This window comes from Falco cherrug, chromosome Z, assembly GCF_023634085.1.
Source record: "Falco cherrug isolate bFalChe1 chromosome Z, bFalChe1.pri, whole genome shotgun sequence".
NCBI lineage: Eukaryota > Metazoa > Chordata > Aves > Falconiformes > Falconidae > Falco > Falco cherrug.
In genome coordinates this window covers 45,209,392-45,314,354 of record NC_073720.1, presented here as the reverse complement: position 1 = coordinate 45,314,354, position 104,963 = coordinate 45,209,392, and the positions used below count along the sequence as shown (strand labels likewise).

Below are 104,963 nucleotides of genomic sequence, written 5' to 3'. Positions count from 1 at the left end.
AAAATTGCCAACAAAGTTCTTGTGAAACTAAACGAATGAAACAAAATTATCCATGGCACGAGCTCTGTGAATAACGTGCATTTATAGTTTCATTCAGTCTGGTCCATACTGAATCAAGTGAGGAAACAGATCTGTGTATGAATATAACTAATCACTGAGCATATAAGTGCTAAAAATAATAACCAATACATAAACTGTGGTGTCCAGCTCCTCTAAGTTACTTAATATTACCTTATTTAGTTAATTAAACTTTTCACTCTGCACTTCTATGCTATTGTCAGGCATTTCAGCATAATTTTGAGGAAAAGTATATATGGGGGCAAAAAGTGCTTTTAAGCAGATTGTGAAAGCTTTAATCTCATTTATAAATAGGTCTCCCAATTAATTAGATAGTACCTCAGTTTAAACAAATTTCAATGGATGTTGTCTAATGCAATAGACTGTAATGCTCCAAACTGTTACAGTCCATTGAATCAGTAGCCCATGAACTAATGAGGACTTACACATTAGCTGGTTATGGTTCTTTAGGAACCCCACAGTTTCAGAAGGGTGTTAAGGTCCTGGAATGTGTCCAGAGGAGGGCAACGGAGCCGGTGGAAGGGCTGGAAGACATGTCCTGTGAGGAGCGGCGGGGGACTCCGGGTTTGTCTGGCTTGGAGAGAAGGAGGCTGAGGGGTGACCTCATTGCTCCCCACAGCTTCCTGAGGAGGGGACGGGGAGAGGGAGGTGCTGAGCTCTTCTCCCCGGGATCCAGTGACAGGATGTGTGGGAACGGTTCAAAGCCGTGCCAGGGGAGGTTCCAACTGGACATTAGGAAACATTTCTTTATTGAGAGGGTGGTCAAACACTGGAACTGGCTTCCTAGGGAGGCGGTCGATGCCCCATGCCTGTCAGTGCCTTAAAAAGAGGCATTTGCACCATGTCCTTACAACATGCTTTAACTTTTGGTCATCCCTGAAGAGGTTAGGCATTTGGACTAGATGATCATTGTAAGTCCCTTCCAATTGGAGCTGTTCTACTCTGTTAAGAGCATTTAAACATTTTGTTATTGAAATAAGCGTACATGGAGCATGGAAATTCCTGCCAAATGTGATGAGAATAAGCTATGAATCAGCAAGGGTGTTTAAGAGCCGTAAGCAAATATTTCTTTTAAATTGCCTTTGGTGGGATTAATCACAGATAAATCTGCATTTGTATTAAATTTTGCATGATTTGTTCCATAGAATGTACAGTGAAAAGTGTGGTCCTAGCTATGCTATTCACACCCTGCCTTTAATCTACAGTATGTTAACTTAGGCACAGTAAGTCACCCCTGCAGAGGTGTCCCCCTGCTGCCATTGACTACAAAAGGTAAATGGATTTCTGGCCACAGAGTCTCCAGCTCATACTTGATCTAGATACCCATAGCTAAGAGTGAGAATCAAGTAAAGAAATCTGGGGTATTTTTTCCCCCTCAGACTGTAAATCATAATTTAGTCGGTGGTACCCTCAGACTTCTGGAGTGGATTCAGATACTTCAGGATGTGAAAGCTTCAGACTTTGCAGGCAACTGAAAGCTGCACAAGAAAAACCAACAAGCAGAGGGTTTTGTTGTGGAAGTGACCTGTCTCGCACCCATACAAGACATGCAGAAGAGCTATGCTGCAATATGCTTGTGAACCTTAATCCTGGACTCACAGGTCGCTGCCATTACATTGTCTTTCTCTCATTATTGTAATATAATTGTGTTCTGTTTTGGCCATTCTGTATTAAATTATTACATTTTTATTTTCCTTTTGTGTAAATATTCTAAACCCTTTTAAGTCAAGAAAATTGCTGTAACCTAAGTGTAAACAACCTAGATTGCACCCTTTACCTCTGTGGAACCGAACCTCTGCAGGAAAATAGCTCTTTTTTCTTTTTTCTTTCTTTTTTTTAATTTTATTTAAATATATAACTTTACTTGCAGCTACAACACTTCTTTCTCTCTTTGCCCCTCCTCTTTCATGCTTTCCATCTTGCACATACTCATGGGGAGATTAGTGTGGCATCTAGCATGGCTCGTGGTTAGCTGGTGAATGCAGCTATGCCCAGTGATATCCGCAGTATGCAGTTTGAGTGGAGTTGTTACAAAAAGCCAACGAAAACAGGTGATGTGGAAGCACAAGATCTCTTGTGCACCAGTAAGACAGTACAAATTTGAGGCTGGGCTGACGGGAGAAATTCCCAAACTGAAACCTCTCTAGGAATCCTCTCAGAGATAGCTTGTTCCCTGGGAAATTACTACCTCTTTCTTTTGTTTCTTTGTTTTCTTTGTTTTCTTTCTCTGCTTTGTGCATGTGTTTCACAAATATTTTTATGATTCAGATTTTACATGAGTGTAATGGAGAGTTTTACATTTTTGAAAGACAAGTCTTTTATATCAAACACATTTAGCAGAAAAAATGCTATTACAGAAAACTCAAGATTCTCCTGACAAAAAGTGATATGGGCTCTGATCCTTTGAACATTTAAGTCCTTTGTTTCACAGTCACAGTGAGTAGCTGGGACTATTCAAGCTGGAAAAATTAAGTAAGGACTAAAGTAGTTGCTTTAGAAATTTAGAAACAGGATGTGTGCTACAACTGATAAAAATACATGTAAGAAATTTTGAGGTTTGCTACTAATGATAATGAGGCTTGGTTCAGTGTGGCAACACAAGACTTGGGTATTCTGCATGCAGTAGTACACACACACACGCTGTGGTGCTTGTTTGCTTGCCTTTATAGATGGAGAGTGAAGGGATGCTGAGACACAGTGAAGCAAAAAAGCCAGTGAGCCGTACAGTAGAAAGTGAAAGGAAGCAGCAGAAAAAGAAATGGGAGAACTACACCTGAGTCCATGTGGGAGGACTCACAAAAGTTTATTTAAAGGGTGCATTTGAAGTTAGTGTAAACTGACGAGGGGTGTCATTCTGCTGGATAAGGGAGGCTTGGCTGTGCCTGGATGCTGAGCATAAGAGCCCAGTGTTCCTACTCATAGGGGAGGTGATAACTTGCTTTGGGGGATATTTTTTATAATGTTGATGCTGGCTTTTTGAATGTTTTTCTATGCAACGTGTGTGTGTCTGTATGTGTGTGAGTGTATATGATGGGAAACATGCAAGTGTGTAGTGAGAACTGTGGTTTTCAGTGTGTGGAATTTGCTACTGGCAAGTTATTCTAGCACCAGGTCCAAGATAAATACCAGGTAGGCTTATATTTTTGCATGTGCTTTTTTGTCCTGAAATGTTTTAAAAGACTTCCAAAATGCAGGAAGTTGCACCTGGGGTTTCACAATTTTCTTGGGGCTGATGTTCCCAGTATACATTGCTTCATTTTGTGTTTCTGCTTTAATTTTTGTTGTTTGGCAGACTCCTGAAGGGAAACTTAGAAGAAGAGGCTCCAGACAAGTGGTTTTTTTGGTCTAGAGGCTGGCTTCACTGACTTCCTATAAAATTTTCTTCTGCACTGTCCTACATACTATGGGAGTCTTTAGACCTTCTTTCCACACTTGTGTTGTTTTGATTCATTTCTTCAGAGCACAAGTAGGATTAAGCAGAATGGAATGGTACTGACTTACTGGAAATGGTCTTGTTAGCTTCCTTAATGTACATCTAATAGAAGAAAAAGGGTTTGAATTGAAGACACTCCACTGGGTCATTTAAAATTATTTTCTCTGGCCTCAAAGTGTCTTTCCCTTAAGGTCTTCTTTGCACAGATACTTGGACTAACGCTTGATTTTTTTCCCATTGAAATTGTGTGTCAGACCCAGAGGTGGGCTGCGGCCCAGCAGACACTTTTTTCCTGTTCCAGAGAACATACATCCCCCTAATAACCACAATATTATTCCTCACATGCCACCTAACAGGCTAACTATGTGAAAAAGCAAAGACTCTGGAAGCTCTCATGAAGAAGCGTTACAGTAGGGGTGTATAGGAAGCCATCATGTACGGGACAGCTGGGAGTCTGGCTGTCATTGCTGGCTTTTCCTGGCTTTTCTGTGGGGATTTGCAAAACATGTGTCTTGGTGTATGTTTTTCAATCCCTGCACTCTGGTCAAAAAGAAATGAAAGAGCGAATGGACTTGGCTAGCCATGAAAGCCAGTAAGAGGGTGGCAGATGGGGAGAAAAGTGCCAGAAAGGGCATTGTCTGGGTCTGAATTGTGGACAGCAGCAGCAGTATTCCCTGAACAGCCCTGGGAGCTGGGAAAGAAAGCCCATCTTTGTGTTCAGGCAGTGACAAGGAAGATTTGGGAGGTGTTGGGAAGCTGGGGATTTGGCTGTGAAAGGGTAAAAGGGGCCTGAGTCAGGAGAGGATGGGTTAGAAGGAGTAGGGGACTTGTGAGATGGGAACATGGGCTGGTGGCTTGGAAAGAGCGAGAAGTGTGGATCAGTGGGAAATGGGGGGTTTTCAATGAAAATGTAAAGAAAAATGAATGAAACCCACAGAGCTCAGGAAGAAATCCAGCTTCTGCACTTTTAAATATTCAAAACCTTAAAACAGTCATGAACTTTGTGTCAGACCAATGAAATACTGCACAAAACAGACAGGAAAAAAAATGCAATTGTGATTAAAATATAATACAACATCATCAAAATTGTTTTCATCAAAAGAAATCAGCCCCTGTAAAATACTCAATAAATGCACGGAATAGTTATGGCTTCCTCAGTCCAAATATCATATTTAAGAGTCCTACCTTACAATAATAGTAATTATAAATAATATACAAGATTAGGACATTGTGTAAAGGCACCACCATCACAGGGGTAAGTAATGAACTTGCAGCTTATAGAACTGAAAGGCGTCTTGTGATGGCAAACTGGAGGCTATAACCTCTTACAAATGTTCTTCAGTTGATGCTTTGCCCACTTTGCTGTCATTTGTTACATAGTTCTCAATGACACAAAAAACCTCAAAACAGGGGGGCCAGTGTTGTTCTAGATCCTTTTCTTTCAAAATTCTGCTACACTAAAATCACCAACAGGGAAGAATGGATTTTATATTTTTTTTCCTGTTTTGGCTAAAACCACGTTCTTATTTCAAGATTAAATTCATAATTTTTAGCTTTTTTATAAAGAAGGACTTAAAAGGCAAATGTGATTTTTTGATAAGCTGTCACTGTGAGTATAACCTTGCTAAGAATACGCAGACAATTAAAGATATTCTTTAACTTCAGAAATTCTGCCTGCAAATTCATAGGATGTACACCTACCATCAAAGAAAACTTCTCACCAAGTTAGTGAGCATCTTGAACATTTGTTGCTCTGAAGCTTTGAGAACAAAATACCACTTAAAAACAAGCAGCAAAAAGCCACAACAGAAAGTGGCACTGTGGAATTGTGACAAATGGATAGGGAATTTTGCCTTCCTACAAATCCCTTAAGGCTCTGGTTTATCCTGTGGCCCTCTTTGGGATTACACCATTTTGCTGAGGCACCAAAATAGGTCACCAAATTTTCAGGAGCACAGAGAACTCAGCTATGTTTTCTCTGTTGGATGCTGGCCCCTTTGTTCCACCCTACAGAAGTAGGAAAGAACTATCAAAGCTTTTTTTTCCTTTTTTTCTTGCTATATTTTGTTCCAAAGGAAGTGGGTTCTGGAAACATTCACCATTGTAAATCATGGCTTAAATTCAATACTTATTCGTCTGTTTTAACTGCTGCTCTGTGTTTTCAGACTCTCACCCAGTGCTGCATTGTTGGGAGAACAGAGGAAGCTGTATTGTCACTTGAAAAGACACAAAAATCATAATGGATAGTAGTAATTTACATGAAATGCGGATATTGAAAGGCTCTTTACTCTGTTAAAATTAAAAGTGCCTACACATCTTATTTATTGTGTGCCATGAATCCTTTCCCATTCTTTTATTATTATATCTTACAATAACTGACAAAATCTAAGCCTTTCATCCACCACAGACGCTCCATATCCCAGTGGGTCTTTGATCCAATATGATCTTCTTAAATGGCACTATAGGGTCAGAGCATTTTCTCCAGAGAGCTTTGAGTTGAAGCACATTTCATAAGGAAGGCCTTTTATTAAGATTTGTTCTGCCACTCTAATGGAAAACATAGATTTGTGATCTGTCCCTTACAGGATATGAAACAAAATATTATAGTATCATTATTGGATTAGTTACCTCAGTGCTTTCAGGGATTAACTCATTGTCATTACATTTTTATAAATAGCTTACTGCTGGTTTAATACAAAAGGATTTTGAGTGTTCCTATAAGTAGAAAATTGGTAAAATAGACCAGCACTATAATCTTTTAGACTAATAAAAAAAAGTGTGACTCCTAGCTTCATACGGTTAAACTTGATCTAAACTCTCTTCTGTATTGGTATCAGGATTTTAATTCTCTTGTGATTTTCCGTGGAAGGAAAGTTCCATGTTTAGTAGCTCAGACGGAAGCACTGAGGAAAGTTTTTCTTTAGCTAGCTGAGATGAGATGAGCTGAAGTGAAAGTGGAAATCCGATAGCAGGATTTATGCTCATGCAAAGTCCTTAGATCATGTAGTCTGGTCAGGTATTTATTTCCTGAGCTTCATATGTGTTGCAAAACATGTTGCTAAAAAAGGGTGTTCACTGGATCAGTAGAAACAGAGCCACAATACTGGTCCTCCTTCCCACACCCCCTGATAAAAATGTTATGTCTAGGTACATGCCCATTTAAGCAGTTTGTTGTCGTAGCTAAGGGACAATGACGTACAGCGCTCCAGAGCATAGGCAATCCGAAATTCTATGGTGTTTGCAAGATACTGGAAGAAGACATTGCCTCTATGAAATGTACAACTTTGTATGTTGCTATATATAACAATTTATACACATTCAAGGAGTCTATGCAAAAGCACCTCTGTTAGGTTCTCTTCAGTATCTTTATGGTACATGAGATCAAATGAAGATGGATCTGAGGAAGACCCTGGGAATAAATAAAAGTATACCTGGAATCCTGTTACAGAGGGTGAGCTGCTCTCCCCCTGAAATGCTGATTCCATGACATGTATACTCTCTTCAGTAACTCATCTTTCTGGAAGGCATGCATCCAAATTGTTATTCTGGGCATCATCATAGTGGCTCTGGCATTGCAGTAAGACCTAGGAATTTAGGGCATACATTAGTTTAATCCTTCATGGAATCTAACCACATTATCACATGAACATCTACCATTTTGATTGGCTTGACTTCAGAACTGTGAACTGAATTTGATGGATGTTGCTTACTAGGATCTGTGACTTCTGAAAGTTGCTGCAGTGACAGTATCTCTTTTAGGAAAACACAGAAATTTGTTTGCTTCTGTTTCCAGCACTCCGTTTTGGATGCCCATATTGCTTATATATGTTCACTTCTGTTTTTCACTTGGATTTTTACTTGCGTTTGCCCTCGTTTTCCCCTTCTGTCCACAGAAAAAAAGAAACACTTGAGTGTAGTGCTCTAAATGGGTATCAGGGATGTAGAAATAATAAATTCTAAGTTGTAGTGCCACAAGAAGGTTTCCTTTTATTTTGATGCAACTGTTTGGTTCAGGAGAAATGCATTTTCTGCCCAGCTGAGTGACAGCTAGCTAATCTCGCAAGGAAAGAAGTCTGCCAAAAACCTGACAAATATGAAGAAATGTTAATTCTTGGAATACTCCAGTGAAAACAAAAATAATTTCAAAGCTTTTCTCTTTTTTTCAAGTATTTGTCCACAGGAAGATAAGCTGCAGTTTAAAACCTAGAGGCATTTGAATCTTTTGCCAGTATACCTCCTGAACATCTGATATGGATTTCAGGATTGAAGCTATCCATTTGGTGAGAAATTTTTGTTCAGAGCAATGTGCAACATGTTGGACAATCAGATACTGCTAAACTCGGGTATACATCTGGGGTGCTAAATTGTGTTTTGGAATAGTGGTTTTATTATTAATTGTCTAGTTGAGAGACTTAAACCATTTGGTGCTTGGATAAATTGGAATCCTTTAAGTAAATAGTTTAGTCTTGGCATCCTTTCACTGTAACTGCTGCAACTTATCCAGTTAATGTCGGAGGGGTGGATGTTTCATCTCGAAAGCACATTTAGAAAGACAAAATTTTGTTTTATACACACGGTCTCTTACATTAAAAGCACTGATTTTCAAACAGTGTATAGAAGTCCATAATTCATGCCCAGCCTTGCAACTATTTCAGTTTGCAACTATTTCAGCCTAAACTGGGGAACCACCTTTTTTTTGGTTGGAAAAATCTGCATTTCTTAGACTGCCTTGAATTCAGGTTGGGAGTCTGACTTCATGGATTTCATTCAGCTATTGCTATCAGAATTTGGTGGCTGAGAGGGAAAATTTACATTTTAACAGACAGTACAGTTGAGGGATATAAGCATACTCCTATATGCTTAATATATTACAATAAAAATACTTAAGCTTCAATATTGCAAATGTTTACTAAGTGCCTAACTCCTCAGTCTGTAAAATTAAGCAGATGTGTAACTGTTTGCAGCATTTGTGTCTTAGGACTTGCTCTGTATCCTACGAACCTCAGTGGAGGTCAGATTTGGGATATTTAGAAGCCTTAAGGTAACACATACGCACATTGTTGTGGTGTTGAAACATTTTTGAGAGGAAAATAGAAGAAACCCATACGCCAGTGGAAATAATCTTAATCTAGGATGAAACATCTGTTGGGGTCTGTATATGCATATGCAATGCAAGCAAATAGAAGAGTATTTCAGCAGAAATGATACAACATTTTGTAGTACAACAGGACATTTTCAGGATTGCTGGAATCAGCGTTCACTCTACAGCTCTGAGTACCTTAAGAAAATAATTCCTTTCACTGCTGAAACAGTTTGCCCAGCAGGATGACTGGCTTTAGAAACTTCCCCATCTACTCATAATGATTCCAACAGTAGTTGAGAGGGACGTGTTGATACTTACCTTCATCTTATTAGAAGTGGTGAAGTCAAATCTCAAAGCCCTGTCACCTCCACCTAAAGGTAATCACCCACAGAGTTAAATTCTGGTAAAATAAAAATCTGTCATTTGACAAGAGCAGAACTGGTTTTATGCATCAATCAAGCTCCGAAGTTTTAAGTGAGTTATCTTTTAGTCTGAAAATCAGTAGTGAGATAAAAGACTCAGCTGTCAGAGAACTGGCAGTGTGAGAGGCTTCAGCTTTATCTATACCTGGGCTTATTTATGTTATCACAGTACAAACACATAAAACAGTAAAGAATAGTATTTTCTGCTAAACTTCCTGAATTTTCTTTTTTTGTCCCAGCAGCAATAGCAATATTTCAATGACAATGTTTTTACTGTGGTTTGGTTTTGGGTTTTGAAATATTTTTTTAAAAAATATAAAGCTATGTGTGGATGACTGTTCTGACAGATGTGACCTATTGGACATTTAAGTTTCAAGCATTATTCAGTAGTTTGTAGACCTTAAATCAATTCCTGTTTTATTCCAAACTGTGCCCATCTCCACTTACAAACAGAAATACTCCCACTGAACACTCCTTTTCTGTTCCAGAAAATTGATTCCAAATGTACTTTCTTGAATTCTTCTTTTGCTACTACAGTCTCCTCAGAAGATGTTTTAAATGGAATTGTTTATTATTTATAGGCTCTTGTTAAACCCTATAAAATCCTGCCTGTGTTAAATTTTCATTTTGGCCTGTTGGCCAGCTGGTATTCTGAATGATCATGTCTTTGGGCAAACATTCCAGATAATAAGGAGAAGATGGAGTACTAAACTTCTTGGTGAACTTGATGAACTTCTTGGTGAAACTTCTTGGGTTTGTTTCTTTGGTAGGCAAAAAGCATCCTATGCCTGCCAGCAGATCTGAAATGATAATCAGATGAACTGATCTGAAAGTTGTCAGTGTTCTTCTTCCGTTTTTCGTAACAAGCATAACTCAAACTGTATGACTAGAATGCCGAGAAGTGACTCAAGTAATTGGCTGGTTAATGTTAAGAAGGTGTAAATTCTGTAGAACAGCCCTGTGCATACCAACTGAAAATGCAACCCATGAAATAAATCCATCTGCCTACATTTGTTTTAACAGTAATACTGACCTTAGAGCAAGGTATTTCCGAAGGATTTTTAATGACCAGCTGGAGTTAATAGCCTCTGGCTGTACCTCAGGCTTTAAACTCTGCTCAGCCAGCCACTAATTCCTAGGAAATGCTCTGTTCCTTGATTGTTACTGCTTAATGGCATGACAACCTAGATTGTAAATAGCTGTTAGCAGAGAAAATGTAATTATTGTTAAGTGCACACAGTACCTTCCTTCAGAAAAGACTCCAAGATATTTACAGGCTGAGGGTTCTGAGAAAAAAGTAAGCAAAGCTGATTTTTGTTGCTGCAGACAGGGCTACAAAGATATTCTCAGTATGGGTCTGAGAATTTAGACACCCTTAGCATTGTCTCATTGCCCACCGATGGTGTTTCTGGCTATAGGCTAGAGAAGCATGAGCATTTCCCTCTTCTAGCCCTGGCTGTTAGCCAAGAGCTTCTAAATTTTGTGGACATTTACTAGTCTTCTAGGCAAACATGTCAAAGTTCTGCAAATGTCTGCCACCAGAGCTTCAACATGCAAAAAATAATAATTAAAAAAAAAGCCCATATAAGTAGTCTGTGTTAAGCCTTATTATATAGGGACAACATCTACAGCAGCATAGCCTTACCTGCAATGGTTGCATGCTGCAGGGGACTTAAGAGGAGAACATTTGATTACTGAAAGACAAAACAAGTCTTAATGTCTGCCACGTCTTCAAGAACACCCACAGGACAAAAAAACAGAACCAGTGACTGATAAACCAGAGGAATCACATGGCTGAAAGCCACATTTTCTGGCCTGCTCTGTGCCACCAGTGTGCTCAAAGCCGGTGTGTTCAGGCCACCATTCAACCACAGGCATTAGTGAGGTGCTGAGGAAGTTAGCCCTGATGTTGAGAAACTGTGTAAGCTTGTGTTTAACAGCATGCACATCAGTTGCACTGTCACTTCCCACAATACTCTGCCCAACCTTAAGCAGAGGAGACAAAAGGTTTTGCCAGGCTATCAGCAAAGGCTGTACAGAAGGCTTTGCTAGGCATGCAGCTTCACTCTAGAGAAACACAGTTTCTGGAGCCTGAAATGAATTCATAACAAGCCACTGTTAAACCTGCCTGTTTTAAAATCGCGAATGAGAGGAGACTGATCCTACAGATTTGTAATAGTGCTAAATATAATATGATAAATTACTTTTGACATGTTGGTGAAGGGATTTTATTGTGTGGGTATGAATGAAATCTGGTGATGAGCATAAAGCTCAGAGATTTTACAACCTCAGTTCCATAGCCAAGAGAAAAAAGAGTGTTTTTCTAATACTGACTATTTCACAGCAGTGACCTTTTTAATTATATTATTATTTGAAACTGGCCTACTATGACTTTTCTAGATCTAACATGGTTACAAGTTCTCTGAATCTAATAGATTTTACTATATTTGAAATAGAGTGCTGCTGAAGCTAGCAAAATGACATTTTAAAACCTTTTTTTCAGTGGTTGCAGACTTTCTAAAAGGAACAGGTCTCTTGTGTTTTCTCCCTGCTGTTTCGTAATTAGGCTTTCTTTATTCCATGACAAATGGACATCACACCATTATCCAATTACAGATCAGTCTTCACAAGGCTTTCCCGTTAATGCACTGGCACAACTTGGAGCAGCATTTAATCATGTTCCATTTTTCATTCCTCTCAGAGCTACAGATCAGCCATCACTGAACAGAGTGCCTGGCAAAGTGTGAATCATCAAGATACCACCAGCAGCACAAGGGCGGCTCTGACAACAGAGGTACAAGGTCTGGCTAGTGGAGTTTTTGCTCCATCCTTGTTACAGCCTGAGAATTCCAGATGGTGGTCAAGCTCCCAGTCTTGTCCTTTTAGCCATCTGTTCCCATCAACAGCTTGGCTCTCACCCGGTGGGGACAAGCAATGCTGCAGTCTCTACATAGGTTTTGAATATTGAGGAAGTTGATAGATAATGTCTCCCTAAGTAATTTAGTTACTTTAGTTTGCAGCGTTTCATATGCTGTAACATAAAGCTACATATTATCACATTTAGAACATTTCACTGCTGTATCCCATATGTTTCCAGTAAACACACTCACTGGGCAATCACTCAGAAGCTTTTTTGCATTCTAGATACTTTCTCAGCAAGTCTTTAATTTTCCTACTTGGTTACTAAATACTGATGCTTTAATTTTCTTTTACTTTTAATTATGGCCCCATAGTATTTAGTTAGCGCATGGAAAAGGCAAAGGTTATTGACTTCCTAGAAATCACTATTTAATGAAGACTGAGAAACCAGGCTTCTTGACTCCTGCTGTTTGAATGTCTTTTTTCCTCCACAATAATCATTAGTCTTAGTTTTTGCATCATGTTCCTTAATGCTCATCCCTAGAACATTTTACAAGGCCAGTGTCATTTTGCTTGTTTACCAGATGAGGAAAAATTGCCACTTGAAGGAAGGAAATAAAATGCTTTCTGTCACCCAGAAGATTCATGGTTCATCCAGTGCACTCTCCACAAAATTCATTGCCCACTAGGTGCATTCTGAGTATAATTTTACTGCCTATGATATGCTTGTACATAAGGCACTGTGACTTCAAGGAGAGTAACATTTCTAGATGGGACAGAAGTGGATGCTGGTTTTGTTTAGGTTTTTGGTGAGTTCAGGCTGCATTCTACATTCAGGCATACGGAACTCATAGACGAACAGGGTACAAGCTCTGTTCTCTTACAGCCAAATACCACCTGTTTCTTGAGTTTTTCCAAATGTCGTTGGCCATTTTGTCAATTTGTGCAATCTGATCATCTGAAGTAAAAGCCTAGTTACTGAAAAATTCTTAGGACACTTGATATTTAGGGAGTGGAGAATAGCTAGTTTTTCTAAATGTTTAAATTTTAAGATTGGAAATATTAATTAATATTCTGTTCTCATTTGTATGAACTGTCGTTTAGGAGCAAAGAAATTACCATAGTGGATCAGGCTACTGCTGTAGCAAGCCGGTTTATCTGTCTGCAGCAGTATTCCATAGATATGTAACTCTGAGCTGTTATTTATGGATGCAGACTTGCTTACACTAGCTTTATTGCCCACTGCAGATTCTGCAGCTTTATGCCAGCTCAGGTATCAGTAATTGAAAGGCTCCCTTGTACAGTCCTTGCCCTCACAGCTAGGCAGACCGACAGAAGAGAACTGAGGAGCATCTATAGCACGGACATATCAGATCTTAATATAGGGAGCTCCCTGCACAATTTCTTTATTTGATGCTGTGTCCAGACCAGTGAATTTCAGGTAAGAGCTTAATAGGCAAGAAGGTTGCTTGCACTTTTTTTCAGGTCGCTATGAGCTCCACATGGTAACACTTAGTATGGAGGGGTTTCAGCTTTTTATTCTTGTTTGATATCATAGTATTACATGAAAAAAATATTTTATAACATCACATATGAAAGAAACCCTAATGACATTGTAGCCTAAAGGTATTTTATGTCCTATGAAATGAGAGTACATAAATCTAAGGAAAAGCATAGTTAAATTCTAGGTTTGAACTAAAGATCTTGAGCAAGCTTCCAGGGACGCTGCTGAAAAAAACAAGGGATGTGACATTGTGGGTACAAAAGAAACAGCGGGCAGGCAACTATTTCCAAAATTAATAAAGTCATGCATGGATACCTTAAACTTGCGATTATAGCACAAACTGCCTTACGACATTTTTGGCTCTTACTTTGTGTTTCTTAATATATGTAGACTTATTTTATGTGTGATCTTAATTAATAACTGGCATTGTGATGCTCAGATTTGGGTTAATTCAACACAATTTGCGTTGAATTTATTTATTTGCAATTGCCAGGTACATATTCTCTGTCTTATCTCCATCATAATACAATATTTGTCTTTGCTGCTACTTTATTATGTATCATATATTTGCATATACATCTTTCATTTATAGAGATATCTGAAACAATGCCTTTAAACCAGGCTTCACATGGTCTGTATAAAGCTTTTGAACTGCATGCATTATATGCATGTATATTATTATCAGTTGTGAATCAGATTCACCATATTAAATTATAGACCATTTAAAGGTGAACCTATGTAAATATTCAATTAATGCAGCAAGGAAATTAAGGAAACAAAAGAACACTTTTAATGAGAGAATAATGGAAAACAAATTGACATTTTCTATGGGAAGTCACGAGTAAGGGGCTAAATCTGTAGATAGACAAGGTTAAAGAAAGGTTAATACCAATAAAGGAAGAAGGATTGCTAAAACAACTGAGAGGAGATTTATGAAGGACTGCATTCCACAGATTTGTAACTATGAGTATTGCAGGCAAAGGAGTGTGGATGACAAACTGTTTAAAGAAGCAGTGAAGGCACTGGAATATTGGAGTTATATTTCCTTTGGGAGGTCAAAGAAGCACCATATTGTAGTGTCCAATAAACTAAATGAAGGAATGAGAAATATGAGGTTTTCAGTTAATGTATAGAGAATGTGGGGGAAAAGTTGGCAACCCATGAACTGCAGTTCTTGTTTTCTGCCACAGAGCTGAATTGTTTCAGCCTTGTTTCGGCTGAGACTGGAATGACTGTGATTCTACAAGCTTGCTACGTAGTTACTATTTTGGTAGCTACTTTAATACTCAGTAAATGGAGGTCTTTTCCATTTTGAAGAGAATCCCTAGCTCAGAGACTTTTTTGTTAGGCAGGGCTTTGCCACACTGAAAAAAGTATGTAATTTTCAAAGGCATGAAGGCCACACCAGCAGGCTGGCCTGTTTTACTGTGAACAAAGGAGCATATATAACATTCAGCAAATGCTGAAAAATGCTGACCATGGAGACAATTTCTCGAACTTATTAGCTAAAATGGCGGTGTGAGATTGGGTTAAGACCAAAGAGAAGTATCTTCTGTCTTTCCATCCAGTTGTCTTTTCCTGTGTTCTATGGCCTTTTAGTTGTTTGTTTTGGGTTTTTTTTGTGTGTGTTTTTTGGTTTTTTTTTTAATAGGCACCATAGAAGTCAGCACTAGGAATGCTATGGTTAATAGGTGGAAATCCATGTGTTGCATAAACATTGGTCATTTCTTCATTTTTAATCTGATGTGTAGTATTTATGATTACACTTTGGATTTATTTGGTTTTGATGGAGAGGTATGTTTGGGAAGGTATATAGATGAAAAGGCAGTCTCAAGTTTCAAACAAAACGATGTCACTTTCTCAACTGTGCTTCCATTTTTAATAAAAGCATTTTATGCAGATGATAAAAGGAAATTATAAGAGAAATGTATCAACTTACATGCTTACATTTTCTCCTATTTTCCCACTTGTTGTCTTCTCCACGGACAGTGACTCTGTTGGGATGTTAAAAGGCAATGTTCTGTTTTTACCTTAGTTTATGATTTGTATCATTCCATGAAAAGCTGAGGCATACCTTTTTTGTGTGTGAATTTTGTTTTTTGGTTTATTTTAAAATTTCTGTATTTCAGGGTATAAGAACTTAGAAACTGTTTTACTTGAAACATTTTTAAGTGGTGTGGGCTTGTTTGGAATTCCAGATTCCAGTAGTGATCAGTTTTCTCATACTTTTAAACTGTGAAGACAAAGGAATTTATGGAGATTTAGTTTCCTAATTTGAAAATCTCACTTGTAATAATCAAGTTTGCAGATGAAAAAAAGCTAAAGACTTTCAGTGTGTGATGTCTTTGAGTTCACTGATATACTTTACATTATGATGGTAACCTGATTTTCAAAGGTTTAATGCTTCATAACAACACAAGTTTGCATAATGATGTAAGTCATGAAAGAATATAAAGTTTTGTAGCTGCATTCTGATTCTCAACAGGCAGTTTTCCACACCTCCAAACTTCTGTAAATTGGTTTAAGTGTGATCTTTATCAAGTTTTGTTGATTTGTTATGGTGGCTCCTGCTTGCTGCCAGTAAACCTAGCATTTCTCTTTTTATTATCTTAAATTTTGCTAAAACTTTTCAGGCTCTAGGGTGCATAAGTACCTCTTCTAGTTAAGGAGAGTATTTCATATAAAGCAAGAAGGAATACAGTCACACACATGAAACTGAAATTCTCACTAAAGTATTTCATATTGTCAACAGCTGTCAGTAAGAGAACAGGTCAAGGCGAAGTCATTAACTTTCCATTCTATAGCAAGTACTTTATTCTCCTTCTGTATATACCATAGAAACTCTTCACAGTATCAAGAGGGAATGCCATAGAAGTGAGTAAGCTCTCTGCTCCTACGCACGCACTGTGCTTAGTTCCTGCAGGCCAAGCTTCAGAAATGCTCTCCATTATTCATCAAGTGTTCAAACATCACACAACAGCAGCAGGACGTCACAGAAGGTTTTTGTATCTTTGCTGCCTCAGTGTCTTTTTGTCATGTTCTTGTCACGTCATCCATGTGTTTTTTTATAGCAACTGCTGAGAGTGCAGATAGGTACAGGGAAAGGGATTATTTTCAGGATTATCTTCCACAAGGAAGTTTATAAATTGTAGATAGAAACATAATCAGTCACTAAGCTAAATACTTCAGCTTCTCTAAAAATGCAATTTCCAAATTTTATCCCTGTGAACATATGTTCTATACAAGACAAATAGCAAAGGTACAGCTTTAATAGCTAGTAGGAGAACTCCCAAGGTTTGGTTCGAGGAGCATTAAATACCATTGGCCTATTCAAGGCCAATTTTTTAGAACACTGCAGAGGCTCCCCAGCTAAAGACTTGATAGTATTTGTGTTAAGAAGAAACAAAACGTATTCATCTATCACTTGGGACACAGAACACAGCAAGTATTCCTGCCCCTCTTAGGAGCAAGTAAACCTCCCCACGATGTCAAATCAAAAGGAACAACAAGCAATTCAGCAAGCAAAAGAAGAGGAAAAAGTATTCTGGTGTCAACATAAAGACTGTGTGACATGCATTGCTCACAAAGACCATCAACCAGATTTGCAGAGCCTGCTGCCTCCAAAAAGCAACACCTCTTTACTGAAGACGGTTCTTTGCTTCTTTCATAGAACAGCTTAGAAAGCATAAGCAATGCTGAACCATGAAATTATACGGGAGATATGGGAGAGGATGAACACCTGAAGCTGAAGGATGTAGGTATGCCTAGCTATTACACTCACAGTCGCTCAAAATACAGTGTTTTAGTGGGGAAATTTTCAAAGATATAATCACAGCAACTAGAAATTCCATATCTGCCTATGTGGCTAGTGAACAGCAGTAAACTGAAATGTATTGGTGACTGGTTGCACACTGTGGTCTTCCCTGGAAGGATGTGAAACCTCTTGAATATTACTGATGCTTTGTTTGTCACTCTAATACTTGGGCAGTTCTAATTCCACCCATAAAGGTCAACAATATATATGCAGCAGCTACATTAGTTCCTTGTTGTAGCAACCATTTTGAAGTAGCCACACACCTATATGAAGGCATGTATTGTGTTCACTTCAGCTAAGGGGTCTGAGAGCATTTTTCTTGGTACTGTGCATTTGTTTGTTTAAGCAGAAACTCTTGTGTTGCTTAAAGCAGTATGTGCTCTTTAGCTAATCACTATACTGTGCATAAAATATACTACATATGTGGTGGTCATGTGCATTGATAAATTATATTTACCATCCACCTTTGTGTGCCTCACCTGCAGTTCGTCCCATCAATCTATCTTCCCTGGTATTTATTCTAACATTCCAAACTTCTAAGCAGCTTCAAACAGCTGGGACTTTCTTTTTTTTTTTCCCCTCCCAAAAACTGTCAAAGATGTTTTTCATTCTTTTCCCCCAACAGGAGATTTCTTCCTACCAAATTAACACTGGACCAAAACAAAAATGGCGATATTTTTCCCTGAAGTGTAGTATCTGCTGTATATCATCAAAGTGCAAAGCTTAACAAGGAGATTTTGCAACATACCTTGAAGGGGAGATTGCTAGGGTTGTGAGGGAGCAGCCAGCAATTCTCCAGTATTTGGAAGATCCTTTCGTAAATATTCAGGTTTTGAAGACATGGTATTCATATCTATAGCAGTACTATTTCTGGTGACTTTTAACACTCTGAATATATTTTTGAAGTTTTAAATATTTACTATTAGTAATTCTCTGTTTGAGACTAGGCAGCTGGATTGGCTCTATATGTAATTATCTGCTATTAAAGATCAAGGCTATGAAAAATAGTCCCAATAACATTTTTTTAACACTCAAATGTCTCGCATTTATTAAATGCAGGAGAGAGGCAAACTGCATACAGAATGTCTGAAGTAACATAACATTTGTATTGGCATTCACTGGATTTATACTACCTAATTCTTTATTCATATCATTACCACTTATTTTGTGTCTATTTAAAATGAGGGTCATTTTAAGGTAATATTATCAAGTGTTCCTTCCACCCACTGGATTTTATGCATATTAGTCATGTGCTTTCATCTTTGCTATTTATTCTTATTTTTATACATCTGTCTACTATACCCTTTCTGATTACTTTCTTAAATTTCTCTTTATTTTTTATTTTTTTAATTCCTGGGTTTATTTTTCACAGATTCTGGTGTATTACAATCTTTGGCCATATATCCAGGTGTGCATGAGAACCGGGATATGGCTTCTTGCATAGCAAGAAGAAAATTGGCTCTGCTGATGGTATAAACATCAAGCTGATTAACAAAGGCAGCTTTTTGCTATTTTGTGACTATGATATAGAAATAGACACTGAACAACAATGGAATATGCTCAATCAGAAACATGAAAAATGGGGTTATCAAACTTCTTCCTCTCAAGCTTCTTCCACTGTACCAGAACAGTTACATGTTTCAGCGATGAAATAATCAATAATGCTGACATCTAAGGAAGTGTTAACACAATTGATGGTAGAAAACAAATATAAATGCTGCCATGTTTTCATTTGACAAGAAAGAGACGGAGTAGAATGATTAAAGACTTGCATGAGTTATGAACTGGACTCACAGTGTGAATATGGGCATTACACCCAAAGCTCCAAGAGCTGTGCTCTGCAGATGTGCTGGATGTGTGGGAAACATCCCCACCAGTTTGTCTTGATGAGCAATTGCTCTCTCCCAAGAAAGTACTTTGAAACTTCCACACACAAGCCCTTAATTCATCAGGTGTTGCTGATTTGACAGGATTAAATGAAAAAAAGTAACATAAGTATTCATGCATGGGGATTTCACCACATGGGTAGGCTGAATTTGTTTTTCTTTGTCAGTACTGAAGGGGATTTTGTCTCCTTCTACAGAAAATTGGAAGCAGCAGTGATCAGAAAACATGACTCATTGCACAAAATCTGAATAGAAGAGTATGAAAGCTGAATGAAAGGAGTTTGGACATCAGCGAGACTGGGTAAAGAGAAGCACAGTTAACATCAGCTTTAGCAGCAGTGGTACTCCTATGTCCATGCAGAGTACAAATCTTGAATACAAATCTAATACAAACTAGCCTGTTAATTCAGACGAACGATATCAGTGGGATTTAATATAAAATCCATGTGAAAAGACACATTGCAACCTAGGTTCAAGATGGAGACAAGATTACTGACTATGTTCTTTCAAATATTTTGTTTTGTTTTCCTTTAGGTAGGACTACAATGATGCCTCACTATCCACAGTTTCTTTGAGGAGGAAATAAGGACAGAGAGATGTAAGCGTATGTATTTGGCAGGAGGAATACTGTAGGAAAGAAAGAAATTTTAAATGCCAATGGATCCCTTCTAACCCAAACCATTCTACGATTCTCAAAAAGACAAGTAGAAAAATTATAGCAATTCCCCACCAGCTCTTCATTGGAAGTAGTGAATGTGAAGGTAAAGCGAGTCAAGAGTGGAAAAACTACCAGCATGAATAGAAGGAGTTGAGTAGATGAGCAAAATAAGAATGACAGGGAGGTGAAAGAAGTATGACTGTGTAAGTGGGCTAGGGAGTGATGAGCAAAACTGCACTAAGTAGTCAGATGGTGTAGTGTTGGTATTTTCAGTGGGATTTCCTTGAGGACTAGCATAACTCAGCAGTGGTGAAATGACAGAATACGGGTCTTGGTACTTTTACTACTGATACTTTTTAATAAACAGATGGCTAGCAAGGTGTGCCATGTGTATATGTCTCAATTTAGTATCAGCACAAAGTGCAGTTTGAGAAACCAGGTATTTTTTCAAACTGTAAGTTTATTCAGTGATGTTTGTTATCTACTGCAGGTCTCTACTCATCCTGTTTGGTTTTTTTCCCCTGGGTTAAAAGGCCTGTCGATGTTGACAGAACTGAAAACAAGCAAAAGTGTAATGGGTTTTGTGCTCACCAGTCTCACCAGACGGGGAAAAAAACAAAGGATTTTTTTCATTCCTGGTCAGAGACCAAGGATGGTGGATCATGGGCTGGTACCTTCACCTGGCCACTGTCACCACCCGGCCTCTGGCAGACTCACCACGACGTTCACCAAGAACATAAACGTCCCCGTCATTTTGACTTCTCCCTGCTGTACGCACAGGGTCGACATGGGCTTTGCCTGTCTCCCTCAGTTTCACCGGGTGAAGCTGGGACAGGTCGGTAACACAGGCACCCCGGCTGACCGCGAGGGCCGGTGACATCCCCGTTCCCGCCTCAGGCCACGCCGGGCCCCGTGCGAAGGCGCGTGGGGCGGGGCACGCGGGGCCGGCAGCAGCGGGGAAGGCGGGCCGCCCACCGCCAGCCGGCCCCGCCCACCGCCAGCCGGCCCCGCCCACCGCCAGCCGGCCCCGCCCACCGCCAGCCGGCCCCGCCCCGCCCCCGCGCAGGCGCACCGCCCGCGAGCGTGGGGCAGAGCGCGCGAAAATTCCCAACGGGCGGCGCGGGCCGGGCCGCGGGGTAAGCCGCCGGGGAGGGGGCGGGGCCGGGGCCGAGGGGCGGGGGCCGCGCGCGTCAAGCCGGTACGGCGGCGGGGGAGGGGGGGTCGGTTTTCCCCCACTACTGCCCTCGGGGTGGGGGGCTCGGCGTGGCGGCGGCTACCGGCTCCGCCGCGGTGGCGGGGACTTTCGCGCTGACTGAAGAGGGAGCGGCATTCCTCGCCCGTCCCGCCCCCTGCGGCCTGGCCTCGGCGGGCGCGGGTGCCCCGGCGAGGGGGAGGGGGCGCGGGCGGGAGGGTCCGCGCATGCGTGTGCGCGTCCGCCCGCGGCGGGGGCGGCCCTGGGGGAGGGGAGCGCGGCAGCTGGGCGCGCGGGCGGGCGGTGGGGAGCTGGCACCGGCACCCAAAGTGTCGCGGCAGGGCGGCCTGGCCGGAGCTTCCCGCGCCGCCGGGGGAAGGTGGCTGCGGCGTCGAGGCCGGTGTCCCGAGCGCCGGGCTCTCGCCGGCGGCTTCCCGAGCTGCTGCCGCCTGGCAGGTGAGCCCGCGGTGCGGGCGCCATGCCTTGCTGCCGCTGGGCCGCTTGCTCGCCTTCACGCAGGGGCAAGGTAGTTGTTCAGCGCTTCCCCTAACGAGGGTTGAGCTTTTCGGTGAGAATGCCCGTTAGGCTGTGAGGTGTCAGACGTGGAAGTGGCTTGTCATAAAGGAGATAATGTGAGGCTGCGTGCGTGTCCCGTTAGCAGCCAGTGCTTGGTCAATATCGGCTGGTACTGAAAACGTTTGAAAACAGAGAGGCTTCCACATCTGGGCTGTCTGCATCTTGCAAATCACCTTCGTTCTAGGAACTTAAGAAACTGAACGGTAAAATGTCATTTCATGATAGATGTACAACATCAGTGCAACTACATACAATACACAGATACTTTCCTAAAGTTGTCTCTGTTTACAGAGAGAGGAAGAAGATGACAGCTTTGTTTCTGATTTAGCAGATGTGCCAACTTTTGCGCTGTGCAATCTGACACTTGCAGACATCTGCTCTAGAGGAGCAACTCCAGTCCCGCATGCTTTTACTGGATACTGTCAAAGTGTAGCTGGCCTTTTATTTAAACTAAGGATTAGGGAAGACCCATGCCTCATAACTGTTTGGAAGGGCTGCCATTTTTATTTTAGGTTTTGGTTCACAAATGTAGGTGGCTAAGCCACTACCTTCCACTCCTCAGAAAATTTCCAAATTGCCATTTTTGATGTGGAAGAATAACTGAAATGGGGCAATATTTGGTTACTGCTCTATGTCACAGTGAAGTGTTTTTCTGGTAAAATTTGTGGGACATAACATTCTAGAGACAGGCCTTTGAAAACCAGGAGGATATTAAGAATTTGGGATTTTTTTCCAATATGTAATTATAAAGATCTGAAGCTCCCCCCCCGCAGTGCAAACTCTGATTCTATTTTGTAAATTGAAAGCTTTTTTGTCTGCATCATTAAACCAAGCAGCATTCAAATTGTTTTCAGAATTACATGGGTTGTTTTCTGTGTAATATATTTTTATGTTCATCTTCCCTTTGCTCAAGGTTCAAAAATTGTGTCGTAACAATCATACGATATTTGAAGCAGAATTTCAGGTATTTATCGAAATATATTGTGAGCTACCGACAAGTCTACGAAAATCTTGTATGTTGAATTTTGGCATTGCGGGAAAGCTCTCCTGTGTATCGCTTCTCCTCCCGAGGCATCTCACTGTGGCGGTTTGTTCGCTACTGCCATCTCTTGGAACGACGCAGGCTGCCGAACCGCGGTGTTGGTTGTCCTCTCGTGGTTGGTTTGTAAAGAGGCTGTGAACCCTGCTGTACTTGCCCTTCCGTGGGGACTTGCCTGTACAGAACATGGCAGCAGGAGATTGTGCGTCAGAAACTGATCCCAATGGTTATCTTTTCACTTGCAGGCATGGATCAAGCTTTGATAATAATTTATATGCCTTTTATCTTAGTTTTTTTCGGGAGGTAAGATCTGTGTGATTCCACATCTTCATGTCTTTGGCTACTAAGAATTGAACATGTAAGTCAATTCTAAACAAGTTTGAAAGCAGGATAAAGGTTTGAAAACAATTCTATGCCTATATATTTTCTAAAAATTGAGGGGTGGGTCAAAGAGAGACTGCTCCACATTTTGTTTGGCAATAGTCCTCCATCAAGTCAGCACATGCATGTGTACCAGGTGGATGGTATGTGCATGAAATTGACCACAGGATACCATGCGTGAAAGTGTCAAAAGCAACACCAGTGGGAACTGAGATTTTAAGGGTAATGTTATGGAGAGTTTAAGCAGCAAAGGATACCCATTTGAAGGCACTAGACATAGTTGTTCCATTAATGGAGCAACCTTGTGCGCTCAGGGTACTTTTAAACTGTAATTTTCTTTCTTTTTCCCTCAGACATAAGTTTCAGTATATTGACCTACAGTGAAGGTGCTGTTTTTGACAAAGATGTCTTTCAAAATGTGGGTGAAGGGTCTTGTGAAGGATTGGTGAAAGAGTTTTCGCCTGAAACGATAATTTAGAAAATGGTAGAGTCCTTTGACATACATGGAATCATTTTTCACAGTTACAGGAAGTTGTATATATTGCATGAACTTAGTCCCAAATAAAAATCTTGTCTTTGATTTATCAGATTTTTTTTTTAATGAATACAACATATTTTGTGCCAACCTGATTTGAAAAATGCACAAAAGTATGCCAGGTTGTAAAGATCTTACTACATGTAAAGTCAAATCGTGTATTAAATCATTTAATTTTCACCAACAAGGGTATTCCGAGACCGGATTTTCTGGTTAATATTACCATAAATGACTGTCATTAATTAATGCTGCAAAAATTAAGACAATAGTAATGCTAATTAAAATTCTGTATTTTCTTTCATGTAGCTTTGGAATTAAAAAATCTTTTGTGTCTTGAAACTTGTTGCACGGTTGGTGCATCCCACCAACTTTTAAGACCACTTCAGGACCACATAGTAAATTTACTTCGTAAATTATAGGAAAGTAAATTAAGTATTTTCTCTTTGGTGAGGGCCAATAACTTTGTGGGTATTGCAAAAGTATTTAAAAATTTGTAAGACTTAGTTGTGCATTTTACTATAGAAATATATTGATTTTAGATGGCTATGACAAATAGCATGTGATGATTTGGAGCTGAATACTGTATCCCTAATACAAAAATATTTGTTATTAGTATTATATTAATCATAAACTAATTAAACATAAATCAATAATAAATAAATCATAAAGATATATCTATATTAACTTAACAATTGTAATCTTATGTTGGAATTTTTAGTTACAACTTCTTCAACATCTTTTCAAGAGTGCTTTTACTTCATGTAATCGTGAAGGATGGACTCCTGTCAGACATGCTATTTGCAAGAGGTTTTTGTTACTATTTTTTAAACTGTCAGCCTTGCATATGGTTGCAGGGTTCTGACATAGAACTTCTGCATGCATTTTTTACTTTGAATACAAATTCTGTATGTAAGCAATGTTATGACTTATATTTTCTTAAACTTACTAGTCATGAATTGGACACAATCTAACGACAGATGACTTGCTCAAATACAATTTGCACAGCATCGGTTATGGTAGTCTGGCAAAATAAAGTCCAGGAGCACAAGGAACTTTGTAAATCTTTGAGAGGAATAAATTATTTTTACTTGCAAATGGAGCACATCTGATCTTATCAGACATGTGTTTTTACTTTGATTAAAAAAATATAAATAAATACACTGTACTATTAAATTTTAAAAGCAGAGCAGTACTAATCAGGCTTCTGTAGAGGTGAAGCAGAACAGGTCTTGGACACTTAAATGACTTCTTTAGTGTCATGTGTGAGATGTGTCAGAAATGAGAGTCAGACTCTTAAGCTTCTGACTCCTGGAGCTAAACTGTAAGGCTGTCCTTCCTCCCTACTAGTAGATTCACTAGACATGTTTATTTTGTAAGTCTTGATTAACTATGTGACAGTATTGAAATATTCCAAACAGTGACTAGAATAGAGATACCATAATATACAACTAAATTGACATATGTGAGTGTCCAGGGAGAAGAGGCGAAGAGACATACCACTAGCTAATATTTTTTTTCCTATGTTTTACAATGAAAGTTCTTGTCTATCATCAACAGACTGAAGATCGTAAGTAACTCCTTTCCCATAGAATACCAGAACTACACAGATTTTAATTTCATGCCAAGGGTGATGTTGCTAAATTTTGGGGTTTTCATGAACAGATACCATAAAAATCTTACTGGTAAATCACAGAGTCCACTATTATACATTAGAAAGTACATGTGCATAGAATATACAGGAAAAAAATGACTATGAATCCTACAAATCAGTGCCTCAATACTCAGATTGGAGACTGGGCACTGACGTTCAGAGTGCCCACATAGCTAATTGTTGCTGCAGTATGAGTTTAGCTTAGTGAATCACTGAAAGTCGTTGCTGTAGGTGTTTCTGAGGAAAATTATTTTTTCTTGTTGGCAAAGAATGAATAGCCTGATTTAACGCCTGTGAATAGCATGAAACTTGTCAATGGAATCCAGGGAGAAGTGTCTGTGGGAGTGTGTTAAAATAACGTACAACAAAAAGCTGTAAATGTTGATGTGGATGTCATGAAGTTATTTTTATTCTGAAGAATACATTTTTATTTTTCTGTCAGGTGTGCTTAATGCCATAAATACATCTTTATTCAGAAGATCTTATTCTGTGGCTATCTCTGGGTTTGAGTAGTCAGAGAGAGAGGGAGAGAAAAGTATGAGACTCTTGGGTAAGTTTTTTTTTAACGCCAAGGAGAAATGCATTCTTCCATTTGCAAACTTGCTTGCAATGTATGTGGACTATGTGAATGCTTCCCACAGAATTTCAGTAGCCTCAATTGATGTTAGAAGAAATATGTATCATTTCTACTACAGTTACTATGCTGTCACTAGAGCTCATGCAAAAGCAAGAATGTATACTAAAAATTGGAAAGAAAACACTTTCCCATGATTGTTGTGTGGTCATTTTCTGTTTAGTGGAATATTACCATTCACCATTACGTAAACTATTGTGTCATGCTTGAGGAGCTTAGGTTGAATAATAGATTATCATTGAAGAAGTCCTTGAGAAGCAGTGTTGTCTAATGGGCTAAAACATATGAGATTTGTGTCTTTTATCTTTTTCTGTCATTTGCTTCCTCAGTAACTTTGGATAGTGACTCTGGTTTTGCCTTTATTTCCTTACACTTAGGTAGAAATACTTTAACTCTAGAACTGAAGAATTTCAGTGAAAGGTATATGCTTCATACTATATTAAATATTACATGTTCTTAAAAAAGAACAGCTCTAGAGATTTTTGGAGAAAAGGAATGCACATAGTATAAGCAAGACAACTCTGTACACTGTATGAATAGATGTGGATATCAGTACCATAGGCAGTATTTTAACACATGTTCAAATACTTGCGATTTATCTGTGTAAGTCAGGGGTAAAGCTTGAGTTTAGCAAAGTTGCATGGCTATTAAAGAAGCACAGTTGTTGGAAATATGAAGTCCTTTAGTGTTAACTTACAATGTCATTGCAGAAAGACAGGCTAGTCATTCTTCTCTATGTCTAAATAGATTGTGTCCTTGTCTGTCCTGTCTGCCCTTGTCCACCTGTGTGTCCAGCCCCCCCTTTTTCTTAAATGGTGAAACAAAGCTGAATATTTTCAGACCATGCTACTCATTTGCAGAATCTTCTCCACAGCTTAGTTGGAGGAAGAGGATGTTCTGGTAGGAACTTTTTTAGGCCTTCCCCCCTGACTCCTTGTATTTTTTGTGTGTACATGTAGAAGTGAATGCTGTTCCTTGATATATTAATACAAAGGAATACACTTTTCTTTTCCATTACAGGTCATACATGACGCCTCTGAAGAGAGGACCAGTGTTCTAACTTGCTGTGTACAATTTAAGCTATGTTCTACTTATGCTTGGAAACTAGGGAATTAGTGCATATTTGTTAATTGCAGACGTTAAAAGTGAAATGTCGAAAAAGGAAAAAAAAAGTGCCAAGGGTTGATGTTTATACCCTTCCCACAGGTAGCTCAAAGTACTGTAATGCTGCAAAGAGAGGAATGCTGTTTTTTTCATGGTGAAACTTTGAATTAATCTCCAGTTTTAAGTTTAAATTCAGGGGAATTCCATTCAAACAGTATACAATTACAAGTTAATTGGAGAGGAGGTTCAGTGATGAGGGAAGCTTAGATGATTGGTTTTGTTTATGTTTAGGTCAGAATGGAATAGAATAGATTGTTTTGGTTGGAAGAGACCAACCATGATCATCTGGTCCAGCTGCCTGGCCACTTCAGGGCTGACCAAAAGTTGAACCATGGTAATAAGGACATTGTTGAAATGCCTCTTTTAAGGCACTGACAGGCATGGGGCATCGACCGCCTCCCAGTGTTTGACCACCCTCTCAATAAAGAAATGTTCCCTAATGTCCAGTTGGAACCTTCCCTGGCACGGCTTTGAACCGTTCCCACACGTCCTGTCACTGGATCCCGGGGAGAAGAGCTCAGCACCTCCCTCTCCCCGTCCCCTCCTCAGGAAGCTGTGGGGAGCAATGAGGTCACCCCTCAGCCTCCTTCTCTCCAAGCCAGACAAACCCAGAGTCCCCCGCCGCTCCTCACAGGACATGTCTTCCAGCCCTTCCACCGGCTCCGTTGCCCTCCTCTGGACACATTCCAGGACCTTAACACCCTTCTGAAACTGTGGGGCCCAGAACTGCACACTGTGCTCGAGGTGAGGCCGCACCAAGGCCAAGTACAGCGGGACAATCCCCGCTTCTGACCGGCTGGTCATGCTGTGTTTGATGCCCCCCAGGACGCGGTTTGCCCTCCTGCCGGCCAGGGCACGCTGCTGACCCACACTGAGCCTGTGTCAGCCAGCACCCCTAGTTTTTTTCTGAAGAAGTGTTCTGTAGAGAAGGGGTTGAAGAAAGCCTTCTAGGCATGTGAAGTTATAGTAGAAATGTCTAATAGTGGATTTAAGCGGGAGGAGATAGTGATAACCAGATGTAAATTTTAACTGGAAAAGTAAAATTTGCGTTTGGTACAAAATTGACACTGTCTTGGTAATTTTAATTCTTTCACATCTTTGCTTTGGCTTATATGAAGCTATATAAGAGGGTACTGAAAGCTTTATAGTCAAAGTTCATGTCACATAGCCCATGAGATGCTGATAGGATATAGGAGGAGGGGTACAAACAATAAATTACATCTAACAAGAATTTGCCATTATTGCTAAGAGGTCTAACTTTTCTGGTGTAGTGACTTGCTGAGCTCTTATGTGGATAAACTTTTCAGCATCTTGAATGCACTGTGTGAAATTTTATGCATTGAAAGCAACAAAATTTGCTGCTGATGTAAACAGAATCAGAATTTTGTTCCTTTTCCTGTAGCCAGCAAAAGATCTAATTTGTGTTGTGTTTAGACACTGATAACAGAGGCCCATGCACAATTGATGTGTGATGTTACTAGCCACAGTGAAGCTTAAACTGGTGTTAGCAATGATAGGATGTTTTGCAAAGTCCAGTAAAATATATTACTTTTATATTACTATGCATTCTACAGGAGCAGTTGTGCCTCTTGTAGTTCAGAGGCTGAATCAGACTTAATGCCTCTTTCCAGAGTTGCATTTATTCTTTGTTTGCATTGTTGTCTTAGCTGCATTTTTCTTCGTGTGGCCTTTATTGCAGCTGTTCTCAGGGAAGCCAGCTGAGAATGAACCGAGCTGAGTGAAAAGGCTCTGTCCAGCAAACTAAATCCAGGACTATTTTAACACCTTCATTAGAGCTATCCCAAAAAATCTTTATCCTTAAAGCACTAGGAAAGATTGCCACGTTACAGTGACCTGAGAGCTACCAAAATGATCTTGGGAGGTTTGCTATTTAGATTGTGCAAGAGAAAATATGTAAGTTTTTGACTTAATGAGGAAATATATTGAAAGGAGATGTGCTTCACCCCCCAATTTCTAGAAGATTATGTAGGTGTGTACTTTTTTGTACTTCTGTTCACAATGCCCAGTATGTGATTTCTGGCTTCAGCTGTATTTTGTTGTATGTTGCTGTTCCCTTTCTGTGGTAGGTCACTGTGTACTGGTGAGAGTTAGGCAATTCAGATATGAAAGAACAAGCAAGGAGTTTAAGGGTGAGCTGGAAGCCCCCTGTTTCAAATCTGGCTTTTGTTTTGGAAGGGTATGTTGATCTGCCAGAGATCAGTGTGTACTGGTCAAATCTGAGATTTGCTTTATTGCCTTGAAACAAGTTTCCATGTTGTACATTCCGTGCCTGGTGGTATGGACAGCTTTACATGGGCCTTGCTGTATTTTGATCTGGCTAGTCCTAACATTGAAATTGTTTTAAATTAGGTCATCGTATGTTTTGGTACTTTGCTGAATTGCATAGAACCTTCTGCCAGAGATATAAAAGTACTTTACTTCATTGTCTGTTTTCTCTTCTTAAATTGAACCTTTTTTTAAAAAAAAAAGTACTTGTAGTGGACTCTTACAAACTTGGTGCATTTTTTGCAGGAGTGACTTCCAGTGGCAAATGATCAGTCTTTGTATTCAATTTGTGCTTGAAAACATAGTAATCCATTCCATGGGCAGGTAATTACATCTTTTGTGTATAGAAGTGATAATTACCTTGTTGTCCTGTTAAGTTTAATTATGGAAAGGTAACAATATAACATCTGTAACAAATAACATCTGTAAAATTCAGTGATACCACTCCTAAATGTCTTTCACATCTTTTACTGTTCCCTTGGGCAAAAGATAAGAGTTATTATGCATGTGTTGAGCTATTATTTCTGCCTTTCCCATTAAAGAAGGTTTGATTCTTAACCTTTTGAAATGGGGTAAGTCAGAAGGAAGATCTGCTGCTGCCAGACAAGCCTACCATTAGAACCAGAAAGTTTTGAAATTAATTTTTGTGTGCAGTATTTTCCATTATCAGGGAAGGCTAATAAATAATATTTTTTTGGTCATGAAGCTTATAGCCTGATGAATGGGAAGGAGAAGGCTTTATTATGATTATACAGTCCTTTTGGGGGAGGAGAGGGAAATGTAATGTTTCAGTGTTCTAGAAAGCGAAATCTTGTATGAATCCCAGCAATGCATGCCTCCTCAGGGCACTGACTCTTCTCCAGTCCTGCAGGGCAACAAAATACAACTGGAAACACAATTTTGCTGTTTGCAGTCTTACTCAGATTAAATTTGTGCAAGAGATTTAATACATATTATGTATATGCTGTCCACCACTAAAGTAGCCCTTTTAGTGGCCACAGTCCCTTAGAGATGAAAATTGGGATCTTTTTCCAGTGAGACCTGATAATGTAATTCAGAAGACAGATCTGACAACTGTTAAAATATTAATTATTGAAGTAAATACAGGAAACAAATACAGAGGAACAACATAGAGGAGTTAATTACTTTCAGAGAATTGTTGTCTAAATGTTGAATGATAATGGTTGACACAAATTTACTTTACCAGGTTTTGCACAATACTTAGCCAGTGTTGGTTCCTTTTTTTTTGTACAAAATTCTGTTCTTTCGTTTTATTTTCAGAGGAAGATACATTTGCATGCAGTCTGTTTTAACTTGGGCAGTCTGCATGTAGACAGGCAGTTTTCTGTTAATAGTTATTTGTTCTTGCTGTAAAATACACATGAATGTAGGCACAAAAAGGAATAGGCAAACTTGTTCAAAGTGAAAAGTTATCAAAAGAAAAATCAGCACTAACCAACACTGCATGTAAGCACACTGTCCAAAATCAAGATAGAAGTTGTTCTGTAGGTCAGTCTGGACTGCTGGACTGCTAGTGAGTGTAGATTAGATTAAATACCAACCTATAAAACCAGCCTGGGAACCTAATTTCTCAACAAGCGACACTGAAAAATAAGATTACAAGAATAAATAATGGAAAATTTTTAATTTTCACATAGTCTTTACTACTCTTGGGCCTTTCTGAGATTTCTAAAAAGATAGTCACTTTTTTCCTAATAAACATTTTGTGAATTTGTTTTTGTGAGGCTTTAGTTTCTTTAAAGTAGGGAATAAGTCATGTTTGGACTTACTGCCTAATTAAGTAGTATTACTTTTTTGTTTTATTCTTGGCAAGTAAAAGGAGAATTGTCAAGGTGAAGGTGAAAAATATATTTGTGGAAACAAGGTGAAAGAACCTAATAGGCATTTTATGTAGAGAAATAATAAATGAGATAATATCTGTTTTCTGGATAACTGCTACTTTTTTTCATTTGGCATAAAGTTAAAATATCACCCATTAGATAGTAAATTTGTGACATGATTGTCATCATCTTTGAAATACGGAAACAGTAAGCTAATGGTTTTCTGCTCTATTAGTGTATTAGTGATAGTGTATCATAATAGAGTTAGCAGTTATTACCAAAGGAGTCAAAATCATGGTGTCTTTTGATTTTATTTAATTTGATTTTTCAATTGTTGACCACATACCAACAGAGGATTCAAGCCAGGCAAATCAAGCAGGCTTATTTCCTATACCAGGTACCTGTAACTAACACTATTTCAGTATGCAGAATGGCACAGCCATGACAGGATGAGGATGGTCTTTTTCCAGAAGTCTGAAATCCCAGCTCCACAATAAGGTGTTTTATCTCCCCCCTTATTGGAAGAATAACATCTTCACAGAAAGGGAACATGGTTCAACTTTTGGTCAGCCCTGAAGTGGCCAGGCAGCTGGACCAGATGATCATGGTTGGTCTCTTCCAACCAAAACAATCTATTCTATTCCATTCTGACCTAAACATAAACAAAACCAATCATCTAAGCTTCCCTCATCACTGAACCTCCTCTCCAATTAACTTGTAATTGTATACTGTTTGAATGGAATTCCCCTGAATTTAAACTTAAAACTGGAGATTAATTCAAAGTTTCACCATGAAAAAAACAGCATTCCTCTCTTTGCAGCATTACAGTACTACCTGTGGGCAGGGTATAAAAATCAATCCTTGGCACTTTTTTTTTTTCCTTTTTCGACATTTCACTTTAATGTCTGCAATAAATTAAATACAAAATTGATAATTCAAATTTAATTTGAATTCAATATATTGAATCCTTTCCTAATATCTAGTCTCCTAATTCTGGCTATTATCCCCTAATTTCTATTAGAGTAATAGACATGCACGAAAGGACTGTTCTACTGCTTTTGTAAGTGTCAACAACCCTAAACATAATTTGGAATGTATGTTTATGTGTTCTGTATTCTGTTAGCTCAGTGGTGACCTTGTTCTGCTTGGGGTCTTTGGACCCTGATGTCATAGAAGTATTTTAATTGTTTTCTTGTTTTGTTTTTTCCTCACAAGCTGAGGTTGCTGATGGGCAAGATTGGAGGGAGGAGATGAAGTAATGAAAAGTGAAGTGTGTGTTTGGAGTGTGGAGCTACTTATCACTGGTTGAAGGAAAAGTATGCAAATGAGAACTTGAATGCAAGTTTTTGTCACATTTATTTGGAATGCTATGACTTAAGGCAGTATTGTACCTTAATGGTATCTCAAAGAGCCTTCTACTAGAAATGCTTTTCTTATTTAAAAATAACAGCTGAATTTACAAGGGTAGAGACAAAATAAGTGATAAAAGTTTAGCAGTAATTTTTGGCAACCTATTAAAGCCAGGTTTGGGGAAACTGATAGCTGTGAAAGTTACTGATTTTTTTGTGATTGACAGAGATTCTTTCTGAGGAGCTGTAATGTTTTAGCAACTGCATTACTCCCTTTTTATTACAACTGAGTCCTGAGTTTCAGTGAAGAAGTTACTTTGCTTTCACTTGATTTTTATCTTTTTATGGCGTTACTTAAAAAGATTTTATTTCTACAGTTCTAGGGAAAAAATATCTTCATTATTTTGCTACCTTACATGCCAAACGCGTAACTATTTAATTTTCAAACTATAGATAAGGAGGTAATTGAAAACGGTGTTGGTATCTCTTCTGCCCTTGCAAGTAGTTGACTGTCACAGAGGAATAGTATTCAGGTATGTCTTAAAGTGGAAGACTGTGGCAGCGTGGTACCTGTATGTGTGTGTTCAGGAGGATGTAACTGTGTAACTGTTGTTAAGTGGAGTGCCCTGGTATACTGTAGGGCTTTGCCTCGAGATCTGGTAATGAAAGTTACTGACTGAACTGTTACAGTTCAGAAACTAATCCAGATAGCTCACTTGACAGAATAATCCATTCCTTGTTAGAAATGCTGCCTTCAGCTTCTGAAAGACAGAACAAGTACCCTTATGCCTGAGCTCCACAGGGTTCCCTGTGCTTGAAAGTGCAAGACTAGGAAGGTTTGACTGGGGATTCTGGGAGAGAGAACTAAAGACTTTCTTACCCTTCTTTCTAGAAGCAAAGGGTATTTTCAGGTGATTTACAGCAAAGCCAGCTTCTGAATGCCTCATATCGGGGTCATAGATAAGAAACAGTTTCTCGTTTTTGGCAGCTGAAATAAAAGGAGTCCCAACTAACCGAGGAGAGTGAGAATGAACCTGAAAGAGACTTTAGGAATATACTTGAAAGTATGACAGGTCAAATTATTGATTGAGTCTTTATCATTTGTAATTTCTGTAGGTCTTTTAGTGTGTTCTTACTGGGCTCTGAATGTTTAAATTACACCTAATTAGCTAATAGTTTTATATATCTCTTGTTAATGAACTGTATATCCTGTGACAGTTTTTGAGATTAACTCTGTGTGTCAGATTTGGTATGTTACGTTTCCTTTTTAATTGTGTTACTTATACATTAATTGATTTTACTGTATGCTTTCCAGTAGTGTTGAAGGCAAGAGTAAGCTTAATAAGCAATTAATAAAATTGCTCTTTTCAGGACTAGATGCTATAGGTAAAATAAACGATCAATAAAATAACTATTTCATTGGAGACTTCTAAAAAGCAAACACTTTAAGTACAGCTTAACAATCATGCTATTGCAAATAGAACAGGTGCTTGGGGTAATTCTTTTTGCCTGTTTTCTCTTAGTGTGGCATGAACAGCGTTGTGATGCAGCAAAATATTAGTGTGTATTAAATTAAGCATGCCCTTGATCAAGGATTAATTGAAGCCCATACTGAATGCTAAACAAGGGGCAATGACGCAGCAATTCTTGGAAATCTCAGTTTCTGTAGATATTGCAATACATTTTATAAGAACGTGAATTGATTGTATCCCAAAACAGATAACAGCAATATTTTTAGCACTTAAGAATTTTTGTGATCATAATTTTTGAAAATCTATCCTAATGGTTTCTTTAAGAAATTCTGCTACTATGGAATTGGCAAGACTAGTTCTTGTATAAAGCTTTACAGAAGCGCTCAACCTTGCTTCCTTCCTCCCAAAAGTGTGCAAACGTTGTTATTCACAATAACAATAACAATATTTGTAATTGTCACTCTTAATGGTTTATTTCCTTTTTTTTTTTTTTAGTGTATGTACTATAGTTGATTACAGATACACACTTTGGATTACCTGCTCTGTTAGTCATTTAGATCACTTGCTTCTTATTTCTGGTATTACACTATTTTAGGCAGTTTCACAAAGTTAATTTCACAGAAAAGTATATTTATTTGTCCCTTAATCCGCTTTAGAAATGGGGCAGAAAACTGACTCCTCTATTTTTGTGCATAAACGTGTCCATGAATGAGCATTAGACTGCAGCTAAAATTTTGGAACTCTGTTTTAGAAACAGAACTCTTATTTCTGTTTCATCAGAAAATGATGTGAAAGGAGCAAGTTCAGGATTGATCCTTCTGAAGATAGGCTTTGAACTCTAGAATGTGTAGTCAGGTTTTTTTGGTGCAAGTCCTTTGCTTATGTTTCCATACAACAAGACAAATGTGGAAAATATGCTGCATTTCAGGTGAAGATTTTGAATAGCACTGAGCACAGAACTGCTTTGTTTTCTTGGTGAAGGAGAGACGTTTATTTATGTGACTAGTGGAAGTCCATTGATGGGACAGTACTTTGCTCATATCCAAGATAGTCAGGACTAGGTATCTTAATGGAATTAACTATCAGAAACTGTAAAAATGTACACTTGCAGTTAGCAACATATAGATACTTTTAATATTTCCTTTCTTTTATGCTTTGTGTTCATGTTCTCCTTTTTGACCTTTTTTGTTGTTGTTGTTGTAGTTAAAATTCAGAATGTACATCTTCGTCTTTGACAGTTTTCTCTATAGGGCAGTGGATCTGGACCAGCTAAGGAACTGCTGAGGTGTCTTTCTGGACCAGCAATCCAGTTTATTTAGCTGTCATTAAGAAGGGAGATAAAACACCTTATTGTGGAGCTGGGATTTCAGACTTCTGGAAGAAGACCATCCTCACCCTGCCATGGCTGTGCCATTCTGCATACTGAAATAGTGTTAGTTACAGGTACCTGGTATAGGAAATAAGCCTGCTTGATTTGCCTGGCTTGAATCCTCTGTTAGTATGTGGTCAACTTATGTGATTGGCACCAAAATGCTGGAGTCTTTGTGGTTCTTCTTTTTTTCTTTCTTTCTTTCTTTTCTTTCTTTACCTTTTTAACCTTTTTTTTATCTAAAGTTTTAGGAGCCATTTTGTTATGGGATTATTTTTCAGGAGGATTAATCTTACCTAGGAACATCAAACAGGCTCATTAATTTACGCAAATGTGTAAATTCAATTTCTGGCTTTGATTTGTTCTTAAAGTGTCTATTATGGCCTTGTGATGATATGAGGGTTTGAGAGCTAATTGCTGCTGGGTATTTGACCTATGCTTCAGCAAGCTATGGCGATGAAGTCTCATAAGCTGTTTTTGATGCTTGTAGAAGATCAGTAAGATCTTGGCACTGCACAGGTTGTTAAGAGTTCTGCTAACAGCAGCAGTTGCAGGTAGAAGCAGGACTCTAATAAAGTACACAAAAGCAGTGGCTTTGCTTACATTACTTTGAACATGTTTAGGGTAAATATACATTGAACTCTGGCGGGCCAACAGCTTTACTTTTTTTTTTTTTTTATGGACAGGATCCAAACTCAAATAATAGTTATGATTCACTATGGGATATTTATTTATCTATTACTCATAGAAATTAAACAAGTTCAGGTTTTTATCTGGCTCGGATTAGCATGCTGTACAAGTGATGTGATTGTAAGGGTTAGCTGTATGAAGCAAGCTTGATTTGCAGGGCTGCTGCTGAGGTTCAGGTTTATTTTTTTCTGTCTGTACCTTAAAAAGATAAATATTCACTGATTTCTGTGGTATCTATGAGTGTTTGAATTTGTCTCCAAGTGGGCAACAGTTCATTTCTGAAAACTACCACCACATTTGTGTTAATTGACAGTTGTCTTTACAGTCTTGACAGAAAGAACAATGATTGAATGGCTGCAAGAGCTTGTTTGCTCTTTCAGCCTATGAGGTGTTTCTTTCAGAGAGCTTTAAAGATTCTTGTAATGCCTGCTGTGCTATTCTCTGTCCTTCTGCCAATGAAAAATATAATAGCAAAGCAGAAAAAAATGTGTTTTTTTTGGGGGGGAGGTGTCTTTTACTGGGGCAATTTGGTTAAATTTTAACATTCTAGCTAGCTTGGCAATAATACTAATCTCTCAAAAATGCAGTTTTTACTTCAAAGTTTGCCACTGGGTATAGATTATATATGGTACAGATTTTATTCAGAACTGAGTTATATGTAAAGCTGCATGTCCATATTTTTCCCTTCTCCTTTGTATATTAATACAAAGAAAACCAGAGCTGAAATACTAAATTTATTAGTTTCCTTTAAGGAGAATACTCTTTTTGCATGTAAAAATAATGATCAATTACAAATGTAGAAATTACAATGAGCAAAGCCCCCCAACTCCTTTTGTTTTGATTGAGCCTTAGTTTAAGGCTTTCATTTGTCTTGAAATGAGCATTTGCAGCTTCTCATCACACAAAGCATTCTAAATGAATGCACACTGATGTTATTCTAATATTCTTTGAGTGAAATAGTGGTGATGACAAATTCTGATAATAAAAGCCTGAGACACAGCTGGGTGGTACATTCTAAGTTAATTTACTGATTACAGTGCCCCCTTTGCTACTTTGTCACAATGGGGTTGTTTTACCCTCTTAGTACTACAAAGAAAATTGGCACCTTTATGAGTTGTAAACACAGATACCCCCCCCTTCACATGTGAACACACAGAAAGTTAGCAGAAATCCTTCTTCACATTTTCCTTGTTGATTTGAAGCCAGTATTTATTATATTATTATTTATTATTATGTTTATATTATATTATATTGTATTGTATTGTATTATATTGTATTATATTATATTATATCATATCATATCATATTATATTTTTATTATTATATATTCTGCCTGATGTGGAGTTGCAATTTTTTTTTCAGGATTGTGAAATGGCCCAGGACACTACAGTGCCCAAACTGAACTTTGAATATTGGTTGGATAAAGCTATAAAATGGGGTCAAGCCACCACACTGGAATCCCAGAAGGATGTGTGCTTTCACTTGCCCCAGCTCCAGGAGTTTCTGCATCAGGTTTATGAAACTTTAAAACACATGGTAAGTGACTTTAAAAGGAAGGGTGATATGTGCTAAAGAGACCCTCAGAAACAATCTGCACCGTGTTTTGACCAAATCAGAAGCCAACAGTAGTAAAGAGTTTTGTGTTATTGACCTAATGTATTGCTGGATCAGAGAGGCAAATTGGGGAAACAGTTACAGGTAATGCAAACAGGAGCGTGCTTCCTGTTCCCCTGATTTATTGTGAAAGGAGCTTTTTCTTCTTGATTGGCTGTTGTCACGTGAGATTTCCCAGCCAATGTTCCAGCCTCTTTAAAAAACTCTTTAAAATAAACAAGAATTTGATTCTGGTTGTCAGGTCATAAATTGGATTATTTAAAGGCCTTAACATGCAAAACTGTAACTGATCCTTTAAATCTTAGGGAGTCTGTTGACACGTTAACCCCAGTGTTGTGGCACATGTAGTGAATTCTAGCAGCGCGGTCAGATTGTTGGCATATGCTGCTGGCTGTTCTGTTTAGTAATTTAATTTTGTCTGCACTCACTAGAGTGCTTTTTTAAAAGTAAATTTAGTTGTTTGTATGTTTAATTGTTTATATGTTTTTCTGAGCATGGCTTTTTTAGTATATGGCATGACTTCTTATGGAAGTACTTTTAAAATACTACTCTTACCTGAAGACTACAGTATAGTTATTTTTTTCTGAACTGAATTTAAATAAAAGATTTTTGTGAAGTGGTGTTTCTTCCCATATTTATATACGTCTTTTTCTTGAGAGGGAGGGAAAAAGTAACTATTTTTAATGTTGCTATCTCAAGTAATCTGAGGCTTGGCCTGCAATGGACCTTGTGAATATGGCCCCAGAAAGTCTAGGGCTAGCCCCAAATGTGAGACAAATGTAAGGAATTTATTGCAGCAGCAGGAGATGGTTATCGTTCCTGCTACTTGCATGTTATCTCAGCACAGCACCATTTAAAAAATTTCATTTATTAGATAATAAAGCTACAAAAATGGAAGAATAAGACTGGTTATGCATGATTGTATATAAACTACATTGTCTACTACTTTTATAGTGAAGCTGCTTTCTATTTGGTTAAAAGTTAGATTGAAGTTTGTTGCTGGGTAGTCATTACATCAGTTAATTTAAAGAAAGCAAGCAAAAGTAACGAAAGTGTACTTAGTTTTAAGCCATAGTAGGCATTCTTTTCTTCAGAAAGTCTGTGAGACAGTATATTAAAGCAAAGATGATGTGCAAAAATATACTTTACTTGTGCTTTTCTTGTCATGAAACCTTGGTCACTAATACTGTTTTCTGATTACTGGATGTGAGGCAAATGAACAAATTTTCTACTGTAATTAAATATTAGGTGAGGAAATTAATTTCTTAAGGTTTAACTTATTTGAATTATGACTTTATAGCCAATTTCAGGAAGTGCTGCTTTTGTTACATAGCTACAGATATTTGCTTCCACAGCATTTCACAGCAAAACTATTGGGATTGTAATTTGCAGCAATCTGGATCATTAACAAACCAACCTACTTTTGATATGCAGTATATTTATTATATTTTTGTTTGGGTTTATGTTTTAACAGGATTCAGTTTTAGCAATCCAGCAGTTCCCTTTAATTGGCCAGCTTCTAGGAAGGCTTTGTTGGAATCCTTTTGTTGTCGGATATGGTAAGAACATGTAATGATATTTCCACAGCAATTCCATAAACTTTGCTCTATAGGAATTAGGAAAATACGACTTGTTATATACTTTGATTTTTTTCCTTAAAAACACAGCATTCTTTTTTACTTAAGCAAAATTTTGAGATTAAAAGGTTAGCCAAGTTATTTAAAATATGTGGCACTGAGAAATCTTAAATTTACTGTTGGAGCTAATTAATTTCATGGATTAGTTACAGAGTCTTGATTTGGGAGCAGTAGGTTTTAAAGCCATTGAGGGTTTGTGTGCATCATGATTTCCATTTTTCTTATTTTCTTATTGTAGGTTCTCAAAATGTACAAAATTCAGATTACTTTCAACAGAAGTTTCTTCCAGTTTTAAAATATTCTATTACATATGCTAATATAGGGGAATTAATTATTCTGATACTTGGTTTGGTTTTTTGTTAGTGTAAAGCTCTACTAAATTGTGATTGTATTTTTTTTTACTGAGTTTATTCTGAATGTGTATTTTCTCTGTCTTGCAAACTAGTGGAAATGCGCATAGGCTCAAAAGCAAAACAGTGGTGACATAGGAAAAATGCATGAAAAACCAAAAGCCACTTACTGGTAGTATGTATGTGTGTAGGTGAAACTAAAGAAGGGAAAAGAAGTTGGGGACAAGAAGTGTGCTGGGAGGGAGGAGACACTGCTTGTGCAACACTACCAGCACTTCCAGTACATTTTTCAGGAACAGAGATATGGGTGTGTTGAGATATGACATAAAATTTACTTATAAGCAGAAAACTAATTCTGAGCTTCTCTGTAAGCCCCTTAAAGTAATCTTTTGCCAGTCTTCTGCTACTACTACAACTACAAAAAAAAAAAAAATAAGAAAATTGTATTTTATCTCTTCTGCTTCCTTTTGGGTGGGTATAGGAAAGGACAATTTTTGTGTTCACCTGAAATGGCTTATTAAGTCAAGCTCATCATTAGGCTAAGGTGATGATATGTCTTCTGTTTTGGCTTTATCTTCTAGTGAGCTCCAAGCACAGGCAGAAAGAACTTGTCTGCAAAACACATGGTAGATGTGTGTTATGTTAACACTTCCCCTCTGAAAGGAAAATTTGGGAAGGAACCATAGATTTGATAGATTACTTTTGCAGAGCAACAAATGTGTACTTTTGTGGCACTTTTTGGGAAAAAACTTCTCATACAGACTTATTTTTACAATGAAGAAGTTCCCATTTTACTCAGTCCCAATTTTTGAGAATGTTTGTAACTATTGATGTTTACAATTACACACATGTTTTTCTTCTAAGTTTTTGTTTGGAATATACAAGTCTTTAGACCATCAGTTTTTCTGAGCCGACAATATATTGTGGTATAGAAAGTAGCTTCATCTATATTTTTCATCAAACTTGAAAGCCATCTGTTTCTGCTTCTTCACTTGCTCAAAATGGAATCCTTCACTTTAATGCTTAAATGTGAGTCAAGGAGATTTTCTGACATCAGTAGACCTGAGGATGTCTGCTTATACATTCCTACCACTTTGGTTTTTTAAAGCCACCTGAGCACCCATTGGACTGCTGGCATTTTAGATTCAGTGGATTTTCATTTTGTTTGGCACTAGTTCTGAAGACTGTGTTATTCTTTAAGACAGTCCTGGCTATAGGAGATGCTGAGTCTCAGGTGGGTTTCATGTAATTTCTCATTTGGATAAATAGGGCATTCAGGTATGTGTCAGAGTTGAGGCCACCCTCACAGTAGAAGGAACTAATTCTGTTCAGTTCAGTCTTTCATACTAATAAATGGAGGAGGAAAAACATTATACTTCTGCGTCATGTCCAAACCACAATACCTATCACCTTAGATGAATGTCTGTTGGTGCTGGAAGCTGACATATCTGACCACTCAGTGCAGGAAGTGTGGTCTCCAAGGGAAAATAATCTCCTCATAAACACTCATGAGCAGGAGATGACCAAGTTAGCCCTATTTAGAATGCTAATATGAAGTAAGCACAACCAAAGAAAATCTCACGGCTGTACTTGTGGTCCTGAACCACAAGGGATACATGAAGAATTCAGTCTTGGTAAGGAATTCCGATGTTTTTTTCTGTGGGCTGAGGGATTATCTTCTCAGTAGGACCCTCCTGGTTTGAGTTTTTAGGCCAAATGTCCTGAATCCCAAACTAATACTATAAATGATGGGGATTTTCTTTGTGGCTCTGTATGTCAGTATATGTGTGTGAGTGTGCATGCTTATGTATGCATTCATTTCCACGGGAAGTTCAGTTTTAGCTAATCAACATTTTCTGATACATTTCAATAAGATTTTACAAGAAGCTCTAAAAAGAGTATTTCTGGCTGTAAGATTAGAGTTTTCTTATTAGTTTCTTGCATCTGGCCCTGTTCATGACAGGGTATTTATAAACTGACTGTATCATAGGATGGTTGAGACCACACCATGTTATGGGAAAAAACATTGCCTTTTTTTTTCTTTTTCATTTGCTTTCTTTATCTAATTTTTAATGTGAGACTGGCAGGGAAGAAATGCAATCTGATTCCTCACAAAGGTTTGGGCTTTTGTTTGTTTGGTGGTTTTTCTTTTTGTTTTATTTTTTACAAAACAAATTCCAAGCTGTCTTAAATTTCTTACAGAAGATTTTAATTCCTTTAGTTGGAGTTACAACATTAACCTGCTTAGGAAGTCCAGTAGATGGTTGGTGACCTTTTTTGGGATATACTTTCCAGCTTTTGAGTTGCTAGTTTTGTTCCTCTGGTTGTATTAATTGGGTATGTATTTGCACAGTGATCATTCTTTCATGCCATAATAAGATCACATACCTTCATCCATATCCTGATAATGGTTTTCAGTGCATACCATGATGGTATGTTTTCCATGCTTATCACAGTTACTGGAAAAATGAGAGGAAAAAACCCACCAGTGTTTTCTGCAACTCTTTGTGGTCTTTTGATGTGATTATTTTTTGCAGCTGCCATAATTATTTTAACATCTCTCTCCCTCCCCCGCCTCTATTCCTAATCTTCCCATCTTTCATCCCCAGTTCCAAAACAGCTGTGAAAAGAAAACAGCGGACCTGAGAGTAGCCCTCTGAGTGTCATTGGGTACTTCAGCAAGAGGACTGTATGTCCGTTTTCCTACTTTTCACAGATCTGTGAGAGGATACTTCAGCTTTGGTTGTAGCCAAAAAGTTATTTTGACTGGGAAGATTGTGATGCTATACAAATCCCTTATTTTTCTGTGAACTGTTAGCATAGCTATGACACCAATGTAAGTTGGTTTCACTTAGGCTGAGGTTTGAATATATCTAGCTAAATCTGTGTAGACTCATTTTGCTGGTGAAGTGCACCAGTATATCATTTATCTGAGCTTTGTTTTCATCATTTTTGCTTTCATCATACTGATTTATATCTCTGACGGGCAACAATATATGCAATTTATAGTATGCAGCAAGTTGTCACGTGTAGCAAAAAAGCCTTCTCATCTAGAAGTCTAATTAAGCAGATATATGCATTTTTTTTCACCTCTTTCCTTTGTTTTTTTAGGTCAAAAGAAAACCTTAACTTAAATAAAATGACTTAATGGCATACTGTATATATATATGCTATAAATAGGATGAGTCAAAAGAAGGAACATTTAAACTACCTATGTGTTGTTCAGGGTAGGTTATACTCGATTCCACTCCCCCGCCCCACCTTATCTTTCTGTATAGTTTGACTTTAAGAAATATATAATTCATATAATTGAAAACTATCTCAAAGGCCAAACTTCAGAAACAGACAATATTTTAGTACTAGCAATTAACAATGTTTAAATTTGGTTTCCGAGAAGCAAATGGCTATCTTTTTGTCATTTAAACAAGTAAAACAGTATTTGTTTATTTTGCCTCCCATATAATTTCATATCAGAATTTAGGTGAAATGTTTTTTGAAGGAGACAGTTGCCTTTTAGTGTTGACATCTGAATGCTAGTTGGGTATAGTTGCAGTCAAAGTAGAAGGATACTTTGCATTTCTGCTAAGCAGTATGCGACATGTCTCCTTTAATGCCAATCTTAAACAGCTGAGGAGATTATTTGCCTTGTAAAAATCATATTAAAAAAATTTCCCCAAACACACAATGGCAGAATACCCCAAATTGTAGTCAGTGGAATGTGTATGTTTGAGAAACCATTTCTGTGCAGAGATGTTAGTCAGTGGGAGGCCAGTAATGGCCTACAGGCTTGTTGCATATTTATTGAGGAATACTGGTTTGAATCAATATTAACTTCTTTGATCACCTGGTGAAAATACAGGCATCACTTAATGGAGCTTTTATATTTTTCTTCAGGCTTTGCCAGCAAAGCAGTTCTGAGTAATACTGTCTATTACATCTTGGATAACAAAAGACACAGAAAACAAAAGAAATCTCTTGCTGAGCTTGATAATCAAATTGTCTCCTAATACAATTTCTAAAATATGTCTCCTAATAAAATTTCTAAAATACAGTCATGCAGTTTTGTTCTCTCATTGTAGAAGCTCTTTGCATCTGCCAAGGAACATTTTTTTTTTAAAAAAGCTCCAATTGAAAACAAAGTTGTGGGAAATAATAATGAATTAAGTGACTCTTAACTACTTAGTCCAAATAGCTTCTGTGATTACTGTCTGTGCATTTGAACACTGACAGTATTGCTCAGTGTAGTAGGTTTTTAGAGAAGGCAAGTAATTTCTAACAGTGAGTTAGAATTAAGTAAAACCTGATCTGATCCTGAACAGAAAATCACAATAGGACTCTTTTTCCATCAGCATTTAGCTATTCTGCTGTCTGCAGAAATGTCATTTTCCTGAAGCATGGAGAATCTTAATATATTCTTGCAGAAAATGTCACGTTTTACGTTCTTGTTACGAATGAGTGCATACTTCACAAGCTTAACTTTTTCACAAGTGACCATACTTCAATGCTGATTATTGTTTAGTATTGTTTATCATTAATGATATTATTCAGATACTGGGTCAAAAGTTCCTTGATGATAGCTTCAAGTATTATTTGTGTAAATGAATCTCTAGGTCATGCATGTTTCTTAAGACCATCTAAATGTTGCATAGACTTTGAACTCTTTGATACCTTTTAAACTGCTGTTGATGGAAATGATTACACAAGAACTACATATGAATAACATTAAATGTGTGGTGTGAATCTGATAGAATAGAAGCATTATGAGTTGAGACTGGTATTCAGGGCTTTAGTTTTGTGGACAGATAGGGATTTCTGTGTGTAATTCTGTGTTTTGAGTTTGGGGTTTTTTTTCTTTAAATGTATCCTTACTTACTTTTTTTCCTGCAGATGAAAGCCAGAAGATTCTGATGTGGTGCTTATGTTGTCTATACAGCAGTGAACCACAGAACCCTGTGGAACTGAAGGCCAACAGCTGGATACGGGTAAGTGAATGAATCCTTCCCAGCACTGCTTTGAATTAAATTGATTATTTGAAAGCGCTACATATATAGCATAGAGACACTGTCATGTAAGAAACTGCTCCAAACAACTTGCATACATATTGTGTTGATGTATATATCACTCTAATTGTGACACAGTGCTAGTCTGTCATTTTAAATATTAAAAAGATGTGTCATTTTACAGGGAGTAGTTTTAGTGGCCTTTAACCTTTAGATTCACTGTGAATAGTGAGCGATGACCACAAATCAGAAGGGAAACAAGTGTTATTAAAAAACCAAACCACCCTTCAATTAGGATTAAATAAATAACCTGGAGAAACACCACAGTTCATTTTGAGAACAGCTTATATTTGCTCTTAATTTTTTTTTATTATTTTGTTTAATCTCCTGCCTATGAAGAATTTAATTGTATCCAAACTTTCTTCAAAGGCAGTTAGAGAGGGGAGGGGCAGTGCTTGTGTGTGGATTTATATTTAGTGACTTAAGGAATAATGAATCCTTAACTTTAATCCTGAATGTAGGGGTTTGCATGGTACATCTGTTCATATTTTATGTAATTCCACACTGAACTAGCAAAGCACATCATCATGTAAATAACTTTCAGCACATTGGTGCTTAATCCTTGACATTACTGAATAGCAATTTGATGGTGCAGTGTTGCTGATTTTATGTCCTTGCATTTTCTGTGGGTCCATATAAAAATATCCTTAAAAAATTTAATGAAATTGTTAATGTTTTTTTTTATATATATATATATATATATATCATAGTCCTCACAACTAGTGAGAATGTAGCAGCCTGATCATTATTTATGTACATTCTGCTAAAGCTGACATGATTTCTAGGCTTCTCTAAAATTCTGCTAAAGCTGACATGATTTCTAGGCTTCTCTAAGCAGTTAATTTCTTACTTACTAGTCGACTGTACATCTCAGTTTATCTAGGTATGCATGTAACACTAGGACGTACAAATTATTATAAATTAGGTAATGGTAGTGCAGATGTTTATGCTGGTAAATAACTGTATTTAACTGTGTAGTATTGTTGATCTAGGTGCAGTAATCTCAGCAGTAAGTTCTCACAAACTTTCAGATGCCCTTGGGTGCCTGTACGTACCTATTTGGTGGGTTGTACCACACGCCGTGACAATCTCAACAACTTAATACTAACTAAAATTACCCATATTTTCTTCTTGTCTTTAACCTTTTCAAGAGGCTTTTCCTGAGGTTAGCATACTTGGAATTCACACTGTGGCAATGCTTGCATACCAAAGCAAAGTGACGCAAAAAAAAAAAATCCTGCTTTTCTAATAGTCTGCCTGGTTGGATATATTCTTCGTGATAACATAGGAGATGCACAATACCATGCACTTAGTTATCAAACAGAACAAAATTTGTCATTTTATATGTTATTAGCAGCAGCATACACATTAATGATAAGTAATGAGGGAGAGTTGTACCCAGACAATCTAAGATAGCTTCTGTTTCTAGGAGGGAGAAATCTAATCTAGATGTGTTGCCTTATCTGATTGATGTAACTGAACTGATGGTGTTGCTGATACAGGAAAAAGTATCAAGTAAACAAGAACAAAAAGCTGGGGGTAGGTGAAGGTGGGACTACTGCTTTTGGCACCATGGCAGCACTGCCACCTGAAACTGTCTTAGATTGGGACTAACATGTAAGGCATTTGATTCAAGCCTCTCTGTAGTCTGCAAGGAATTTTTCTACCCACTCTGTGTGTTTGAACCAACCTTAATGGTCATTGTGACTTGATGGGTCAGGAGTTAATCTAAAAGTGATAAGGAAAAGGGCATGGAGGAGTTCAAAGCACAAACATGTTATACTAGCTATTTTAATTATTCAGCACTTCCCTAGTTTGCCTAAAGTGGGTGTAGCATAATATGACCTGGAATGTAATACGTTCATATTTTGATTGGAAAGAAAGAAAGAGCTCTTGGAAAACTTCTAATTAAAAAAAAAAAAAGATAGGTAAGGGAAGCTGTAAGATGCACAGCAGAAGAATACAAAAGTGGAGATTGAAAGAAAGGGTATTACTCAATTGTTTTCTGTAGTTGTTAGAATTTCTTCTTGTTTCTTACTGTCCAGTGTGCATCATAACAAAGCTTTTTGAAGAAAGTGCTTTGATCTCCTTTTCCTAATCATCATTGTAATTCTAGTCACCAGAGATTGTGATACCGTGCTTGTTTGTACAGAAGAACATAAGGTAAATTTTGCTACTCTTGAAGGGTTTCTTTCGCCATGTGTGATAATGATTTATATTTTTTTTTAAATAAATATACAGTAAGTCTGTTAAACTACGTAGTGCATACTTAACATTGTTTTCTCCTGAACTGCTTTCTTTTCCATATTATATCTGTTTCAAAAGATTGTCACAGAAAGAGATCAAGATACATTTTCTATGAGAGCCATAGTTTGAGATGTGCATCGGCTGTTTTCATATTGACTGGATGACCAACCTCTGTAGTGATTGATCTGACCTTAGCCTTGTTTGTAATATGGTGGAAGCTCTCTACACCAGGGATATTCATTCTCTGGTGGAGAAGTTGCCAGGTACACTATGGTACAATATGGAAATATGTCTAAAAGTCTAAAATACAAGGTTGAAACAAATTCTTGGGGGTGGGGGGGAAGGTAGTTCTGTGGCTACATAAGGTAAGGGGAGTTGAAATCCAGGAATTAATTCTAAATAAAGCTCTGAAATTTCAATGCTACTTAAAAGGTCTTTAGCATTACAGAAAACTTGCCTGTACTTGGAATGAAATGATAGATTATCTAGGGCATTTAACCTCTCCCTAGAGGGTACAGATGGAAAACCATCCATGACCACACACAACGGGGTTTTGTGTCAGGTCCATGCACACTGACACAGAAGCCATTGATGAAAGGGGGTTTACATATAGAAACTGCGGTTCAGCTTCTGTGGAAGTGACCTTCACAGTAGCCTTGTCCTTTGCCTGTGCAGCTGAGAGTTAATTTTATCTCCTCAACTTAATACTTCAGCATACACTGAGGAAGAATACTCAGTTTTTAAAGAGCTGAAGTAGTTCAGTGTGTAAGCCAGCATGCATCAAAGAACTTGGGACTTCTGGGTGTACATTTAGTTGACAATAGAACAAAGAAAATGTAAAAAAGAAAACCAACCAACCAACCAAAACCCCTACCCAAACAATGAAAAAATGAGGAGTGTGTAATGGACATAGACAACTTTACCTGCATTCTGTTAACTGTTTAGCAAGAACACCAACAGCAAAAAAACTTTCAAAGATTTCTTCCTAGTTTTCTGGGGTTTACATGGGACTTACATGAAAAACTTTTCTGCCAAAATGCAAAGTTATATCTAATTGGAAAATGGTATTACTCAGTCAAGTTAGTGGTGAATATTCTTCTTTCCTTTGTTTTTATAGCTGTTTACATGGGCTACTAAATTACACCCTGTTTTTTGTCATGGCAAGTCCAAGTTCCTAAAGAGTGCTTTGTGGCTTTTCAGTGCATCTTTGACTAAGGTCATTGGTAGGAAGACTGATCTCAGGTCTTTTGTTTTCAGCTACTAAGCTGCATTTTCAAAGTAGCAAAAAAATGTATTTGATGCTTGCTTACTTTTAAACTTTCCTGCCATTGTCATAGAAAAGCTGTGTTGTTTTTAATGACAAGAAGGATAGCTACCCAGTTGAAGCGCATTATTAGTAGGTTTCAGAAACCGAGATTGTGCAGGTCTGTAAGTCCTCTGAAAGAATACAATGTGCAAATAAATGACTTGGATTTTAATTAAAACATGCAATGTGTAGACTAGTGTTTTTAGGATCAGATGTTGCTTGAAGTAAAGTGGTAGTATTTTTTTATTATTATTCTGAATTTTAGGATGAGAATCTAAGTTCCATAGGACTTCTATACAGCCAGGTGCAGTGTAGGAAGCCAAGACACGTGCTGCCACAGATTTCTCACTGGTGAAATCAATCATGACCTGGTGGAACCAGTCTCTAAGAAAGAAAAAGATCTGGTTTCTCCAGCTGGCCTTCTCTGAGCAGAGAGTTTTGGAGCTGTGCAGTACTTGTGGTTCTGACATGGGCGCCTGTCTGGTGGGGCTGGAAGAGCTCCCTTTCACTGTGGATTACATCACATTGCAGCAACTAGAGAGCTTTTCGGAAGTAGATTTCCATTTTATTAACTTGGTCACACCTCCTCCTCTGCTTTCAGTTTATAAACTGTGTTTATGGATTGTTTATGGCTTTGGAATTTGTTTCAAGTACTGCTTTTGTTGGATTGTTTTGGAAGGCCAATACAGACTTGTGAGAGTGTTACAGCCCATGGCCCTTCAAATTGAGTTAAACAGGAGCAGTTACTATCCCTCTTTTTTTTTCTTTTTTTTTTTTTTTTGTTAAAATAAGTGACATTTTTTTCAGTGCTTTACTTTCCCTCAAAGGAATACAAGGGAACAAGACAGTATATACATAGTAGCTTAAACATAGGGGTGGAAGGCCAGTCATCCTTGCCCCGCGTTTTAAGAGATGGTTTTTGGGCTTGGCCAAATTTTTCTTTCTGGAAATATGTAGTACTTTTGGGTATGTGTATCCTGTGCAAGGCCACATTATATTAATGGCTGCAAAAGTAATAGGTGTTCTTTGCAAGAGTAATTTTTAATGGCACTGGAATAATTTTTGTTATATTTTTAAAAAATACCTAATGAAATGTGTGTGGTTTATCTTTCTTAAGATTTCATACATGTTTTCTCTTACCAGTGTTATTCTGGGTAATTTTTTAATTTAGGATGATATGATGCCAAATCAATGTAAAAATTTTGATTCCAAAAGTTTTAATTTTATTGCATCAGTGAGTTTCTAATTCTTCAACAGAACTGTGTAAAAATAATGCTCCTATGAAAATACTAAAACTGATTTTTGAAAAAGCCTCTAAAACTCTGACTCATCTATTAATCATTTCTGAATGTTGCTGAGGTATTTCTGCTGTAAGATCAAGGTTTTGAATTATGGTCTGTAGTCCTTGCCTCCCTCTCTTTGAGTTTTAACTTCTCAGTTTTCTGATCAGATAAGCAATGTTGGTGGAAAGCTGATGGACACCACTTATTTCCAAATGTATGCAATGGAAAGCAGAGACCATATTATTCTTTCCTTTGGACAGTGTCAGCACTCAATAAAGTTCACCACTTGAGACTACCTGCTTGAAAATGCAAATGCAGTCTTTTCAAGTAAAGGGTATCCATTTTGACCAATATAGTGTTTGCAGTAAAACTGTAACATTTTTTTGCTGGAGTGTTTCTGCTTTTTAGGCAAATAGGAGGTATACCAGATCTTCAATGTCATCTTGTTATTTTTTGAATAGCAAACATGGAAATGTGTTTGAAAACCATTAGTTTATTAGTATTTATTTGTATTGTTATTATTGATTTTATTATTTATTATATTATGGTATATGTTTAGTATAACCCCTGCTTGTACAGCAAGCAGTGCTTGAAAGTTTTTGGTTAAGAGGGTTTTGTGGGTTTTAGTTTGTTTTGTTTTGTTTTGTTTTGTTTTTTCTTTGGTTTGGTTTTGGCTTTTTAGATTTGAGTTATAAATCTGAAAATAAAATGTCAAGGCTTTCTGTATGGGATCTTTCTCTGCAGCACTGTTACACTTGCTTGCTGTGGAGGACACATGAAAGTTTCTGAATGGAAGTCTTGTTTTCCAGGAGAATGGAAGGCATATACCTGTCCACCACATGGCAACATTTTGATGCACGTTGAAGCCACATTTGTTTAGACTAAATTTGATTGAGTTCTGTCCATTGTATTGAATTGTATTGAAGTGTTTTGCAGTGGATTGCCGCTCCTCAAATAGGCCAGATCAAGAAATTTACTGCCAATTAAGCGCAGGAAGTTTGAGATTTTTAGTGATAGTCTCTGGATGACCTGGGTTTTTTTATGATCATCTTGACTTTTAACTAAACTACAATTTTAACTGAGCTGGTTCAGTTAATGAAGCACTGACCTTTCACTCCTACTTCTGAATCTGTGCCAGAATTTTCAGCAAAATGGGTTTTTAAGACCTTTGCTTTCCATGTAGCAATGTATCTAAGACTGGGTCTCTCAGTGATGGTTCAGAATGTTTTGATTTACTTCTTGGAAGAGATGCACATGCATTGAAATGCTTAGTTACCTCTCACTATAAATTTGCACTTGTATGTGGTTTCCCTTTCCTCTTTAGATGCAAAGTGCATCTTCACTCATATCTTGGATCATCCAGCTGTCTGATCAGGTGTTACCATATTTGTCATTCTTAATAGTCAAATTCATTGACATATATTTTGGCTAGGCAACAGTATTCAGGAGTAGAAGAAGAACAACACTCTTATAAAAACGGCAGTTCAGGAAAATGAAGTTTATTTAAATTTTAGGATTTATGTGGACTTCTGTTTTGTCTGTCATGGAAGAGCTGCTCATTGATTTACTGCGACTTTGCAACATTACTTCTCAGGAAGTCTTACAGAAATTGAAATAGATGTATTACAAGAAAGAAGTTAGAAAGTAGGCATTGATGCAAAATATATGGGAAAGGTGTGGAGAATAGCTGAGAAAAAAATGGAAGGAAATTATATTGAGAAAAGGTCAGAGAGTGTACAACGTGTGTGTGTGTGTTTTCATGTATTTTGGCTTCTATTTGGAATGAGTTACTGAGGCATTTTCAATATTTCTGTCACAACAAGAATAGTGAGGCATCACAGTAAATCATGAAGCAACTGAGAGAGACTAGATTATCTTCGAGAAATACAGGGATTCTCAAGTATCCAAAATAGCTTTTTTTGTGAAATAGAACATGAAAAAGGGAGGTAGATGCTATAATTCTAATTATAGAATCATAGAATGGTTTGGGTTGGAGGGGACCTTTAAAGATTGTCTAGTCCAACTCCCCTGCAACGAGCAGGGACATCTTCCACTAGACCAGGTTGCTAAGAGCCCTGTCCAACTTGACCTTGAATGTTTCCAGGGATGGGGCATCTACCACCTCTCTGGGCAACCTGTTCCAGTGTTTCACCGTCCTCATTGTAAAAAATTTCTTCCTTGTATTTAGTCTGAGTCTACCCTCTTTCAGTTTAAAACAGTTGTCCCTTGTCCTGTCACTACAAGCCTTTATAAACAGTCTGTCCCCATCTTTCTTAGAAGTCCCTTTTAAGTATGGAAAGACTGCAATAAGGTCTTGAGACCTTAGAATAAGAAAATTGTATTTTCTTTCTGTGCCTGTTTTATGGGAAGAAATTTGTTTTGCAGGGGATATGGCGTACATGTATTTGTTGCTATTCACAGTACATAGTAATGACAGCTTTGTTGCTTATTATGATAGCTGTTAGTACTAACTTACCAACAGTGGTGTATATTCTTACATACCAGTAGATGGCATTCTTCATACTACATACAGGTACATGTGTGTTTGTTTTGTATTAATATGTACACAACTTTCTATTTCACAGCATTCTAATACATATTCTTCTAAGGGAAGGTGAACATTTTCTTTTAATAGTGGTCTCTAGATTAGAAGCCAGCTTCACTACTGCCCAGATAGCATGGCATTATTTTGAGTCTTTAGCTGCCTAATGATGCTTGAACTGGTGAGAATTCTGCATTAAGTTTCCTGAAACTTTTGGCAACAATTCAGGATGCTAACTAACAGGAAAATTAGTTTGATTATCTTCTTTCCTGTATCTGCAGTGCATGCAGTTGAACTGATTTTTGTCTTTTCTTGCCCATAATTATTCCAGAGATGTGGAATAATTCTCCCTGTGTTTTCACTTGTTATTATGATAATGACTAATTCTTCATATTGATGGGGTTTTTTAGTACTTAGGGGCTTTGTATCTGAAGGTATGTTGTTATTAAACACTGTACATGAAGCGTTTAGAAAACATTCTTGGTTCTGAAGTGGTTACAATGAACGACTCATCATGCAAATAGGCTTAGAAAAAAGTATAAAAAAGAAACAACTCCTTTCCTCCAGCCACCTGCATCCCTCGCTGTTATATAATGACAAATAGTATTCTGAACAGCACAGGGGTTTTGTATTTCCCCTCCTCTGTTTTTCCCTAGATGACCTTTATTACACGGTTTCATGGTGACACACTTAGGTATGGTCATGCACTGTACTTTTAAGGTCCAGTTGTCTATCTATTCCGGAATGTTTTTACTATGTGTGTCATCATATTACTTGGTTTGCTGCTCCCATATTTTAATTTATTCTGTCACCTTTTTCAGTGCTGCTGGTTTCAAAAGTTTTATTTGGTGTAGGCATGAGACTTCCTGCACATTGTCAGGTACAGCAAAGCGTCTGTTCTTTTGGTTTTAGTAATTTGTTAAGAGTAATTGCAGTGCAAGTGTAGAAAGCTGCGAGAACATACATCACCAATAATTACCAGTAGATGGCACTCCCTATATTAAGTCATTGCCAGCGTGTACCTCATGCAAACGCGTGCACACAGAAACATGTACTCCCATACACCGTTTTTAAAGAGTAGGGTAATTTAGATGTTGTTAAGCATTAAGTAATGGTAATAATGCTGTGGCTTTTCCCTGGCTCCATCTGGATGTGCTTTATTACAAGAAGGCCGTATTATGTCGTAGTTGGTCTTTAATTTGTCAAATTTGTTGCAAGGATGACAAATAAAGGTGAGTGCTTCCTCTAAGGAAGGACAAAGCTGAATTTGACTTCTGCAACCAAAATAAAATATAAAGTTAATAAATGTTATTATATTATATAAAATAGTGGTGTAAAATAATGCTGTAACAGAGTAAGCATGAACACGCCATTCACTGCAGCTGTTATTGAGAAATAAAAACTGGGAATTAGCTGTTGTGCATTACACTTTCACTTAAGCTATTCGATGTTAACAAAAGTTTCCCATTCTTAGTTAAAACTAAGTGCAATTATTAAATAAATATGTCCCATAAGAAATGGAAACAAACAAAAGGTCTACCACATATCTAGCTGCTAGCGGTTGCCTGGAGGCTTTTGTGAACACACAAGAGATTCTGGATAATTACAGGCTAGTGATCCCTTTTGTGATACTGTTTTGTTTATGTTTGGAGGTATTTAGATTATTCTTATAATTCATGATTAGTCAGAGCATTGAAGCACTTGGAACTTAATGCAATTTTAGAAATGTTATTGTTATGCAATGCAATTTTTAATGTTCTTATAATTCATGAAGATTTTAATCCAGTTTTAAATCCCACATAGGCTCATACCCTGTGGACAGGATGGAAAATTCAGGTTTTGGTGGCATTTATAAGTTGAAAAGCCATCACGATTACATGCTATGTTTGGCCTGTGAATCAAGGAATAATGAGGAAGTGTGTTAACTTTTTCCCAATAGGAAAAGCTGATTTAAAAATGTTTCCCTGATACAAGAGGAAAATATGAAAGATACTGCTTCTCAATTCTGTGTTTAAAATTCTGTTTACATAGTTTTATTTTTTATCTGTGAAGCTAAATATACAGGGTTTTTTGTTTTAAGCTTGACCTGTCTGTTTAATAACAAAATTGACTAAAGAGCAGCAAACATACCTGAGTGAATGTAATTGTCACAACAGTAAAACTGACGGTTTTCCCATTTTTTATTTAAATAATAAAGGATCAGAAGATTGCACCACCCTAGCTTCTGAGTAGTTCTTAGTCCCCCATGTCGTACAAGGAAGTTTAAATATGTAATAAAGGCAGTGACTGTAAAATTGTGTTTTGCTCACCTAGTCCCACCTCTCTTGATACACAGTGCATATGCATGCTCTTAAACTAGATCTCAGAAGCATAATGAAACAGGCATCTGAAGGGCACTTTATTCTAGAATGGTTTTTCATTTATGTATACTAACAAAAATCAAAAACCTATTCTGATTGCAGATAGAACAGGTTAAATGGCAACACCCTGCCCCCTGTATAGCTGAAAGGACATTCAGAAGATTCAGATATGCCATTTTGTCAAAGGCAGTGGTAATAAACCCCAGAAAAGTCAGAGGGCAGCTTTCCTCTTTGTAATTATTTGAGATAAATTAATTGGTGTTTTAAAACAGTTTTCATTTAATTCAACCAGTGGAAGCTGGGTGAATTGTTATTTCAGGCATGTATGTGAAAGCTATACACGCACATGTTGTGTAAAATGCAACATAAAAATGACATTTTAGAGAATGCATAAAGAAAGTGATAATAGTAAGTTCTTTAAAACAGTTTGTAAATAAGACTGAAAAAAAACAGTTTTACAAACTTAAGAGCTACTCACAGGTGAGAGATCACAGTGTAATGAGGATTTGGAACAAGTGGTGAGTCACATGCTAGCAGGTATAGACCTAACTTCTGATGCCTTGTATTTGTTAAGCAGCAATTCAAAATCAGAGTTTTATCAAAAGCAAACAAAAGAGCTTGGGGACATGGAGCGCTCATTTTATCAGAGCCAGCTGGCAAATCAAATCTGGCAGGCGGGGGGTAGCTGGGACCTGAAGTGGGGAAGATGGGTTGAAAGGTTATGCAGATCTAAAAATTCTTGGTGGAGCTTCATAAGTTTTGCCAGGAACTGGGGCAGTGGACAAAAAAACCCAAAAAACCCAACAAACCAAACAACAACAACCCCCCCTGACCCAAACCCAAACAAAAAAACTCCCAATTCAGAGGAGTAATACTCTTCAGTGAAGTATAAAGCTGAAGACGCCTAATATTCAGTGAGTGTCTCCTGAATGCTGACTGTTCTGGAGAACACCTGAGTGGTACATTTGTTGGCTGTGTACAAAACCAACCCAAACTAAAAAGGCAATATCTGATAATGACACAACAAGGAGAGGCATTCTGATTGGTGCCAGATATTCAGATTGGTGTAACATCAAGGTTGCTCTTAAAATATAGCGGAGCAAACATTTTGAAGTTCAGCCCTCTCCATAAGGAAAACTGCTTTTGTTTCTTTGGCTGTCATTTGGGTGGCGTACAGCAGTCAGCTTGTGTCACCAGAATGCAGCAATATGTTTGTAAAAGGCAAGAAATTCTATGAGTCTGGAAGAAAAAATAATAATTCCCAAACCCAACAATAAAATAATACAGTCAGAAAAGCTCCAAGCTGTTTTTTAAAGAAGCAGAACTGAGTTAAATGAAACAAGCAAAAATGCCTTTGCACAGATGTAACATACCTGTGGAGAAGTGTATAGAGAGACAGACTGTACCAAGAGGAAGAGTATCATGTATGTGGATGGGCTGTATAAAAATCTTCAGAGTGCAGTTTTATGTACTTAATCAAGCTGCCTGAACCATCCTTACAAGTGTATTGATGTGCGAAACTGTTTAGTAAGCATTCTTTGCAGTTTGTGAAAGTTTGAGAAACAGAAGGGACTAATTTAAGAAAAAAATCCTTATTTATATGCAAAACCCCAGAGATTATATCACTGCAGTCATATCAGTTAAAATAGGAAAATGCTGCTGTTTGTATCATGGGCCTAACAAAAGAAGAGTAAGAACTGTAACTCCTTCACTGGCCTGAGTTCATGCAGTAAAATGTTTGGGGTTCAGCTGAAGCTGACCTTCAGCTGAAATGATAATAAACCAATTGTAGCTATTCAGGAAAAAGGTCTGAGGATAAATTTAGTGATCAAACACTTTTCACCTCTAAAACCAGCATTTGCAAAAGTAAATTCAGACGAATAGAATTGGTGTTTACTGGAAAATCGAGTAAGCATTTGGAAGAGTGTCAGTGAAGCAAAACTTAGGTGCAGATCAACTATTCTAATCTGTGGGAGACCTGAGAGCATTCAAGACACAGGCTAATTGAAAAGACTTGTTAGTGGCACCTTGTGAATTGAGCATTGTGACTATTACATGACAGAGGAAGCTGAGTGTAGACAAATGGACACTGATGCAGTTGGTGTGTGGGAGCACCAAGGGTAGGCTGCTCCACAGGGGAAGGTGAGCCAGGATCCGCAGGTATCAAGGAGGCAGGTGTGGCTGTGGCTTTGCACACAAGTGGCACAAGTTGCACAAGAAGACCAGAGCAACTCCAGTGACAATCACCAGGGTTGTCCATGAGTCCATGATAGCCAGACCAGGTTCTCAGTGATGATGAGGCAGGTCCAAGGTCAAGATGGGAAGTCATGGCCATGGGTCAGGCTTCAGAGCAGCAAGGTGCATGGGAGTCAGGGCTTCAGTATGTGGAACAGTTGCTCTGGAAGACAAACATCATAAATAATCAATGCACCCCTCTTTCTCTTAGCTTTTATATCTGAGCAGGCATCATATGGTATGGAATATCCCACTGTTCACTTTGGGCCAGCTGTCCTGGCTATGTCCCTCCCATCCCAAGATCTTGCCCACCCCCAGCCTGCTTGGAAGGAAGGTTGGAGAGGCAGCCTTGATGCTGTGCGAGTGCTGCTCAGCAGTAGCAAAAACACTGGTGTGTTGTCACCACCTTTCTAGCTACCGATGCAAGCACAGAGCTATGAGGGCTGCTCTGGGGGTCAGCAGTTAGGCTAGTTTTCCTGTATGTTTATTTGCTGCTTGTATACAAGAAGTAACTGGACAATCTGTGTTCTGTGAGAACAGCTCTGTAGGTGGTGATAGAAAGGACTTTTACTGGGGAAGTGGGACATGATTATGTGTGAATTACTTGTGCTCAGGGTTCTCAGTGTGTTTCCCCCAGATGGCCAAAGGAAAGTTTGTTGGTACAGTGTCTGAAACACAAAGGTGAGTGCATTTGTTAGACACGGAGAATAAACTGATGCTGGAAGTTTGCTGGAGCTGGAAGTATTCTGGTAGATGAAAGGAACATCTTGTGGTGTGGAGAGTGCATGACTGTGAAGTGCTTTATCTGCCCTCCAGACACTTTCCAAATCCCTCAGAGGTGAAACCCCAGAGAATGTTCTTCATCCAAGCATTCTTGGTCTAACTGGGGAGAGGTCTGCACACAGGGACTCTAGATTACTTGATCTGATCTGATTAGTGGGTAATTTGTAGCCATTACAGGCTTCTGCAATAAATAAAAGAGAGGTAAAATATTACAATATATTTTGTAATGGAGCAGTTTTTTTCTGCCACATAGACAGAATTTCAAAGTCTAATGTCCAATTCCCTATTGAACATTCTCTTGCTTTGCGTACCAGTGCTTCACAATACCTCATGCCTGTGATCAGATGTTTGTCTTTTCTTAGCACCAGTGGTTTTTGTGAATCTTCCTCCTATCGGTGGGTATCTCAGGAGGTTTATTCTCTTCCGTCAAGGCAACTTGCTATGTGAAAGTGGGATGAGTACTTGAAGTTCTGTTCGTACCTTCACCAATCAACAGGTCATCTTGGAGGCTCCCTGGAACAGTACCATCCTGCACTGCATTCTGCATTTTTTTAGAAGAAAAGGAATAACAGATATGGACCATGTAACCATCATAAAAGAACATTTTTTGGCTTGTTTTTAGTATTGTTGCTTATAAGCTTGGTTTAATATAATTGGGTAATTGTTATTTAAGGAGACAGTGTTCCGTCTCTTCAATCTCTCTAAAATTACCAACTTTAATACTGATGCATTAATTTCTGCCTGAAGATGTAGGTAGTACATTGGAATTATGGTCTGTTCTTAGGTGAAGAGTGTTGATTGGATTTTGTGGCAAATATGCTTGACACCTTTTAATTAAACTTACTGCCTACTCTTTTTATTTATATGCAAACTGAGACAGATGTTGTTAGGAAAGAACATGATACGTTAAGAATAATCCAAATAGAATGTAAAAAGCTTTTTTTTTTTTAAATATTCTCTTGTCTCTATAGAAGGTCACATTTTTCTAGAAGATGGGAATTTAAGGTAACACAAAGAAAATATTTAGCACACAAATTTTAGTCAGCCTCATGATCTGTTCTTTAGTCTGCTTTATTAAGTTAGGAGGAGCCTAAATCATTTGTCATTTGTCATTCAACAGGGGCAAATGTGCCCCAAGACCATTTGATGCAGAAAAGTATTAGAATAATGTTGGATTTACAACGAATGAGATCTCTATGAGATAAGAATAGTATATTAATGACATATATGTGTAATTTGTCTGTTAAAAGGCTTATGAATTGCTAGAGGTTATCCTGAGAAACACGTTTCTTCCTTCTTATCTAGACAGTTTTCAAAGGGAGAGATTAAGAGCTGAACTGAGATATTTGAGTTAAAATGATGAACATACTTCACCTGCTACTTATTATCAAGCAAGTTAGAGGAGAAAGAATCAGTGTCCTAGAGCATAGGGTTTAGCATGGTTTTATTACAAATACAGCACTGTATTTGTAACTTTCTTGTCTGCTCATTCTAAGGGGACAACACTAGTCATAGTAATATTCAGGCTGAGATTAATAACTAGTTTGTTTAGACTATTTCTTACCTTTGTGGTGATATCACTATAATATTTTACCACAGGTAAAACACAAAATAATCAGAAGGGAATGCCAGTTTAAGAGGGAAGGGGAGGAGTGGAGCAGGGGTTCTGGTTTTCCCTAGCAGTTGTGGGAAAAGAGAGGTCTGTGTTCCAGGGGGCTTGTGTCCAAAAGAGAAATGGAAAATGTTAAGTCTCCTGGAGGCCAAAGTAGTTCAAAGTTACTTAGTCACTTTCTGAGACTCACTGTTGTGGTTTTAGGGGTCTTACGGCTTTTTTGGTATGTTTGGAAAAGAGGAGTTGTCATTCCTCCTCTACCTGTGCAGATGATCATCCCAAACTTTGATCACCATAAAGGCCATAGCATATTTCTTCAGATGGAAGACATCTGATGGCGATTGAAGTATTTATCTTGTTTGTGCTTTCGCTATTAATTTTTCTGTGATTTCCCCTAGTCCTTCAGGAGTCTTTGTGGCACTTTTCCTCAGTCTCTATATATGGAATTTACCCTTGCCTCGAATCAAGGGTTTATGTCAAAGAGGGTCTAAAGACAGTTCCTCAGGAAGTGGTGTGGAGTGGGTGGGGATGAATGGGCTTTTACCCGGTCCTGGACTTTTTCATTCAGCGTTGCTTTTTGTACATCCTTCTTCCCTCCTTTGCTAGCCAGTCGCACACTGGTTACTGTAACAGTTCATATTTATAGCCAGCAGACAATCTGTGCTTTTTACAAGAGCATCTCTGCAGCTGACTGCTGGCAAAATTGTTGAAATGGTACAGACTGTCTCATAAATTTGGTAGGGAAGAGTGCAATAACAGCTACGTGTTGCACTTCCAACAACAGCATTGTACTGTTTATTTTTTGTGTGATAGAGCCCCAGACAATATCAAGAGAATGCATGGAATATAAGTTTTGAACTTTTTTACTACTTACTGCAGAGATCAGAATTCGAAATAAAATTTTTTGCAGAGAGAACTGCTACTTACTTTGATGCTTAGGGCTTATTTTATTGTTTTCATATTTACTGTTGCTATGAATATTAAACATTCTTAAAGAGAAAGGGAGAAGTTATAATGTGTTTAAATCATAGGGTCATCAGAAATGTTCAATGTGTGTAATCACTTGAAGTAGCGACAGAATCATAACATTTTAGTGCTCTTTAGATACATGTCTAATCCACAATTCACATCATTTTTGTGCTTTAAAGATCTAAAGCAACAATTTAGCTCATTATAAAGATGTGGGGAGAAAGGGTGTTGTTTCAGGCTGTATCTTTTGGTAAGTAGGTTAAAGTGAATGTTTCAGTGGTAGATCTGCTTTCTGTGGCTCTGGCTGTACTATAAGACAAAATGTTTTCATAAACTTAAAAGAGAAGTATTTAAAGTATCCAGTTGTCGAGCCATTTGTGCACATTAAAAATAACTTGCTATTCATGTTCAATGCTTTTCTTGTTGGACAATGTAAGGGGACTTCCCGCAACAGATGCAATAGATTATAAGAAGACTGCAAGTATAATAATTACAGCATGAAGCAGACTTTGCTGGCAGATACAAGAACATAGCACTTTCTTTAATCATAGTGCTTCCCATAGTGTGGGTGGCCACAGGCTGCAGACATTTCAGTCAATCCCTTCTATGTGCAGCAGTGGTTGTAAAACAGAGTTGAAGTAAACAGCATTCCACAGACTTTTAGGGGGTTTTAATTTTGAGAAAGTATAGCTTCCCTTCACCCCTCCTTTTGGCTGCTTGCTTCTGTCAGTCATAAACATACAGGTCATGCTTCCTACCAAATCAGTTCTGCTTGAAGTAAATAGTATATAATGCGATATATAGAGACTTTTCAAAAAGTTGGGGGTTGGGTGTTTGGGGGGTTTTGTTAAAATATTTGTTACTTTACAGCCTGAATGTTTTGTTCTTTTTTGGCAGTAAGAAGTAACCTCTGCACTTACATTAAGTGCTGTATAATGTTTATTCTTTTTTGTTGTTTTATGCTCCCCCCCCTTTTTTTTTTGGCTTCCATGCTCAGTGTTATTTTACTGTTTCTGTAAAATGTTTTACTCCAACCGAAATGAAGAACAACTTTTTTTTTTCTTTTTCCTTTTATTAACCTGGCAGCCAGTTTACTGTTTTGAAAGCTGATTTCACCTCCTTAATGTTAGACATACACTTATCTGGGATCTTGAGTTTCATGAGGTGGATCTAAATGGTTGAACTTGGTGTCATGCAAATACTTACACAGCATCTACAGGCCTTTTTGGAGTATGTAAATCAGCTGCAGTTGAGGACAGATACTGTAATTCTATTATATAAGTATATGGGCATGACAAGATACATTTTGATGAATGAGTTTTTACATTGTGTTTAAGTGTATGTAGAATTAAGTATGTAAATGAGCTTGAATGAAACAACTTTCACTGGATAACGCATAGTTGAGTCAATTTGCCTTTGAAGCAATACAGAAAGCAAAAGACTGTTAAATGAGATATATGCATACTTTTAAGATCTGAGAGCGTGAACTAAAGCCCAATGACTTCATGAACTCCTAACCCGATGAGGGACCTTGAGGTCTGCTTGCTTTGCAATGTGTCCCGAGGGAGTAAAGAGTGATAAAGGCACTTTTCTCAGTCCTTTGTGTGATTTGTTTTGTCCTGGGCACCAATCTGGAAGGGAAAATGGGTTCCTCAGAGTGACTGCCCTCTTTATTCCAGCCCCTGGCATGCATGTCCTGTGCATACACAAAATACATGGGCCAGAGACTGAGTGATTTCTGTTGAAGTATGTGTGACTGTGCAGGGGACACACTTAGGGAAACCCACTTCTTCCAGCCATACTTGCTTAAGATTTGACATACCTGCCTCTTAAACTTGCTAATACACAGTTCTGCCTCTAGCAGGTTAAAAAGCAAGGTTCATAGGTATAGTTAGAGTGGGTCACTTCTAGAGGAGGGGGAAGATTGCATTGAAAATTGGAATATTTTCAATTTTCTTTGACTTTGAAAATTGGACTGATGAATCAAAGAGGAGTAAGTAGTTGATACAGTGGTATTATATACTGAAGAATTCTAGCAGAGTATGTTCTAAAACAATATAATTTGTAAAGGACAGGAGGCTGATTGAAGTTATTAAGATATACTCATACAAGAAGAGATTGGGGGCTGGCTCTTTTTAACGTAGTGAAAGAACAGCTAAGAATGAAGTTGGATTTTAATACACAGCACATAATCAATTTCTGATGCTTATTATCCCGAAGTTTTACTGAGTTCACTGACAGTACTTGTTTTGTTCTTCTTCCAGTTTCTGGAGAGTCAACTAGAGGGAGTTCTTGGTCATTTCTAACCTGCTGAAGATTAGACATCTACATTGTTAGTTAGCTTTCTCACTAACCCCTTTGTGAATTGACTTTCTAAGCTGGTTTGGAGATTCTGTAGTCACCCATATATAACTGCATTGGTAGGATGTTAGAGAATTTGCAGTGTTTGCAAATTTGCAAGTATTATCCTATTCTTCTGGTTAAAACCAGTATGATGATACGAATGGGGTGGGGGAAAACAGAGCTGTCATCTTGTTTTTCAAATTAGCAGTTCTTTAACAATGTCAAGCTAACGCGAATATAAATAATTTCTTGGCTTCTGGGCCAAAATAAATAAAAGCTAAGCATCTTAAAGAGCAAAATGAGAAACTAAAGATTCTGCTTTCCTGTAAGGCTGCTTGAGCTTTAGCAGCAAGTGTCATGATTTGCTAGCCAGCTGACATTTTTCAGAGCACTTTAGTGGTGCCAGGTGGCTCTAGTAAAGAATAATGATTTGTTACTGACAAAGAAAAAGCGGTCTCTATTTGAATAAATTCTACTGGCACTGGATACTTTTGTTCAACCTAATGTAATTAGTGACCAGCAATTGTTGCATCACCATTAAAGGCATATTTTATGCTTTTTTGCTAAAAAGTTCAGTGAACATTTTTCTCCCCTTAAACTTTTAACAGCTTGATACTTATGAAGTCCAAACCCAAGTGATTAAAAATAATTTCTGCTGAATATCATCCTAGGTTAGGTGATCTTTGGGTATTTGCAATGTGTCCCTATTGGAAGTATAAAAATCTGACATTGGGCACATACGTTTATTGAAAAAAAGCCTGAGTTTGGGATTATCTTTGTTCTAGAAATTACTGAGCTTACAGATTTAAACTAAAAGGGAAACAATTTTATGATACATCCACTCTTTCTAAACTTATTCATCTCTTTTTTCCACGTAATTTTTTTTTTTTTTGTGGATTTAAGGAATTCTGTGTGGAAGTTTGCATTTTAGCTTTTGAAAATTGTGGAGGGAAGAGGGAAATTAATTCTAAATCTCTGGCTAGTTGAACCAGAGGGCTTTAAAATAAAAGATTTACGGTTGACTCTGGTAAAGCTATTGAATTTCCTTTTATAAGTTAGTGTAAATGTGTGTTTTATTTCAGCAGCAAAAGTCTCCCCTTTTTTAATATGAAGAGTAATAGCACTTTCTAGGTGGGTGTTTCTGAAAGAGAAAGAAAAGAGAAGGAGATTTGAAACTGCTTTTCCTGTCTGAGGCCAAGAGTAGACTCAAAGCTTGGCAGCCCCACAATTCTTTAGCTTCTTTCTTATGATTTCCAAGGGTTTTGTTAGTGATTTGCAGATGGAGCTTAGGCTTTGGAACTCATCCATTAAAAAGTTGTGTGGTCTTAGCCACAGTAGTAGTGGAACCTGTTTTTCCTATAGTAGTTTCACAAAAGTTAACTGAGCCTGAATAGATGAGGAAACAACAGTGCAGCTTCCCCCTGCCCCTCTTCCCATAATTTTATTTTCTGCATATCATTTGGAAATTAGGATCAGGTTGATTTTGAATTGTATGGAAATATGTAACAGGTTTCTTCCATTTTAAGAAACAGGTAGAATATGAACCTAAACATTTTAGTAAGCTACATGCATGATCAGGATGGACACAATTCATAGCATACATTAATATCTGAAGAAAAAGCATATCTGTCTGAATGGGCTTTTGAGGTTTTTTTCAGTTAAGTTTTTCTAGTAGGTTTTCATGGTCCTTTTGTGGGTTTTTTTGCCATTATTAGTTCTTTTAAAAAGCAAATTGCAGATAGGATGTTGAAGCAAAGTGAAGGAAATTGGCCTGATGTGAGAGCACTGCAAACACTGACTGAGGGAGAGCCTTACATGCTTACATGCTTCAAGGACAGAACAGGGTGAAGGGCTCTGTTGCATCAGATATAACGTGGGGATGTTGATAGAACTTGTTTTCCTGTCTGGGAATGTGTGAAAACCAATGAAGTTTGTACATCTATCAATGTTAATTTTGTGAAAGAACAATATTATTCCTGGATATCTTTTTTAACTTGAAAGCCTTTTAACTCAGTCTAGTCATTTATCTGTAGATTTTGTGTAGCTTGATCACATGCTTAAATGGCAAGACCGTTGTCTCTGTAGGAATGTTTAGCAAAATAATTTGTTTACAATCAACTAGTCTTTCGTGGTTATCAGTGGAGGTTTAGATATGGGCACATGTCAGATTGTCATTCCAAGTGAATAAGGAGAAAAATAAGAAGCTCCAATAAATCCTAAACATATACTTGTGGCTGACAATTTTATTTAGTGTGCTGGTATAGAATTTAGCTAATGAAAACCATCCCATACATGCATGTATTCATAGACTCTGCTGAAACAAAAAAAAAACTTCCTGACAGTAAAGGTCAGAAAAAAATGTAGGAAGAAAACCCCTACCCACCATAAACTTAGGCACTTTGGCCCCGATTCAGTAAATTACTGAAGATTATTCTAAGCTTTCTTAAAGTTGATTTGAAACTGAAGTGATTTCTTTGTGCAATATCTCTGAGTGGTTACTGGAATACTACATTTGGTAAAGTGGAAGATTGTGTTGACTAGCTAATCATCAAAATACATGTGTATGCATAGTATAATGTTTAGCCTGTTTGAAATGTGCTTTAACCAGTTTTAATTTTAAAGCAGGAATTGTAGATTTTGATTAGATTATTGATAGTAAGTAGTTAGATTTTTTTTCTATCCTATAAAATACCCTCTGACTTACTAAAAATAATTAAGTTGTTAACAAGTATATGCCATGTAATTTTGCCTAATTTACACACTGAGATTTTTAAAAAATATCGAGAAAACAAAATTGTGTAGAGTAAAACAGTACTTTGAAGCTACATTATGCTTAAAATCTGTATAGTGTTTTGCTACCTTATTTTCTTTTACATTTTGGTTTTGGTTAGTGGAAAATAATTTTCTATCTTTTCCTGAAACTAAGGAGCAAGTGAGTAAGAGGTCTTGTCAGCAAAATTAAAAGTCACAGACTTTGTTACGAATGGATAAATGTGTGGAAATAATATGAATTGTGTTATGTCAGCATCCTACTCACAGAATTGGTTTCATAAACCGATGGTGTTGAGATAGTCTCTGAACAAGTATGCCACCTTGTCATTTACAGACTTAGCCACCACGTTTCTCCAGAGCTGGTTGTTTTATAGTAAAAAAGTTCTAAAAATACCAGACCTGTTTGTGCTTTATTGTTGATGAGTTTTCATCAAACTCCTAAGCCTGTGAGCTTGATTTTAAAGAAAGTATTGCTACAATATATCCGCAGGAATTTGGCTTGGAATAAGCTGCTGAAAGCTAGCAAACAAACATTAATTTACATTCAAACAAATCTGGGCAATGTGTATACCTTGCTTCCTGAGGACTCTAAATAATTTAGCAAGTATTTTCGTATGTTAGAATCCTACCTATTTAAAGAAAGAAATACTACCTATTGTGTAACAATTTTATTCTTTCAATAATGGTTGGAAATCATGTTATCTAATTTATCATTAATGTTTTGAAGTATTTTTAAAGCCAGGTTGGAAATAGAATTTGATCTCTTTTCTTCTAGAGCTGTGTTGAAAGCAATGGGTCATCTGACTGTACAGGGAACACCTAAGAACAAAATTGATATACAGACTCTTGAAATCATTGCCATATAAGAAATACTCATTCCAAAATCTGATAAAATGCAAAGAGGAAATAGCACTTATTTCTAATGTTTTTTTCTGAATAAGATTTAGTTTTCCTTATTATACCTGCTTTTTCTTAGCAGACCTGAGGAAATCTGGTTCTTGTCAAAGCAGAGGGAAAGGTCAGAAACAAACTGTTACTTGACTGGATTTCAGAAATTTAACCTTGGGTGTCTTTGTTGTACTTATTCTAACAAATTCACATAGATCGTGATTTTCAGCAAAACATCATTAATGATCTCTTCTCAAAAAAAGTGGCATTCTGTGTTTTCAAGGAGAATGTACTAAAGAGGAATATGGTTTAGGATAAATGATAGATCCTTCTGTTCCATCCTGCTCAACCTGTTGCTTTGACAGACTCATCCAAGTTGGCAAGTAGAGCCCAGTAGTGTCACTGGAAAGTCCTAATCATTGTCAGGTTTGAATGGCTCATCCCAGTGAAACCACCCATCTCCTCTCTTTAAAATACATTGCTTCTGTTGATTTTCACATCTGCTTCTCAGGACATTCAGGATCATAAATACTTGGAGAAAGTGTGTTGAGAAGTTTCCAAAAACAAATTGATTTATCTGGCTCCCCTGGAATGTCTTTTAAACTGTGTCATAAATTCCAGGACAGTTGCTATGCAAATACAGTTACTAGTGTAAAACTTGTCATGTTGCCCTATAATAAAAATCAAGTGCTATTTCTGTGTTGATGTCTAATTTAAGAGGTAATTGTCCCTTTAATTCAGGCTTCTATATTTTTCCCTATTGAAATGAGTGGGAAGATATTTACTATTACAGAAAGAAGGGGGAAAAGACTTCAAAGCTTTTGGGTCCCTTCTTAGTAAAGGCAGTATCAGAAGACTAAAGCACCTTTACCCCTTTCTGGAGTTGCAGGCACTAGCTGAGTTGATAGTATTTTCTCAGTCTTGTGTTGCTTGTCTCAGTGGAGGGGCAAATTCTGTTCCAGGAAAATAATTTGCAGGCTTTCACAGATGCATGTGCTTCAAGAGATTGTTCCCTCTGAGAAATGAACTTCGTGGAGTAACTAACTCAATGAATCCCTTGTAGCACATGGAAATCAGCCTTCATTACTTAAAGAGGAGTACCAGAAGAGTTGGCTGAGCTTGACGGAAAATAGGAAGGTAGGAAATGTTTTTCAGTTACTTAGTCCTCTTTAGAGTGGACAATAATCAGGGAACATAGTGACTTGTTTTCTTCATTTGTATTCTTGAAGTCTTTAGTTTCAAGTCTATTCTCATTCCCTCCACTTTCCCTGAGTGAGTTAATTAGGGATAGCCTTGAAGTCAGTCTATAAATCAGAGGAATAAATGCTAAATCAGGCAGCCTCTGCTACAAAACCTGCTAGATATGAAGTACTGTGTTGATAAAGTAAATGATTTTATGTCTTCATGCAAATGCTCCTAGGATTATCTGTCTGTTAGAGATATTAGAAATGTCTCTGCAATGTTGAATGTTAAATTGATTTAGTTAGGATGTTACTCAGTATAAATTTCATCAATAAAATAAAGCTACTGGCAAGGTTGTTCAGCTGAGTTGGTCATTTTGAGGGCTTTTTGAAAACTCATTAATTCAGTTTCAGGCTGAAAGGGATTACGTTGCAGAATTTTAATCCAAGGCCATGGGGGTGGATATATTCTCTTGCTAGAACCAAGGTGGTTTCCTTCCTGCTTCTTACTTCATCAATAGTGAGGGAAATAAAGAAAGAAATAATTTCTGATATCACAGTATACCCGACTGCTCTTCATTTTCCAGAATCATGACACCTTATTATTTTTCCTTCTGAATGCAGCACTTCTGCCACAGACTCACCCATTTTTCTGACTCGCAGTATATGGCATTAGTGGATTAGACAGTGAGTGGTAGTTAATTTACTGCCAGAAATAACTGACTGTTATGTAAACCTCAAATTGTCTACTTCGCTGGAGTAGGCTAGGATTCATAACAGAGATCAATACAGGAGTGCATTTAGTATTGACAGCTTTCCCATCACGTACTTGAATACCTTCTGTTGGGCTTGAAATGGCTCTTTAGAAGTCGTTAGTGTCAAAATTAGTGATCTCTCCAATCTGAGGAATCCACACTGCAGCTGTATAAAATGTTATAATTTTTTCTTTTCCGAAATGCTCTGGGGGAGTTTCATAATGCAATAATGGAACGTATTACTAATTTTGAATATATCTGTAAGAACCTGTGTGAGAAAACCTCCTGAAGCCTTCTAGATTTCTCTGTAGTATTTTCTGTAAGAGTTGATTTCAAAAGTGAAAGGAGAAACTCACATATAAAGAAACATTGTTTTATACTTGGTCTTGGGGCTGGTTCTAACCAAGTTCTCCAGTAAGATGTGAAGTATTTTCTGGTACGGTCCCTTTAGATCTAAGAATTGCTGGAATATAAACATGGTGAACTTCGAAGCTTGAGGTGAAAACCAACTGTTTTCACTGCCATTTAGTTAGAAATTAGACATTCCCAATTTACACTGTATTTTTGATAATCAAGTTCATGATGTATAAGGTTAAAGAGGATGGACAAATACCGTAAGAAAATAATTACCTTGATGATCTTGTTGTTCTCAGTCAGTTTTTCTCTTTAGAGATTTTCTCTTGGAATGGTTTGCTTTTATCTTTCCATGTTCTAACTGGAAAAGTTGGTTTCTTGCAGTTACTGAGTTTGTCTTATCCAGTTTACCTGCTAAGTGGCTTTGTTTCTGGCCATTATACACCCCTTCCACATCATTTGTGTATGTCATATTCCAACCCCAGCTGGCAGCTAAGTACCACACAGCTGCTTTCTCAATCTGCCGCCCCCTGCGGGATGGGGAGGAGAATCAGAAAAAAAGGTGAAACAATTTAATAATTGAAAAATATATAATAATGATAATAGTAATAATAATAACAATTGTAATGAAAAGGAGAAATAAAACCCAAAGGAAAAAAATCCAAGTGATGCACAATACCGCTGCTCACCACCTGGTAAGGCCCAGCTGCTCACCACTGACTGATGCCCAGCCAGTCCCAAGCAGCAATCGGCAGGCCCTGGCCAACTCCCCCCAGTTTATATTCTGAGCATGATGTTCTATGGTATGGAATATTCCTGTGGCTAGCTTGGGTCAGCTGTCCCAGCTGTGCTCCCTCCCAGATTCTACTGCACCTGCTCACTGGCAGAGCATGGGAAACTTGAAGAATTCTTAATTTAGAGTAAGCACTGCTTAGCAGCAGCAAAAGCATCAGTTTGTTATCAACATTATTTTCACACTAAATCCAAAACACATCACTGTACCTGCTACTAAGAAGAAAATTAACTCTATCCTAGGTAAAACCAGGACAGTGTACTTACACAGAAGTGTAATGTTACAAGCGGATTTTGTGATAGAATAGCAGAAATCTGGTGTTCAAGAAACTGTTCACCTTACAAAAATCATAGTCATGGAATGGTTTGGATTGGAAGGGACCTTCAACTATAATGTAGTCTAACCCTCCTGCTGTGGGCAGGGATACCTTCCACTAGACCAGGTTGCTGAAAGCTCCATCCAACCTGACCCTGAACACTTTCAAGGATGGGGTATCCACGGCTTCTCTGGGCAGTCTGTTCCAGTGTCTCTGGCCTTCTGGGCTACAAGCACCCATGGCCGGCTCATGTCCAGTTTTTCATCTACCAGTATCCCCAAGTCCTTCTCTGCAGGGCTCCTCTCAATCCATTCATCCCCCAGTCTGCACTGATACTGAGAATTGTGAGCCAGGTGCAGGACACTTGGCCTTGCTGAACTTTCTGAGCTTTGCATGGGCCTATTCCTCAAGCCTGTCAAGGTCCCTTTGGATGGTATCCCTTCCCTTAAGTGAATCAGCTGTACCACATAGCTCGGTGTCATCTGCGGAGTTGGTGAGGGTGTGCTCAACCCCACTGTCCACTCAACCCCACCCCACTGATGAAGATATTAAATGGTATTGGTCCCAGTATGGATCCTTGAGGAACACCACTCATTACTGGTTTCTGCTCGGGCGCTGAGCTGTCGACTATAACTCTTTGGACACAGCCATCTAGCCAATTCCATATCCATCCAACAGTCCATTTCTCAAATGTTAAGAGTGAATTGTCAGTATTTTTCTTCCAGACAGCTCTCTGCTAATGCAATATATAGTAGTAAAAGACTTATTACTTACAACCAGAATTAAGTGCAGTAAATGAGCTACATGTTCTAGAAATACGGAGAACTTTCTGGATCAAAGAAAGCATTTAAATCTTAGCTGAAAAATACTTTAAATTGTTACCAAATTTCTTATCTTTGTTGCATGTATGTATATCTCTCAGGCTTTGCACTGGCAATAGCATCTGTAAAATGAAATATTTAAGACATATAGCTGAATTCTAAATGTTTTTCATCTTCAATACATATTTTTCTTCTATACCTACCTAAAACCTCCTTTTATCTTGACTGAACGATCTCCTTATCCCTGTTTCCCTTGCCCCCTTCTGGCTGCTCAGGGGTTTTGCATGTTCCAAAGGAAATGCGTAAAATCTTAGCATGGATGTAGCAATGTGCTCAGAAAAGGAAAAGCAAACAAAATCCCAACCAACCAACCAACCAACTAAACAAAAAACCCCATGAGAATGTTGCAGGCCATATGCAGACACTGATGATGTGTAGTAATTTTGTCTTGTCTTTCCCTCTATTGATTAGTCAACAATGACTATTGCACAAGGGTAAGGGGAAAGTAGTTTTGAAATTACTCTTCATGTAAAGAGTGTTAGATTAGTTTTATCCTTAGGAAAGCTCTGGTTACAGAGAGGGTCACAGGATAATGTATTTTATAGTGTTACAGCTGAATATATTGGGTTTTAAGATACTCCCTCATTTAGCTGTCATTAGCTGCTGTGTCAGCCTGTCAGGTCCTTGTCAGAGCTTTTTATGTTTGTTCTTCTCACTGTTGAAGCTTTCTGCAAGTCTTTCACTGAGCAATCCAACAAACCTTGTACTTTTCAAGCCACCTCCTTATCTCTAGCAAAAGTGGCATCCCAAGATTGTTGTTACTAACTGCTCTTTTTTTTTTTTTTCAGCTTGCAGTCTGATCTCATTCTACTTAGCGAACTGTCCTATTTTGTAAGAACTACTTGTCTGAACCCTTGGTAACATTCTGAAAACAAATTTTAGCTTTAGTAATAGTTGCAAAGGAGTATAAAAATATGTACGGTTTCATATTAATAAATTGATTAAGGTGTTTGGAAATTGTACAGTTTAATAGATTTTAGCCTTCACTTTTGACATATTTAGATGCTTGTACATTTTGAAAATCCACCTTTTTGTGTCTTTTTCTTAAGAATGCAAAAGTTGCATGTGATTTACTTCTTTGAAACTCTGGGTTGCCACAGCATTTTCCTTTCTCCTTAGTTTTTGGTAAGTCACTGCATGGCAGTAAAACAGAAGTTTCTCCTGTTGAGGGCTATTTAGGAAAAAAGTTTTATAATGAAAGAAAAAGGGTATTTAGACATTTAAATTAAGGCTGCAAGGTAGTAAATTAATCTTAAAACAAAGTACAATAAATAAGGTGTCCCAGATCCTTCTTACTTATTTTGATAGTAATGAATTTTCTTAGACCTTTGGTGTGCTTCTGTTGATTCTATCTTCTGTCTCACAGTAATGAAACATGGAATACAGGGAATACATCTAATTCCAAGACTTCTGAAGCAGTTGCTTAGGGATGTTCAACAAAAGCATGCATAAATATTTGATACAGGTTTCTGAAAGGAGAAAACAAGCTTACTGATTTTTATTATTTTAGTGTCAACTCTTTCATCAGATCCCTCTTTTAAAAAGCATATATGGAAACACCCTAAGACCATGGAATTCACAGGGCTTTCATCTGAACTTTCCTTTTAATTACATGTTTTTAAAATTAAGGTCTTTTTCAGTCTTTGCTAATCCTGACCTTCTGTTACAAAGGTTTTTATACTTACTGCCATACAAAATGTAATTTAGTTTGTTCTTTAAGTGTCAATGATACATAAAGCCCTAAAATGAATCTCTGGAAAGGGAATGTAGCTGTTGTTACATCAGCATGTAGCAACAGAGGACAGGAAGAAAAAAACCCCTGTAACAAATTGAGTGTGGATCATTTGCTAAGCAACACGAAGCTACCCCTGCTCAGTTATGACAGCAGGATGCAAAAACCAGCTCAAGATTTCACCTAACAGCTTTCCTAAATGAGTTCAGTTGGGAAGGTGCTGGGCTGTAAGATCTGCCCAAAAGACAGCAGAGCTGTAGTACAGAGCTGAGGAACTGGGGAAGTGTGAAACCAGAGTACTGTCAGAGAGAGGCCTCTGTAGGTGCCTGCAGAACCAGTGTTATCAAATGTGTTAATCTGACTTTACTCTGAATCTGTCATCAAAGGATTGTTTTGATTTTTATATGATGTATTAAAAAGTCATTATTTATCATTTATTAAATGTGACTTAAAGCATTCTGTAGCAAATGGTAAAGAAGTAAATGTTAAACTAAAATTTTATCATTATCTTTTCAAGATAATGAGGAAATTAAGCAAAATAAATTATGAGGCCAGACCCTGAATCCCATCAAAAATACTGTAGTCTCTTGAAGGAGCGATACAGAAAATATTAACTTTGTGCTTCCTCTTCTTGATCATGGTACTGATCAAGACTACAAGTGGGTTTTTTGCTGTGTAGCAATGTGACTACTACTATCCAGATGATACCAGACTGAAATGGCTCTCAGAGAACTGGAAAACCTACTTGAGGTCTGCCTGGTTTTGACATGGATAGCCTCCATTGCTATTGCAGTTACTGAAATCCTGTGGTGTGTGAACACATGTTTGATTGTAGCAGCTGCAGCATTTTCCTTCTGGTTGATGGCAGCTGCCTGTTCTTCTGTACCAATGGTGTAAAATGGCCACAACCAATTCAAAGATCCTACGCATACACAGCTCAATAGCAGTTAGTTCTTTTTACACAGCATGTTGTAGCCTAATACATTTTTAATTCCCTTCTGTTCATTTGTCACAGAGTTTACTGTGCCATCTTCTTTCTTCTTCTAAATGGGAAAGTAATGAAGCTGAAACGAGTACATTCATATCAACTCTTGGCTACACATCATCAGATTATTATTGTCAGTTAATTAAAAATGTAAGTATTTTGTGCAATTGAGGTTTTGTTAACAATAAATCACCAGTTTGTAAGCACATACATGGAGCTGTCATTGTGATAAGAAACATGGACTGAACTTTGTTTATCTTTTCTTACCTCAGCTACATTTACAGCCTTCTAAGGGAAAAAATGAAGTGGGAGCTCTCTGGAGAAATGAGAAAAAATTTTATTAGATTACACTGTAATAGATTTTCAGGAAAACCAAATTCCTGTTGCTGTTTCGTTATAACAACAAAAAAAATATCTGCCCTATCAATTTATTCTCCCTGTGAAGCTTAAATTACATATATTTATTCTGTATTTGAACATAATTTTTGGATTGTTTTCTTTGACTGTATGCACTGCATTTAAAATTATAGATGAGACCTAAATCTTAGGAAAAGTGTCTTTTACATTTAATATATAAAAATAATGGGAATAATTTTTCATAATATGTTGATCTAAATTAGATAAATCATATAGAAACTATTAGTAGTGCTCTTCTGAAAGTTTAACCTCAACTCTTGGGGAAGCAGAGCTAAAATAAATCGCTTCCTAGTTTTCCAAAGTGGAGGGTATATAATGTATGTTAAAAAAACAATTTGCAGTACATTTTATTCAGTGATCTGGATGGCTTTAATTTGGCACCAATAATTAAAAAAATTAAAAGTCAAACTGAGTGAAAAGAGAAAGTTATTAACCTGTACAGTATGTTGAGTCACATAGAGAATCATACAATTAATGTCTGCTTATTTGTAGTATGTGTAATTAATTTAATTTTTATTTTATTTTATTTAACAGATGGTCTTTTCGTTAGTAACAGAACTCGGAGAGAATCAGTTCAATGGACTTAACATTCAGGGAAGGTAGGTATTATCATAATTTTGATATGTGTTAGTTTGGATCATTACAGTTCAGCGAAGACTTTTTTATACTTGGGCAACTTAGGCTTCAGTTTGAATGTTTTGGATATATATGTAGATAATTTTAGGTGTGGACAAGCTTGTTAACTGGTGCTTCATGTGGGAATTTTTACTTAACCTGAGAGTCGTAGAGTGGGTTGTGTTGGAAGGCACCTTCACAGATCATCTGGCAGGGACACCTTCCACTAGACCAGGCTGCTCAAAGCCCCATCCAGCCTGGCCTTCAATGCTTCCAGGGATGGGGCAGCCACAACTTCTCTGGGCACCCTGTGTCTCACCACCCTCATTATAAAGAATTTCTTCCTAATACCTTATCTAAATCTACCCTCTTCCAGTTTAAAGCCATTACCCCTTGTCCTGTCTACTACAGGCTTTTGTAGAAAGTCCCACTCCAGCTTTCTTGCAGGCCCCCTTTAGGTGCTGGAAGGCTGCTATAAGGTCTGCCCAGAGCCTTCTCTTCTCCAGGCTGATCAACCCCAACTCTCTCAGCCTGTCTTCATAGGAGAGGTGCTCCAGCCTCTGATCATCTTCATGGCCCACTTCTTTCTGGACTTGTGCCAACAGGTCCATGTCCTTCTTATGTTGGGGGCCCCAGAACGGAATGCAGTACTTGAGGTAAAGTCTCACTAAAGCAGCCTTCCTTAGCCTGCTGGCCTTGGTTTTTTTTATGCAGCCCAGTATACAGCTGGGCCTCTGGGCTGCAAGCCCATGTTGCTGGCTTGTGTCCATTTTTTTATCCACCAGTATCCCCAAGTTCTTCTCTGCAGGGCTGCTTTCAGTCCATTCATCTCCCAGTCTGCACTGATACTGGAGCTTGTCCTTACCCAGATGCAGGACCTTGCACTTGGCCTTGTTGAAACTCATAGACTTCATAATCATAATGGTAGCTACTCTCTCTCTCTACATGTATATATATAACACGAAGTTAACTGGGAGTTACTATGAGAAAAAGTAAAAAAAAAAAAAAAATCTAAAGGAATATTTTCCCCTGTTTGTGTGAGTGATAGTTTAATATGACAGCATAGTAGTTACTTAGTGCTTGTTATGAATGGTAAAATTTGTCCATGCTTATTTAAAGAACCTCTCATTAAAGAACTTCCATTTGTTCCTTGGTCTGGTAGCAAACACTGCTGTGACAATACTGTGTATTTCATATATAACTATTTGAAATCCACCCAAGCACATAGTATTTCCACCCTTTAACTGCTTTCTTGGCTTGATTTTCTAAGGATGAGAGTCTGAGATGGAGAGTGGGAAGGAAATTGTGATGTGCTCTGGTCACATCGCCAGTCCAGATTTTTATGAGATGCTAATAATCACCTTGCAATATTGTGTGGGGTGTTCCTGCATGTCTAGGTGTAGTCAGTGAGAATAATCACCTTCTTCATCTGTACTACATAAATACAGTGAATTAAGCAAAAAGCTGCCACCATAAAAAAGGGGATACATTTGCCTAATGCTACTGTTATCACTATTTTTGACATGATCATGCCTTTTCACTGACCTTGAAGTGCAGATCATGGTCTTTTGTCAATCCTTTAAAAATTACCATATTTGAATACATCAGTAGATCCCTTGGTTTGCATGTAAATTAAGTGCATTCCAGCTGAAAAACAAAAGCAGAAATAAGGACTGCAATTTTTAATATAGTCTATATATTAAAATTATGTCTTCTGTTTTAAATGCATGACTCCTTTGGTCTTCAGAGTCAAAGCTGCTGCTATGATGATACTAGTTTTATGACCTATTTAACACCACATAGCCTGTAAAATTACAGGAAGGAGGAGTCTGATTGAAAAATCTTCCTTTTATCATGAGCTAATAACTTGGCTATTTTTCTGCCTTCCTTCTTGCACTGAGGTGCTTGCGTAAGGAAGAGTCAAGAAGCTGAGTTCATGTAGAGCTGACTTCAGTACGAGCATTACGAAGTTTTATTCTATGTAGAAAGCAAACACCCACATATTATAAATTAGGGTGAAACAGACTTAGCTGAAAAGCTAATGAGACTGTTGGGAACAGAAATATTTGATTTTTACCAGAATAAAAGCAAAACTTAGGAGGATTTTTGAGTGTATGAATTCTGATACAGCTGTTTATTCGAGTTCCAGAGACAAATGTAGTTTGCAGTTAGAGGTGTATGTTGTCTTCTTTATCCATTCAGTGATGCTTACAGCAACACAGATTACAATGTCTGTTGAAATACATTGCACACAGTGGAATGCACTGTGTAGTATTCTCCAAGAACATATTTTGATGATTATGTAGAAGAAGAAAATTGCCTTTGCAGGGTTTTTCTTCCAAAGTTAAGAGTAAAGTAAACTGCTAAGGTTTGCTAATCCTGGATAAGGAATTAGAAACAAAATTTTGTAAAGGGGATTGAGTTAAAGAATCTCAGATCTGTGAACTTTACATGTATATCCCAGAAAACACTGCTGCACAATAAATATCAGCCCAGTAATTACCATTCTTATAGAAACACTTCTCATTGTAAAAGCTGCATCTTCAATGTAAGAAACCTTAAGCACGTATTTGGTTAGGTACTAATTCAGAAATCTGAGTCTTTGAAAACGCGTCAGGTTTTATTTCTCACTGTGGACACCACAATGGTACCTGATGTTCAAAGATCATTGCACTTCTGTTACAGCATATGCCAGCGACCATTAAGCAACATCTACTTAGGAGCAGCTTTAATACATGCAGGGCAGTAGAGTTAGCTCTTACTCAGAGTAACCTATAGTGTAATTCCTGTCTTAGCTCTTCATAGACTGTATTAGTGGTCTAACAGATTTTAGGTTCTTGCAAAGAATACACCCCTTTTAGTGAACAATGAAATCAGGAAAACTTTGCGTCAACTCAAGGAAGCCTTTACAAAAAATCTAGTCATTTTTAATTTGCTAGAATTCAGTATTTGAGAGTTCTTGGTCTTAATAAATGTCTTCCTGTCAAAACAGCTTCTAGAAAAATGTTCATATAGTTTCATGTGCTAGAAACTATATATACTGTGGTAAACTTGTGATTTCCTTTTGCAAATGTTATCTCTTATATTGTGTGCCATTGTCCTTTTTGTTTATGTTTCAGGTTCCACTGTCTTTATTAATTTTTAAGCATGTAGTTTTAGTGAGCTGGTCAAGTGAGTGGTTTGTATATATATTGAGATCCAAAAGCATTACATATTCCTTCAACTGTAGATTTGCAGGACAAAAACTTTTCAGCTGAGCACAGCAGGATTCATTTTCTTTGGTTCATAGAAGTTGTCTCTGTTGAGAAAGGTCAAGGAAACAATAGGAGTCCTTAGAAGCAGCTAGGTGGTCTGTTGTGAGGGTCTAGCAAACCTACATGGGAGCTGTGGATATGTCATCTTTCTTACCTGTGCTTTGCTGATCCTGGGAGAGACAAAGCATTCCCTGCTAGGAAGGGTGTGACGCTGAATGAACACAGCTGGCTGCAGTTCAGAATTGTGTTGGTATCCCTCAAGAGGTTTGCCTTGAGCACTAAACCACCAAATTTTGTCTGACTTCTCTTCAAGATTCTTCAGACAGTATGTAATGAAATGTCAACAGTCATTCCAATAAATAATTCTTCTGCAGTTAAGTATGCATCTCTTACGTTTAACCTTCTGTAATTAGTTTAATCTTCTTTTACCTTATCGGATTAAAATTTTGACTTTTTTGAAATATGATCTATATTTATTTTTCCTTCAGAGTTTCAGCCAGTCGTGTGCATGCCATGTCCCTTATCTGTCACCCTCTTGTTACTCTGCCTGATCTAATGCCATTGCTGGAAACTCTCCTTCTTTACCATGGAGGTGCATCAAAAGAAATTCTCAGTTCAGAGTTTCTGGAGGCTGTGAATGAGGCCTTTTTAAAGTAAGTAGCACAGTGTCTGTGATTTTTATGCTCTTTCCGTAAAGATTTTTAATTTAATTAAATGTCTTTTCTCTGGGTTTGTATGCTGAATGCACTGTACTTCTTTGGCATTATAGTAAAATACTTTGCTAGCAGTTGAATAGCAGAGCTCAGGTTGTAGGCCGTAGACAGCTTTAAATATTGACTGGAACTTTCTCCCACCTTTTCTCTTAAATGGAGGTTAAAGTCTTCAATAGATTTTAGGTGTTTTGTGAATGATACGATCAATTTTCATAGAACTGTAATTTACCTTTCCTATAAGCATATCAACGTTCCTAACTTGACTTTTGAGAGCCATCGTTGTTTTTCTGTGCACAGATGGATCCTTATGTTTGAGTGTTTCCATATTTTTCTTTATTTTTTTCTGTGACATTGATTATCAAGTTTTTAAATTATCCTGTTCTTCAGCAGGGTATTTTTAATGAGTCTGAAATTTGTGAAATATAACTTCCTTTGTTTTGCTGCCATGAAAATCACTGATCTGATAAAATTAGTCTATGGATGAAAACTAGCTGAGTGAAGCTGAACATCAGCAAGATTGGCTGTGCCAGGGAAGGAAAGATGTCAGGGAAAGCACAGCCTACTTTTGGCTGAGAGTTGCTTTATTCAAGTTGTAGCTGAGGGGTTGTATTATAAACATTTTTTTTTTATATATGAGAGAAGGCCCTTTTTGAACACTTTACTTCAATTATCCATTTGTCTCCTTTTTAATCAGAGTTTTAATTGCTTCCTCTGTACTCAGTGTCATAAATTCTGAGATGTTCCAATGAAGATTTTTATATTGCTCCATTGAGGGGTCCAGCAAAAATAAGTAATTAATGGAAAAGCACAATTACTAATTTATTTGTACACATGTTACTAGAAGCTATGGAAAACAAGTGAAAAAGGAATGTGAAGGTCCGTAGTGAAGGATGTGTCCCAAAAAAGAGCGCACTTTCACTTCTCCATCTTTGTGGCTTCAGGCTGGATGTGTTCCACAAGCAGTAATGCAATTTGGGAAGCTTTCAGAGCAAATTCACAGGTCCAGCATGGATGGTCTATACTGATGTCATTGAGCACTGACAGGGATTGCCACTTCATAGTATGAGTCTGAATCCTTTAGATGGCTACAAAAGTTTCTTCTGACTGAAATCAGCGCCTCTTTCCTTAACTTTTGAGCTACTTGTTTATGACAGTGAGCAAAAATAGTTCAGTTCATATGACTCTTGACTAAGAGAGTCTTGCAGGGCCCTTGACTAAAGTGTATGGTTTCTCTGAGAGCAGATGTAGGCTCACACATGTTTTGCATTGGTATATTCCTGGACTGTCACTGAAGCTCATGTGATCTTAACTTGAATGTGTTTGTATTTCCCCCGCTACACACACACTCTAACAATTGAATTTTGTGTTCCCTAACTCTACCATTGTTTTCTGAACACTTGTTTTCCTTCTGAGCATGGGTGAAGCCTGCTCCAGGACATAGTGTTGCTAAATATGGAGACTTGCAGTGCTCCACAGAATTCAGCATTGTCCCAGTGGGACCCTGTGCAAGTTCAGTCTCAGAAGACTAGATGACTAGAGTTTACTTCCTATATGATTTTTAAATCTCGGATTTCAAGCACCTCTTTGTATGCTTATTAGATTTCTTTTCCTGGCATAATATCTATAATATCTACCATGCTAACACAAAAACAAGAAAAAAAGAGGATTATGGCAAAATTAAATAATCGCTTGTCATACTTAAGTTACTCTGATGTGCATATATGCTTTGATACTGGTAGTTAAACAGCATCCTGAAATTGAGCATTGCTTTACGATTTTGAAATGCTATGTACTTCAATATATTTCTTGTCTACAGATCTACACTTTTAAATTAAGCTACTCCATAGTTTTGAATGGAAAAATTACAGCTTTTCAGATACCAGAATTCTGAAGGCTGATATTTAAACAAATGTTTGGCAAAATACATACTTAAAAAATAGATCCTAAAATGGTGTTAAATCTTCTTTCTACTGGTATTTTTTTATCAGTAATGTTAGTTTGCATATACTCTCCAGCCTAGTTTTAGGTTTTTTAATCTTCACTTGATTTAAGACCAATGCATATTTTTCTTGTTATTTATGTATTTTTTTGCTTTTAACATTTTAATTTGCATCTAATATGATATCTGCAAAAATATGTGAGGATGTTTTGTGCGGTGGTAACTCCTCTTCTTGGGTGGTTACTTTAGTATATTTGATTTATGCTGGACCACACCAATTGTGGTGGTGTTTTAAAACAGGCTACGCCTTTTATTTCCTAGTGATACAACACTGTTTCAGCTAAGCTATAGCTGAAGGCTTTAGGTGAAGAGAGAATTATTTTCTAAACCATTTATCTTTTACAAGGCTCTGGTCAGTGTTGGTGGGATGAAGACTTACCTACCTCTTCCTCATATTTTTTTTTTCCTTATTTCTCTGCAAAGACAGGTAATGCTTTGATTTAGCCAGCAGTAATACCATCGAGGACCTCACTGCTTATCTGTCAGCTGCTGACACTTTCTGAGCAGACCCACCTGCAGGAAGCAGTCTGGGTTTCAAAGAGCTCAAGTGTGGGGCAGGACCTTTCTCTAGAGTGGAAGGGAACTCCAGACATAAACCTTCCATTTCCATTTTCTGGGATCCATTATAATGAAATTTTTTATGTTTTAGACATGTGATAAGGTTTCATTTGTAGATGATGGTGATTTGCTGTTATTCTTTGCCATTATTATTTGACATTGACTGGGGTACTTTGAACAAGATTCCGCTCCCTTGTTCCAGGTTGGTTGATCTTTGTGTCTTCTTTTTCTCTAATGTACTTAAAAAAACACCAATCATTTTTGTCTTCCTTCCACTACATCAGGGAAAACAGTATTTTTCTCTCTAAACCAGGAAGAAGATCTCCCTCCCTGAACCAACTGTCTTCAGCCTCTGGCTTCGTCACTTACCAAGCCTTGAAAAAGCTACATTGTGCCTTTTAGACCAGCTGGTTTCCATTCAGATGAATTCACTGGAAGAAGTGGCTTGTGTCATAAAAGACTCACTACTGGTATGTGCAGTGTGTAGTATGTTTGATACCGACTGCTCTGTCACGCTTCAGAAATGACAGAGAGTTTTCAAGTACATCAGTGTATTTCAGGGAAACGGCTGTCCCGTGGCATGTAACTTGCTAAAGCAAAAGCAAATCCTGAGTCTTATAAACGCCACTACATTTTTAGCTTTTACACTGAACTGGTAGAAGAGAAAATACATTTCATTCAGTGAGGAAGAATGGATGAAGAGACGAGAATCTTACTGGTGGGGGTGCAGAGTACCTGCCTCTGTCTTAAAAAAAATTAAATTTTAGCCTGGGAGGATTTGAATCTGTTTTTACTTCAATCGCTGTGTCCTAGAGAGTTTAGCAGTTTAAACAACTGAAATTCCTTGTAGATTATTTTATTATGGACTGATTAGTTACTTGGTTTTGTTTGCAAACCTGAACAAAATTCTTATACACAAAACATTTGCTAAACTGTAGTTAAAGTTCTTTTTCAAATGCTGAGTTGTTCAGTGCACCAAAAATCTTTCCTATGAGAAAACATGACATAATACCTTTTCCAAAATAATGAGCTAGTTAGCAGCACTAAATGCAAATTTAACTGTTAATTATGATGTGAAATGGCATGTGTGCTATGCACTTAAATTATGTATTCATAAAATAGACATAAAAAATGGCACATGGTATCTTATTTTCAGCCTATGAAACTGCTTACAGAGTGTGTATTCTAGATAGGAAAAGTTATAGCCTTCCTTTTCAATTGGAAAATTTCAATTTCTGTTTTAGGGATCCATTATGATACTTGCAAATCTTGTAAATGCTTGGCATCAACAGCACTTCATATCTCATCTAGGGATCTTAAGTATTCCTAAAGACAAGGCTATATACAAAGCCTGTGCCTAATTTTTCTGTGTCAGATGTACTTGAGTTGAACACAGTACATGTTACCACACGTGACTGAACAACAAAAAAAAAAGTCTAGGTTATATATAAAAAGTAAAATCTTTGTTTTAATTTTATTGTTGTTTATTAACAACGTTCATATTTACCTAGTCTTCACATCCTGATCCCTGAAAAGAAGGGAACATTACAGTGCTAGCACACTTAGATTGTCCTTACTTTCCGCTGCTCCAAAGACTTTGTGCTTTCAAAGTAAGGTATTTACAGAGTAGAAAGACCTATGCAGCAGCCTTGAATGCTGGTTTAGAGAGGACATCCTGTGGACAAGGAGTGGAATGAATGGAGGTATAAAGAAGGGAGCAGTTGGAAGATGGGTACTGCTGATTTATAGGCATTGATAAGAGGGAAGGTGCATAAATGGGAGATGGCATACCAATTAAAAACAACAGGATGAGAAGCTTCAGAGAGGCAGTATAAGAGGAAGATCTAATCCTCAAATTGTGTTCTAGAATACTTAATGGTGTTTTGTACAACTTGCACACATGGTACTATAAAGATACTTGTGTGACATTAGATATGTCAATGTTTTGAATCCAACAGTATGATTAATTTAGCCTGCCTGAAATATATTTAAATATTTATTTAGGAGTCTGGGTATGCATTTTTTGGCAGTTGGATTACGGTATTTGAGGGATGTGACCTCTGTTTGCCTTATGGATATCATAATAAGAAGTGGAATCATGAGACAAAACTTGATTTATACATGTTTTTCCGTTTAGAAGAAAAGCTCTGTAGTACAAATAGGCAGAAATATGTTAGTGATTTGATTGTAGTATATGATAAGAAGGACGTTTCAATAAGCTTTTACATAATTGCATTGTCATTTATCTAAATAAAATATCTTGATGCAGTAACCAAACTGTAAATAAACCTCACAGAGATCCATCGTACCCAGATAGTTGTAAACCACCATACTTTTATTACGAAAGATACTTGACATGCAATACTCTTATATTTTAATTCCAAGAGCAATTGTAGTGTTGATGTCCGCTAATTTGTCTTTTATATGGTTCGCTATTAGATTTGTGGGTTTGGGGCTAAACTGGAATTAGTATTGGAAATTCTGTAGTTATTCAGAAGTAGTGAAAGCAGGTGAAATGACCATCACAAATGTCGTTTAAGCTTCTTCAGAATTTGGTGGGTGAGTGGATGTCTTTCTTTCTAAGTGACTTTAAGGCTTGTACATGTGTGTTAACTAAAATTTAAATAAATACACATACTAGAATTTTACGTTTAATCAGAAATGCAGATATGTATATAAACAAAGCACATCTGTAAAAGGGGATGTGAATGAATCAGTGTCAATTATAGTTCATATTCAGTTCTTTGCTTTCTGAAGTAGTTTTATTTCTTTCAAAGTTACGTTGCAAGAAAAGTGCAGTAGATTGAGAGGGCTTAAAATTTGCTGGTTTCGCCTTCATGAACCATCTGTCATTGCTGCATTTTGTTTTTCCACCTTGTCAGCGTTCCTAAGTCCAGCCGAGTATCAAAATTATGTTTCACTCTGCAGTTAAAGCTCTAGCTGTAGGGTCTCCCTTGCTGTTATTTTCACTTTAGCATTTCAGAGCAAGTAGTTTCAGTGGGTGATACGGTGACTCGCAGTGCCTACCAGTATACCAAGCTGAAGACTGCTCTTGTTCTCATGCCCTTGCACTGCCCTTTTGCTGTGCCTTATCCCGAAGTTCCGAGACCAACTGGATCCACCCTCACCTTTCACTGGGAGCTGTGCAAACGAAACAGGCATTAACAAAGGAGAAAGGAGGAAGGATATAGAGATAAAATAAGAAATGTTTTTTGTTGTTGTAATACCTTCTGGCTAAGTTACAATTAGTTCCCACAGTATTGCTGGTCTTCAAAACCTGTGGTGTTATGGTAAATTTTTTGAAATAGCGCACACAGATTTATTCATAATGTTGAAGAATTCAGGAGCTTTTTAAACCTCTGTAAAAAGATGTTTATGCTTTAAAAGTAAGTGTATGCTTCAAAATAAATCTAGATTTGGACTTGGTATAAGAAAGATATTAAGTGACATTTCTTACTTTTATTGGTAAATATAAAATTCAGGAATACAGGTAGATATACAATTTGGAAATACAGACAACATTTGAAATACAGCCGTGTAGTTGTTTCCTAAAGCTAGATGTTTCTAACTTCAGAAATGCGTCCAGTTAATTGCATGTGAGTTTGGAAGTTGAGAGAACCAGTATTTGTGGTGCTGCCACCTCAAATCTGTTGCTGTGTGATCTTGGGCACAATTTGTTTCTGTATGTTTACTCTTACTTGTGGTTGTTACAGAGCATTCTACGATCTGAACAAAAGCAGTATATGATGATTAGTGTGTTCCTCTTTGTGCCATTTACTTGCTTCCTGTAGATACAAATTTCTTTTTCTTGCTTCTTTGTTCAGTTCTGGCTTTGTACTGTAAATTAGTTATACACAATTCTTCTTTCTGGTAACACAGATAAAAAGTAGTGTAGTTCTATAGAATTTGTGTATGTCATACTTTATGTTGCAGTGTATTTTTCCTGTTTCATTTCTTTCAAAAATCCCAGTGGTTTTGTGTGTGGGTTTTTTCTGAAGAGGCACATGTTCTTCAGATATGTAATCATAATATCACACGTGCAGCTCCGATTCCCCATGTCTGCATCTTTTTGGTTTAGTGTGTGTTGTGCTGTATGTATTGTGCATGTTTTAAAAGTAATGGAACAAGTTCCTGGTAAATAGTATATTTTGTTTTCTGAGTTTTCTGTGAAAAATACTTTGTGTGGTCACAGGCAACATTAGTAAAATATGACATGCCTTTTTATTTTCAAAAAATAAGGTAATAAAGTCAACAACATGAAAGCCCTATGAGGATCCCTCCTGAAGTTGATAATCCCTCACAATGCAGAATTGCTGCTGGCTGCAGCAGAATTGTGCTGCCTGCTCTAGTCCAGCTACACAACAGGCACATCTTCAGTTTGCCATGAAGACTTTTTGTGCTATGATAGCATTCTTACTCTGAGTGCTTGCAAATTAGTTTTGTGGCATTCGATAACAGTGGGGTTTGTTTTTTGGGGGTTTTGTTTGGTTTTTTTCCCTTTTGAATACCGGTGATTAAATTCATATTGAGTTCAGTAGTATAGATTAAATACTAGGAGCTTATTAACTGTCGTTTTATGTAGCGAGCAGTGTAGATTGCTTGCTGCTGTCTGGCAGGTGCGTTTTTCATTGTTGCATACAGCACATTTATTTTGGTCTTGTTCAAAAGAACTATGATTTAATCTTGTGATGTGCGGCAGTGTGCTCATGACCCTTTCTAGTTTATATTCAGCCTGTCCTAAGCAACAGTGGGTTGGTATGTCATCATAGAAGTATGTGTGCAAAGGTAGGCAGAGTGAAAAGGCAGTGGAGAAATGGCTGAATTCAACCATTTATCCGTCAGGACTGGAAAACCTACTTTGTACTTTCCAGTGTTTTCACAGAATTGCAGAATGGTTGGGGTTGGAAGGCACCTCTGGAGATCGTCCAGTCCGAGTTTTCCTTGTGAAACAAAAAAGAGATGAACGTGTCGCTTGTGTCATCGAGCCATGTTTTTTCTCCCCCTAGCAGTGACAGTTTGGGGACCCGCCTTGCAACAAGCTGCATGCTGTTCTTCACACATCCGAGCACCCGGCTGTAAATACTGCCGAGCACTAGGTGACGCACATTCAATAGAATAACTTGGCTACAGCATGTGACAGGGTGGTAAAACATGACTAAAGAGGTGCCACCTCGTATTTCCAGTATGGCAAAGACAACTGTGAGAAACAAGGAGCTTTTCTAGATAGTTGCTGTTAAAGGCTGTCTCTGTTTTCTGATATTGTCATATAGGTATCTTGTAAAATAAAGCCCTTATTCTGTTTGTGTGCAATTAAAAAGAAAAAAAAATCTATTCTACTTGGTACTTTTTAGCTTGAAGCAAATGCATAAATGTTTTCTTTGCAATAGTGCATCAGGCACTTAAAGCTGTTACAATAAATGCCACTTATAAATGCTATTACTTCCATGCATCCTGAAGGTTACAGAATGCATTTTATTAAACATCCATTACTCTAGAATGTTCAAGAACTATATTCTTACCAGGTCTTCAGGTGCTAGCTTCAGAAACACGAAGCACAAATTTGTTTTTTAACTTAGGCAGATATACCTTTGGGAATGTGTAAGTAGTTTTTTGATCTTGGTACTCTACAAAAGCCTAGTAAATCTTAGAATTTAAGGATATGGGATTAGAAAGTACGTTGTTAACTAGTGTGTGTTTAATATAACAACTTTTCTTAAAACAGACTGTTACGTGGTAACATGATAAAAAGCTTCACTAGTTTAAAAAGACTATTTTGATGCACTGAGATATTTAGCTTGTACTAGCAACTATAAAATTCACAAAAGAAGATAATACGGTGAAAAAACATCTTGGGCCAAGATGTGTGTGGTAGTGCTAAAGGCAAAGGTGATAAAATAAATTTAATTTCTGGAATTTAGTTTTGAAGATGTAGTGAGAATCTCAAAGCACACCCAAAAGGGATTGTCTGTGAAGAGGAATTAATAGCTTTTCATAAATCTGTTCCCTATCTCTTTCCTTTAGTAATTACATGCAACAACCTGTTCTATCTGCCACCTTTAGTATTTTTAGTTGTTGTTTGGGATGCCAGATGTTTGCATTCATCAGCTGTTTAGCCTGCCTGGTATTGCTGCGGATCTCCTTCTGTGACTTTGATGTAGTCATTTTGCAGAACCTAATCCTAAGGAAACCTGAGTGTTTTTAGTAAGAGTTGATCTGACATTTACAGTTTAATAATTGCAATGTAATAGCATTCATGAGTTAAGCTGTAAATTGTACAGGGGCGGGTGTTTTTTTTTAGTTGTTTCTTATTAATGACTGATTTTCTTTCATTTGTTTATCAACAGCCCCAAGCAGCAAGCCATCCTGCCATTTTCAGAATTGTTAACGAAATTTTCAAGTAAGTTTTGAAATTATAGTGGGAAGTGTTTCAAATAAATGATCAATTTAAACACTGAGGTTTTCTTCATGAGGAGGAGTATTATGATCTGGGACGTATTATAATTATGGGATGGTTTTTTCTTTACCTTAGTGTCTCCGTCTGTGTAATATACTGCAAGTAATGAAAAATGTTAAAAATCACGTGAACTTCACATAAAAGTTAACATTATGATGATAATCATTGATACAGTTGACTACATTGTATCTTTTATATTTTATCATATATATCTGCTAAATTAAAATAGCCTTTAAAATGTATAATTTATTTTGTATTTCAGTAGATATTTGATTTTGAGGTGAAAATTATAAATGCTGAAATACCTTGTCCCATGCCAGCACGAAGATGGAATTTAGCTGCAACACTTGCACTTACCAATGGAGCCTCTTTTACATTGTTTATAGTCTTCAGGATTTATATCAGCTATGCTCTTAATGGTATTAAACTGTTGATCTGCCTGTTAATAAGTTTGGGTTTGAATGCATTAGTTTTAAGCAATATATATTATTTACCACGTGGGGGCTTCCAGTCCTTTCTACTCAGTTTTCAGTGGCTTTTTCTCTTCACTTCGCTTGGCTTACTCTTTTCACATAGGTCTGCTGCTGGGGTTTATCAGTATTACAGTTTTGATACAACAATAACATATTTAGTGACTGACATTCTTTGTTCATCAAGTGTTTTCCTTCCTAAGAAGAGCGGGCAGCCAAGTGCACATGTTTGGGGGCATTTGTGTGTCTGTGTGCATGTTTGTTCAGGTTTACACAGCCACTAACATAAGAATCTTTGCTGTAGAAACCATAGACTGCTGCATTGTGAGAGTGGAATCACTTGACTGCCACAGCAATAACTGCCCTTTCTGTTGCTGGTCCAGTATCTGAGCACAGCTAGCATTTTCTGAATAGTTCAGACTAGTCACTTTCCCAAAGCAAAATGCACGTGAAAACTGATGTGACTTCAACAGGCCTGTACTGATGTCTTAGGCCATATATTGTGATGGTGTATGGAGACATAATGTGTTCAAGCTTCCTGACTTATTTAGGGTCATGGTATATAAAATATTTTCTACAGACAACATGAGACTACGTAACTCTCTTGCACCCTTCTCATTTGGTAGACAGTAGAAATGGATGAAACACTGTTTCTCAGATAATACAGGGCCTTGTCCAGCAGAGTATTTCCTAGTAAAACTTTGCACTTGTGTTACTGTTCCAAATCATCTTAGAAATTCATCATGTTTTCCTGTTGCTCAGCCTACATTTCGGCTCCCTAGCTTGCTTTCAGTTGTTCCTACTTTGTGTGCTTGTTCCTCTATATTGTTGGTATTAAACACTTAATATATTTTTAAAATACTATGTGTCAGGTCCTCTTGGTATTACATGAAGCTCTTATGTATGTTTTCTGGCTTTTGCAGACCAATTGGTTTCTGCAGCTTTTTATTCATTTTTGTTGTATTTCTCTGACATCCCTCCAGCTATTACCATGTGGTATGCAGACAGTAAGATATGTGATGGTCTTAAAAGGTCTTTTCCAACCTAAATAATTCTATGATTGTACTTCAGATGTAGTCACATGTGAGATTTTAGAAATCTGCTGATAAAGAACTTGTACTTCATTGCTTGGAAACTGAGTTCTGTTTCTGCAGCTGGCACAAAACTCCTTTTCTTTTAGGGGCTAATATTCTGTTAAAAGTACAGATCTAAGCCTTGTGTCTCTTTCAGGAATAACTTTTCCTGCTTATTGTGCATGCTTTTTGTTGAGGTTGATTGTGCTGAATTGTTTCATTTCAGAGATATTAACTTTCTTTTTTTTTATTTCCCAAGCAGAAGCTTATTTTGTTGCTAAGTATGGCTATACAGAAGTCCATACAGCTAGACTGTCTTGAGGTTCTGTGTGCTGTTTCCCGTGTTTCTATTAGTGTTTACACCTGCCTGTAGTTTTGTGAAATTCCTTTGCTGCAGTAATGTGTTAGCTGTTCTTATGTTTTACATCATTATGGAAAGAATGAAACAATTCTCTAATAAAAAAAACTTAGATCTCAGTGGACCCTTACTTTGAACATTATTTTTTCCTTACTGTTACATGCCTTTCAAGTAAAGACAATGAAAATTACTCTTTGCTGCCCATGTGTTTTTCTGCTCCATTTGCTGAAGGTTACATTATGCCCTGTGGAAGGCCAGTTAAAGTGTTAACCTTCCTGAATCTCCAGAGTAGATTTTATGATTTCACCACTGAAAGCACATTGAAATGCATTGGTTCCTAATTAAAGCTGTAGCAATTACTGATCCAAAGTATGCCTTTGGTATACACATATTTCTGTTTGTGCTGCTGATTCATTTCTTAATGATCACTAAGGAGTCACAGTGACTGAACAACAGCTGTATCATTTAAGTTCAGGGCCCTTGTGTAGTTTTTTAAATATGTAACTTTTACATTTGATCAGCTTTTGTTTGTTTGTTTGTTTCCCTGGCTCCAGTAGGAGTGTTATATTAATAATTTAAGTCAAGATTATTTTTTTGCTACAGGTACCATATATCCCAGGAGATAGATTGTACTAGATTGTACTTTTCTCTGATTTTAGATAGCCTGTGGGATACAATCACACAAAGCACTAAAGTATGCTGAACTGTAAGCGTGGGAGTAGTTGCTCTGAACCCAGTAAGATTGTTCAGATGCCAGATTTGCTTAATAAATTTGTTGCAGTCTCTTTTTTAATTTTACTTTTTTTTTTCCCCTGGTGGTCGGGTGTCTGCATGTATATTGTATATACTTACTAAATTTAATTTATTTGTAGGAGTAGCATATGTTTTTGTTAAAGTAAAAATAAAGTAATGAATCGACAGCACACAAAGAATGTACATTTTGTTTCTTCATTCAATTATCTGTGGTGTGATGGGCAGATTAATTAACTGATTGTTATAATCTAACTTTTCAATGCTTAGGAATGCACTGCTGGAAACTGATGGAACTCCAGAAGTGATGACCATTATACAGGTGTTTACACAGGTTTTCCTTCAGGATCATCAGAATGAGAACAAGCAGGTCAGTCAAGATCTATTTCTTGATGTTTCTTTTCCGCGAGAAGTTATGAAAGTTCACAAGAAGAGAACAATGCTACTCTTAAGAATCGTGACTGAATATAATGAATATAAATAGTAGCATCTCCCTACAGCTGTATATACTTGCCAAAGTTTAGTTCAAACATTTTCACCTGTGAATAAAATTATAGTGTGAAACCAATACGTACGAGCAATTTACCTGACATTACCCTGGAGTAATCCTGCGACCTAAACTGTGATTTTCACAGGAGCAGTTCCCATGGTGCTGAAGTTTCTGCCTGTATGGTGAACATGATAATGACCATCCATCTTTGGTGGGAAGGATAAGAAATTTTAGATAATGTTTCTTTTGCAGTAGCAGGGTTTCTGATGATAAACGAAACAGAGATAATAACCCCATCCCCATTCCTCCAAGTAAGTGTAAGCAGGATACTAAGTAGTTGTATTTGTCTGTTCAGAAGGTAGAAGACACAGAATACATACTGGTTTCAGTTTCTGGTCTTGCTGCTCAGGAATTTTTCCTCAGTCTAAAGCTTCAAATTTCCCAGCTTAGTGTCTCTTCTTCTGCACAGATATTTATACAGGTTTTACTGAACTGAATTAAGTAGATTAACTTTTGTATGTATTAATATAAACAAGAGCAGGATCAGTTTCTTATTTTTAAATTTCAAAATGGAGATATGAAAAGGTTTTGTCACGTTTATTCCTGGGTTCCCAAATCACACTGTCATTTCACATCCTGACCATTTTGTTTGGTTGTTTAACTCCAGTATATATGATTTATATGGTAAGTTTGGAAAGTATCTTATTGTTTAATAGCTCTCACTTTAGACTTAAGAAAATTTCCAGTTCCTTTGATTTTTACAGCCTTTTGGGGAGACTAGTTAAGAAAGTATTGGGACTTCTTGGAATTTTTGATCTCCTGGCCTTTAAATAGCAATGTGATTGAATATGTCTTCCAGCTTCAGGCAATATGAAATAAGGATGAAACTGCAGCTATATTGCTTAATATGTAGGTGCTGTGCATGTTAATTTAATGCCACTCTGACTGCATGGCAGCAGCACGCTGTGTAGCCCCAGGTGGGGGTGACTGGGTGGAGAACACAGGCAAAGATTCTACACCCATCAGACACCCAAGAGCTAATCCTGTTGTGCAGGGGATGCGTTTGTTTCAGGGTGAAAGTCCTTCACCTGCTGGCATTGTGACATGACTATTGCCCATTTTTTTGAAGTGGTTTTAAATTTTAAGTTTCCTCTACTTTACTTGTATACGGTTTAATTCATGGGCCTCTAATTAAGGTGTTGTCTTCAATATTAGAATTCAAAATTGCTTGTTTCACAGTTTATGAATCTACTATAATGTTAACTAACAGTTGGCATACCAAAATGCAGGCACAGAGTGCTTCCTAAACTTCGTTTAAATCAGTCATCGTATTTTTTGTCATACCAATATTACATACGTTCATAAGACACCCATCTTTGTGGTATCTTGGCGGGACACAATGTGCTTCATTAGCATTTTACAGAGGAATGCTAAAATTATTAATGACGGAAGATGAAGAGGGTTCTAGCTGGGTCATCTAAGAACTTAGGAATATATAGTATAGTTAATTGAAAAAAGGCTAGGCAAAAAGATGTGTCCACAAAATATTCAGAAGAACCAGGTCATATCTGGTAGTTGCACAGGTTTGCAAGGTAGGAGGAGAACGATTCTCTGTTGCAGTATGACACTGGTCAGAAATAGCTGTCTTTTCTAAAAGCTTTGTAGACCATTTAGCGAGAACAAGATTGGGCAGGGGCAGAAAAAAGCTAAGGAGTGTGAAAAAACAGTGCTGCAGGGTTTAGGAGTAGTCTTGTTTTGGGAGACTGAAAAAGGTATAAATGGAACATAGGGTTTAAACCTGCTTAAGAAAAAGACCATTTCTGTAGTCATTGAATAAGAAATTTAAGAATGGGTGTACTGAGATCACTGTTGGGATAATCTTTTCCATGCTTTGTACAAGCAGATTTTCTTCAAGTTTGTGATGAAAACTGACCTAAGGATATTTGGGTCATGTTGCTTGTGAATTCATGAACTTAATGTTCATGGTTTTATTTGATCGAAATTATAATTTCCTCCAGGGTTATTTTCCCTTGATCATTTCAAAATTGTCAGTTTTTCTTTTAATTTTTTTTTTTAATTTTCAGTTTTCACCTGAGAATTTTCTTCTAAATAGCTGGATAAATATTTTAAGCCAGCTTAAAATTTTGTTTCCTGGTATACATCGTAGCCATTGTTATAACCAGCCACATCCAGACTCGTTCTGTCTCTTTATACCTTGTTGTGCACTTTGTGATGGCTTATGTAAGGAAGGAACTGTCTAAAATACTGTGTTTGTATGATGGGATGCAAACTTTTTTGCTTTGCTTAAACAGTATGCTGAAAACGGATTTTCACTTACTTTACAGTGCTGTTCTCATATGTAACATGCTGTTGGTTTTCTTGGCTACTACTAACTGTGTGAAAAGTCCATTTTTCATGGGGATTTTTGGTGCAAGCTAATTGAGTACATGCATAATTTAGTATAGGGATTATTATTTTTTGATTAATGTAATTTCACTTGACAAGTAGACTTTTAGAATCTTACCATACCGGTGATAAACAGACTGTCTGATAATACTGTATATATTAGTGTGCTTTAATTTCAATTACCTGTTTTTACAGAACAAAAAAATTAATAGAGAATGTGTCATTCCCTTTGTTTATAAGATGCATGCATGTATATCCAAAGGAAATGAGTTACTAAATAAGGTCTTTAAATCTGTTGGATTTAAAAATTTATCACATTTTGTAGAGTCTGTGTTCCCCATCTGTGTGTTGAGAGATTATATATTTGCTAAATAGTCTATTATTCCTAAAGAAAGGAGACAGAAGGTCTAAGGTCATTGGTGTGGAGACTTGAAGACTGAAATGATAGACTCATAGAGTGGGTGAGGTTGGAAGGGACCTCTGGAGGTCACCTTGTCCAACCCCCCAGATCAAGCAGGGCCACCTAGAACCAGTCACCCAGGACCATGTCCAGTTGGCTTTTGAGTATCTCCGAGGACTGAGACTCAGGAACCTCTTTGGGCAACATGTGCTAGTGCTCAATCACTTTCACAGTAAAAAAAGGGAAAAATATTTTTTGATATTCGAATGGGAACTCCTGTATTTCAGTTTGTGGCTGTTGCCTCTGGTCCTGTTACTAGGCACCACTGAAGAGAGCCTAGCTCCATCTTCTTCGCACCCACCCTTCAGGTATTTACAGACATTGATAAGATGGCCTTTAAGCCTTCTCTTTTCCAGGCTCTCTCCACCTTCCCTCATACGACAGGTGCTCCAGCCTGTTAATCATCCTTGTGGCCCTTTCTTGAACTCTCTCGGGGAAGTTCACGTCTCTCTTGTACTGAGGACCTAGAAACAGACATAGTACTCCAGGTTTGGCTGCTGAGTGGCTGCTCACCGGAGCTGAGGAGAGTGGAAGGATCAGCTCTCTCGACCTGCTGCCAACCCTTTGCTTAATGCAGCTCAAGATACATTTGCTGCCTTTTCTGGCAGCAAGGGCACATTGCTGGCTTATGTTCAACTTGTTGCCCACCAGGACCCCAAGGTGCTTTTCTGCAAAACTGCTTTCCAACTAGTTGGCTTCCAGAATGTGCTGCTGCCTGGGATTGTTCTTTTCCAGGTGCAGGACTTCATACTTTCTCCTTGTTGAAGTTCATGAGGTTCCTGTCAGACCATTTCTCCATCCTGTCAAGGACCTTCTCCCAGTTTTGTGTCATCAGCAGGCTTGCTGAGGGAACACCCTGCCTTATCATCCAGATCAGTAATGAAGGTGTTAAATAGAACTGGACCTAGTATTGACCCGTGGGGTACACCAGTAGTTACTGGCTCTAGCTAGACTTCGTGTCAATGATCACTGCCCTCTGGGCCTGGCCATTTGAACAGTTTTCAGGCCACCTCAAAGGGAGTTCATATTGCACTTGCACATGCATGCTACACATTAGACATGCCTGTAGTAGATGTTTGCAGAGCAAAAAGATTGAAGGTATGCTGCTGGTAGTCCCAGTTAGACAAGCAGCAATGTTCATGGCATACAAATAGCATGCACCCAGATAAACAGAGGACAAGTCTGTTATCTGTGACTACTCCACCGTGTACTGAATCAGATCCTAAGAATTTTAGGTGTTCATGTTTGAACAGAAGGCAATAATCTACATCACAGCCTCAGATTATGTAGATGTTACTAGTTCTTTGTTTAATATGAACCTGTTTGCACTGGAAAATGAAATTAAACTAATTAGCATCGCTTTTAACCTCTGCATTTTAAGTGTGAAGACTTGTGATAAGAGGGAAAAAACTCAAGAATATTAAGATGGAATTTTCTTCATACTCTGCACCCTTTTTAATACATGTATTTTAAAAATCCATATTTTTCTTCTTTCTAAGCAAGCTTTTTCTAAATATCCCCCTTCTTTCTTTATGCAATTTCCCTGAACTAAGTGTAGAGTTACTTTTATGTTCTCTCGCTTCAGTCTGTATTGTTAATTACTACCTTAGAAGAGATTGTTCACTGTGGGTTTGTTTTAAAAACTGACCAGAAAGCTCTTAAAATAATAATTCTGTTTCTTAGCATAAATTTCCACTGAAGGCCTACTTCCCTTACCATCACCAGCCTCTTGTAACAGCTTTACTGAGACGTCCTTTTGGTAAGTGTCTTCATGAAGTATTTGCAGCATTTGCCAACCTGCGTTTTCTGTATATATGTCTTAAAAATAACTTTAAAAGGGATGAGGATAAAATTTTGCCACTTCCTAAATGGGATGTGTTGACTTAGCAATTTTAATAATATTCTTTTAATGTATTTTTTTTCAGGAACATCTAATTCTTATGTAACAATAATACAAATGTAACCTTAAAGAAAACTAAACCAGAAGTGAATAACAAAGAAAGAGTGCATAATTTTGTAGGAATGAAGATAAGTTACTGAGCTTGTAAAAATGCTAAATATTCTTACCTTATAATATTAGGAATTGTCGTTATGAAAATGTTCATATCTACATTACAAGAAATAGCCTTGCCATTTGTCTCTGAAGCTTGAATTCTGCTTATACTTCAGATTGCAAACCTAATTTTATTTTCAGGTTTCCCATTTTTATACATGAAGAAAGCACTGCTCAGTATAGTACAGTTTTTCATGAGCAATAATTTCAGCTCAGTATAAGATCCTCTGAGACCACTCATAATATATTTATATTGAGGTAGTGTTTACACAAGTGTACATCAGCCTCATTTGAATATTCCTAGCTATACTTCCTCACATTGCTTTCTCAATGAAATGTTCTAAGAAACATAGTAATAGCTATTGATGAAAACTGGGAAATTTAAAAATGAAATTTTAAATGCTGATATCTGTATCAAGTTGCACAAGTTTTAATGCTAACTTAATATGGTTAATCTCACTGTTCTGTTCTAGTTGGACAAAGTAGAATTTTAAGTTTTGTTTTCATCCTTCCTCCTCAGAAGTGCCAGCTACACACTGGTCTCAACACTTGAAACATATTTCAGATATGCTCAAAGCTTTAGTAGAAGATAAAAACATAAGGTAAGCAGTATTATATTTTCTAACCTTTTGTCCTTTGCATATGTTATTTTGTGAAAATCATGTTATTTGAAGACTTTAGTGGCTGCATTTCATCATTTTCTTGTTAATCTTTAAATAGAGCTTTGTTTTAAAGAATAGGACTTAGACTAATTGAATCTGAACTTTTGTAGCACCTATAGACCTGACCAATAAGCCTCTGAGTAAACAGAATCTCCTTGTTCCTTTCATTTCAACAAATAGCTAGCTCTGTACCAGAAATGCCTACTTGCTTACTCTCCCATTTCTCCCCCAAAACTTTTAAAACCGATTCTGGATTCAATAACAAGAGAACTTTTCCAGTCAAAAAAAAGCAGCTAGTATTGGAAAGAGCCTGTTGTGAGTGGTAGTGTTTTATGAAGGAGCTTGTATTAGCTTTCTGCAGGCTTTGTAAACATCCAAACTCAACTTGATTTTTTTTTTTCTAGATACTGCTAGATTGCATTACCATTTTTTGCCTTATTACTCTTTGAGCTGACACCCCATGTCTCTGACCTGTTGCCCTTAGCTTTTTTTGTCCAAATACTTGTTATAATGACTGATGGTGTTTGTCTACACAAATTCTGCTTTGGTAGTAGATGCTGTAGGACTATATGAAAAGAATGAAGTAAGATACATCTCTATCTGTTTCTGCCCTGCAAATCTTTCTTATCCAGGTGTGTGACAAGACCTGGCTCGGCTAGAGCTTTGGATGTGAGTCTTCCTCTGTTCCAAGACAGCTTTTCAAAGAGTGTTGAACAGTTTTTAAATTAAAATAAACCAATTTATTTTTTATTTAAAACATGAAATATTTAAATAGAGACATAGAATGCCTAGGCCAGATAGACTTGCAAAACAAAGATACCCAACTGTCCCCCTGTGTCCTGGAAGACAGATACTGTAACTATGCTTGGTTTCAGGTAACTCATGGAGGCTTTTATTTTTGTTGTTGAGTGGCAGAAAAAAGCTTTTTGCTGTTCCCTCTGAGGCCAGACTGTCTGCTGGCAGCTTCTCACTTTCTGTACAAGCTGCAGTTCAGTGCTGTGTCTCACTGTTCATCCTTGAAGTCTGTAAAACCTTTCCGCCCTTGGAGTGTGACCTGACCCTGGCTTGTTAAAAGAACACATAATTCAACCTTAGAACAAACAAATAAAGCAAATATCATCCATCATAATGTGTTACAATAATAGAAGCATGCCTGTTCTCCTTTTGTGGCCTAGCCCTTTCTTGGCTTCTGTTGTCTTTTTCCCTCTTTGCTTTGATAATACACTAGGTTAAATAGTATTATACTTCCCAGAATATCTTCTTACTTCCTTTAGAACTCATGCAACAATTATGTTTTATACCAAACCCCTCTCAGTTATGAAGAAAGTGGATCTGGCTTAAGTTTTTAAATACTAATATCCATGAGGAAACTGTATTCAATTTTCTTTCATTGCTTTATTCCTGATTCTGCATCCTTTCTACTTAATAAGATTAACAAAGGAGCAAAAAATACTACTATACAGGATATCCTCTTACTTCTTATAGTCGGTGCTCTCTGTTTATATAGCTTGTTTTTCAATGGTTTTATTTTACACCAAATCTAAGTCTTACAGCAAGGTGCTTTCTGTGTAGTTCTAATCAACAGATTTCTTCTGTGCCATTATTTATTATTTTATGTAGTACTCTCAGTGAACAGTAAATGTTATGTGACATTTTAAACCAGAAATCAACTGATGTACATTTTGTGTGGGGATGTCCCAGAAAAAGTGAAGGGCCACTTTTGGCAATCAAAGTGGAGCAGTTGACATAGGTGCCACTACAGAGTAGGAGGCAGAAACAACAGTAGGGACAGAAGTGGGAAGCACACAATTCCAACCAGACATTGTGATGGTACAAGGAAGTTACTGTGAGTTGTAAGTGCAGTGGTGCCTAGGCTGTCTTAGCAAGAATTAATTTCTGTTCTGCTAAGTACCTGTTAAAATTAGTTTAATCCTTAAAGTCTAAGGACTTTTATTTACCCTTTGAGCTATGAACATTTCCAGTCATAAATACTGTCAATCTACCCTAAGTATATTTATTTGTCCTTAGTAGTTAACTTTTAATTTAATTTAATTTAATTCCTCCTTTGATTGTAAATCACTGGGTTTCAGAGCTAGCCTATCCACTTAGGTTGTCACAGCATTCAATTATGGTCAGATAAGTAAATTATTTTGCTGAGGGAGGGCTGTTGTCCTAGATAATTATCACGTTTGTTTTTTCAAAGGTTTTTAACATTGCATGTCCAGATTCTAGTATGCTATTCCTTTAGCTAAGCATTTTTAGTCTCAGATTTTGTCATACATTATGTCATACATAGTTCCTCACAGCCTGAGCCATGCTGCTGCCCCTCCGAAAGCTGTGGAATATCAGCAATGGTGGCCTTTATAGCGGTCACCTCAGTACTCTACTTTCTCTCTGTAAGTCTATGTAAATCTCTTGTATCCGATCTTGGTGAGCATGCTTATCCAAAAATACTGCTGTGGTGGATTTGTATCCTAGGAATAAGATTTTGAGACCCTGAGATTCTGTGGCATATAGACAATATCATTTACAGGTTCAGTAATTTCTGTGACACCTATAGACAACATCACCAATATACTCCAGACGTAGAATACTATCTGCACACACCACATCTTCATCCATAGAACTGTGTCTCCCACCTCTTCAGAAGGTTGTAAAGATAAAGCAGTTTATTCCAACTAAGACCTTGTCATGTTCCCTAGATGATGTGATGGTATCAGACAACTTTATCAGCTCCTGAAATTTCTAAGACCTCTTAGAGTTTCCTGGGAAAGGTGGCACAGCAGTTCTTGGAGTCCCCAGGAGTAAAACATTAGCAAAAGCTTGAAGAATTAGAGGTTTTTCTTAACTTAATAGGAATTAAGTTTAAGTTCCTGTGTCTTAACAGCCTTCGATTTATCTGTCTGTCCTTGCATCCACACACAGTTTGAGTTTTTTCTTTGGAGACACCTACCATTAATTTGCCTCTCTCCATTATTTCTCTATTCTTCAGTCTTAGCTTCAGAAAAGTACATGTAAGAAATTGTAGAGATGAGATGAGGCCCATTCTCTCCTTTCTTTTTCTTACTGCAGTAACCCAGTTGTAAATATCTTCAAAATTTTCATTAAAGAGGACCTGAATTGTAAGTCAAGAGATGAGTAACATTAAACACTTTATATTTAGTCCATCTAAATGTAATTCCTCATGAATTACCAAAAAACATGCACCTCATGAATTACCAAAAACCAAAAAGTAACCCTGGAAAGCAAAGAGAGAAACTGGAATACAATATAAGGCAACAGTATGTTAGAATACAACTTTTAAGGTGTGATTTAAAGTTTTGAAAGTCCTTTAACTAGAGAGTATAAATGATAAGGTTTAATTTTATGATGTGTATTTTAATACATAGTATAGTGTCACAGTTTATTAGAAAATGGTGTAATGGATAGTCTGTTCTACTGACAAAGTTAATCGGTGAGTGGCACTGGGTATCATTTGGTTGTGACTGCAGCTAATTGAGTATTATATGGCCGTATGCTTAGCAGGTAAGGCATTACCTATTGAAGAGTAGTTTAAGGATTTTTATTTGAAGAGTAGTTTAAGGATTTTTATTTCCATGCCTGCACCTTTTGCAGTTAAGACATTTTAAAATGTTATATAACAAGACATACTTAATCGTATCTTTGTTATTTTCCAGTTCTCTTGCTGACCTTTTTGAAATCTGGTTTTTGGTTGCTCATTTTGGGGAGTGGCTGGATATTGCGGCAGAAGAATTACTGAAGGGTGCTGTAGAACCGGATGCTTTGCTGTGGCTGCTGGCATTTTACTACTGTCCTCAGAATGAAAATCAACAAAGGACTCAAACAACGGTGGGTAATGTACAGATAGTAAGCAGCGATAAGCAGTCAATAGTTTGCTTATATCTTATTGCTATAAAACAAATAGTACAAACTAGAAAAATGAAAGGTTTACACTGGTGAAGGTATTGGCTTTACAAGGTCTTCTGGGAATTGTGTTACAGTGAAGAAGTTGAAAGATAATTTTGGTCAATTTTCTTGGTGATGTTTAGAAAACACTTTTCCTCTTTTTAGATTATATTATATAGATTAGCACCTTCTTGGCTTTCTTTTGGATAACTTGGGTGCTTTTAACACAAGTAAAACTACTCTAGGAATGGTATTTTTTAAATCACTCTGGCAGAATTCAGCATTCCTGTGTTATGGCACCTTCTGAGAAGGAAACAAGAGATATCGCGACAACAGTGGAAGCTGTAAAGATTATTTTCGGACACAGCCCTGAATACTAACCTTGCCCATGTATTCTAGTTTCTCTAATGTATCTTTACAGATTTTTGCCATGTACAAGATTGCAACAAGTGTGTTGTCTGCCCATACTCTCCGTTTCTAACAGAAGGAAGCAGTGTTCTGACCTCACACACTGTACTGCATGAAGAGTGCTGCATGTCTATGTGTGCATGGAAGTACATGAAAGCCTTTAATTTAGGCCTATTATGCAAGCTTGAACTAGCCCAAGCAATCTGATCTACAAAGCCCAGATTCAAAATTTGGCTGCAGCATCTCTAGTTTTCTTTAATTTGAAAATGGATTCTGTTTGGTTTAAAAATACAGCTCAGTACACCGTGCTAGAAAAACTTTCATTTGACCTCTAATGGTCCATGTACACCAGAGTTCTGCAACATTTTATTTCCTTCCCTTCCCCTTCTGCCACCCAGATGGCACTGCAAATGCCAAGTTCACTTCCCAATCACTTTTCATTTTTTTTCTCTTTAATTTCTTATGGTCTGGGAGTCAAGTGGGATGTTGGCTGAGCGGAGATAGGTTAGAGCTACAGTGAAGTATAGAAACCAGGGCAGGTTTTAGAATGCATGTTTTGGGAAAGAAGGAAATACCCAAGCAATAAATGTGAGTGAATGAAGCTGAAGGAAAATAGTGCAGATCTATGTAGGAAATATTGTTCTAACTCCAGCACCACAGAATGAAATCACATTGTCCTGTATATAAAATCATCTCCCTGTGTGTCCTGTATTCTATCAGTTTGTTGTTCTGTCATAACGTATGACACATTTTAGTGAGAGAAAAGCTTTTCCACTGACAGCCCACGCAGTTACTCATCTGTTCCCAGAGGTCTAATATTTCAGCTCATTATGATTCTTTTCTGTAGTTAAGTAAGACTTTTTTTTTTTTTTTTTTCCACAGGTCAGGCTACTTCAGAAGCATTCTCACAGTTCATGCAAAGCTTCTGCCTCTAGTTAGATGTTTGCTTTTTCTATTAATTTGTCCTTTGGCAGGTTAGCTCTTAGCTCTTTCAAATGGAGTGGTTTCGTCCTCAACCCCTGCACCTTTCACCAGTTAAGGATTAATATGGGATGGGAACTTTTGGCAGATGCCAAGTTGGATGACTTTTCATTCAGCATATTTTTGTGTGGAAGGGTGTGCACTCTTTACTTAAGATTTTGTCTACCTGCTACTTACTTTAGGTAGCAGTTTATATATCAGCAAAAGTAGAATACAGAGTTTAAATGGTTTAAAGAAGAAAAAGGCTACTTTTGCTGTTCACTAGACTTCACTCATATGTTCAGGACTGAATATTCTGCTCCTCAATATTTATTCATTTGTTGGCATCCTTTCATACCTTTAGACTGAAACACTGGAGGAAAAAAACCTGGAGGCTGGTCATAGTAACTTTGACACTAAGGATGAGTCTCCTAGGGTACTTGAGCTCATGGAGCAGAGCCTGCTGCTATTAGTCTGCAGCCTCAGGCACATGGGATGGAGGCACACCAAGAACAGGATGCACAGAGGGTTAAAGAATCTTGAAGAATTCCATTTACTTTGCCTTAGGTTTTGGTGTCATTTGTTTCGTCACATGTAACTGTGGACATGATTCAAGAATAGCAGCTTTTTCAGACTACTTGATGTGGAATTGTTTATAGGACAGGGCAAAATCAGGTAAATGACTGAAACAAATTGCCCTAGTGAACATGGTTGATAAATGGGTATCTTTTCCTTGTGGTCTGTAGTGGTATATTTTTCCATTGTCCTTCCACTTAATTAATTTGCGTTTTTTCTACCAGTTTTTTAGGTTTATTTTTAATATAATGAACAAATTTTTTAGGTTTTTTTGGAATAGTTGCTTATAGTTGTTGGTTTTTTTCATTGTGTAAGTGCCAATATCTTCTGGTTTTGACTCCCAGTAAAACTTAGGTTTTATTGGCTAACTCAAAAGGTAAAAACATAAGCTGTGGACAACACAGGAAGAAGGAAAAAACTGTGTTCTTGCTAGAACATTTTATCAGCCAAGGTCAGGTTGCATGGGAATTTAATTGATTTGTAGCAGTAATACTGAAATGAGCCCTTGAGGAGTCTCTGTTCTTTTTCCCACAATGCAAAAATCTGACAATGTTCTGCTGAGGGACTTTCTTCATTTCCTTTTATTATTAAAAAAGGTCAAATCCTGGCTTGACGCCCTGCCTGCTTAATTTGCAAGACTAAAGAAAGTTAAAAAATCCATTCTGTCCACCTCTGTGTGTGTGAATCAGTGTAAAAGAAATGCGTACGGCCCTTCCTTCCCTGTTCTCCCTGCTGTTTAAATTCAAACTCTTTTCATGTTTGGGTAGTTTCTGCCAAGGTCTCAGTTTCCTGTTAGTGAATAAATCCAAAGGAAAAAATACCATAGGTATGACCTTTACTCTTTTCTGATCCTGCGTCCTTTGAAATTGTTCCCTACAGGTAGAAGCTCAAGCAGTCTACAATCATCTAATGATGCTCTGCAGCTGTACAGTCCTCTCTGTCAAAGATCTGGAGGCTGCTGTATACAGTATAATGGATACAGGGCAGTATCATAACCAGTATCTTGTAACACATCTTCTTACCAACTTTCTGCTTTTTTCTTCTGGTGGACATATGATTGCCCAGGAATGTATTTACCATGTAAGTGTTTCTTCTTTTTTTTCAGTTGAAGTAATTTTTAAATTTTTTTTTTTTTTGCTATTTTGGATTTACATTTGTATCTCTTAATAGAGAAAACACTTCACAGGGAATTAAAGAAGAATGTGACTACAGCAACTATGCCCAACCTGCTACATATCTATTTCAGCTACAGTGCAAATGATTCTGCTTTTGACACTTCTTGACAAGATCTCACTGAAAAGGCTGCTGTCCTGACTATACAGCTGCAGAAATATTTGGAGTAGTATCTTGCAGTTAAGGGATACCTACAATTTATTTACACCTGGCATAGATAGCACGTGCAAACAATTTGCTTTTCCCAGTTATAAATCACTCCTTTAATTATCCAGTTGCTGCAGAGGTGATGGAACTGTCTTCTCACTGTTTTCCATTATGTAAAACAGCTAGTCACTAATTGTTACTGTTGCTCAGTGCTTTAGCAAAGCTAGAGAGGAAGATTATGTGATAACTGAGAGAAAAATGAACAAAGACCTCGGAGAGCGTCACTTAGGGTGTGAAAAAGCTGGGGAGGAGTACAATGTTGGGGGCAAGCCACAGTATCTTGCTATTGTTAAAGACAGCCTTCAGATATATTGGTGCAGATGGTGAAATGAGTTTGTGTCTCTCAAGGCAAACAGTGCTATCTCAATATGAGATTAGGAGTTTATTCCTCTCTAACTATAACCCCGTACTCTTCTAAGAAGCACAAGCTTGTTTAGGGCCAGTGTGTGGTTGTAGCACTGAAAAGTTCTTCCTTTCAGCAGCAGCATGCTCTTCCATCTGTGTATGGCATGTGTAGGAGTCTGATTTTATGACAGAGGGAACTGGAAACCTATTTTGGTGGTTATTGCTTCTGGCTGACTAAGCAGACATAACATTTTTCTGTTTAAGAAGGGCTTAAACATTTTACGTTTAAGCATTTTACGTGTAAGTTCACAAATGGTAATTTCTTCTTAGCATAAGAATGTAATAAAATTAAGAGGGTTGTATTTTACAGTCTGCTGGCTTTAGTTTCTCTTGAGGAGTGTGGCTGTTGAGCAGTGATGCTGTAACATACTGGTCTGCTACTTAAAACCTATTCAGGGAGTTGGAAGGCTATTTCTTGATTATAGAAAGCAACATAACTGACATTCAGAACTCCCCAATATTCCCCAGTGTAGGGTGGTCATGAGGTATTGTAGGTCAGAGTGTGTCGGCCTGATTAATTTTGACTGGATCTGTGTAATCATTAATGTGTAGCTGGGTTTTTCATGTGATTTAAAAAGGCCTGAATGGTGTGGAAACAACTTGTGGTGCACGGCAGTGGTTCTGGTTAGCGTAGTGAACCTTGGGATTAATACACCAGATCATGTGGACTAAAGTCCCTCCTGATCAGCAAAAATTGCAAGTTAGGGTTTTTTCCTGTTACTTTGTCATCTTTTGGGGGTGGGTTTTATTTTTACTTTTGAAAACTTTACAGGATTGAATTGTCTTCCCAAACTCACCGACAATCTTCATGTACTTTTAGTTGTTTTCTAAGGACATGACCTTTAAATGGTTACACTGTCTGTCCATTTGTGTTTCCTTTAAAAACTTTCTGATCCCTTGGTTTGTTTCAGTTAAATATGAGAGAAATTGCTCAGTTCCACCAACACATATGAAAAAAGATGCCTTGGGCAGAAGTTGGTGTTGAACTCAGAGTATCTCACATGTTCAGTGTTGAGGGACAAATCTGTGGCTTTGTTGCAAATATTAATGGAGAATTCTTAGTATATTTAGCAACATAATTATAAAATTATTCCCCATGTTCTCTGTTTCCCTGCAGATTACTGAGACAACTGCTACAAGCAAAGAAGTGCGTAGCCTTCTTATCCGTACTGCATACAGAATTAACCATAATGGAGAAAAAAACCAAAGGGCCGTGAAGCTGCTGAATGAACTTCTTCAAAAACTAACACTGAAAGTTTAGATTTTTTCATATCATCTATTTATCAAGCCAACAGATTAGATTTTTATCCAGGTGTCAGACTTTCATCAGTGTCTTGCACTGCAGGTTACTAAGGGCAGAAATATATATCTACGTAAGCATACACCAAATTCTTTCATATATATTTGAAAATAATACTTTGTTTGGAAATATTAAACTTTTAGAACGTAACTAAATATTAAAGATGCTTGAAAATTGTGTTCTGAGCACTTCCTTTAACAAGACACCTACATCACTGAAAGCAGTACACTCATCTCCTTGTTGTTTATCTGGCTGAAAATCCAGTTTTATCCTAAAGTACACATGGTTTCATTAGCAAATTGCGTGCAATTGCTTGGTTGGTAAGTTGTTCCTAAAATGTTTTGTTCTATAATTCCGCTTTTATGAAACAACCAATGATGAG

General features: G+C 37.5%; 1 protein-coding gene across 8 annotated transcripts; it reads left to right on the top strand.

Moving 5' to 3' along the window:
- The first annotated feature begins 13,294 nt into the window (after window positions 1-13,294).
- FANCC (FA complementation group C) lies at window positions 13,295-104,758 on the top strand. 8 transcript variants are annotated; one of them, XM_055699525.1, is made up of 16 exons: window positions 20,808-20,873; window positions 29,442-29,519; window positions 37,279-37,452; window positions 39,005-39,089; window positions 44,405-44,499; window positions 72,945-73,064; window positions 73,866-73,930; window positions 77,689-77,853; window positions 80,784-80,940; window positions 86,815-86,867; window positions 89,846-89,945; window positions 94,615-94,690; window positions 95,508-95,586; window positions 99,324-99,495; window positions 102,376-102,576; window positions 104,399-104,758. In XM_055699525.1, exons 3-16 carry the CDS (start codon window positions 37,288-37,290, stop codon window positions 104,540-104,542), a joined length of 1,677 nt encoding a protein of 558 aa, XP_055555500.1. In that variant the 5' UTR covers window positions 20,808-20,873; window positions 29,442-29,519; window positions 37,279-37,287; the 3' UTR covers window positions 104,543-104,758. The 8 variants fall into 8 exon arrangements, with proteins under 8 accessions (XP_027664229.2, XP_055555498.1, XP_055555500.1 ...); XM_055699522.1 differs by having other exon boundaries at window positions 20,809-20,873; window positions 95,505-95,586; XM_027808428.2 differs by lacking the exons at window positions 20,808-20,873; window positions 29,442-29,519 and adding an exon at window positions 13,295-13,316 and having other exon boundaries at window positions 95,505-95,586.
- Window positions 104,759-104,963: the final 205 nt, after the last annotated feature.

What these genes read in the sequence shown, in the direction of transcription:
- FANCC (XM_027808428.2), top strand. Translation starts at nt 37,288, where the DNA reads ATGGCCCAGGACACTACAGTGCCCAAACTGAACTTTGAATATTGGTTG. An exon ending in ATTGTCAGTTAATTAAAAAT is followed by an intron (nt 73,065 to 73,865) that starts GTAAGTATTTTG and finishes TTTATTTAACAG; the next exon opens with ATGGTCTTTTCGTTAGTAAC. An exon ending in TCATAAAAGACTCACTACTG is followed by an intron (nt 80,941 to 86,814) that starts GTATGTGCAGTG and finishes GTTTATCAACAG; the next exon opens with CCCCAAGCAGCAAGCCATCC.